Below are 121,896 nucleotides of genomic sequence, written 5' to 3'. Positions count from 1 at the left end.
TGTTAAAAGCATGCAATTACTCTAATTAATATACACTGTTAGACAAGACTGTTGGCATACTGCTGCCAAAATAGCTGTAGAAAACAGAGGAAAATATTTTTATGCAACAAATGGGAATTTTGAACTGAAACCACTTCTGCCTCTTGTGTAGGAATAGGGTTGCCGGGTCACACATTTAAACAGCCTCATTTTTTAAGGGAGACTTGGGCTACTTTTTTGCCCCTGTAAAATCACAATCCAGAAACATGTAGTTTTATGCTGCAATATAAAATAGAGTGTATTATTTCAGAGACAATAACTACATCCATACAGTGGATATAAAAAGGCTACACACCTCTGTTAAATGTCAGGTTTCTGTGATGTAAAAAAATGAGACAAAGCTAAATCATTTCAGAACTTTTTCCACCTTTTAATGTGATCTATAAACTGTACAACTCAGTTGAAAAACAAACTGAAATCTTTTGGGGGGGGTAAAAAAAAAACGAAAACGTGTTTGCAGAAGTGTGCACACCCTTTTATAACTGGGGATGTAGCTGTGTTCAGAATTAAGCCATCGCATTCAAAATCATGCTAAATGGAGTCAGTACACACCTACCATTTAAAGTGCCTCTGATTGACCCCAAATAACGTTCAGCTGTTCTAGTAGGTTTTTCCTGACACTTTTTGTCACATGCTACAGCAAAAGCCGTTGTCCACAGACAGCTTCCAAAGCATCAGAGGGATCTTATTGTTAAAAGGTATCAGTCGGGAGAATTGTACAAAAGAATTTCCAAGGCATTAGATATACCGTGGAACACAATGAAGACAGTCATCAAGTGGAGAAACTATGGACCAACAGTGACATTAACAAGAACTGGACGTCCCTCCAAAATTGATGAAAAGACGAGAAGAAAACTGGTCAGGGAGGCTGCTAAGAGGCCTACAGCAACATAAAGGAGCTGCAGAAATATCTGCATAGTACTGGCTGTGTGGTACATGTGACAACATTCTCCTGTATTGTTCATATGTCAGGGCTATGGAGTAGAGTGGCAAGACGGAAGCCTTTTCTTATGAAGAAAAACATCCAAGCCTGGCTAAATTTTGTGAAAACACATCTGAAGTCTCTCAAAAGCATGTGGGAAAATGTGTTACGGTCTGATGAAAACAAAGTTAAACTTTTTGGCCATAATTCCAAAAGATATGTTTCGTGCAAAAACAACACTGCACATCACCAAAAGAACACCATACTCACAATGAAGCATAGTAGTGTCAGCATCATGCTTTGGGGCTGTTTTCTTCAGCTGGAACAGGAGCCTTAGTCAAGGTAGAGGGAATTATGAACAGTTCCAAGTACCAGTCAATATTGGCACAAAACCATCAGGCTTCTGCTAAAAATCTGAACTTGAAGAGGAGCTTCATCTTTTAGCATGACAACGACCCAAAGCATACATCCAAATAAACAAAGTAATGGCTTCACCAGAAGATTAGAGTTTAGGAATGGCCCAGCTAGCGCCCAGACCTGAATCCGATTGAAAATCTGAAGGGTGATCTGAAGAGGGCTGTGCACAGGAGATGCCCTCGCAATCTGACAGATTTGGACTGTTTTTCAAAGAAGAGTGGGCAAATATTGTCAAGTCAAGACGTGCCATGCTGATAGACTCATACCCAAAAAGACTGAGTGCTGTAATAAAATCAAGAGGTGCTTCAACAAAGTATTTAGTTTAAGGGTGTGCACACTTATGCAACCATATTACTGTATTATTTTATTTTTACTTTCCTCCACCTAAAAGATTTCAGTTTGTTGTACAGTTTATAGGTCACATTAAAGTTGGAAAAAGTTGTGAAATTATTTCTTTGTCTCATATTTTTACATCACAGAAATCTGACATTTTAATAGGGGTGTGTAGACTTTTCATATCCACTGTAGTGTAGTGGATGGAGAGTATGTAAGCAGCTTGATCAGGCTACAAGGTAAGAGAAAGATGATGCAGTTTTTATAATGAAGTCAGAATCCGAGTGTATTATTTCATACACAATAGACACATATATAATACAGTAAAACCAGGGGTGAACAGCGGTGCTAGATATGGTGATAACATAAAATTATATAGCAACTGGAATATAGGTATACAGTACATAAAATGTATGTGTGAATAAGCACACATAATATTAAAACATTTGTTTAACCGGTTCCCGGTTCGTAGGCAGAATGGCACGGGCATGCATATTGGCGTACAGGTATGTCCAATCTTCAATGCCGCCCTGCCATTGCGAGCACGCTGCCGGCGGCGTACTCGCGTGTCGGTCGGGACCCCTGTGAGTCCGGTCGCAGGTCCCGCAGATCGTCTCACGGGGCAGCTGAATGGAGGAAATGCCGTGTAAACAGCATTTCTCCATTCTGCCTAGCAACTAGTGACGCTGATCTCTGCTCCATGTGATTGGAGCAGAGATCAGTGTTCACTAAATGAAAGCCCAGCCACCCCACAGTTAGACACACACCCCTAGGAACACTTAACCCCTACACTGCCACACACTGGTTAACCCCTTCACTGCCAGTGTCATTTACACAGGAATCACTGCATTTATATAGCAGTGATTACTGTATAAATGACAATGGTCCCAAAAATGTCTGATGTGTCTGCCGCAATGTCGCAGTCACAATAAAAATCGCTGATTGCTGCCATTACTAGTAAAAAAAAAAAAAAAAAATGCCATAAAACTATCCCTATTTTGTAAATGCTATAACTTTTAGATGAGTTCAGTATGTGGTGAAAATCGCATTCTCTGGATCCCTGTAAGATCACACCAGTGCCCCAGGCTGCAAAGTGAAGACATTTATGAGACTCCAGGACTGGCGATTTTCACCACATACTGAACTCATCTAATTTAACCTGTGAGTTAATACTTGTTTTTATTAAATGTATGATTTATACTGCACTCAGTCTGTCGCCCATCTGTTCCCACATATATAATACAGGCTAGGGAGCATGTAAGCAGTTTTCTTAGACTGCCATTTAACCACTTGACCTCCGGAAGATTTACCTCCCCCTTCATGACCAGGCCATTTTTTGGGATACGGCATTGCATTACTTTAACTGACAATTGTGCGGTTGTACGACGCAGTACCCAAATAAAATGTCCTTTTTTCCCCACAAATAGAGCTTTCTTTTGGTGGTATTTGATCACTTCTGCATTTATTTTTTGCTCTATACAGAAGAAAGACTGACTATTTTGAAAACAAACAAAAAAAAAGTTTACATTCTGCTATAAAATATATCCAGTGAAAAAAATGTAAAAATCTAATTTCTTTATCAATTTAGGCCAATGTGTATTTTGCTACATATTTTTGGGAAAAAATTCCCAATAAGTGTAAGGTCTTATGTAAGGACTGTATTGACACACTGGTTAACGAAAGAGCATCTGAGCAGGAGTCAGGGCTAGCTGCATCAGTTAAGGAGTTGTCCTCAACCTTTTTAATCATTTAAAATCCTGTTTGAAGGTTTACAGGTTGTCGTTAAACCCTCACCTGCATCACAGAGTACAAACCCACTTTTAGCACAGGGCTCTGCATCTTCCCTACCTAGTGCCTCTACTTCAGGAGAAGTGTCAGGAGCTTCCAGGGAGGAAGCTAGGGAGGAACCAGACAGTGCTACTTCCAGTTCTCAGGACCAGTCGGAAGGAGAGAATAGGGACGGCGAGTCCAGAAAACCCTCAAGGTACAAGCTGTCCCCTGATGAGGTAGAGGACCTCTTGGGGGCTGTCTACACCACCCTGGATATTCGGGAAGACAAAAAAAAATCTCTCTGTGACCAGATGTATAAGGGCTTGAAGGAACAGGAAAAGAACATTTTTCCTGTTCACAAGGTCCTAATTGAAACGGTCAAAAAGGAATGGCAGGATCCTGAGCAGAAACGTTTCTTTTCCAGGTCCGTGAAAAGAAGATTCCCATTTTCAGATGGCCATGCCTCAATCAGGAACAAGAACCCCAGATTGGAAGCAACATTATCAGAAATTTCCAGACACACAGATCTGGCATTCGAGGATCTTGGGGCTCTGAATTGATTCTCTGCTAAAAAAAGATCTGGGAATCAACTCAAGGTAATCTGAAACCAGAGATGGTGGTCACTGTGGTGGCCGTAACCTCGAGCACTGGCTTACTCAAATTCAAGCCCATATCGAGGCAGGTACAGCAAAAGAGACCATTTTGTCATCCTTTCCAACTATTCTGCGAGGGGTAGCATATATATAGCGGATGCTTCGCATGAGTCGGTTCGCATGTCAGCCAGGACCCCTGCACTAGCCAACTCAGCCAGAAGAGCCCTCTGACTCAAAACATGGCCAGGCGACAATGCCTCCAAAATCAAACTGTGTGGCATTCCCCTGACCAGTGATCTTCTCTTTGGCCCAGGTCTAGAGACAGAAAGACAGTGTTAGACCGTACAGCTGATAAAAAGAAGGCGTTCCCAGTGAAATGTAAACCCCTGACTCAGTCAAAAAGGGGGTTTCGTCCACAAAAAAAGTCTCCCAAGCCAGAAGGAAAGAAGACTTGGAACCAAAGGGGTAAGGGCAAAGGAGGAGCCATTTTTCGCCCTCCTGAACAGCCCCGTAAAACCCAGTGACTCACTGGTCACGATGGGAGGAAGATTGGGGGCCTTCCTTCCACAGTGGGAAGCAATTTCCCCCAACCAATTTATCCTGGGGATCATAGGAATGGGGTACTGTCTAGAATTTACACCGCCCCCTCCACGTCAAAGCTTAGTCACGCTTCTCCCCAGATGTACGGCAAAAGCAGATGCCCTCCTGGGGGCATTGAAGTAACTAGAGCAACAAAATGTGGTTTGCAGTGTTCCAAGAGCGGAAGAAGGGACAGGCTTTTATTCGCACGTTTTCGTGGTAAGAAAGCCCTCAGGAAGTTACAGGTTAATTCTAAATCTGAAACCCCTGAACAGAGTGATTGTCTACAAAAGGTTCCGGATGGATATTCACAGTCAGAGCTTTACTGCCCCAGAACTGTTACGCTTACCTCCACTTGCCTATTGTGGAAACCTTTCAAAAGTTCCTGTGCCTGGCGGTTAAGGTAGAGGAGGAAACCATTCACCTGCAGTTTCAGGCACTTCCATTCGGCCTATCCTCATCGCCCCGAGTATTCACAAAGGTCATGGCTGAAGCCATGGCTTTTCTGCGACTCGGGGGGTATCAATTATTGCATACCTAGATGATCTACTCCTCTTTACAGCATCCTCACAGCTCAGGGATCTGGAACTAACAAAAACAACCCTGATAGGGTTAGGATGGCTACTGAACCTGGAAAAATCCAGCCTAATTCCAGCTCAACAAATTTCCTATCTAGGATACCTGCTGGACTCTACTCAGCTGAAAGTTTTTCTCCCAGCAGAGAAGATTCTGAAGCTGGACCGAGCAGTAGCATCCCTTTAGAACAACCAGCAGGTATCAATACGGACGGCCATGTCATACCTCAGCTTACTAACCTCTGCCATTCTGGCAGTCCAGTGGGCAGGCCTGCACTTCCGTCCCCTGCAGGTCTTGGTTCTAAAGATGTGGCCAGGAGTGTTTAGACACTCTGCTTTCAACTCTGCCTCGGGTCAAAAGATTCCACTGGTGACAGAGGAAGCAGATAAATCTGTCACAGGGGCACCTGTGGATCATTCCAGTGTCCAGAGTCATTACCACGGACGTAAGCGGCAGAGGCTGGGGGGCACACCTGGGATCTCAGCTGGCGCAGGGGATGTGCAAAAAAGAGGAGCTCAAGGTCGTCCAACTGCAAAGAATTAAAAGCAGTCGGACTGGCACTCAAGGCCTTCAGAGGGGACCTCCTGGGGCATCATATCCAGGTGTGTTCGGACAACTCCTCAGTCATTGCTTATATAAACAAGCAAGGTGACACGAGAAGCGGGCACCTGTTAAGTCTAGCCTCAGAGATCCTCAGCTGGGTAAAAGCTTTCAGCAGTGTTCCTAAAGGGGGAGGAGAATGTAGTGGCCGACTTCCTCAGCAGAAGACAGCTGAGAGAGGCCCATTGTGTACTCAATCAGGAGGTTTTCGACCTCATAGTCAAGAGATGGGGCCCCCCAGAGGTGGACCTTTTTGCCTAGAGCAATGCAAGGGCCCCATGTTTCTTCTCTCTCAGCAGATGGGAAAATGTGCTAGAGGTAGATGCCCTGACACAAAGCTGGCACTTCAAAGTTTGTTATGCCTTCCCACCTCCAGTGCTTCTGCCGGCAGTTATGAGAAAATTTCAGGTAGAAAACACCACTCTGACAGTAGTGGCTCCATACTGGTCGAAAAGGGCTTGGGTCTCGATCCTCGGGCAATTGGCAGCGGAACCTCCCTGGTTCCTTCTGACCCGAAAGGATCTCCTATCACAAGGCCCAGTTATCTGTCCCCAGGTAGGCTGCTGGAACATAGCAGCCTGGCTTTTGAAGAAGAAATACTAAAAAGCAAAGGCTTTTCTAAACAATTAGTAGCCACCCTCCTCAATAGTAAAAAGGAGGAGATGCGCCGAATCTACCACAAGGTTTAGGGGCGCTTTAGAGACTGGTGCTCAGAGAACTCTTTTAAGATGCAGAGCCCTATAGCAGTCCTGGAGTTTCTACAATGCGGGGCAGATAAGGGGCTAGCCATCAGTACCCTTAGAAGCCAAGTCTCAGCGCTTAGCGTGTACCTAGAGAAATCCCTGGCCACCAACCCCTGGGTGGTCAGATTTTTCAGAGCCCTTTTAACACAGAGACCAGTGCAGGGTCCTTCCTTCCCTAAGTGGGACCTTTCTCTGGTCTTGCAGGTTCTTGCTGAACCCCCCTTTGAGCCTTTATAAGGGTGTCCTCTAAGGGACCTAACTTATAAGGCTGTTTTTTTGGTGGCAGTGACCACTGCCAGGAGGGTCAGTGAAATAGAGGCACTTTCAGTTAGACCCCCCTTTTGTGTTGTTTTTTCAGATCGAGTCCTTTTTAAGACTGACACAGGTCGTTGACACAGGACTCTTCATAGACTGTGTACACAGTGCTGACATTTCCATCATATTATTTCCCCTGCTGGTCGAATGTTAGGCTATTTTGTCTGTCCTAATAGAATGTTAGGGAACGTTCCATTTACCTGGTAAAAGGCAAATAAACTATTAGGTTTTTCTGGTTCGACAAGAAAAAGAAGTTGCACACTGAGATCATAATTTTTCTTTCTCTTTCTATCGGTGTTAGACACATAGCACCATGCAATGCAGCAGAACCTGAATAGATTTTTACATTATATTCTGCCCATCTTTTTTCCAGTCTTTCAGAGTGTTGCTTTACAGGAGGATAGTAAACATAAACAGTGGCTAAGTGGTTAGCACTTCTGCCTAGCAACACTAGGCTTGTTGGTTCGAAACCCAACCATGCTACTACCTGCCTGTAGTTTGTATGTTCTCCCTGTGCCTGTTTGAGTTTCCTCCGGGTGCTCTAGTTTTCTACCACATTCCAAAGACATACTGGTATGTTAATTGGCTGCTGTCTAAACTGGCCCTAGTATGTCTGTATGACTGTGAGTTAAGGACCTTAGATTGTAAGCTCCTCGAGGGCAGGGGCTGATGTAAATGTACAATATATGTGTAAAGGCTGTGTAAAATTGACAGCGCTATATAAGTACCAGTGATAAAATAAATTCATGTACTTTCTGTATGACCGTTTTATGTTACATGTAATGAGTTGTTTAAAATTTTTATAGAATAGGTTGTTCTTATTATAGATGCCAGGAGTTAAGCTTCTAAGGGGACTACTGTATGATCTTTTTCATTAGTGGTAACAAAATATGCACTGGGTATTCCCACACAATATCTTACCATCTTCTTATCAGACTTGCAAATTACACAAAGAAGGATCGCATAGTGCTTTGGTTTCCTGTTCGGTTTTAGGTTACAATTGTAGTGAAGAAGTGCTTTGCAAAACTTGCAGTGCAGCATACTAGGTGCTTGGGCCAAACTTCAGAAGGTTGGATCCTAAATCTGGCATTCTGTTTTGTAGGTTTGATGCTTGTTGAGCCTTGTTGTTATCCCTTAGTACACAAAAGTCTTTCTTTTAATAAGATGTAAGGTCAGACACTAGGGATTCTGACAATTCCAGCAGGCATAATCACTTTGTGAATAATGCTATTTTAATCCAAACCTCAACTACTATAGATGTTGGTGCATGTCAAATGGATGAACCTCTAGGCTGTAGATGCCAGCTTGTAGAGAAAAGTGTTTTGCTTCCTCAGATCTTTTAAACTGTACTGTTGCAGCTGCCATATCTATTTGCTGCCTTGGGTGGTCAGCTTACTATTCTATTCACTGATACAGCCTTTTTCCTGGTGGTCATTTTGAGGATAGTTCCCATTAAACATGCACATGTAGTGCATCAGAAAATGCCATGGCTGAAATACTGTACATGTGCCCTTCTGGGTCTAGATGATGGTGTCAGTAGGGGGCTGGCACACTATTTGACTTTTTCAATAAAGATAGCTTTAGTGCAGTAACACACAGAAACTAATTTGAACTGATCTTGTACTGGTCTGACTTCAGAGTGAATTCTGATTTGTTGCTATGGAATTTTGCATTTAAGAATAAGCACTTATGAATAGGAACTCTCCACTCAAGGAGGCTGTATGAAACATGTGCATCAGCTGTTAGAGTGGCAGTTAGCTGACCGGTTTTCAGAACATTGCTAACAAGCTTTGAAACAGAGCACTAGTTAGGTGCTGGTGGTTTCAAAAACAATAATTGGGTAGTGAGAGGTGGGCTTGGAGGCTGAAAGCTAAATTAGGATAGACCTCTTGCATTTGTAGATAATACCCAAGGAAAAGTATAATGGGTTGCTAGGTGGGGGGCAATTTTAAAATGTCAATTGAAACCATATTAAAATATAGCTAGGCCACCTTATAAATATTATCTGGAGGTGATTACAATCAAGATTTTGGGAGCAGTTGTGGTATTAGGGGGTCACAGCAGATGTTTGAGATAGAACAACATCATATGTGAATGGGAGAGTTGGGAATGTTATGAGACTTTAGTAGAACTGAAAGCAAAAGTATATTTGTAAATGGATTGTAGGTATCATGATATGTTCCTAGTCTCTGAAGCTGGAAAAATGTAGATCGGTTGTCCCTGCTCATTGAAACTCCATTATAGAGCAGGTCGTTTTTTTGATAAGGAACTAAAGCAATCCTAATTCAGGCACCTGAAACATGGGTACTGATGTAAGTAAGGATCCTGGACTGCTAAACATGAACTGTAGCCAGGAGAAAGGAAGATGGCTTTGGCTTTCACTAAAGCTGTAGAGATGATAATGCTTCTTCACATCACTGTAGCCACTTGCCGCATTGAACAAGTGCTTGGTGTCTGTGAGCCTTATTCCTAACGTGGTCCTGCTATCAGTAACAAGCTCTATAACGTGTGTCCAACATGCGGCCCTTCAGCTGTTGCAGAACTATAGGACCCATGAGGTATTGCATTGATGGGTATCAATCTGCCCCATCAGACCTGAGATCAGTCCCAATTCCTGCACCTTCACTCCTCAGATCAGTCCTAATTCCTCCACCTTCACACCTCAGATCAGTCCCAATTCCTGTCCATTCAAACCTCAGATCATTTCCAATTCCTACACCTTCACACCTCAGATCAGTCCCAATTCCTGCCCATTCAAACCTCAGATCATTTCCAATTCCTACACCTTCACTCCTCAGATCAGTTCCAATTCCTGCACCTTCACCCTTTTTTTTAGCTAACGTGTGCCCATATTAGGGACTGCACTATGACCTAGTCTTTTCTCATCTAAACAATGCCAATCCACCTGGCTCTCCTATCCTGGAAGTTTGTCAGAAACCATGAAACAGAAAGAGAAGTACAGTAAAATCACACTTGTTTATTAATAAAAATAAAAAGTTAAATAGAGTAAGCCTAGACAAAGCATAACCAGAGTCCAGTAACCGAATCGGGTAGTCAGCCAAGCCAGAGTTCAGTAGATCAGGTAATCAGCCAGGCCAGAAGTCAGGGATCCAAGTAGAGGAACAGAAAGCAGGATAAGGAGCCAGAAGGGATGTCAGCAAAGCCAGACTTTAAACAGGAATGCAGGAGATGGTTTCTTGTGATGTGACCAAGGCGAAGGCTGGAATGAAGTGAGCTGGAGATCTTTAGGTAGGCAGGACTGATGAGCGGATCCACAACAGCTGGTAAACTGTGGAGAGAATTGAGAGCTGGCAATTAGCTGACAGCTGAGCGGCCAGCTCAGAGAAGGCTGAGCCAGGCCTGACAGTTACCCATGTAATAGAAAAACCTGTAGGCACTGTAATAAGTGGGGAAGATACCCTATTATAGACTTTCTGGTTCATAAAGACATCTGTTTTTGCTTGGTCCTGAAGTTCAGAACGCCCTTACAAACTGTATCAGGTACTGTAATTTGTGTCTTTTGGGTAAAATGTTTGTTGCCATAGATGAAGAGTTCACTATACAGTAATACATCAACTGTGGCACAAAATGTAAGTTACCTGATCACCTGTATTTCATGCAGCCTCCAACATGTAGGTTGTACCACACGTCCTTTGAGAGCCCGTATAGGGAACATTATTGTGACACAAATAATCCAAATGCTAGAAATATTTTGAATGCAACACGTCACTTTAGAGAATGTCATCAGGGAGATCTTTCCTCATTTCGCTTCAGAGGAAAAGAATGGTTGTCTCACTCACCCAGAGGAGGTGATAGGGAGAGAAGGTTACTGGAGAGAGAAACATGGTGGATTTTTAGATTAAATACTAGATCGCCTCGGGGGTTAAACGTGAGGCAGGATCTGGACTTGCACTTACATTAAGAATGCCTCTCCCCAGAGCCTCCTCTTTCTTTTTTCTTCCCTCTTTTTTTATGTCTGTAATGTGGTTATGACTAAGGCCTTATAGGCTGAAACGCGTCAACTGACTTAATCTGCGTTTGTCCACTGTGGCTTTTCAATAAAATGAAGAAATGTTAAGAGAAAAGAGTGTGGATAATTTTTTACACATTACTCTACTCAGCCATTGACTGTGAATCGAGCACCTGGGAGCTCTGCTATCTATGTGTTGTATGGGTAGTAGCACTGACTTTTGTGTTTATACTTTCACCCCTCAGATCAGTCCCAATTACTGCACCTTCACAATTCACAACAGCCTAAATTCCAGAACCTTAACACCTCCGACCAGCACCATTTCCTGCATTTTCAAAACACACAATAGGAATTGCAGGTAGCTGCTAACAGGTGTCAAAACCAGCAGTAAGAATCAGCAGTTTCCTGCCACTGCCATTTGCATCATGCCTAAACACCCATGTGAATGTAGAGCAGGGTATGGGAGCTAATACTAGAACAGCTTTTGGAAACTAGTATTCACAAATCCTGGCATACGGCATTTCTCAAAAATTCGGGAATGGAGCATTTCTCACATGTCTTGGTATACAGCATTTCTCACATGTCTTGGTATACAGCATTTCTCACAAATCCTGGTATACAGCATTTCTCACGAATCCTGGTATACAGCATTTCTCACAAATCCTGGTATATAGCATTTCTCACAAATCCTGGTATATAGCATTTCTCACAATCCTGGTATACATCATTTCTCATTGGTCTCCCCTTCTGCTTGAATCTGTTGCATGGCTACTAAAGCAGAGGAGGGCTCAGAGACAGCAGGTGCACACATGGAAAAGCCCAGCCATAAGCCTGCTGATTATGAGACTGCCACAGAGGGGAAAAAAGTGCATAATGAGCAGTGCTGCTGGCCCCAGGGCACCGACTCCCTCACTGCACATCTGGAATCAATGGAAAGTGCTCACTGATGCCGACAGGAAGAGAGGTGGGTGGGGGCCACTCCCACTGCTGAAGCTCCTCTATACTGTAACTGACTGGCTGAACTGAACCGGTTTTCACTTGTGGGGGGTAGGTCTCCTAGGATCATTCTCACATGCCACCCGACAGTTGTCCACATGTGCACTGCTTCTCCTCTATACAGTTGCTCAACTAGACTGGCTTTCATGTGTGGGAGGTGGGTCTCCCAGGATTGTTCTTGCGTGCCACCCAAAGGGTGTCCACGTGCCATGTCTGGCACGCATGCCGGGGGTTGCCAATCCCTGGTCTAACCTTTCTGTGGACACCCTCCTATCTACAAATGCCATGCTTCATCCAGAGGAAGAAGGAGGAGCTCCGTGGAAACTGGAAGTTCTGAGGGAAAACGTCCCTGCCTCACATTTTCGTTTAATTTTGGTTCGTTAATGAAAACGGAATTGATTTTTGTCATACTTTTCGTCAGAGGATGAAAACGTGGTGTACTTCTGGTTTAGTTTTCGTCAATGCAAAAATGCAGCTGACGAAAATTATGCTGAAAACATTTTTGTTGACAAAATTAACACTGGCTCTTTGCCCATACCTCTGTACAGACAGACAGTTCCTGGGCAGTAGGCCGTGTGAATGAACTACAGGCTTGCTGGACAGTGCTCCCGCATTCAAACACCATCTGCCGATGTAGAAGGCAGGACTTGTAGTGTTTTCATTCAAGCTGTGAGGACAGAGCAGATGTTACGTTGTGACAGCAAATGCTGGGAGAAGAACCCCCCTCCTGCTGTTACAGAGGGGGTATTGGAAGGGAGAGGGGGTATTGGAAGGGAGAGGGGATGAGCAGTGGTGCTGCCTAGTAACATGTTACAATCTAAATACAGTTGTTACATGTTAATAAAGGTAAAGTTATCCTTTAAGCTATGTCTTGGGGTCCTACAAAATAATCAGATCTGCACTGTTTGGGTGTATAATTGTATGCGATATGCGAACTTGATCTTCTACTGTAAACCAATCTACTAAGCTCAGATATCCAGTGATCCTATGTTAAAATTTTGAATTAAACATATCAAATGCCTCTCCTGCTATAAATTGCTACTTAGGATCCTTAGATTCACTAACATTTGTTATATCTTTGTCCTTTCTTTGTCAGTTCAGAATGACCAAATCATAAATTGAAGGAAAATACTAAAGGATGGCTAGAGCAGAGATTTTCCTATTGAAGTAAAAAATATTTTTTGTTAACATTTATAGTATTTATATGATCCACACAATTATACAATAAATATGTCACAATGGACAGTGGAATAATTAGGCTCTTGCTGTGCTGACATACGGGTCTATGTTCCTCTAGCAATGCTTTCATCTCATTTTGCCTTTAACACAATAGAACATCTGTTTTTCTTTTCAATTAATTTTAAGCTATTCTATGTATATATACTCAACTGCTTTGCTTTTGTTTTCTTAGCAGCTTATTTTTTCATGTATTAAAGCAAGTATGTTATGTGTGAGGCAAGGGTGTTGTAGTGAGGAGACTAATTCAGAAATCGTTTTTACTTTTTAAATGTTTATTACCATTGACAAGTGATCCACAGTGGCGAGTTAATGATTTTGTTGACTTTTGCAGATAGCTATGAAGCAAAAAAGAATAGTGGGTCCAATTGAACAATACAGTTCCTCATCCCAGTAATATGTAGAAAAAAAACAAAATAAGTATAAATGGGGATTTTTAGTGGTGCTGAACCTTCCCCACGGAGAACACTTAAGCCGTGTACACACGATCAAACAATCCGGTGGAAAAGTCCGGCCCCCGTGTGTGGGCTCCGGCGGACTTTTTTTACCCAAAAGTCCGGGGACTAAGAAAGTAGTTTTGCACTCAAATATGTCTGCCAGACTCACATTTCGGCGGACAATACGGCCGCGTGTGTGCTTCTTAGCCACTAGGATTACTTTTACTTTGGGGGTTATTTACAAAAGTCAAATCTGCTTTGCACCGCAAGTGCACTTGGAAGTACAGTCACCCTAAATCTAAGGGGTAGATCTGAAATGAGTGGAAGCTCTGCTGATTTTATAATCCAATCATGTGCAAGCTATTTATCTATTTTCCTTGCATGTCCCCCTCGGATCTACAGCGACTGCACTTCCAAGTGCACTTGCAGTGCAAAATGGATATTCCTTTACTAATTAACCCCCTTTGTGCAGAATCGCTGGGGCTAAAAAATTATATCTTGATAATTGCTGTAGTGATGAGCAAGATATCTCCCTTCCAATTCAGTGACGTACTGGTACTTCACTGGACAAGAAGCAGTTAAAGGGGATTGGTTTGGAGGGCAGTAAAAATGCAGCTCCACTGCACGTTTACTGCTCCCCTAAATGAAGTGTAACGTAGCATCTCACCGTTTCCTATTATCATCAGAATTATGATAATCACAAAGGCAGCACTGTAACCAGGCGCTCAATCATGGCTCTGTCATTGCTCTACCATGGCTCCGTGTCACATTGCTTTTGGGTGCTGGCTTTGTTAACTTATGGTTGTACTGTATGTAACACACTGTAACATAGCACAGCCATAACAAATTCAGCACCCAAAAGCAATGTGACATAGAGCCATGATAGAGCTCCTGCTTACTGTGCTGCCTGTATGATAATTGTACTGCTGATAACCTGCTGTTCTGCGAGATACATAACAGGACACAGTGAGTATTATGTGCTCTATTCTCCGCTCACTGTGTCCATTGCAGCCATGCTGTCCTCCTGCTTTCAGCCTCGTGAGGACTGCAGCCAGGAGCCAACCGGAAAATTACAGTATCACTCTGCCAGCTGGGACTAAAAGAATAGTAGGGCGGCATGATGTACATGCGCCCCATAAATAAAGAAATAGTCCCTCCACTGCACTCCCCTCCTGGGCCCCTGTGTTGACTTGATGGGGCCCAGGAAAATAATACACCCCCCTCTGTAAGCAACTAGAAGCGGGGAAAGCGTTTATAAAATTTTTTTTTTAAATGCAGTAACAAACTGTAATGTGTAGCTGATGGGAGCAGGCCCAGTACAACAGGGCTGGTTGTACTTCCCTATCCATGGCCCTGCACACAGGGGGACATATCCTTAGGAGACCGAGCATATTATATAAAGTAAGACATGTGGGTTAACAAACCCTTTAAACACCACTTGCCACCGGACTTTGTATAGTCGGTCCTTATGCCATCGTAGCTTACTGCTTTGTCATCCATCTCAGATCTCATTATCAGGGTCAGGTCACACCGGGATGGGAGGGGGTTACTTCCTCACTTTCCCATCTTCATCCTCTTACCCCCTCCTTCTTTCTAACTTTTCAAATACCCCCAGTCTGAGGCTCGGCTAATGCCTAACCTATTTCCTACCAACAGATATTCTGTCTCTGTTGGTAATGTCTCCACAACCGAGCCCTCATTTTCCTTTGTTGATCCAAGGTGCTAGCCTAAATTCCTTGTCTCCATTAATTTCCTACCACAATGCACCTCAGCTCCTTTATAGGGGCCCTTGCTCCTATTCCGAATAAACTGTAAATACACCACTGGTCAAGCCACCAGATCACTTATATTGTATTATTTAGACGCCTTTGTTCTTACAGTCCAAACCCTTATTGGATACTTGGTCTACTCTGAACGCCTAGATTTTACCTTATGATTTGTGTACCGCCAATTGCCGCCCAAGTATCAAGCACAGGAGCTCAGGGAATAATGCATAGAGAGGAGGGCTCATGATTTAATACAAAAACTAAAAAAAAAACCCTATATCTTAGATGGAAAGACATCTACGAGCTTAAGGTCAAAAACTTCACATTGAAAGAAACTACACCTTACACCAATTGATGGGAGTATTGACCCCTGACAGCTCCCAAAAGGGGAAGGGTTTGAATAATGAATGACATTTGTTTTTATTGCTGTCTACATCCCATTCAGATCTCCTTTTATTTATTTTCCCGGTGATACACAGCAATAAAACCAGAGTTGTAAACCCTTCCCCATTCTTTAAAGTTTAAGATTTTGGCTGTACAGTAAAACCTTGGTTTGAGAGTAACTTGGTTTAAGAGCGTTTTGCAAGACAAGCAAACGTTTTTGACTTGATATACAAGCGATGTCTTGATATACAAGTAGTGTCATGTCACAACTGAGTATGAAAGAGAAGAGAGGTGCCTCTAAGTGTAGCAATTACATTTACTGATGGTACAACATTTAGAAACTCACATGGCTGATGATTAAAAAAGGTACATCTAAGTATGCAGGCATCCGGGGTAAAGATGTCCACATAGACCATCCTCCTCACTGCCATTGATATTGTCCCTTCCACGTTGCACTCCACGAACGGTTCAAGCCTCGCTTTCAGATCGCTCTACTTCAGGGTAGTCTTCCCGTCACGATTGCAGACTGACATTGGTGAAAGCCGGCGGTGCGGTGGAAGGTCTATGTGGACACCTTTACCCCGAATACCTGCATACTTCTCTTTTATACTCTGTAGCTCCTGCTGGATTTTGCTTCTAATCCCCTTGTGGAGGCTTCCATTTGTGGATGGACATTTTATGGTTACACAACCCATCACATTGCTATAATCTTTTTATATGGACTATAAACTGAAGGACTTATGAATAAATGGTTGTGGAACGAATCATTTGAGTTTCCATTATTTCTTATGGGGAAATTTGCTTTGATATACAAGTGCTTTGGATTACATGCATGCTTCCGGAACGAATTATGCTCGCTATCCAAGGTTTTACTGTAGTTCTAATTTAGGAGCTCCTGGATTAGGTACTGGAGTCCAGTAGTAAGTTACAGCTGGGATTTCTACCTTTTGGAAATGTCATGGCTGCCTGAACCATGTCCTGCCTTAAAAATTTTAAAATTAAAGTTGATCCTGCTCTCTCCTGATTCCATGAATGAGATCAGTGGCTCTGACAAGAGAGATAGAGAAGGGTAAGGCCGCGTACACACGGGCGGATTGTCTGCCCAACTTAATCCGCTGAACCGTGTTTCAGCGGACAATCCGCTCGTGTGTGGGCTTCAGCGGACTTTTTCAGCGGACAATCTGACGGACTTAGTCTTTCGGAATTTCCGTAATTTTGTCCGTCCAAACTTGGTTTTGTCCGTCCAAACTTGGTTTCAGCGGACAGTCCGCTCGTGTGTAGGCAAGTTGGACGGACTAAGTATGGCGCATGCTCAGAAAGGATTTACACGGCCGAAGGTTGCATTGCAGTGTATTGGACGTCGTTTTTCTAGTCCCGTCGTACGTGCTGTACACGTCATCGCGCAAGTTTTCAGCGGACTGTCTGTTCATCGTGTGTGGTCAAGTCCGTTCATTCAAAATTTGGACGGACTGTCTGTCGGATTGTCTGACGAACTTAGTTGGGCAGACAATCCGCCCGTGTGTACGCGGCCTAACCCTCGCTCCTGTATTGCTAGGGAGTGCTTGCACTAATGGCTGCTCTGTCCTAGACAGAATAGAGCTTGAAAAACTGTTTTGGGGCAGGCTTCACTCATTGTGAAAATGGCTTACAGATATGCAAAAAGCATATTTTAAAATTGATTAGTTTAGGGTTATGCCGTGATATTCAGGGACAAGACATAGAACATTTATTGATGATTGAAAGATGAACTAACCCTTAAAGGAACTTGTGTTTAGATAACAAAAATTGATCATATGGCCTTATTCTGAAAAGTGCCTTCAATACAAAGAAGATACCAGCAATCGCTTGTGACAGAGCAGGAGCGTGGATCTGTGTGTGTAAACACACAAATCCACGTCCTGTCATGGGAGAGGAGACAGATCATGTGTTCCTAGTATATAGGAACACCGATCAGTCTCCTCCCCCAGTCAGTCCCACCCCCCCACAGTGAGGGAACACATTTAACCCCTTGATCGCCCCCAGTGTTAACCTGCCAGTGACATTTATACAATGATCAGTGGCTATTTATAGCTCTGATTATTGTATAAATGTCAATGGTTTAAAAAAAGTGTCTAAAGTGTCCGATCTGTCTGCTGCAATGTTGCATTCCTGATAAAAATCGCAGATCGCCGCCATTAATAGTAAAAAAAATTAATAATAATAATAAAAATGCCATATAGCAATAACCTATTTTGTGGGTGCTATAACTTTTGTGCAAACCAATCAACATACGCTTATTGTGTTTTTATTTACCAAAAATATGTAGAAAATTACATATCGGCCTAGAAAAAAATGTTTTTTTTTTTATAGCGCAAATAATTAAAACCGCAGAAGTGATCAAATACCACTAAAAGAAAGCTCTATTTTTGGGAAAAAAAACAACATCGATTTTGTTTGGGTACAGCGTCGCACGACCGCGCAATTGTCAGGTAAACTAACGCAGTGCCGTATCGCAAAAAAATGCCCCAGTCAGGAGGGGGGTAAATCCTTCCGGGCTGAAGCAGTTAATTTTTACCATAAATGTATTTTAAATGTAAAAGACAGAATATCAACCAAAAATCCAGAAAAAAACACGATACATATAAATTAAGTTGCAGTGAGTAAAATAAGTATTTGACCCCCAAGCAAAACATGACTTAGTCTATATGTTTGGACTACTGTATTGTGTTTTTGATAACTAATCACACAATAAAAAAATTTCTGATTAAAAAAAAAACATGACTTAGTACTTGGTGGAGAAACTCTTGTTGGCAAGCCGAGATAAGACGTTTCTTGTAGTTGATTACCAGGTTTGCACACATCTCAGGAGGAATTTTGGTCTATTCTTCTTTACAGATCTTCTCTAAATCCTTAAAGTATAAGTTCACCTTTACAGAAAATCTGTAAGGTGAACTTATACTGGACACCCTCCCAATCGCACCCGGTCCCACGGTACCTGGTCGGCGCTGCCGACCAATCAGAATGCCTCCTATCTGTACCTTTACGAGGTACATTTAGAAGATTAAGCCACAGGGAATTTCTGATCCCTGGACCAGTAAAGTGGCTTTATGATGTGTCAGTGCGGGAGATCGCAAGCTTCAGGTACAGCGGGATCGGGAGCGATGGTGTAATTTCACCTTACAGATTTTTCTGTAAAGGTGAACTTACCCTTTAAGGTTTCTTCTTGGTAACTACTTATTATTGGTAACTCGAAGTTTAAGCTCCCTCCATAAACGTTCTATAGGATAAACGGCTGGAGACTGGCTAGGCCACTCCATGACCTTAATGTGCTTCTTCTTAAGCCATTCCTTTGTTGTACTGGCAGTATGTTTTGGGTCATTGTCATGCTGGAAGACTCATCCACGACCCATTTTCAGTGTTCTGGCGGAGGGAATAAGGTTCTCATCCAAGATTTAACAATACATGTCTGTACCTTTACCAGAGAAACAGCCCCAAAGCATAATGTTTCCACCTCCGATATTGGTTGTAGGGATGGTGTTCTTAGGGTCATAGTCAGAATTTTTCTTCTTCTGAACACTGCAAGTCCAGTTAATGCCAAAGAGCTTCATTTTGGACTCATTTTACCACAGCACTTTCTGCCAATCCTTCTCTGAATCAATTAGATGTTCATTGGCAAACTTCAGATGGGCCTCTGCATGTGCCTTCTTGAGGAGGGGGAACTTGCGAGCACTGCAGGATTTCAATCCATCACAGCATATTGTGTTACCAATGGTTTGTTTGGTGACTGTGGTCCCAACTGCCTTGAGATCATTCACAAGCTCCTCCCCTGTAGTTCTGGGCTTATCCCTCACTTTTCTCATGATCATCCTTACCCCATGAGGTGAAATCTTGCATGGAGTTCCAGACCGAGGGTGAATGATAGTTATTTTGCATTTCTTCCATTTGCTAATAATCACTCCAACAGTTGTCTCATTCTCACCAAGGATATCGCTGATGGTCTTGTATCCCATTCCAGTCTTGTGCAGGTCTACAACCTTGTCCCTGACGTCCTTTGACAGTACTTTGGCCTTGCCCATGATGGTGAGGTTTGAATGGAAGAAAGATTCTGTGATCAGGTGTCTTATACACACACAACAAATTGTCGTTAGGAGCACCTTTTTAAATTGACAGGACTAATCTGTGTACCACATGAACACATACTGTAACCAGTCTGTGGGGGCCAGAATTATTGTTGGTTGGTAGGGGAGCAAATACGTATTTTTCTCACTGAACTGCAACTCAATTTATAACATTTGTATCATGGGTTTTTTCTTGATTTTTGGTTGATATTCTGTCTATAATTGTTATCAAAGGTGTATTTTAATTGTTAGACCCTTAAAGTGATTGTAAGGGTTTGTTATTTATTTTATTTTAAAATATCAAACATGTCATACTTACCTCCTCTGTGCAAGGGTTTTGCACAGAGTCGCCCCGATCCTCCTTTTTGGGGTCCCCCTTCACGCTCCTGGCTCCTCTTCTTCTCGAGTGCCCCCTAGGAGAGCCACTTTCCAAGGGGACACTCGTGCGGACTCGCTCCCAAGTCCTGCTGCATCCATTGACACAGATAGCAGTACACGACCCCCCCGGCTCCCGTGTCACTGGATTTGATTGACAGCAGCAGGAGCCAATGGCTTATGCTGCTATCGTTATCAATCTATCCAATGAGGAACCAAGACAGCGGCCTGGAGCTGCTGTGCTTGCCCCCATCTTTGGAATGATCAGGCTCATGTAAGAAAAAGGGGGGGTGCCGCAGCACAAAAGGCTTTTCACCCTAATGCATAAAATGCATTAAGGTGAAAAACCCTGAGGGTTTACAGACCCTTTCATTTCTTCATAAGTGGATAACTATACAAAATCTGCAGGGGATCAAATATTTATTTTTGCGACTGTATGTAAAATTCTTAGTTTTCGTTTTTTAGATTTTAGAATGGGGTGCCTCAAGAATTTGTGTGCAGAATTGTTAAAGGGTGCCTTGCCTGGAAAAAACTTGAGAAACAGTGGTTTAGTTAAATAAAATCCATTCAGATTAACGTAAAACCTAATGATGTTTATATCTATTTATGTTCCTGTCTTTTAATTCAAAAATGTTAAAGAAAAAAAAATAATTGACTTTATATTTACTTTTATAAACTAATATTAATACTCTGGATTTAGTATACTTATCATTTGTTAACCAGGAATACCCACAGAACATCTGCCTTTGTGAACCATCCATGAAGCTGTTTTGTTTTAAAGGTGCCTACAAAATGTTGGCTTTGCTTTGTTTGCTTCTCTGTCATATGTATGTCATAAGAATTGGAACACAGACACACAGCTGCACTAATGGGACTTGTGACTCCTGAAAAAAAAAGAAAAGGCTCAGTAATAATATATGTGAATTTCAGTCCATGGCCACCTGCATGCGTCATGGAGACGGGAAGAAGCCTTTAAATGTTTAATAAACTTGTTCTTTGTTTCCCTTTTGTATGGGATGCTATTAATAACTAAACTGGCAGTACCGTATCGCTTCCTCGTTACTATAGCATCGTCTAGTGTAGCATCTCTCCCAATATCAGCGACACATGACAACCAAATAGGATCATTATCACTTCTCAGAATCCTAGGGCACTGACTGGGCACGTGCACAATATTAGAGGGGGGCTTATCTTCTTGCAGTTTACCTAGAAAATTAATTTGTAAATAGTGTACCTTTGTTTCACTTTAGAAATGGGAAGTTTAGCACAGCCAGTCCTATAGCGTTGCTGCATGGGGCTTAATCATTTTGAGCTTCACATTTGAAAATAGGTTGGTTGGGTTTACTGCTATCCTGCACAGCTGTCAGCTTCCCCTCCAGATAGAAGATCACTGATGTGAGATCCACTGCTCCATCTACTATTGGGATAATTACACTTGTCATAAACCTGTGCTTTATTCAAACATCTCATTTGAAATCCACAGAGAAGTCACTTTTTAATTCAGTAAGTGGAAGCTTGGAAGGAACTGTTGGGGACGTAGAACTAGTTGTGCTGGAATGAGGTGGTGAGGCTTGAGCCATTTTTCCAACGGAAGGGCCAACGCTAGTTCTGGATGACAGAAAGTAAGGATGAGTGGTCTGCAGTAGAGTTGACACCATAACCTTATACAATGCCTTTCCAAGCACTCAGTTCATTCAAGGAAAAAATCCTGAATCCTGGAAAGGAGGAGGCGAAGAATAACATCAGTGACTCACTGGGGCATCTGCAAAGGTAAGAATTTTTTTTTACAACTTTTATTTTCTCTCCATTTTCCAAAGTGATGCTTTTCAACACTAGTCCTTGATGGTCCCCAACAGGATCTGCTTTCCTAAACTCCTTATAAGTTTCCAAATAAAATATTAGGAGAGCTATTAATTCATGTGGCTGGGCAATTACCCGAAAGCATAGATCACAGGACCTGTTGGTGTCCACTGAAACTTTAAATGCAGAAACACAGTTTTGGAACAACTGTGCACTCCAGCCCGATGCAGTAATAGATTACGTTTTCCAGACTTACAGGAAGAACAATTAGAAGAATTATTAAGGTATTTACCTGATTTATTAATTACATTTATGCCAAACTGTATTATACATATTTTTAATTTATTTTTTACAGGTAGTTATGAATTCCACGGTTATTTTTTAAATTACTTATTAAATGAATGCCCAAATTAAATAATGGATAGACAAAATGGCATCTGTATAAATGTATGTGTATACACATTTACATACGAAGCAATTATACTGAACTGTATGCCAAAACTATAATAAATAAGTAGGAAAAGAGAAAACAAATAGTAGTAACAATAAAATTAGCTCATTTTATTTAGAGGATTTGAATTTTAGCAGTTTGTCAAATGAACGGGTCAGTCCATCCAAAAGTGATATTCCAATGCACAGAGAAAATAGTGACCTCAGTCACCCGATAGCTTTTTGGGCTTTGGTAGTAAGAGCTCCCTACTATTGTCCTCATCTTCTTTCCTGCCCACTTTGGAGTTTCACCATTCTGCTGAACCAGGGGTATTCCCTGTACTGCTGTTGCTTTTATTCCTAATACAAATATACCCAACTGAAAGAGCTGGACCAACTCAAAATGGGATCAGACAGAGACTCAAGAATGAGGATTTTACCCTTGGAGTCCTTGGAACTATGAGAGAAACTAAACCACTAGATGATTTAATCCACCTACTTAAAACTGAAGTATCAGCTATGGATAGACTGACCCATTAATATTTCATGGTTTATTTCATCTTGCATATTACAATCCTGTATCACTGTTTTTATTAAACAGGTATCATGAAGAGTTGTATTTCTTCTTGCATGTTATATGGGCATTTTTTCCCCATTTTGTATTTAATAGAGTAAGCATTTTATTTACTCATTCATTACCAGGTTATTGTTTTACATTATTGAAGAGCAGTATGTTTACTACCTTTACCCTTTTCATGGAAGGAAAGAAAAGAACAGAGTTTTTTTTAAATAATATGTTTCAGCAGCAAGCAAATACGAGTATTACTGTTAACTTCCACATGGGATTTAACACTGTCAGTTAAATGTCAAAGTACATTAAAAATAAAAGATTTACAAACAGCTGTTTTAGGAGACTTTTCACACAATGGAACTTATTTTTAAATGAACATTTTATATAAATCATAAGATTTACCCTGTGTGTAATTCTATTCATAAGAGATTTAGTAATAAAGATTTTGTTGTGTGTGTGTTATATAGATCCTTTGATCACTGAAGACCCCATACACAAAATGAATATATATTCACTGTATATACCATGCTTTTGAATGTGTATTCATTACAATATTCATATAACTTGCATGATAAGAGCTTAAATGTATTTTCAGATATAAAAAAAAAACTTAATATGCATCTCTATTAACATTTGTGTACTATATGCATGTCTGAAAAAGGAGTTTTACCAGGGCAGTGAAAACAATAGTTTGTCTCCATCATCAGCTCGAATAAACATAAATGATTCTTTTTTGGATTTGTAAGACAGCTGAGATATATGAATATTGTGTGCTATAAGAGGGGAAATATTGTTCTCTATTATTATTATATTATTGTATAATATAGTTTATTGGGCTTTTTGGTTCTTTAGTGTACATCCAGCATTCACATATTGCTGTAGTGCACTGGGTGTATGTTATAAGACACAGCAAAGGGTAACTCCTATAAAATACAAGATATAAATTACAGGCAATGACAGGGATCGCCAAACTTTTCAGTAAGAGGACCACATTGTAGATTTTACAAATATTTGCCTACTTTAAAAAAATATGTTTTATAAATGAATGAATACAATTTAAATAAATAAACAAGTTTTACTTGGAGATTTTTTTCAGCATGATATAATTCAGAACAACAGAAAAAAAACTTCAAAGCAAAGAAATAAACTTGAGCCATTAATAAAGGTCAAATAAAAATAAATTCAGTCTGCTCCATTTTCATCAGACTTCCCTTTACATCAGGAACCCTGTCAGAGTTCCCCCTTACATTACAGCCCCCATCAGAGTCCCCCCTTACAATACAGCCCCCATCAGAGTTCCACCTTACATCAGCGTCCCCATTAAAGCCCCCTGTATATCTAATTCCCCACTTACATCAAAGTATTTCTTACACCTGAGTTCCCCTTACCCATCAATGTCTCCTTTACATCAGTGTCCCTATCAGAGTCCCCCCCCTCTACATCAGTGTCCCCATCAGATCTATTTGTACATCAGTGTCCCCTTTAGACTCCCCCCTTATATCAGTATTCCCATTAGAGTCCCCCTCACATCTGAGTCCCATTCACCTCTGTAATTAGGCTTGCAAAGCAGTATAACAGCAAGTTGGGAACCAGAAGGTGGAGCAAGTGCTGATGGAGGAAGTTCTGTCCTCCTCTGAATGCTGGGGCAAGCCTGTCATTGGTTGCTAGGATGTCAGTGGTCCTTGGACCAACACAGCTCAGTGGGGGAAGGTAACCTGCACTCCTGCACTGTAGACTTGCTGGGTGTCAAGGGTGCTGTTGGGTGTGGGGGGGGGGGGGAATGCTAACTATGCTCATCCGCTGTTTGGGGGGGGGGGGGGAGAAGGGAAGGATGTGCACATAAGCCACATGGCTGGATAAACCTTGGAGTGGGCCATAGTTTAGAGATCCCTGGTCTATGCCATATCAAATTATTGAAACCCTTTTAAGGGGTCTATTTATCAATTTATTCACTCAAGATTCACACAACTTGCACCCATGATCCACACATTTTTCTAGCTAAATCTTATGAGAAATTAATTATATGTGTGAACCTTGGGCAAAAACATTGATAAATAATGTAGATCAAGCATCTACAGTGTCTTGCAAAAGTATTCACCCCCTTGGCGGTTTACCTATTTTGTTACAGCTTTTAGTTCAATGTTTTTTTTAATCTGAATTATATGTGATGGATTAGAACACAATAGTCTAAGTTGGTGAAGTAAAATTAGAAAAATATATACATAAAATTATTTTTCAGAAATTAAAAATTGATAATTGGCATGTGCATATGTATCCCCCCCCCCCCATTTGTTATGAAGCCCATAAAAAGCTCTGGTGCAACCAATTACCTTGAGAAGTCAAGGTGAAAATGATGTCCACCTGTGTGGACATGAAATGATGAATGATGAAAATGAAATGATGTCCACCTGTGTGCAATCTAAGTGTCACATGATCTGTCATTACATTACACCTTTTTGAAAGTCCTCAGAGGCTGCAACACCTAAGCAAGAGGCACCACTAATGAAACACTGCCATGAAGACCAAGGAACTCTCCAAACAAGTAAGGGACAATGTTGTTGAGAAGTACAAGTCAGGGTTAGGTTATAAAAAAATATCAAAATCTTTGATGATCCCTAGGAACACCCTTAAATCTATCATAACCAAATGAAAAGAACATGACACAACAGCAAAACCTGCCAAGAAACGGCCGCAAACCAAAACTCATGGACCGAGCAAGGAGGGCATTAATCCAAGAGGCAGCACAGAGACCTAAGGTAACCCTGGAGGAGCTGCGGAGTTCCACAGCAGAGACTGGAGTATCTGTACATAGAACGACAATAAGCCGTACGCTCCATAGAATTGAGCTTTATGGCAGAGTGGCCAGAAGAAAACCATTACTTTCAGCAAAAAAGGTGCTCTGGTCTGATGAGACTAAAATTGAACTTTTTGGCCATCAAAGAAAACGCTATGTCTGGTGCAAACACATCACATCACACAAAGAACACCATCTCCACAGTGAAACATAGTGGTGGTAGCATCATGCTGTGGGGATGTTTTTCAGCAGTCGGGACTGGGAAACTGGTCAGAGTTGAGGGAAAGATGGATGGTGCTAAATACAGAGATATTCTTGATTCCTGTACGACTCTGTGTGTGGTTGAGGATAGGATGGAGGTTCACCTTCCAGCAGGACAATGACCCCAAACACACTGCTAAAGCAACACTTGAGTGGTTTAAGGGGAAACATGTAAATGTGTTGGAATGGCCTAGTCAAAGCCCAGACCTCAATCCAATAGAAATTCTGTGGTCAGACTTAAAGATTGCTGTTCACAAGTGCAAACCATCCAACTTGAAGGAGCTGGATCAGTTTTGCAAGGAGGAATGGGCAAAAATCCCAGTGGTAAGATGTGGCAAGCTGTGATAGCCACAAAAGGTGGCTCTACAAAGTATTGACTTTAGAGGGGTGAATAGCTATGCACATTGACTTTTTCTGTTATTTTGTCCTATTTGTTGCTTGCTTCACAATAATAAAAAAAAATCTTCAAAGTTGTGGGCATGTTCTGTAAATTAAATAATGCAAATCCTCAAACAATCCATGTTAATTCCAGGTTGTGAGGCAACAAAACACAAAAAATGCCAAGGGGTGAATACTTTTGCAAGGCACTGTATATTTCACAGTACAGACTACTTTACATAGACCTTAAAGTGCATCTATAGCCAAAACCTTTTGGAAAGAGTAAGGAATGGTTGCAATCCCTGATAATTATTCTTTGCTGTCTGTGTCCTGTTGGGAAGGCATCTTTTCACTTTCTGTCCTAAGAGCACAACAGGAAGTAAGGGTAAATCTTCCCTCACTTTGTGGAGATTTTCCTTTTAGTTTTTGTTGTGTCTTCAGGAGAGGAAGTGAAGACAAATCTCCCCTCAAAATAGTTACCACCAGAATAGATGTCCATATTGAATTGCAATGTATTTCCTCTTGCCTCTTTTTCTGTTGACAACTCTAAAATGTTGAATTTCCACTTACTTTCTGTCTTTGTGGCACAGGTCACTATGAAAAATACCACGGGTGAACCTACCAAGTGAGACACAGACAGCATTGAAATTTGACAGGGAATCTAATTCTTTGCAACTCTGTTAAAAAATAGAAAAAAACAAAACATAAAAACATGTTGGCTATACATACAGCAGTCACCAAATCGATTGTTTGAGTGTTCAAGTGTATCTATTGTCTTCAGTTCATTTGAATGACATAATAACATAATTTAATACTAAGCTTATAATAATATATTCATGTCTAAATTAATCAAACAATATAACAATTTTAATATTTTTTATAATTTTAATATTTTTTAAATGTAAAAATATAAACATTTTAGAGCTATACTAAAACCACAAAAAGAGACAATGCTCCAGTCTCCACATTAGAAGTTACTTCATTTGTAAAATCCAACAAAATACTCAAAAACAAGTTAAAATTACAGGCATGTAACCGTCCATCACAACCTACAGACCCTCACTCCTCTATTCCCTATCTTCGGATTGATGGATGTGAGTATAGCCTTAGGTAACCCATAGATAGATGACACGTTTCAAACATAAGCCCTCTTTCTCAGAGCTAACCCATTGCACAGATGTTTACCCTTAAATAGTCCAGACCAAGTGTAAGGCAAACAGTCTCCACACCCCTCTGGCCTTATGCTGGGTCTGGACTATTTAGTGGTAAGACAATTTGCAAGCAGGTTAACTCTGAGGAAAAAAAGAGGGGTTGTCCCTCAAAATGCATTATCTAGCTAAGGTTTACCATCTGCATATTGCTAAGGTTATACTCGCATTGATCAATCTCAAAATGGTGGTGTGAGGAGGTCCATAGGATGCGATGAATGGTTAAATGTCTGTAATTTTAACTTATTTGCAAGCATTTTATTGGATTTCACAAAAAAAGTACTGCCTAAGCTAATGCACGAGCATGGTGCACTTTCTATTTTTGTGATTTAAATACAGTTTTAAAGATTTCCTAGGTCTGAAGAAAGCTGCAAGGCAATAAACGATTTCATGACCTCATGCGAACTGGATTAGTGAATGAGAACCTAACCAATATCTTTTAGTACTTGAGCAACGGTAATGTGTTGTTACAGCATCAGCAGTAAAATGCAACCTTATATAACTAGTATACAGTATTGCTTTTTTTTGTATGTGATTAATTCTCTTTAGGAAGCTTTCTGCAGGCAATAAGCAGCATTTCATTGTTTTACAACCTTTCCCAAGATATGAAACTTCAGGTGACACATAGCTTACACTTAAAATTAAGAGTTCATGCACAAGGACTCATGTAGGCATTTTTTTATGCCTAGTGTAAATCTTCTGAAAATGTATGGCCCCTGGGTAGCCGCACGTGGCATGTACAGCCTCCCATACAAGTATGTGGCTGTACATCGGCGTACACCTGTAAACACTGATGCTTCTTTGCATCAGCATTTACCCACTCATGCACATCCAACAATTTATCCTACTATGGACGAGCCATTAGTTTGTATGTCAGACTGTACCCTGCTCATGTGGCTTCCCGGAGTAAGGAAAAGCCCAGCGAGATTTACGCTAGGCTTAAAAATGCTGAAAATAGTTTCTGCACATAAACTCTTAGCCCTTGTACACACGGTTGGACATTCCGACAACAAAACTTGTCTAATTTTTTCCGACGGATTTTGTCCGAAACTGGTGTTGCATACACACGGTCGGACAAAGTTGTTGGAAAATCCGATCGTTCATAACGTGATGACGCTCGTTCGTTGCGACGGGACTACGTTGTCGTTAGTAGCCAATAGCTTTGGTCTCATAATTTGATCTGAGCATGCGTGGCACTTTGTCCGATCGGAATTCTCTACAAACCATCGGACAAAGTCCGATCGGATCATGTTGTCGGAAAATTTTATATCCAGCTCTCAAACTTTGTTGGTCGGACATTCCGACGGAAAAAGTCCGATGTGTCCCCCACACGGTCAGATTATCCGACAACACGGTCCGTATTATATACTGTATTACTCAGTTATGTTAAGCTCTTTAAGAATAACACCATAACGAGGCGTGGAACGCACGCCGGCGGCCATGTTTAACCGGAAGTAATATGCGGTGACACGGACAGACAGAATTTTTGGCTAATTGGATGTTCAGGTATAAAAGTAAGTGGGCTGCGGTGGAGTAGCACCCCAGATGACGTCTTCTAGGACGAAACGCATCGGTACTCCACTGCAGTCGTGTTTTTATTGAAAAGCACTTGATCTACTGTATACATGTGAGTTTATTACTTTTTATTAAATTTCCTTTTAAAACGCAATTACGCTATTTGGTCCCTATTTCCCTTTACATGTATTCAACTATTTCAATTGGTGTGTATGGTTGGAGATAATCTACTGCCCAGTACACGAACGGAACGATTATACTTGAAATTCCTTTGGAGAATTTATTCTTGGGAAATCTACATACAATTATACAAGCTTTTGTGATCCTTCGAATGTATATTCGTTTGGATCCAGTATATCTGGTAAGCCTACACCTTGTCTGGTGAAGGGAATATCACGTGGTGTCTGCATGACCTTTACATGTAAAGAAGGTGGACGGTGATTTTCTTCATACATGTGGATCGGATTATCACATACAAGAGACTTTGCATCTCTTTTTTGGACTTTCTTTCACCTGTTATTTTTCACTTACCTGTAATTTTCACTATACACGTGGTTTTGATTTATAAGAGACTTTGTATCTCTTTAGGTTGTTTTTTTTCTTATTTCACATTATTAGTGTTTAATACACATATGCATATGTTTTATATATGAATGTATATTGTTCTTCATAAGAATGTTATAATATGCCTGGTTTTAGTGCTACACTTTTGTATAGAATTAACACGGTCCGATCCGACATATTCCATCGGAATGTCCGACCGTGTGTACAAGGGCTTAAAGATTTTTAGGTTCTTGAACTCCCCTATGAAAAAACAGACAAATATTATATCAAGCATTTTTACTATTTTTACTATTTGTGCAATAAATCACACTAAAATCTTTCTTTTGCCTATGTTAGGAACAACCAGTCCTGCATTGTCATCCACCCCATGTATCATGAGCTCATAGGGGAAGGGGAGGACTGGAAGGGTGACTGGTGAGCCTCGAGGTGGGCTTTAAATTAACCTTTGTTTTGCTCATCCAAGGTTCACTTTAATGGTGTCTGCTGCAGATGCTTATACTTCCTTTTGCTCCTTGTGCTATTTCCCTGGGGAGTCAATGTTGCATATGTGGTGTATGTGACTCCTAGTCCCTATCCTTTTACCCATTACAACACTAGTTATTTGCTGATTGACACTCAGACAGGGAAAGTATCCTCAGCACGCATGAGCTCCAAAGTGCGACATGGAACTTGAACGAGCATTCTTCTTTTATAATAAATAAAGTGGAGGGTGATAAATGGAAGGTACACATGGGCAGATGGTGGGGCGACATTAAAGTGAACCTGTGCTTGCCCTGCATGGTATTAGGGTGTTAGTAGTTCTAACAGCCATGATCCCCATTCCCCAGTGTTCAGAACGGCGAACAAATTCTTTTAGTTGCACTGGTAAAAATTAATGATAATATATTCTTTAAACTATGACCTATTCAATGTGAAATGTATCCTGCTGACTGCAAATTAAAATTGCTTGGACAAATAATTGTACTTTATTTTAACCACTTTTTTTTTTTTCTCAAGAAAAATTGATGGCACAAATTTTGAGGAAGACAATATTGAACTGAATGAAGATGGACAGCCTGTTCAAGCCCCCACTTATACACTCCCGAAGTTTGATTGTCATTGCTGTGGTTTGCCCAAACGTTATATCATTGCCGTTATGACTGGCTTGGGATTCTGTATTTCCTTTGGAATTAGGTGTAATCTTGGTGTAGCTATTGTCGAAATGGTAAATAACAATACTGTTTATGTTGATGGAAAGCCAGAAATCCAGGTAAGTGACCATTTATTCATTTTAAGAACAAATGCATTTTTTTGACTGTCCACCTCGCCTAGACTCCCTGATCTAAACTGTTCAATTTCCCCCTTCCTGCCAGCTGCATGCTTACCTATGCTTGCTTACCTAATATTCCTCACTACCAGTTGCATCTGTGCAGTGTGTCCTCAGAGACTTCGATGCGGTCTTCTTCTAAGGCCGCGTACACACGCGGGGACTGTTCGCTCAACTTTGTCCGTCAAACAGTTTCAGCGGACAGTCCGCTCAAAATTAGCATGGACGGACTTGCCCACACACGGCGAACGAACAGTCCGCTGAAACCGTGCGCGATGACGTGAACGGCACGTACGACGGGACTAGAAAACGACGTCCTATACACTGCAATGCAAACTTTGGCGTGTAAATCCTTTCTGAGCATGCGCGGAACTTAGTTTGACGAACAAGCCTACACACGAGGGGACTGTTCGCTGAAACAAAGTTTCAGCGGACAGTTTTTCGGAAATTCCGAAAAACTTTGTTCAGCAGACTGTTCGCTGAAACTGTCCACTGAAAGCCCACACACGAGCGGACTGTCCGCCGAAACACTGTTCAGCGGACAAAGTTGAGCGAACAGTCCCCGCGTGTGTACGCGGCCTGAGAGTGGAGACCAGGTAGGGAGATGTACATTCTCTGAAAGTGTACTTGTCACTTAAGGTATATCTGTTGCTTTAAATATGTGCTGGGCAGGCTGTAGGAGAAAAATGCACAGACCCTCCAACCACTAGAGAATAGGTTTAAGAACGAAATTCGATAATGAAGATGGAAGAATTAACCGCCAGTCTCCATCACAGGTTCCCAAAATGTATGACACTGGGGTACTCATGGATTGATTTTTCTACTTCATCCTAACTTCAACCCTTTCTATGACAATCCATAGAACTTCATCTGTGCTGCTGGTAGACCGGGTTTACTCCCAGTCAAGAAAGAGGCTCCCTTTCTTCTCTACCCTCTTCTGTCTCCTCTCCTTGTCTTCCTCACTTTTCTCTGTTTGAGGCACTGGTCTCTTGTGCACTTGGGTCTTAGCACCATTAATAAATTGTCCCGACCATTTGTGATATTATATCTTGTACCCAGATTCACCTATGATGCGAGAATTGTCAATGCGAGATATCACTTGCTCATGGTGTGCTAGAGTAAATATGCTGTACATGACTTGCACTGTGGATTTATTTTTATGTACTGTAGTTTCTCTTTTTCTGGTATTTCTTGTTGACCTTTGAGCCAATGTGCCTGTATATTGGCAAAATCTAATAAAAATATATTTTTTAAACAAATGCAGACTCAGCGATGCTAGCACATACCTTCAGATGCCTCAGTCAGCACCCCAATTACCATATATCCAAGTGTCTTCTAACAGGAAAAAGGCCATCCCCTCATGCCCCACCTGATCTGTTCTTAGATAGTCAGCATGATTGGCCAGTAAGGAGGTATGAGCAGTGGTGTAGCTAGCACATCTGGCACCCAGGCTGCTCAGTTTTTTTGCTCCCCCAAGTAAAATAGTATGTGGAAAAATAGCGGCGCCGCACCAAAACTGCATCAATAGTGGGAGGGGCTTAAATGGCTATATGCTTTAATGTGTCACAAGCAATTATGTAGCAGACAATTCAAACCTCAGTATGCTCATTTTAATAAAATAAAACTGTTCTATTGTAGATCCTTTATTACACACAGCTAACCTTAAAGTGATATTAAAGTCTTGTTTTTTGCTTTGTTTTTAAAAAAATAAACATGTTATATTTACCTGCTCTGTGTAATGGTTTTGCACAGAGCAGCTTGGATCCTCCTCTTCTTGGGTCCCTCGCCTGCACCCCTGGCCCCTCCCTCTTTCTGTGTGCCCCCACAGCAAGTAGCTTGCTATGGGGGCACCCAAGCAGGTGCGCTCCCAAGCTGCAGTTCTGTGTGTCCATATACACACAGAGCCATGGCTCGACTCTGCTCCCTCTGTCTTCTGATTGGCTCACTGGCTCTTATTGACAGCAGTGTGAGCCAATGGCTCCCGCTGCTTCCAAAAGCCAATCAGGAGTGCGAGTCATCGGACAGCCAAGGCTCTTGTGGACATCGCTGGATCGATAGGGGACTCAGGTAAGTATTACAAAACTGGTGCAGTTAGAATCTAGAACAGCTGTGCTTGGCAACCAACCAATCAGTTTCTATCTTCAGCTTGTTCAGCTTTAAAAATGAAAGATATGAACTGTTTGGTTGCCATGCACTGCTGCTCCAAATTCTGTCTGCTCTAGTTTTGATAAATTCCCCTAAGGGCTCATTCAAACAGGTGATGAGCCAGGCCCTTTATGCTGAGCCACTTTTTGCTGCATCTGCATCCACCAGAGAGCTTCACCCATAGAAGCGGGTGCACAGAATCGAATGCAGACACAATGCGTTTGGATACATGCGTCCCTTCCTGTCTGCATGTAAAATGTTGACATTCGACTATGTCCATGCAGCTGCTGCCTCCCAATTGACTTTGACTGGGCTGCCTGCACAGGGATGCACCGAACAATAAGTATCCCCACGCGGTACACAGCCATCACACTGGGCATGGATGCATATTCTCCATGTGAATGAGGCCTAATTGTCATGTGGGCCAGATAGCAGGAAAGAGGAGCTATTGAGTAATTAAAAGGGAAGTATGGGAATTTTATTTATGAATCAAACTTACCTAGGTAGATGCTGCATCTGTCCCCCGCTGGTTCTAAGGCTGAGAACTGAGTAATCAAAAACTGCCGATCATTTCCTGAGCAGAAAGCTGGTGAGTTTCAGTTTCTGGCTCTGCACTGCCCCCTCCTCCCCCCCGGTGCTCACTGAAACACTGGCCTGTAGAGGGGCAGGAGTGGCTGGCTCAGCTGGGTGCCTGAGCTGGGTGCCGGTCCAGGCATGTGAAAGGATCCCAAACATATGATTGCAATCTTTCCCCAGCCCAGGGCCTCCTGTGTACTCCCCTCCTAGTCCAGGGCCTCATTTGAACCCCCTCACTCCAGCACCTCCTCTGCACCCCCCTAGTCCAAGGCCTCCACTGCACCCCCCCCCCCAGCGCAGGACCTCCACTGCATCCCCAAGTCCAGGGTCTCCTCTGCTCCCCTCCAGGTCAGGCCCTCCTCTGCACCCCCCAGCCCAGGGCCTCTTTCGCACTTCCCAGCGCACTCCCCAGCCCTTTTGTAGCATGCAGATGGATGGCCTTCTGTACTTTCTGGCATGTGTCAGCTGCATCCACAAGAGAGCTTCACCTATAGACAAATGAGGTGACAAACACAGAAATGGCATCTAGACAGACATTTTAAACCTAACTCATTTTCATAGAAGTATTGCTCATGTCCCTGTTGGGTGGATTTTTCATTTCATGTTCAGTCTTAGCCCTTGTACACACGGTTGGACATTCCGACGGAAAATGTCCGATCGGACCGTGTTGTCGGATAATGCGACTGTGTGTGGGCTCCATCGGACTGTTTTGGACTGATATTCCGATGGACAAAGTTTTAGAGCTGGGCTTAAAACTTTCCGACAACATGATCCGATCAGACTTTGCCCGATTGTGTGTAGAGAATTCCGATCGGACAAAGTGCCACGCATGCTCAGATCAAATTTCTAGACCAAAGCTATTGGCTACTAGCCTGAACGTAGTCCCGTCGTAATGAAATGACGTCATCACGTTACGTACGATCGGATTTTCCAACAACTTTGTCCGACCGTGTGTATGCAACACAAGTTTTGGACAAAATCCGACAGATTTTGTTGTCAGAATGTCCGACCGTGTGTACAAGGACTAAGACTCAAATAAAGGAAATGGGAATATTTCCCTCACTTCCTAACCTGTCCAACAGACGATGAGGAGAAATCTCCCAAATGGGGGGCAAAGACAGCAGTATCGATTTGATAGAGATTTTAACCCTTTCTCACCATCTTCCAAACAAAAAAAAAAGCGTTAGAATTAGGCTTGAACACCCTTTTGTGATGTAATGGGTTGTAAATCATAACATCAACCATCTCTGCACTGAGACTATATTGGAGGATACGAAGGAAATAATAGAGTTTTTTAAGACTATTAATGTGGAAAAGTCTAATTCAATTCAAGCCTAACACTAACTATTCTTAAAAATGCACAGAGCACCCCAGATCGTCCTCTTCTCTGGGCCCTCACCGGTGCTCCTGGCCCCTCCTCCCTGCCAAGCAGCTTGCTATGGGGGCACCCAAGCCGAGCCGCTGCTCTGTGAGTCCATTCAGACACAGAGCTGCGGCCAGACACTGCCCCCTCCCTGCCCCCTCCCTCTCCTCATTGGCTCTTTTCATTGACAGCAGCGGGAGCTAATGGCGCCCGCTGCTGCCTCAGCCAATGAGGAGGGAGAGTCCCGTACAGCCGAGGCTGTCGTGCACATCGCTGGATTGGGATGGGCTCAGGTAAATATTTGATGTGCTTAGGGTGTTGTTCAGACCTATTGGTATCACATTTTGCAGATCGCCTTCATCAGATGTTTATAGGTATATTAGAAATTTTACTTGTGAAATTCCGAGTCATTCGCACCAGGCCCATCCATAGCATCGTATGGTAATGTGCATTGCATTAAGGAAGCCATTGGCTAGGCTGCTTAAGGCCCGGCAATGAACTAAAAATTGTGCATGCACCATTTTATGAACAGATCCTTTAAATAAATTACATATCTTTTGATAGAAAGCTCAGTTCAACTGGGATCCAGAAACTGTTGGCCTGATCCATGGATCGTTTTTCTGGGGATACATTGTGACCCAGATTCCTGGAGGATTCATAGCAAATAAGCTTGCTGCCAATAGGTATTTATATTTAAACATGTATTAAGACCATCTATAGCATTTTTTTTTATTGTAGTTCTTTTATTAAAGCATTACAGGCCTATCAGTGGCTTAGCAAAGTTTTTGATTAAACCTTGTTCCTCTTACCTAAGTAATTAAAATATAGAAATAAATCTGTCTTATATTGTTTTTTCATGTATTGGTATGGTGTGCCATCTAAATGTGCTGGAGACATTTGTTTTTATTCCTACAGGGTATTTGGTGCTGCTATTTTTTTAACCTCAGTCCTAAATATGCTAATTCCATCAGCAGCAAAAGTACATTTTGGGTGTGTTATATCGGTTCGTATTGTCCAAGGCCTTGTTGAGGTAGGTACTCCTAATATATTGTTATTCTAGCCCCTATCTCGCTATCTGTTTTATATCTACCGGTATTTATAAAATCTCAGTTTTGTATATTTTATGTGTGTGTGTTATGTCATCAGGGCCATCTTTAATATTAAGTGGACCCTCGGCAAACATTTTCTTGGGCCCTCCCGAATCCACTTATCAACTATTTGTGGGCTCAAGGGCCAGCTGCTTTGGGCCCCACAATGACTGGGCCCAGGGCAGCAGCTCCTTTTGCTCTGTGCTAAAGATGACCCTGTATGTCATGTATTGTTTTTTACTTACATATGAAAATATAATGTCATTACTAAGATTTTAGAATTACTAACTCCTCCTATTTGCTGGCATTTAAATATGCTGTTAAAAGAGTTTTGTTAAATCAGTTCAATAGGTATATCACATAAATATTACCAGCCAATAACTTTATGTGTTTTCTGCCTATGTTTTACTCTTGTCCATTACATCAGTGGTCCCCAACCCCCAGGACTGTAATACGATTAAAACTGAAACAACTGAGATGACTAAAATACGACTAAAACTAAAATGGCATTTTAGTCAAAAGACTAAAATGGGACTAAAACTAAAATGCCATTTTAGTCAAAAGACTAAGACTAAAACTAAATTGAAATTTGACTTCAAAATGAACACTGGTCTGTAGTGCATGTTCATACCACAATACCATAAATAATAACATTTGATTTTTCACTCCAGAAGTACGTTTTGAAATGCGTTTTTCTCTCACTGTTAAAATCTACCATTAAAATTATAGACTGATTATTTCTTTGTCAGTGGGCAAATCAGCAGGGGATCAAATGCTTTTTTCCCACTGTACTGGCCACTTTATTAGTTACACCTGTTCAATTGCTTGGTAACACAAATTGCTAATCAGCCAATCACATGGAAGCAACCCAATGCATTTAGTCATCTAGACGTGGTGAAGATGACTTGCTGAAGTTCAAGCCGAGCATTAGAATGTTGAAGAATGTTGAAGAAAGGGGATTTAAGCGACTTTGAATGTTGCATGACTGTTGGTGCTGTTGGCATGTGCATGGCTGTTGGTTTGTCTGAGTATATAAAAAATTGCTGGAAATCTACTCTACTGGAATTTTTAGGCTCAACCATCTCTGGGGTTTACAGAGAATGGTCCAAAAAAGAGAAAATATCCAGTGAGCTGCAGTTGTGTGGAGGAAAAGGCCTTGTTGATATCAGAGGTCACAGGGGATATTGGGCAGGTTCAAGATAACAGAATGGAAACAGTAACTAAAATAACCAGCAAGGTATGCAGAATACCATCTCTGAATGTACAACACGTGAAGCCTTTATAGCAGATGGTCTACAGAATAAGAAACTGAGGCTACAATTCGCATAGGCTCACCAAAATTGGACAATAGAAGATTGGAAAAACGTTGCCTGGTCTGATGAGTCTCGATTTCAGCTGTGACATTCAGATGGTAGAGTAAGAATTGGGCATAAACAACATGAAAGGATGGATCCATCCTGCCTTGTATCAACTTTGCAGGCTGGTGGTGATGTAATGGTGTGGGGGATATTATCTACAATGAGATCACTGTACTCCAATGGCCTCCACAGCCACCAGATCTCAATCCAATAGGGCACCTTTGGGATGTGGTGGAACAAGAGATTCGCATTATGGATGTGTAGCCAACAAAACTGCAGCAACTGTGTGATGCAATCATGTCAATATGGACCAAAATCTCTGAGGAATGCTTCCAACACCTCTTTGGATCTATGCCATGAAAAAAGGGGGCAAAACGGGGAGGCAAAAGGGGTCCAACCCAGTATTAACAAGGTGTACCTAATAAAGTGGCCGGTGAGTGTGTTTATATATATCTATATATATATATCTATCTATATATATATATATATATAGATATCGATATATATAGATATTGATATATATCTATATCTATATATATATATATATATATATATATATATATATATATCTATATACAGTATCTATCTATATATATATATATATATATATATATATATACATACATACATACAGCTACTTATTAATTAGAAATCATGCAATGTGTTTTAAATGCCTGAATTCCTCTTGAAATCTCTTCTATTCTCTTTAACAGAAGACGAGCCAATGTTAGGAGCCAGCCAGGCTTTGTTGCACTGCACTTGTGCTAGTAGCAAACATGCTGACTGTAGGAAAGAGCAGAATCATGACTCATTATTGTGCCGCTGCTCCTTCACTTTGTAAATAGCAGCGTAGGGTTGTGTCCTTGACAAGCTGTACTGCTAAAGTGCAGGTTGAAGACCTGACTGCGCTGTCTGGCTGGAATGATTAAAAGCCTGACTGCGCATAATTACAAATCCTTTATCAGACAAAACCATACTCAGACATGTATATGAATTGACCTTTTGTTCTTTGTCTGAAGTTTGTTAAAGAGGAGCTGCAGTCAGCTCACATCATTTGTAATAAAAACATCTTTGCCATTCTGAAGCTTCCCTCCATCCACTTTGCATATTATTTTATATATACTGTGATTCTGTACTTGCCAAATATGCTGCCGAAATATCCCTCCACTGAGTCTGGCTGTAATCATTTTAACTGAAGCTGCAGCCTGTTCACTTCCTGGATTAACACAGAGGCACGTCTCCAGCTCTGAAGCTCTCATTGGCCCGCTTATGACTCATCACCTCTCTCTTCCTGGAAAACTCTCACAAGAGTTGGAGAGAGAGATGTGCATTATGTGATAAGCCTAGGCTTTTTACCAGACAAGAAACAGGATGTGGGCTGTATGTATGTATGTATGTATGTATGTGTGTGTATATGTATATATATATATATATATATATATATATATATATATATATATATATATATATATATATATATATATATATATTACTGGCAGAAAAAAAGGTTTTACTATCCAAAGTTAAAACAACAAGGGCAGAAGATTTCATAGTTGCAAAGATGAAAAAAGAACATAAAGTTTCGCTATAAATTGGTAACTTGAGAGATTAACATAAATGTATGTTTCAATGTTTTCAGGGAGTGACGTATCCAGCATGCCATGGTTTGTGGAGTAAGTGGGCGCCCCCACTGGAGAGAAGCAGACTAGCAACCACTTCTTTCTGTGGTAGGACAAAATTCTTCTTACATATTAAATCTTAATCATTTATTGTGTCTGGGCAAAGCAGCTGTTGGCTGCCTTTTTACTGTGTAACAAACAATAACTACGTTTTAGATTCTGTTGTAGTGGATGTTCATTACTTGTTAGATGTGTATTCTGGGAATAGGTTGAGGAAATATTTTCCCTATTGATAGAATTCTTTGTCTCTGGGATATTCCAGCATGCTGGACAATCTTTATGACAGACCCCGGTACTGAACACTGGATTTGGGTTGTTTTGGAAACCGTTTGTTGTAAGTACTAATTCTTCCCTGTTTACATTACAGGATCCTATGCTGGTGCGGTAATCGCCATGCCATTAGCAGGGGTACTTGTACAGTATATTGGATGGTCATCTGTTTTTTATATTTATGGTAAGGTTTTCTTAGACATTTTAACAATAGCTCGCTATATTGCTGCTAGGTGCCATTTTAGTTTGCCCTAAAGAAAATACAGACTTTAGCCATGCAGGGGAAGACCACAGGTTTGCATTAATCCTTCCCAACCCCTCCACAGAATCCAATAGCACATACTGACCTTTTAACCACTTCAGCTCCGGACCAATAAATACCTTAAGGACCAGAGGTCTTTTTGCAATTTCGCACTGCGCTGCTTTAACTGGTAATTGCGCGGTCATGCAATATTGCACCCAAACGAAATTTGCGTCCTTTTCTTCCCACAAATAGAGCTTTCTTTTGATGGTATTTGATTGCCTCTGCGATTTTTTTTTTTTGCGATATAAATGGAAAAAGAGCGAAAATTTTGAAAAAAAAAGATATTTTCTTCTTTTTGTTATAAGAAAAATCGAATAAACTAAATTTTAGTCATACATTGAGGGCAAAATTTATTCAGCCACATGTCTTTAGTAAAAAAAATGTCAATAAGCGTATATTTTTTGGTTTGCGCAAAAGTTATAGCGTCTACAAACTAGAGTACATTTTCTGGAATTTACACAGCTTTTAATTTATGACTGCCGATCTCATTTCTTGAGGTGCTAAAATGGCAGGGCAGTACAAATCCCCCCCAAATGACCCCATTTTGGAAAGTAGACACCCCAAGGAAATTGCTGATGGGTATGTTGAGCCCATTGAATATTTATTTTTTTTGTCCTAAGGGATTGAATAATGACAAAAAAAAAAAAAAAAAATTTTTTTTACAAAAAGTTGTCACTAAATGATATATTGCTCACACATGCCATGGTTATATGTGAAATGACACCCCAAAATACATTCTGCTGCTTCTCCCGAGTACGGGGATACCACATGTGTGGGACTTTTTGGGAGTCTAGTCGCGCACGGCACCCCGAAAACCAATCACCACCTTCAGGATTTCTAAGGGTGCAAATTTTTGATTTAACTCCTCACTACCTATCACAGTTTCGAAGGCCATAAAATGCCAAAATAGCACAAAACCCCCCCAAATGACCCCATTTTGGAAAGTAGACACCCCAAGCTATTTACTGAGAGGCATGTTGAGTCCATGGAATATTTTATATTTTGCCAAAAGTTGCGGGAATATTACAAACTTTTTTTTTTTTGCACAAAGTTGTCACTAAATGATATATTGCTCACACATGCTATGGGCAGAAGTCAAATTACACCCCAAAATAAATCGGGGGGTTTGTGTGCCTGTGTGTACCTACATGTCAGTGTAGTGTTCGTGCAGACTTACTTTTACTCTTCTCGTAGTCCGGTCAAAAAGACCGCCCCGAGAAGAATGACATCACTTCCTCCTTCCTGTGTAAACAATACACAGGGGAGGAAGCTTCTCATTGGCCAGGAGCGATCCAGAGGGGGTGGCCGAAAACGAACGGCCATCCCCTCATCACGGATCGCTGCTGGACCGAATCGGACCGCCGTATCCAGCGGGAGGGGGTCCGATGGGACCCCCCACCCGCTGGAAGGCAATCACGTAGATGTACGTGATTATGCCTGCCTGTGCCATTGTGCTGACGTACAATGGCAATACGGCGGTCCTCAAGTGGTTAACCACTTGCTTACTGGGCACCTTAACCCCCCTCCTGCCCAGACTAATTTTCAGCTTTTAGCGCTGTCACTCTTTGAATGACAATTGCACGGTCATACAACACTGTCCCCACAAATAGAGCTTTCTTTTGGTGGTATTTGATTACCTCTGGGTTTTTTATTTTTTTGTAATTTTTTTTTTTTAAAAGACCTACATTTAAAAAAAAAAAAAATACAAAACCGTTTTATATTTTGTTAATACATTTTGCAAACAGGTAATTTTCCTCCTTCATTGATGAGGCTACACTTATGGGCCCTGATTGGCTGCACTGCACTGATGGGCACTGATAGGCTTCACTGAATTGATGGGCACTGATAAGGCTACACTGATGGGCACTGATATGGCGGCACTGATGGGCATTAAAAAGGTGGCACTGAGGAGCACTGATAAGTGGCATTGGTGGGCACTGAGAGGTGGCACTGAAGGGCAATGATAGGTGGCACTGATGGGCACTGCTAGGTGGCAATGATGAGGCACTAATTGTCACCACTGGTGGGCATTGATAGGTGTCACTCGTTGGTGACAGCTGACAGCTGATCACGTGGTAAGTGGCCAGGATTGACTCCTTACTCGGATCTGTAATCACCTTGAGTCTCATTGACTGGGTGATCACAGCATGCACCGTGCGTCCTCTTCAGGGGGAGCGTGCAAAAGGGAGGACGACTATTGACGGCCTCACGGCAAAGCAGATCCCAACTGTAGCCGTCATTTGGCTATAGTGTGGCTCTGAAGGGTTTAACAGAATAGATCATTAGTTGAATGGTCAACCAGGGAATACATGTTACTTGCAAAGTAAGAAGAAATAATGCAAAACAATTTTAGGATGACATAGCATGCATACATGGCAGAATAATGCAAAGCAGATTATAAAAGCTGCACAAACATGGATGCTTTACAGCAACGTCTCTGTGACTCAATCAGAGTAAGTTGGCTGCATACAGTAGCATAGTCTTTAATAACAGAGAGTAAAGCTGAGAATCACTACTTCAGTAAAACACTTCTGAACACACTTACTTGCGATTATACTAAGACACAGCATCCCTCACAGTGAAGTCTAGGGCAGCTCTGGTAACACAGATGAACAGCAGGTATAATCAAAGGCCCAAGGACAAGGAGGGCGGAAGGGGCTATTTGCGATTATCCTTATAGACAGTCTCAGTGAAGTCCAGAGGTGTTATGGTAACACAGATGAACAGCTGGCGGGATCCAAAGACAAAGGGCCACTCCACTGGAATTATGCCGCATACACGCGATTGGAATTCCGGCCAGAAAAAGACAGATGAGAGCTTTTCATCTGAAAATGCGACTGTGTGTATGCTCCATCGGAATTTAGCTGTCTGAATTTCCGCCAGCCAAAAATTGATAGCATGTTCTCAATTTTCCAGACCGAAAAACTTTCTATCGGAAATTCCGATCGTCTGTATGCAATTCCGACATGCCAAAAATCACGCATGCTCAGATTCAACTATGAGACAGAAGCTATTGGCTACTGGCTATTGAACTTCCTTTTTCTAGTCCTGTTGTACATGTTGTACGTCACCACGTTATAAACGATCGGAATTTGGTGTGACCGTGTGTAGGCAAGACAGCTTGAGCCGAATTCCGTCGGAATTCTGTCGGAATTCTGTTGGAATTCTGTCTGGAAAACCTTTAGAGCTTTTTCCGACGAGAATTCCGATCGTGTGTACGCGGCATTAGAGTACTCCATTAGCAATTGGGTAGGTGCGCCTCACAGTAGCTGGGTCTTCCAGAGAAGGTACGCTATTAGGCTCTGGCACACATGTTCTGACAGTGGAGGACTCCACTACAACCTTTCCTGTGTTCCCCTGCCAGTCAGTGCAGCCACTGGTAATGAAGATAATACCTGGTACTTCTGTGTATGGAAGGGCATAGGCCATCAGGTGGCAGCTCTGGTGATTGGTGATTGGCCCAGAGTTGTCATGTTGGAGAGAGGAAGCAATCCTCACTTCTATGTAAGTTTTGGATAGATAGACAAGAAGCTTACACACATAGAGAGACATTTTACCTTTTAGTAGCTATATATTGATCAGGGTGTGTGCTTTTTGAAAAACTGCTAAGATAATAAAACATTTTTTAAAACAGGACAATATGTACATATCTTTCTACTTCCAGTTAAAAAAGTTACATTATCTAAATCCCTTGTGCCCAACCTGCAGCCCACTGGCACATTTATGCAGTCCACTGGGCCCCTGCAGCTGCAAACACTAATCTGTATTTCTCTACTGGCCTGTTATAGCAGTCATTTTAAGTAGTCTCCTTTTAGTATGTTCACAGTCTCTGAACTTCTCATGTAACATGTCTGCAGTCTCTGACCATCTGTTATGTCATGTTTGCAGTCTTTGACCATCTCTTGTATCATGTCCACAGTTTCTGACCATCTCCTGTAAAATGTCCACAGTCTCTGACCATTTTTTGTATAATGTCTGCAGTCTCTGACCATCTGTTATGTCATGTTTGCAGTCTCTGAAAATCTCTTGTATCGTGTCCACAGTTGCTGACCATCTCCTGTAAAATGGCCACAGTCTCTGACCATTTCTCTTATCATGTCTGCAGTTTCTGACAATCTCCTGTATCATGTCTGCAGTGTATGATAAACTCTTGTATCATGCCCATAGTTTTTGACTGTATCCTGTTGTGTGTCTGCTGTCTCTGACAATTAATATCCACAGGATTTTATGTGTAGCCCTTTGGTGATGTTGAGAGCCAGAGAGCCACGCTTGAGGCTTCCCCCGTGTCAAGAAAGTTGACCACTGCTGATCAATATTATTTATTTCATTGGATGCTTCTCTTTTTATCAAAGAATGAGTATTATTATTGACTAATCAGTGTACATTTTCACTATTACATGTTTTGTGCGGCTTTATCATTCAGGTGTGTTTGGCATTATCTGGTACGTGTTTTGGCTTCTGCATGCTACAGAGGGCCCAGCTGCACATCCTTTCATCAGCCCTGAGGAAAAATCATACATTGAATCAAGCATAGGAGAAAACAGCAGTTTAGTTACAACTAGCGTAAGTTTTGACCTGACTATGTGTGAACATTTATTTGTAAATCTGGTCATTGCTTGTGGAATAATTATTAAAAATATCTGTAAGGTTTTCAGAGGTCCAGGTCATAGGATACTGGCTATTTAGCAGTACTAAGTCAAAAACAAGTAAACTTGCTGTGCATTATAGAAAATATTTATGCCCTCATCTAGTTATTAGAAAGGAGGCAGTGGCAGAATTACCAAGGTTGCAGCAGTCACACTTGCGACTGGGCCCTGGCATTCTGTCACTGTAGAGGGGCCCTAGCGGGATTGCTATTCGCACGGCTTTGAGCGGAGAGCGTCTCTCATGGAACAGCAGCACAGAGACACCGGCATTTACAGTTCTCTCTCCCCCTCCGTCTGTCCTCTCTCACATGGGATGGCAGAGGACACAGCTGATCTGCTCCACCTTCTCCCCCCTCCTGTGTGCTCTGCGGGAAATGTGAGCTTGTTAGCTTTGCACTTGACTGCCCGCGGAGCACACACAGGAGAGAGGAGGAGGGAGAAGGGAGAGCAGATCAGCTTTGTGTCCTCTCTCATCCCGTGCAAGAGAGGACAGATGGAGGGGGAGATAGAACTGTCAATGCTGGCTCTGTGCTGCTATTCCATGAGACAAAGTAGATATTTGCCAGCACACCATGGATCGACACAAAGTAGTGTCCAAACAGATAGTTTATTGCATGATCACAACACTCGGAGAGTGCAACGTTTCAGAGTCACGCAGGAACCCTTTTGTCAGGCATGTGACGAAGGGGTCCTACGTGACTCTGTAACATTACACTCTCCTTGTGTTGTGATCATACAATAAACTGTCCATTTGGACGCTATTTTGTGTCGCTCTATGGTGTTCTAGCAAATATCTACTTTGTGACTTGAACCAGTATCCAGCTGGTTGTTGCTGCAGCACCCACATTTTGAGAACATATCCAGGAACGTGTGCAATGGGAATATGAAGTATTGCTATTCCATGGGAAACACGCTCTCCGCTCAGAGCCCTGCTGTCCTGAAGGCAGGCGGCACTGATGGGCAGTGATAGAAGGTACTGATGAGCACTTATAAAAGGCACTGATGGACACTGATAGAAGGTAGTGATGAGCACTTATAGAAGGTACTGATGAGCACTTATAGAAAGTACTGATGGACACTGATATAAGGTACTGATGGACACTGATATACGGCACTGATGGACACTGATAGAAGGTACTGGTGAGCATTGATAGAAGGTACCAATGGACACTGATAGAAGGCACTGATAAAAGGTACTAATGAGCACTGATAGAAGGTACTGATGGACACTGATAGAAGGTACTGGTGAGCATTGATAGAAGGTACCAATGGACACTGATAGAAGGCACTGATAAAAGGTACTAATGAGCACTGATAGAAGGTACTGATGGACACTGATAGAAGGTACTGATAGACACTAATAGAAGGTACTGATGAGCACTGATAGAAGGTACTGATGGACACTGATAGAAGGCACTGATAGAAGGAACGGATGAGCACTGATAGAAGGCACTGATGGACATTGATAGACGGCACTGATGGACACTAATAGAAGGCACTGATGAGCACTGATAGAAGGCACCATTGAGAACTGATAGAAGGCACTGATGGACACTGATAGAAGGCACTGATGGACACTGATATTAGGCACTGGTGGACACTGATATTAGGCACTGGTGGACACTGATAGGAGGCACAGATGGGCACTGATAGGAGGCACTGATGAACACTGATAGGAAGCACTGATGAGCACTTATAGGAGGCACTGATGGGCACTGATAAGAGGCACAGATGAGCACTGATAGGGACACTGATGGGCACTGATAGGAGGCGTTGATGGGCACTGATAAGAAGTATTGATGGGCACTGATAGGCACTAATGGGGACAGATGGGCCGCATTGATGAGCACTGATAGGTAGCACTGATAGGAGGCACTAATGTGCACTGATAGGTGTTATTGATGGGTAATGATAGGTGGCACTGATGGGCATTGATGAGCACTGATAGGCTGAACTCATGGGCTGCACTGATGGGCACAGAGGAACACTTATAGGCAGAACTCAGGCAGTATTTATGAGCACTGATAGATGCCACTGATTGCCAGCATTGAAGAGTACTTATAGGTGCCACTGATGGATGCTGTTAGGCGGCATTAATGAGCACTGATAGGTGGGACTGATAGGCCGAATTCATGGGCACTGATAGGCGGCATTGATGAGCACTGATAGGCAGCATTGATGGGCACAGATAGATGGCACTGATGATTGGGGCACTGATTATCAATGTAAACAATTTACTGACATTCTTGACAGTTAACGGCAATCCTTTCCTCACACAGACACAGCGTGGGAGGAAAGGGCTGTGAATAACCGGCAAGTCTGTTTATATGTGATCAGCTGATCACATAGTAAAGGGCCGCTGTGATTGCGCTGGATGCATGTCCCAGGGGTCATGCCGGATGCAGAGTTCTGGGAGGATGTCCATGGACACCCTCCCAAAATTGGAAGCCTGGAGCTCGCATGGAAGGGGGGCCCATCATGGTTTCTTGCACCGGGGTCCTGAAGGTTCTAGTTACGCTTCTGAAAGAAGGCTATCTAGTCCACATTAGAATAACCATCTCTGTATTGGGAGAGGGGGCTTAGATAACATTTATAACCCATGTTCAGTACTGTACTAACTTTTCCCCCTATGGATGCACACCTTCCATCATGACATCATGGTGACTGGTTTATAGTCTGGATTGTATAGTCTGGATTATGGTGACAGGATAACCAAAAAAAAAATGCTTCTGCTTTTTATTTTTCTCTTGGTAGAAATTCAAAACCCCTTGGAAGAAGTTTTTTACTTCAATGCCAGTCTATGCAATCATTGTAGCAAATTTTTGCCGCAGTTGGACATTTTACTTATTGCTCATAAGCCAACCTGCTTACTTTGAAGAAGTCTTCGGGTTCCCCATAAGTAAGGTACATCAAACTATAACCAGATGTCTCTCCTGTATCAAAATGTATTATTATCTGTTTTGTTTACCTCATGTCATTTGACTGAAATGTGCCATGATGATAATAACTCTGTATTTGTCCATTTAGGTTGGTCTACTGTCGGCAGTACCGCACATGGTGATGACAATAATTGTACCCATTGGAGGGCAGCTAGCTGATTTCCTAAGAAGCAGGCAGATTTTGAGCACTACGACTGTAAGGAAAATCATGAACTGTGGAGGTAATAAAATGATCACGTTTCTCAATGTTACTACTACTACTACTATTACTGTGTTTTACCACTTTAGATTTTTTGGTAAATAGAACACATACAGTATGTATGTGGTGTAATATGTAATGAATGTTCTATGTGATGGGATTGTGACAGCAGTAACCATGTCATCAAAATTATGTGTGTAGGTTTTGGAATGGAGGCCACGCTGCTGCTGGTAGTTGGATATTCTCACACTAAGGTCATTGCAATTTCTTTCCTTGTTCTTGCTGTTGGATTCAGTGGCTTTGCTATATCAGGTAAGACTATAGTAAAATAAAAACATTATGTAACATGAATTATATGTTTGCTGTGTTACAATTTTATTTACCATAAAGGGTCAGTCTAAAGGCCCATACACACGATCAGACTTTTTGACAACAAACATGCAAATTAGCTGTTTTGGAGCAACGTCCGACCGTGTGTACGCTCCATCGGACAAACTTTTTTGGTTTTCATCTGACTTTTGTTGGCTGTGCGAACGGACAAACTTTCTGGCAACAAAAGTCCGATGGAGTAAAGTCTGATCGTGTGTACAGAAAACCATAGGACATTTGTACAAAGTACAAACAGGCATGCTCAGAACCAATGCAAAAGATCAGACAACATTACAGAAGTTGACCAAAGGTGGCGGTAAAGAGCAGAAAAACCACGTGATTTGGTGAAAGTTGGCTGAAAAAGTCCTGCTGTGTGTATGCAATACAAGTTCAGGGCCGACGCCCTTTGTACAAAAATCCAAGGGAAAGTTTGTACAAAGTCCTATCGTGTGTATGAGGCTTAACAAGCAAATGGAGACTGGTGGTCTGAGTCAAGCTTTTATTGCTCTCCATGTTCACGTTGGGCTGATTAATCCTTTCTATCTGTCCATTTGAAGGAATAGTACTGCTTGGACCTTGAAGAAGGGGACATATCCTGAAAGCTTGTCCTGAAAAATTGTATGTTAGTGCAAATAAAAAAAGTATCACGGACAGTACTCAATTTTCTCTGTCCCAATTGCACTAATACGGCTACAATCACATTAAAGGCCCATACACACGATCGGACTTTTTGACAACAAACATGCAAATTAGCTGTTTTGGAGCAACATCCGACCGTGTGTACGCTCCATCGGACAAACTTTTTCAGTTTTCATCAGACTTTTGTTGGCTGTGTGAACAGACAAACTTTCTGGCAACAAAAGTCCGATGGAGCAAAGTCTGATCGTGTGTACAGAAAACCATTGGATTTTTGTACAAAGTACAAACACGCATGCTCAGAACCAATACAAAAGATCACACAACAATACAGAAGTTGACCAAAGGTTGCGGTAAAGAGCAGAAAAACCACTTGATTTGGTGAAAGTTGGCTGAAAAAGTCCTGCTGTGTGTATGCAATACAAGTTCTCGGCCGATGCCCTTTGTACAAAAATCCACAGGAAAGTTTGTACAAAGTCCGATCGTCTGTATGAGGCTTAAGGAATATCCTGAATTTTGAACAGGAATCTTACAGCAGTGACACATTTTGTAGTGATAACTGTCTAAAGCCTCATACACATGATAGGACTTTGTACAAACTTTCCCTTGGATTTTTGTACAAAGGGCGTCGGCCCTGAACTTGTATTGCATACACACAGCAGGACTTTTTCAGCCAACTTTCACCAAATCATGTGGTTTTTCTGCTCTTTACCGCCACCTTTGGTCAACTTCTGTATTGTTGTCTGATCTTTTGCATTGGTTCTGAGCATGCCTGTTTGTACTTTGTACAAAAGTCCTATGGTTTTCTGTACACACGATCAGACTTTGCTCCATCGGACTTTTGTTGCTAGAAAGTTTGTCCGTGCGCACAGCCAACAAAAGTCAGATGAAAACCAAAAAAGTTTGTCCGATGGAGCGTACAAACAGTCGGATGTTGCTCCAAAACAGCTAATTTGCATGTTTGTTGTCAAAAAGTCTGATCGTGTGTATGGGCCTTAAGATTAGATTTCCTTCGTCTACAAGCCAGGAAGTGAAGGAAAATCTCCCAAATGGGAAGAGACGCCAAAGAAAACCTGATGGGTTAATGGATTTTAACTATTTTCTACTTCATTTGAGACAAACACAAAAACTCTTCCTGCTAGCTGTCTGTCAAAAGGAGTGGACGATTTGTGCTAGGAGGGGGATTTGGTGGGGCGATTTGTACTATGATTGGGGAGGATGGGTGATTTGTGCAAGACAAGGGCATTTAAAAGGCGAGGGGGCAGGGGGAAGTGTGGAATATAGTCATAGATGCTTGATGTTTGGTGATGGTGACTATAAAGCCTCATACACACGATAGGACTTTGTACAAACTTTCCCTTGGATTTTTGTACAAAGGGCGTCGGCCCTGAACTTGTATTGCATACACACAGCAGGACTTTTTCAGCCAACTTTCACCAAATCATGTGGTTTTTCTGCTCTTTACCGCCACCTTTGGTCAACTTCTGTATTGTTGTCTGATCTTTTGCATTGGTTCTGAGCATGCCTGTTTGTACGTTGTACAAAAGTCCTATGGTTTTCTGTACACACGATCAGACTTTGCTCCATCTGACTTTTGTTGCCAGAAAGTTTGTCCGTTCGCACAGCCAACAAAAGTCTGATGAAAACCAAAAAAGTTTGTCCGATGGAGCGTACACACGGTCGGATGTTGCTCCAAAACAGCTAATTTGCATGTTTGTTGTCAAAAAGTCTGATCGTGTGTATGGGCCTTAACACTAAGTAAAAGGCACGGTTTTTATTATTTTTGGAAATTTACATACTTGCCATATGTGATCTAAGTGAGAATTCTTCGACTGTATGTGTTTAATGCCAAATAAAACTTTTTGCTGGCTAAAAAAAAAAAAAGAAAGGAGAGGGGAGAGAGGACTAGTGCTAGGAAGGGAGATGGGGGGGATTTTTGCAAGGAGGAGAGATGGGGGCGGGATTTGTGCTTGAAGAGGGCACGATGGATTTTTTTCTGAGAGGTGGGATTTGTGGGGGTCAAAAGAATTTGTGTATGAAGAGGTGACCTGGAGAGGGGATTGTGCTAGGAGGGATTATGGTGGGGGAATTGTGTTGCCAGGGGGAGTGGGGGGGGTATTTGCGCTAGGAGGGGACATTTGGGGAGAGAATATTTGTACAAAGAAGGAGGGTGAGGGGGGTATTGTGTGGATGTGAGGGATTTGTGCTAAGGGGATGGGATTTGGGAGGGAGGAATTTGTACTGGGATAGGGGAATGGGGGGGTGGGGGTCGAGGATTTGTGGTAGAAGGGGACATTTAGGGGGATGATTTGTGCTGGGAGGGAGATTTGAGGGGGTATGTGCTAGGAAGGGGGATTTAGGGATGGGGATTTGTGCTATTTGGGGGATTCGGGGGAAAGATCTGTGCTAAGAGGGGGGATCTGGGGGGAGGATTTGTACTGGGAAGGAGAATTTGTGCTGGGAGGGGGGATTTGGGGGAAGGATTTGTGCTGAGTTTTGATTTAATATAGGTTAAGGTGTTTTCCCTGGAAGTAATGACTGTGGAAGAGGAAGGGGTACCCTTGGAGGCAGCTTCCCCCAGGCGAAGAAGATGGCAACCCAGGAAATTCTAATCAGTCAATCAATTCTTCCCCAGAGAAGGCTTGGCACAGGAATATGTGCTGTGATCAGGCAGTGTGAGCTGGCATGACTGTTGCCTGATCCAACTATACACTGATTAGATCAGGAGAAGATTATCTTATGCCAATAGGCACAGAGCTGCTTGGGAGATTGTTGGAACTTAACAATAGGGATGAGCTTCGTGTTCGAGTCGAACGTACGTTCGACTCGAACATTGGCTGTTCGGCGAATTCCGAACTTTGGGCCGTTCGCGTCAAAATACGAGTGGCGCGCGCGGACCACTATGCACTGCGGTGGCGCAGTGCATTGCTGGCTCATGATTGGCCAAGCATGCACTGTGACCCCGCATGCTTGGCCAATCATAGCGCCAGCAGCGAGGAGAGCCATGATTGGCCACAGGCATCCTGCCTGTGGCCAATCATAGCTCAGGCTGTGTAGTGCACGCCCCACACTATATAAGGCCGCCTTTGAGGCGGCCTCGTGTAGTGTGTTAGCATCTGAAGCAGTGGGTGTTCTGTGTACCTTCAACACAGTACACACCAATCGTTTTTGGCTGATTTCCTATCTTGCTGCTGTGTAGTGGTTGTTGTCTGTGCCCTGACCGCAGTATACACCACTATATTCACCTCACCTATATAGCTAGTGATCTAGCTTTAACCACTTAACAACTGCCCATTGCCGATTAACGGCTTCAGGGCGGTTGTTTAACTCTGAGAGGCCGTTAATTAACGGCCTCCCAGAATTCTGCTCTCGCGCACCCCCTGGGGCGCGCACTCGAGAGCATCCGTGACCGCCGGGTCCACAGGACCCGGCGCATCACGGATCACGGTAAACGGCCGCTCGTCGCGCCCGTTTACCACGTGATCGCTCCGTCAAATGACGGAGTGACCACTTGTAAACAAACCGGCGTCATGTTATGACGCCAGTTCCTCCCTCCCCTCTCTGTACCGATCGGTACAGCGGAGGGGAAAGAGATCGGTGTCAGCAGCGATGTGGGCTGCATCTGCAGTGCCCACATCGCTGCTCACCGAATTTAACCCCTCAATTCCCTGCCAATACTCTGCAATACCAGTGCATACTCTGCAGTACCCCGCCATTACTCTGCAGTACCCCGCCATTACTCTGCAGTACCCCCCAATACTCTGCAGTACCCCGCCATTACTCTGCAGTACCCCGCCATTACTCTGCAGTGCAGTACCCTGCCATTACTCTGGAGTACCCTGCCATTACTCTGCAGTACCCCCCATTACTCTGCAGTAACCCCCATTACTCTGCAGTACCCTACCATTACTCTGGAGTACCCCCCAATACTCTGCAGTACCCTGCTATTACTCTGTAGTACCCCGCCAATACCCCGCCAATACTCTGCCATAAATTGCCATACCCAGCCATACTCAGAGATACCCAGCCATACTCGGTGATACCCTGAAATACCCAGCCATAGACGCCCCCCACCCCTCACCGCCCTCCGGTGCTTCTACCAACTCGCCAGTACGATCAAAGCCAGAATCTTTTTTTTATTTTTTATTTCAGGCTTCCCAGCCTAGAGGTGAGATGTGGAGATGTTGACCCCCAGATTTCACTGTAAAGAGGACCTGTCACCCCATATTCCTATTACCAGGGATGTTTACATTCCTGGTAATAGGAATAAAAGTGATCAAAAATATATTTTTGGGGAAAAAAATGTCAAACTAAAATAAATAAAGTAAAATGAACAATAAAAAAATAAAAAAAATTTTTTAAAGCGCCCATGTCCCCATGTGCTCGCATGCAGAAGCGAACGCATGCGTAAGCCCCGCCCACATATGAAAACGGTGTTCAAACCACACATGTGAGGTATCGCCGAGAACGTTAGAGCGAGAGCAATAATTCTAGTCCTAGACCTCCTCTGCAACTCAAAACATGTAACCAGTAAAAAAAATTTTAAGCGTCGCCTATGGGGATTTTTTAAGTAGCGACGTTTGGCGCCATTCCACGGGCATGTGCAATTTTGAAGAGTGACATGTTTAATATCTATTTACTCAGCATAACTTCATCTTTCACTTTATGCAAACATTGGGCTAACTTTACTGTTTTTTTTGTTTGTTTTTTAAGCACAAAACAGTTTTTTCCCCCCAAAAAACGCGTTTGAAAAATTGCTGTGCAAATACCGTGTGAGATAAAAATTTGCAACGACCACCATTGTATTCTCCAGGGTCTTTTGGTATGCATATGCTGTGTGTGTGAAATAACCTGATAATATGACAATTTTGTGGAAAAAAAAAAAAAAAGGAAATAGGTCGTCAGTACTTCAGGTGTGATCAATTTTCAGATATTGGCACCATAGCTTGTGGACTCTATAACTTTCACAAAGAACAAATAATATCCACCAATTTGTACTTATTTTTACCAAAGATATGTAGTAGTATGAATTTTGGCCAAAATTTATGAAGAAAAAATTACTAATCTGCTAAATTTTATAACAGAAACGAAGAAAAATTCATTTTTTCGCAGAATTTTCGGTCTTTTTTCTTTTATAGCACAAAAAATAAAAAACTGAGAGGTGATTAAATACCACCAAAAGAAAGCTCTATTTGTGTGAAAAAAAGGACAAACATTTCCTATAGGTCCAGTGTTGCATGACTGAGTAATTGTCATTCAAAATGTGAGGGCACCGAAAGCTGAAAATTGGTCTGGTTATTAAGGGTGTTTAAGTGCCCAGTGGTCAAGTGGTTAATAATAGAGCTTGCAGTCAGTAGTGTTAGGAGATAGTGCGTGCTGTCTGCGTGCTCTGTACCCAGTACATACCGCTATAATATAGGGCAGGCCCCTACTTTCAAACATCCAACTTACAAACATCTCCTACTTGCAAACGCAAGGAGACAGCAGCAAGTGAGATGAAAAAAGATGGACGACAAAACAAATTATACAGGGGTGATAACCCTTCCCTATGTTTTCCAAAAAGCTTAAAAATAGTTTGTTTGACTGGAGCTACACTTTAAAAATGTACCGGTTGAAAATTACAAACAGATTCAACTTAACACAACAAACCTACACAGTCCCTGTCTTGTTTGCACCGCCTGTATACTGCTGTTCTGAGTATATAGGGCCTGGGGGCCACACGCATTTCCTTTTTTTAATATGGGTACGGGGTTCCCCTTAATATGCGTACAAGACCCAAATAGCCTGGTAATGGGTAGGGAGGGCTACCCATGCCATTTTTCTGAATGATTTTCAACCATATTGCAGGAACCAGATATAACATTAAAACCGCAAGCAGTTTTAAATGGTGTTATTTCCGTTTAATGTCATTTTGTGCAGGGACTGTTCCAAGCACGGGAAACACGTGGCACTTCACAGGCATACTACAGACACCCCCCAGGCACCATATTTAAAGGAATATTTCACCTTTTTTTTTCACTTTAATCGTCATTAAAATCAGTGCTCCCGCCAAAATGGCAGTTTTTAAAACTTTTTTTTGCAGTGACCCATGTCCCCTGGGGCAGGAGCGAGGTCCCCAAACCCTTTTTAGGACACTATCTTGCATATTAGCCGTTAAAATTTGCACTTTCCATTTCGAACGTTCGAGTCCCATAGACTTCAATGGGGTTCTAACGTTCGTTTCGAACGCGGGGGTCGTTCGCAAGTTCTGGTGCGAACCGAACCGGGGGGTGTTCGGCTCATCCCTACTTAACAATATTAAAATAATGTATTATTAAAGTTGAACTATGGCCTCCCAGGTACAAAAGAAATATGTGCTACACTTAACTATACATGCATCTGCACTTGCAATTTATTCTTGGTTCTCTTACAAAGTCCCACGAATACCTGTTGAGCCTGCCAGTGAAGTCCATCTAATACAGGTTCCTGTAATGGGGTGTGGCAACAATACTGTAATCCTCCTGAATTCAGAGGGTAGGCACTCTCATATAAACTGTGCCTGCTTGCACTGCAGTGGGATGAAAAAATGTAAGAGGTGCTATATACACACACATATATATATATATATATATATATATATATATATATATATATATATATATAAGGCTTGTGCATTAGATGGTAACTGGATTTGGTACTTATTTAGACAGAGATCTTTAGTGCCTAAAGGGGACCTAAAATTCACTGAGGGTTCCCAGCACTTTTGAAATAATGTTCAAGTATGCACAGAATCCCTTCCAACTTTGTAATCTATGTCACTCTGCCATAGCTGCTAGCCCAGCCTTCTTTTCTCCTTCGGTGTCTTCAGCCATCTTGATTGACTGGTTCAGGAGGGTTAACTCCCGCACACGTGCATGGGAGTTAATTCATCCTGGCACCTAAATCATACCAAGAATGTACATTGACCTACGTATGGCAGGCAGAAGAGGACATTTAGAATCAAACTGAAGGGTTTGTTTACTAAAGGCAAACAGATGTTCACTTTGCAAGGGAAGTTGCACTTTGCATGGTGCTTAGTGAATGATGTGAAGCTTTGCTGACGTAGCCAATCATGTGCAACCAGAAATGCTTTTTTTTTATTTATTTTTTATTTGCTTGTACTTGATTGGATAGTCTTTGCAATTCGAGATTTCACCACATTCACTAAGCTCTGGGGAAAATTCCAATGCAAAGTACAATATCTCTTGCAAAGTACCTATTTGCCTTTAGTAAAGCAACCCCAGAGTCTCTTACGCAATAAAAGCCTACCTGCCAGAAATGTTTCTTTATAGACTTGAATTCAATTTTAATAGCTAGGTATAGCTATTGATCAAACATATGGAGCAATTCGTTTCCTGTGAAGAAAGTTACAAAAGTAGCTTACAGAAGCATGTAATAGCAATTAAAAATTGAACATAACTGGAGCATAGTACATCATAAAAATAATTGCTACTACATGCGACTTGTGTTGTCGGAAGGATATTTTAGAGAGCCATTAATTCCAACTGTTTATTGATTAACTGCTAGAGAATAATCGCTAAAAATGTGATTTCTTGTGTAATACCTCCTGTGTACCTATAGCCTATACAACTTTCTTTCTGCTAGATACTAAATAGTTAGATCAACAGCAGGGATTGCTAGAATCCAGAAGACCCAAGTGCCCCAGGATCATAATAATAATAATGTATAGGGTAAAATTACTAAAGCTGTTACTTGTCCCCAATTTTTCTCACTTCTCTCTATTGGCAATAAGTATCTTTCTTGCATCCTCCCATTCTCTACTGTTTTTTTTTATATATGCCACATATATAGTTTGGACATAAGCCTCATGAAATAGGGGTAATATTCCCTAATGTTATCACTTCTTCTGTTTTTATCATTCTTTTCTGCAACTGCTGTTTAAAGATACTTTAATATGGTCAGCGCTTAATTAAACATCTTCCACTGCTTCCTCTTGTTTTCATTTCTTCAAACAATGGCGCTAATGCTTGAGTGTTCCTTTAATTAATGTTGAGACTGCGGCCTGATAACATCTGGTTAATCTGTTATGTATGCCAGATGGAGCATTTGTTATTTTAGAATGCAAATGATCATTTTGTTTTCTCTAGTTTGTTTTATTAACACGCTGCAATCTTCCAACACTGATTAGCAAATCACTCAGCAAGGATGCTGGAGGCTGCTGTTATGCGTGAATAATCATACTGAATCTAATTACAAAAAGAAAATGACACTATATACATGTTTATGCATTATAAGAACTCTCCACTAATATAGAGACACTAATGTATAAACATTAATATGTATTGAAACCCAAATCCAACTGTCTAGCAAGTTTGATAGTAAAAGGCATGGGAACAAAATAACCACATTTTTAAACAGTTTCATTACTGTGTTGTTGTTCGGTCGTTTAGTCCTGTCCGACTCTTCGTGACCTCATGGACCATAGCGTGCCAAGCTTTTTTGTCCTTCATTGCCTCCCGGAGCTTCCTTAACTTAATGTTCATTGTTTTAATTATGCTATCTATCCATCTTGTTTTCTATCGCTCTCTTCTCCTTTTTCCTTCCATGTCTCCCATCATCAGGGTCTTTTCCAATGAGTCCTCTCTTCGCATTAGATGGCCAAAGTATTCAAGTTTCAGCTTCAGGATCTGTCCTTTCAGTAAATATTCAGGGTTAATTTTCTTCAACATTGACTGGTTTGATCTTCTTCTTCCCATCCAAGGGAAGAAGATGAGTCTTCTCCAACACCATAGTTTGAAAGCATACATTTTTTGGTAGTATTCAGCCTTCCTTATGGTCCAACTTTCACAGCCATGGGTTACTACTGGGAATACCATAGCTTTGACTATACGCCACTTTATCGGTAGGGTGACATCTCTGCTTTTTATAATGTTGTCTAGGTTTCACATTGCTTTCTTCCCAAGAAGCAAGCGTCTCTTAATTTCATGGCTACAGTCACCGTCTGCCGTGATCTTGGAGCCTAGTAAGATAAAATCTGTCACTGGTTCCATTTCTTCTCCTTCTATTTGCCAAGGAGTGATAGGACCACTTGCCGTGATCTTAGTTTTCTTAATGTTCAATTTCAGGCCAGCTTTTGCGTTCTCCCCTTTCACCTTCATTAAGAGACTCTTTAGTTCTTCACTTTCTGCCATTAGTGTGGTATCATCTGCATATCTCAGGTTGTTGATAGTTCTCCTGGTGATCTTAATTCCGGCTTGTGATTTGTCGATCCTGGCATTTCGCATTATGTACTCTGCATATAAGTTAAATAAATAGGATAACAATATACATCCTTTCACACTCCTTTCTCAATTTTGAACCAGTCAGTTTTTCCATGTCCTGTTTTAACTGTTTCTTCTTGACTTGTATACAGATTTTTCAGAAGACAGGTGAGGATATCTGGTATTCCCATGTCTTTCAGTATTTGACACATCTTGTTGTGATTCACACAATCAAAGGCTTTACTGTAGTCAGTAAAGCAGAAGTAGACATTCTTCTGGAACTCCCTTGCCTTCTCCATGATCCAGTGAATGTTGGCAATTTGATCTTCCTCTGCCTCTTTGAAATCCAGCTTGTATTCATGATAGCTCTCAGTTCATATGCTTCTGAAGCCTAGTTTGTAGAATTTTCAGCATAACCTTGCTAGCGTTTGAGATGAGTGAGATTTTTTTTTAGTTTTAACATTCTTTGGCGCTGCCCTTCTTTGGTATAGAAATGTAAATGGACCTCTTCCAGTCCTGTGGCCATTATTGAGTTTTCCAAATGTATTGGCATATTGAGTGCAGCACTTTAAAAGCATCATCTTTTAGGATTTTAAATAACTCAGCTGGGATACCATCACTTCCACTAGCTTTGTTATTAGCAATGCTTTCTAAGGCCCACTTGACTCTCATAGATTGACTGCTGATTGGCCAAAACATGCACCTGAGATGCATGCTTTGGCCAATCACAGCGCGATCTGCTGTGAGAGCCATGATTGGCCAAAGGCAGGCTACCTTTGGCCAACCATGGGTCAAGTCCACGCCCCACACTATATAAGGCTGCTTACATGGCGGCCGTATATAGTGTGATACGTGGAACAGATTGAGAGAACTTGAGCTAGATTAGGCAGGTTAGTTAGTGGCGTGCTGGCAGTTTAGTAAAGATATATATATATATATATATATATATATATATATATATATATATATATACACTGTAGTCAGTGTATACTATATATACAGTGCAGGCAGTGCATTAGTATATATACACTGTGTAGTATATATATATATATATATATATATATATATATATATATATACAGGCAGTCCGTGTGTTTGTGTGTGTGTGTGTGTATATATGTATATACAGTGCCTTGCGAAAGTATTCGCCCCCCCCCTTGAACTTTTCAACCTTTTGCCACATTTCAGGCTTCAAACATAAAGATATAAAATTTAAATTTTTTGTGAAGAATCACCAACAAGTGGGACACAATTGTGAAGTGGAACGAAATCTATTGGATATTTTAAACTTTTTTAGCAAATAAAAAACTGAAAAGTGGTGCGTGCAAAATTATTCGGCCCCTTTACTTTCAGTGCAGCAAACTCACTCCAGAAGTTCAGCGAGGATCTCTGAATGATCCAATGTTGTCCTAAATGACTGATGGTGATAAATAGAATCCACCTGTGTGTAATCAAGTCTCTGTATAAATGCACCTGCTCTGTGATAGTCTCAGGGTTCTGTTGAAAGTGCAGAGAGCATCATGAAGACCAAGGAACACACCAGGCAGGTCGGTAATACTGTTGTGGAGAAGTTTAAAGCCGGATTTGGATACAAAAAGATTTCCCAAGCTTTAAACATCCCAAGGAGCACTGTGCAAGTGATCATTTTGAAAAGGAAGGAGTATCAGACCACTGCAAATCTACCAAGACCTGGCCGTCCCTCTAAACTTTCAGCTCAGACAAGGAGAAGACTGATCAGAGATGCAGCCAAGAGGCCCATGATCACTCTGGATGAACTGCAGAGAACTACAGCTGAGGTGGGAGAGTCTGTCCATAGGACAACAATCAGTCGTACACTGCACAAATCTGGCCTTTATGGAAGAGTGGCAAGAAGAAAGCCATTTCTCAAAGATATCCATAAAAAGTCTCGTCTAAAGTTTGCCACGAGCCACCTGGGAGACACACCAAACATGTGGAAGAAGGTGCTCTGGTCAGATGAAACCAAAATCGAACTTTTTGCCCACAATGCAAAACGATATGTTTGGCGTAAGAGCAACACAGCTCATCACCCTCAACACACCATCCCCACTGTCAAACATGGTGGTGGCAGTATCATGGTTTGGGCCTGCTTTTCTTCAGCAGGGACAGGGAAGATGGTTAAAATTGAGGGGAAGATGGATGCAGCCAAATACAGGACCATTCTGGATGAAAACCTGTTGGAGTCTGCAAAAGACCTGAAACTGGGACGGAGATTTATCTTCCAACAAGACAATGATCCCAAACATACAGCAAAATCTACAAAGGAATGGTTCACAAATAAACGTATCCAGGTGTTAGAATGGCCAAGTCAAAGTCCAGACCTGAATCCAATTGAGAATCTGTGGAAAGAGCTGAAAACTGCTGTTCACAAACGCTCTCCATCCAACCTCACTGAGCTCGAGCTGTTTTGCAAGGAAGAATGGGCAAGAATTTCAGTCTCTCGATGTGCAAAACTGATAGAGACATACCCCAAGTGACTTGCAGCTGTAATCGCAGCAAAAGGTGGCTCTACAAAGTATTAACGCAAGGGGGCCGAATCATTTTGCACGTTCCACTTTTCATTTTTTTATTAGTTAACCACTTCAATACCAGGCACTTAAACACCTTCCTGCCCAGACCAATTTTGAGCTTTCAGCGCTGTCGCACTTTGAATGACAATTGCGCGGTCATGCTACACTGTACCCAAATGAAATTTGTGTCATTTTTTTCCCACAAATAGAGCTTTCTTTTGGTGGTATTTGATCACCTCTACGGTTTTTATTTTTTGCTAAACAAATAAAAAAATACCGAAAATTTTGAAAAAAATAATGTTTTTTTTGTTTCAGTTTCAAAACTTTGCAAATAAGTAATTTTTCTCCTTCACTGATGGGCACTGATGGGGTTACACTGATGGGCAATGATAAGGCGGCACTGATGGGCACCGATGAGGTGGCACCAATGAAGTGGCACTGATGACACCGATATGTGGCACTGATAGGCGGCACTGATGGGTGGCACTGATGGGCGACACGGATGGGCACTGATAGGTGGCACAAATTGGCACGGATTGGCATGGATGGGCATGGATAAGTGGCACAGGTGGGCATGGGTTAGGCGGCACAGGTGGGCATGGGTAGGGGGCACAGGTGGGCATGGGTAGGCGGCACAGGTGGGCATGGGTAGGTGGCACAGGTGGGCATGGGTAGGCGGCACAGGTGGGCATGGGTAGGCACTGATAGGCAGCACAGATGGGAACTGATAGGCGGCATTGTATTATAATATATTGCACTAATGGATGCCAATCAGTGCCAATCAATAATGCATGCCAATCAGTGATGCACATTGTGGGCACTGATTGGCATCCATTATGGGCACTGATTGGCATCCATTGTGGCACTGACTAGAATCCCTGGTGGTCTAGGGTGGCATACCTTGTCCTTGGCATCCCTGGTGGTGTCCCTGGTGGTCCAGTGTGGGCATCCTCGGGGGGGCTGTGCTGATAATCGATCAGCACAGACCCCCCCTGTCAGAGGAGCAGCCGATCGGCTCTCCTCTACTCGCATCTGACAGACGCGAGTGAGGAAAAGCCGATCACCGGCTTTTCCTATTTACACTGTGATCAACCGTGATTGGACACGGCTGATCACGTGGTAAAGAGTCTCCGTCGGAGACTCTTTACCGAGATCGTAGTTGCCGGGTGTCAGACTGACACCCCGCAACAACGATCGCCCGCGATGCGCGCCCCCGGGGGCGCGCAGCGGCTCATAATCCTGATCACGTCATATGACGTCCGGTCAGGATTATGAAATGAATGAATGAATGAATGAATGAAATACTTGTATAGCGCACAATGCGAACTGAATCGCCTCTAGGCGCTGTGGCGAGCTTTGATCATCTGCTAAAAGAGGAAGGTCTTGCGTTTTTTCCTAAAAGCCAGGTGATTTTCTTCCAGGCGGATGTTGATTGGTAGAGAATTCCATAGCCGAGGCCCTTGGACAGCGAATCTCCGATCACCCTTGGATTTATACCGGGCTTTGGGCACGAGGAGGAGGTTTTTGTTGGCTGATCGAAGACTGCGGTTTGGTGTGTAATGATTTATTTTCTCCATTAGGTATTGCGGAGCTTCTCTATGCACGCATTTGTGGGTGAGGCAAAGGGTCTTGAACGTGATCCGATTTTTTACGGTTAGCCAATGTAAGCTCCTCAGTGAAGGAGAAATGGATTCCCAGGGTTTTTTTCCTGTTATCAGCCTTGCCGCCGTGGTTTGGATCAGTTGTAATCGCGCAAGTTGATATTGTGGTAATCCTATGTAAAGCGAGTTTGCGTAGTCCAGTCGTGAATTAATGATTGTTCCAACTACCACTGCTTTGTCATTCTTTGGGATAAAAGGGATGAGTCTGCGAAGCATGCGCAGCAGATGGTGAGATCGACTGACTACAGATCCTATTTGCGCATCCATTGACATTTGTGCGTCTAAAATAACCCCGAGACTCTTCGCTTTGGTCTTTGGGGAGATAGTCTGCCCAAAGACGGCTGGTGGAGACCAGGAGGTTTTGGTTGCGGGCTTATGATTTGGGTGTAAGATAAGAAGCTCTGTCTTTGATTGGTTCAGCTGGAGGGAGTTGGTGGTCATCCAGTCCTCTATTGATTTGAGGCAGTTTTCAAGTTGTTGTTGGTGATCTTTTTTTCCATTGATCCGGAAATAAAGTTGCGTGTCGTCAGCGTAAGAATGGAAGCAGAGATCTGAGCATCTGATGATTTGAAGGAGTGGGCGAATGTAAATGTTGAAGAGAACGGGTGACAACGGAGAGCCTTGAGGGACTCCGCAGGTGACTGCCCGAGTTTCGGAGAGGAATTTTCCTAGTTTCACTGTCTGTGACCGATTTCCTAGGAAGGACACGAACCAATTAAACCACTTTGCCGCCGTCCATTTGCGATAGGGCGGGCGGCAAGTGGTTAAAAAAGTTTCAAAAATCCAATAGATTTCGTTCCACTTCACAATTGTGTCCCACTTGTTGGTGATTCTTCACAAAAAATAAAATTTTTATATCTTTATGTTTGAAGTCTGAAATGTGGCAAAAGGTTGAAAAGTTTGCAAGGCACTGTATATATATATATATATATATATATATATATATATATATATATATATATATATTATATACACACACACAGTGCAGTCAGTGTACAGTATATAATACAGTGCATTGAAGTGGTTAAGGGGAACACTGTGACAAAATTAAGAAAAAAAACATCATGGGGTTCCCCCCAAAATCCATACCAGGCCCTTTGGGTCTGGTATAGATTTTAAGGGGAACTCCGCGCTAAAATTAAAAGAAAAACAGTGTGGGGCCCCCCCAAAATCCATACCAGACCCTTATCCAAACAAGGTCAGAAAAGGGGGGGTGAGTGAGCACCCCCCTCCTGAACCATACCAATCTGCTTGCCCTCAACAGTGTCAAAAAGTAAAAACCACAACAGAGAGTTTTTGACAAATCCCTTTTTATTTTTAAAAATAAAAAATAAAAAAAAGTGTCCTGCGATGCCCATCCATCTTTAATCACGGTCCGGAAAAAAAAAATCTCAACCTCGATGGGAGGCCTCCCAGCTACTGCTGTCTTTTGGCTGTGACAGCTGTTATATAGGCAAGGGTGGGGCCACCTGGTGATGTAACCGAGTCACCCCACCCCCTTCTGACATCATGTGAGGTAATGTTCTGTCAGAGGGGGTGGGGCCATCTGGTTATGCCAGCGGGTGGCCCTGCTCTTGCCAAGATAAGAGGACAGCAGTCGCCAGGATGCCTCTCATGGAGGAGGAGTTCTTTCAATTTTTCCTTCTATTTTTTGGGTCTGTTGGGCGGTATGATTGAACATGGATGAACATTGCGGGACACTTTTTTCTTTTTTAATAAAGGAATTTGTTAAACGTTGTCTATTGAGGTTATTACTTTTTAACACTTTTTTTGGTGAATGGGTAGAGGTACAATGTACCCAAAATGCCATTCATATGGGGAGTGGGGGCTGGGATCTGGGCCCCCTTATTAAAGGGGCTTCCAGATTCCAATAAGCCCCCCACCCAGACAACCAATGACCAGGGTTGTCGGGAAGAGGCTCTTGTTCCCATCAACATGGGGAAAAGGTATTTTGGGGGGGACCCTAAAGCACCCTCCCCATGTTGAGGGCATATGGCCTGGTATGGTTCAGGAGGGGGGGGCGCTTGCTCACCCCCTCATCCTGTCCTCCAGGCTTGCTGGCTCAGATAAGGGTCTCGTATGGATTTTGGGGGGACCCCCACACCAATTTTTTAAAAATTTGGCATGGAGTTTCCCTTAAAATCCATATCAGACCTGAAGGGGATCTACGCCTATTTTTTCCTTGAGTTTTCATCTATATTACCGGAAGCCGGCAATACATTACAGCCACGAGCAAGTTTAAATTACATTTTTTCCTTTAGAAATGTCATTTTGCTGTGGTACTGTTTTACACATTGCACAGATGCACTAATTTACAGTCAGACTAAGGGGACCCCCAGGCACAATATTTAATGGAATATTTCATTTTTATTGTTTCACTTTAAGCATTATTTAAATCATTAATATTAATTATTCATTAGTGATTAATATCATTGCTCCTGAAAAAACTGTATTTTTTTCTGCATTGATACATGTCCCCTGGGGCAGTACCCGGGCCCCTATACACTTTGTATGGCAATAATTTGCATATAGGCCTTTAAAATTAGCACTTTTGATTTTTCCTGTTCATGTCCCATAGACTTTAATAGGGTTTGCATATTCATTAGAACTTTTTGCCTGTTCGCATGTTCTGGTGCAAACCAAACCGGGGGGTGTTTGGCCCATCCCTATCCTCTGGAAGTCTGCAATCAGTTGAGTATATTTTACCCTTTCTCCATTGCCCTTCACCTTCCTTCTTTGTTCAGCTATTTGTATACCCTCATCAGATAGCCGCTCTGCTTTCTTGCATTTCTTCTTCTTTGGGATGGTTTTCATTGCTGTGTCTTTTATGATGTTACACACTTCCTTCCATAATTCCTCAAGCACTCTGTCTATCAGATCTAATCCCTTAAATCTGTTCATTCATCTCCACTGAGTAGTCACAAGGGATCCGATTTAGATAATTTCTAAATTGTCTAGTATTTCCCACTTTCTTCAATTAAGCCCTGTTTCACATTGGTGCAAATTGCCGGAAATAGCACTGTCCTAATCTGTGCGACGATTCATTTGCAGCTCCGCACCAATTTCCAAAAGTAGCTTCTGTACTACTTTTGGTGGTTTTGGGTGACATTTCTACTGACATCTGTGCAGAATGTACAGATGTCTCTGAAATTGCTACTGAAATCGCAGCTGAAATCGGGACTGACGTGCAGGAATAAAAGCTGAATTCCCACGCTTTCATTCCCGCACTCAGTGTGAACCTAGGCTAAAGCCTGAATTTTGCCATAAGAAACTCATGGTCTGAGCCACAGTCAGCTCCAGGACAGTACTTATTTTTTCTGACTGTACAGAGCTTCTCTATCTTTGGCTGCAAATAATATAATCAATGTGATTTCTGTATTGACCATCCAGTGATGTCCATGTGTGAAGTCGCCTCTTTGGTTGTTGTTCATTACTTTATTAAAGCCTAATTAGAAAAAGTTTTTACATGTCTCATTACACATCCCAAAAATAAGTGGAAAATTTCATATCACAGGAGAGTGGGGGGAGGCATGCAGATAATTATTTTATGCCAGATGCACATCCAGATCCAATCCACTGGCGCACAGTGCAAACATAGCAGCTTTAGAAAACAGTTTTACTTACCCTAACCCTCACACTGTATTCTTCATTTCCATATGGGTATTCACATGGTGATGTCATCACATACAATACTGGACCAGTAATCCTACATTGTATGTAAGGACGCCAGGGGTCTGTAAAGTGTTAGAAAAATGAGGAAAGCACTGGCTGTCTGCAAAACGAGGGCTATGGCAAGTAAAACCATTTTGTAATGCTACCCTAGACAAAAATTTGCATGTAACCTTTGCAGTGTGGTGGTGCCCACTACAAGGGATCTTGAAGGCATTGACTGATGTGACTGTACAATATATGTGTAAAGCACTGTGTAAATTTACAGTGCTATATAAGTACCTGTAATAAATAAATAAAAATTGATTTTGGCCACCTGCAGCCAGAAATGTAAACAAATTAAGCACAATTAGTACTCGATTTGTTGGTAAGAACAATATTGTCACATAGGAGCTTGTCAGCCTCCGTATAATAGTAATAAAGTTAATTTTAAAAAAAGTGTTTGATAATATTAATAAAATAATAAAAAAGAATTAAAAAAACTAGAGCTGAATTCTAGATATAGATATTGCATAGTTATACTTGTCCAGCTTGGATTAATCTAAGTATGCATGTTCCATACCTGGCTGATTCCCATGGAGACTGGAAATCACTGCAGTAGGCACCACTACTGCAGTGATCACTCCTAGCTTCTGGGTTCTATGTTGAGCAGTTGCCCTGCTGCATAGATGCCATACAGAGAACACTTTGCATTCTCTGAATAAATGCAAATTGTTCTCCCATTGGATGATGAGGAAATTGTGATGTCACCGCCCCACTGTATCCAATCAGAGAAGGCTTCCCTGCAATACAAAAGCCATTTTGCCTGTCTGCAATCCACATCTGCCTCGCTGTAACCATCGTTAACCACTGACTAAACTTTCCTCCTAAACTCTGGGCTACATTCCATGACTGAACTCAACTTCTACTTTGCTAAGACTTTGAAACTGCTGTTTGTACTTGATTGTTTGTTTGTTTTTTAGAAGTCACATATACTTTGTTTTATGCTGCCTTGGGCACGACCAAACATTTAGCCTTATCTTGTTTTGCCTCTTGCTTTGCCTCTTTGTTTAGCCTCTTGCTTTGCACTCTGCTTAGGCCAAATAACCCCAAATTTCACCATGTGCCTTTTTTTATTAGCTCTTAATTGAATAATTGTTAATCCTAGTGTAGCGCTACACTCAAAGAAGCTGCTTGAGTATATTTGGATCCGTACTCTGCCTCTCAACCCCAAGAACCGACCCAACCCCTCTGGCATGCCTACTCTGCAATATTAGTGTGAAACACAGCAGTAGAGGGGAAACACAACTGTGGTAAACCAGAAGGTATGTTTACTGAGTCAAAGTAACACATATATATATATATATATATATATATATATATATATATATATATATTCTATCATAGACGTGTATGTCAGATGAGAATCTTAGTTTAAGTGACAAATTACTATCAATGATTCAGGGAAACACAGTGCAGTTAAACAAGACAGAAACCTCAGCTCACACTATGTGAACAGGTAGTAGAGAGGCAAAGAACTGACTCTTTTTAGCTGTGTCAAACTTCTCCTCCCTGTACCTCAACCCACAGTCCCACAACAAGGCAAATAACAAACATTATTCATAACATCAATAACCGTGGCTTGATTGACTCCTTCTAAACAGAGTCTACCCGAAGAATCACCTTTATTAGGCAACAATAGTCTGTTGTAAAAGGTTAAGGAAGAGAAAAAGGAGGTTAACAGTAACTCTGTAGTAAAGATGAATCTTGTAGTCTTCAGCTAGCACTTTAAGAAAACTGTAATCCTGAATGGTAGAGCAGAGCAGTTAAAGTGGTGTTGCCACCAAAAAAATAAAAGCTGCTTAAAATTCGTAAAAAAAATAAATAAAAAAAAATAATTGGCAAAAAAAAATTTTTTTACTCACCTCTAAATACCGGTTGCTAGGGGGTCCCTCGTAATCTGCCTTCTTCATTGCCCGGGCTGGTGACATCACTTCCTCTCGCGCCGCACATTCACCTGGGACCTGTCATGTGTCCCAGGTGACTGTACGGCGTATCACGGCGCCCTGCGCCGCTCGTGCATGCGCAGTGGGTGCCCGGCTGTGAAGCCACAGCCGGGTGCCCACAGTATGCATGACGGCACCGCGAGCAGAGCGGGGAGCGAGGGGGGGGCTTCATTCCCCCGCATCGCTGGACCCTGGGGCAGGTAAGTGTCCGATTATTAAAAGCCAGCAGCTGCAGTATTTGTAGCTGCTGACTTTAAATTTTTTTTTTTAGGGGGTACCCCACTTTAAGCTGATCTGAACTTAGCCAAAAAAAAATACTGGATCTTCCTGTGTAAGCTAAACACAAGGTAGCACTGTGACTGCTTGCTGGAAAGGTATTTTATCCAAAGGGACTGTAAATACAGAAGTATGGAATACAGATGTCTGTATACTGTGGCACTAATGATACCAGCAAAGCAACAAGAACAGAGATGCCTGTATACAGTGTTCATAATAATATAACAGCTGGCAATGATGTAGGTAATGAAGAAGACTCTATCAGGAGCTTTCTCTGTATCCTGGCTCTGGTAAATGGTGTCCGCTGCTCCACGCTATCGCCTACTTGGATCTTAAGTGCAGGCCTCTCTGGATGACCTGGAACACCCTTCAGTCCGCTGTAGGGAAGAAATGGTGCTGTCCACAGAGGTCCCTCTGGGTATAGCTGAACAGCTCCCCACTGTGTAGGCCGCAAAGTAACAGCAGCTCACTGTCACTCAGACCTCCTGCTGGCAGAGTCAAACGGAGTCCAAAGAGAAAGATATAAGCGCCAGCCTTCTTAAAGTCTCTCCCAGCAGTCTGTTCTTCCCTTCCCTGTAGTGTGGAAGTTGTAGTCCATAAACAGTCAAATCCCATTGTGAAACTTGAGTCCTGGAACTACAATTCCCTGTATGCTTTGCTTCCTGGTATTTAGTCTGCTGGCAGGATGTGATGACACAGAGGGAAACAGTTTCACTGTAGCAATGTTACAGAGTGTCTTCTGATTTTAGGAATATATCTATATCCAGTTTCCTGCTACACTAGTATAGATTCAGTTCAACTCTTGGGACAGCTTGCAAGGGTAGGCTCGACACTTCTTGTGCAAAGTGCAACTTTGGCATAAAGTGCCTGGCACTTTCTACAGGGGTACATTCTCAACACAGGAACACCTCATCCTAATCATCATCATCATCATCATTATCATTATCTTTCTGGTAACTGCCTACACCCTTCCCTGCAACACAAAAAAGTGCCTGGCATTTTCTACATGGGACTTTAACTAAGGCACTTCTACAAAAAGCAAGTACAAACATTAGTGCACCACAACAAGTTGTTTGGAAGTTCCCTTTCGTCTTTTCCATTTCTCTCAGACTTTTCCCCTCTACCCTCCAACATGCTCATAATTATCTTCTTCTTTACAATAACATCCACTCTCCTCAAACTCTCATTTATTTACCCTCGCTCCACTCTACAACCTGTACATATCACCCTCACTTTTTCCCCTCTCAATATTACTGCACTTATCACCTCCTGCTCATTCTGAGCCTGCACAATGTCACCACTTACACTTCACCGCAGCACCTGCCCTGCATTGTAATTGTACTATCCCCCCTCCACATTGTAATGTGCTGCATAAACTGTTGGTGCTTTATAAATTTGGTATAATAATAATATAATAATTCACTGAGAAAAGAAATTTTAGCATTTGCTAAATCAATTACTGTGAAATACTCTGCAACGGATGGTATGGAAGTAAGGAGTGATGGCACATCAGGTACTATAGGTGCTATGGGCACCACAAGACTATTTATGGCCCTAAGGCAGTGTTTCTCACCTCCAGTCCTCAAGGTGCCCCAACAAGTCATGTTTTCAGGCTCTCCATTATTTTGCACAGGCGATTTGATCAGTTTCACTGCCTTAGTAATTACCACAGCTGTTTCATCTGAGGGAAATACTGAAAACATGACCTGTTGGAGTGCCTTGAGGACTGGAGTTGAGAAACACTGCCCTAAGGTCGTCTTGAACAAACTTATAACTTCCATCCGGCTTTTTGACTGGATTTACAGGAGTGTTGTAAGATGAAATTGTTTCCTTTAAAATTCCTTGTTTAAGGAAATGTTCCACCATGGGAGCAATTCTGTCCTCCTTTTCTTTTGACAAAGTGTATTGTTTGTGCTATATGGGTTTTGCCCAAGGTTTCAGGGTGGCTTTGTATGGGCTACAGGAGATGAGACCCACATCCGAAGCTCCATCTGACCAGGCATTTTGTAAATCTTTTGGGAATTCTTCTGTTGGTACTTCATTACTTAGGACCAAAATGGCCATGATGGAGACTTCTTTGAATAGACAGTAAGACCGCCACTTGGGGACATTATTATCTTCATAACCAATTTTCCCAGCAAGTCCCTACCCAAGAGATTCACTGGATAATTTGGTATAATCCTAAAGCTGTGATGGATTTCATATCCCACTGAGGGTCTTCTGAAAACCATGGGAAAGCCTTCTTGTCACCAAGACATAAGCCTTTCACCATATACATATGAAATTCGTCATTATGTTCATCTCGGGGGAAGGGATCACTACTATAGATAGTTTCAGTCCACCCTGCTAAATTTGATACCCAAGGAGTTGTAAATTCACAATCAGTACCACAAACCCTAGCAACATAATCGTTACACATTTGCCCAGGTTTAGGGGGATGCGGAGCCTCTTTACCATGTTCTTGACCCATATTACAGTGAACGAGAGGCTGTCTTACCTTACAGCTTCTTCCACAAAATTAAAGAACAAATTATCTTCTACTTCTATGTGACAGAAAGACAAAGCAAACAGAGATTTGGGTCACAGTGGTGATTACCTCATTAACTCTTTTTCTCCTTCCCAAAAAGGACTCAGGTCTTCCAAAGACCTTTAAGGCATGGTCCGTCTCCTTTCTATATAATTTTAAAGGACTAAAGCTTTATCAGAGCCAAGGCAAGAAAAATAATTTGTCAATAAGACAAAAGTTTACTTACCACGGATGATTGCTTTATCTGGGACGAGCCCCATTTGAAATAAATTATACACCTTGACGACCACCCTGGTTTATGCAGAGAGACCACTGGGACCCTCGAATCTATGAGACACCACATGAGACACGGGAAACAAGCTTTGAGTGTTTTCACAAAGTGTCTGTCTTTGAGTACAACAGTAGCTTATATACAAGTAAAAATACGTGTCTAAGGGTTATACAAAACTTATACTCAGGACTTTCTTATCAAGAGTTAAGCCGCGTACACACGGGCGGACTGTCTGGCCTACTTAGTCCGCCGAAACACATTTCAGCGGACAGTCCGCTCGTGTGTGGGCTTCAGCGGACTTTTTCAGCGTGCAGTCTGGCGGACTAAGTATTTTGGAATTTCCGTAATACTGTCCGTCGGACTCGCATTTCGGAGGACAATCCGCCCGTGTGTGTGCCAGTCCGCCGTACTTTTGAAATGAGCGGACTTTTCCCGCCTGGAGAAAAGTCCGCTCATTTCGAGCGGGTATGCAGGTAGGCGGGGCCCGCGAAGGAGACGTCGCTGGCCCCGCCGCCTGGTATGGACTTAAAGGGGAACCCCAACACCGAAAAAAATTGGCGTGGGGGTCCCCCCCAAGTCCACAACAGACCCTTGTCCGAGCACGCTACCCGGCCGGCCAGGAAAGGGGGGCGAGCGAGCCCCCCCTCCTGAGCCGTACCAGGCCGCGCGCCCTCAACATGGGGGGTGCCTTGGGGAAGGGGGGGCCGCGCGCCCCCCCCACCCCAAAGCACCTTGTCCCCATGTATATGAGGACAAGGGCCTCTTCCCGACAACCCTGGCCGTTGGTTGTCGGGGTCTGCGGGCAGGGGGCTTATCGGAATCCGGGAGCCCCCTTTAATAAGGGGGCCCCCGGATACCGGCCCCCCACCCTATGTGAATGAGTATGGGGTACAATGTACCCCTACCCATTCACCTGTAAAATAAAAGTAAAAAAAAAAACACAACACACGAGATAAAATACTTTATTGCACAGCTCCGGGGGTCTTCCGTCTTCGGGGGTCTTCTCGCCGGACTCCTCCGCTATCTTCTTGTAGCTCTTTTGCTAGCGGAGGAGTCCGGCTTTCTTTCTCGCCGCCGGCCTCTTCTCCCGACTTCGGGGGTCTTGTCCCCCTCTTCGGTTCTTCTGCCGGGCCACCGCGCCTTCTTATAGCTCTTTTACAGGCGGTGGCCGGTCTTCTATCGCCGCCGTAGCCACCACCTTCCGTTCTTCTTCTTCTTCTTCTTCTCCAGGAGATGTTGCCTCGACGATCTCTCCGGCCGGAATGCCAGGGACGCACTGCGCGGCCACTTATATAGGGACAATGGGGCGGTGTCACATGGCTTTATGTCACATGGGTTGGTGTCACATGGTGACCCCGCCCCCTTACGATGTCATAGTCCCCATGTGACATCAACCCATGTGACCAACCCATGTGACATAAAGCCATGTGACACCGCCCCATTGTCCCTATATAAGTGGCCGCGCAGTGCATCCCTGGCATTCCGGCCGGAGAGATCGTCGAGGCAACATCTCCTGGAGAAGAAGAAAAAGAAGAAGAAGAAGAACGGAAGGCGGCGGCGACGGCGGCGACGGCGGCGATAGAAGACCGGGCCACCGCCTGTAAAAGAGCTATAAGAAGGCGTGGTGGCCCGGCAGAAGAACCGAAGAGGGGGACAAGACCCCCAAAGTCGGGAGAAGAGGCCGGCGGTGAGGAAGAAAGCCGGACTCCTCCGCTAGCAAAATAGCTACAAGAAGATAGCGGAGGAGTCCGGGGAGAAGACCCCCGAAGACGGAAGACCCCTGGAGCTGTGCAATAAAGTATTTTATCTCGTGTGTTGTGTTTTTTTTTGTACTTTTATTTTACAGGTGAATGGGTAGGGGTACATTGTACCCCATACTCATTCACATAGGGTGGGGGGCCGGTATCCGGGGGCCCCCTTATTAAAGGGGGCTCCCGGATTCCGATAAGCCCCCCGCCCGCAGACCCCGACAACCAACGGCCAGGGTTGTCGGGAAGAGGCCCTTGTCCTCATCAACATGGGGACAAGGTGCTTTGGGGTGGGGAGGCCGCGCGCCCCCCCCTTCCCCAAGGCACCCCCCCACGTTGAGGGCACGCGGCCTGGTACGGCTCAGGAGGGGGGGCGCTCACTCGCCCCCCTTTCCTGGCCGGCCGGGTAGCGTGCTCGGACAAGGGTCTGATGTGGACTTGGGGGGGACCCCCACGCCGATTTTTTTCGGCGTTGGGGTTCCCCTTTAAGTCCATACCAGGCTGGCGGGGCCAGCGACGTCTCCTTCGCGGGCCCCGCCTACCTGGAGACGTGCTCGAAATGAGCGGACTTTCCTCTGCGTGTGTGGGCGAGTCCGTTCATTTCAAAAGTAGGGTGGATAGTATGGCGGACTTAGTACGCCGTATTAGTCCGCTCAAAAAGTGCCGTGTGTGGGCAAGTCCGTTCATTCGAAAGTATGACGGACTGTCCGTCGGATTGTCTGACGGACTAAGTTGGCCAGACAGTCCGCCCCGTGTGTACGCGGCTTTAGACTGCTGACTAGATAACAAGAAATAGTTGATGACTTGCTGACATAGGATGTTACTCCCAGAATCGGCTTAACCATAGTACTTCATAGGGTGTGGTTTTATGCAAACTTGTTAGTTTAAGCTGATTATGGCAAAACTCATACATACAAAAAGTTCACTTCTATTTTATGTAAAATGGAGGGGAATCTAAGATGGAGTCAGTTGTTTATACATTCTCTTACAAACAGCACCCATGGCAAGTAAGTAAACCCCTGCGTTCACTAAGTAGTAGGGCAGCCAGTCAGCATTAGACTGGAAGCTAGCAGCAATCACTGTAATAGCGGTGTCTACTGCAGTGATTTTCAGCTTCAACAAGGATCAGCCATTTATGGAACATGCATAGTTACATTGTAATTATGTAAAAATATCCACACCTGGAATTCAGGTTTAAAGGACCCCCATCTGTGTATATTCGTGTATATACCCAGATAACAAGCAATTGTGCCACAAGTTTGAAAATGACTTGCCAGGCTTCACAAGTTAGTTGCACAATTGCAGCAAATCCGTATTGCATGACTCCAGATCAACTTACTGCAAGTCTGCTGCAAGTTTTGGCTTGGTTATGTTGTGCAATAGTCTGGCCGAATTTCATGCTGTAGACTTGCAGAGCTCTTGCTGTAGACTCCCCAGTGCAACTTTTCTCTTGCGTGACACTTGCCACGAAAATTTTCTACAAATTGCAAAAGTGTCAACTAGAACTTGTGCTTAAAATGCTCTGCAAGTGTACAACCTGTCAGTGAACATGTGCAGAAAGTTAACAAGACTTACAATTTAACAATACCACAAATTTGTAGCAAGTTATCCTTGCTATCTGGGTAGCATCATCTGTTCAGCTACAACTTACTTGAATAACAGAGTTTAGCTTTATGTGGTAGCTGGATGCTGTATAGAAAGTGGAGGATGATAAACATTGTGTACATTTTTCACTAAGTTGTAATGACTAGAATATGTTTGGGCTTGTGTTGAGAACAAATGAGGGTCTTGGACAAATAAATAACAATGTGTTATTGAGGCTTCTTTCCTAAAAGTATTTGAAGCTGAATGCTAGGAAATCTAAAAATTCTCTCTTGCCTTGGGGCTGTGCACGCACTACAAGGGTTAAGACAGTATTAAATCTAGAAATCAATAAAAAAACATTAACAGGCAGGGTTTTTATGAAAGAAGAGATGCCAATGGTCTCTTCTGCCATAAATGCTTCCTCCTACCTGTCACTGGTAATATATACTGAGCTGTACGTGTACATCTCAGAGTACATTATGGCATCCATTCTGTGCTGTGGTGATGTGACTCCCATGCGTATGCACAGAAGTGATGCTATCATGGCCCAGCTATTCAAGTAGCCGAAAGGAAGACTGAGTAAAAATGGAAGGGCCTGAGCAGTGACACTGCAATGATGGAGGTCTTCTTTTGACAGGTAAGTCTGCCATAATGTTCTAGCATGTGGTGTATATAGCACATTATAGCATAACGCTACATGGGGCCCAGATACATTTAAAGAGTTTAATACCACAATAACTGCTTGTTTATGAATACTTGGTAAAGCAGTTTTACTTAACCGATCCTCTACTCCTGCAGTCTTCTCAGCGCCGCTTGCCTTGTCGCTGCAACCCCTCTCCCCTATACCCTGGCAGTCTAAGGTCTTCTGATGTCATCAAGAATAATGCAGGGATGATAGCCCTGCATTGTATGTGAGGACATTGAAAAATAGTCCATCACTTTAGCATTGGGGGAGCCATATCTGCCAGGTTAGACAAGGCTATGGTAAGTAAAACTGCTTTTCGCCTCCCCTAGACATACAGTATCTCACAAAAGTGAGTACACCTCTCACATTTTTGTAAATATTTTATTCTATCTTTTCATGTGACAACACTGAAGAAATTACACTTTGCTACAATGTAAAGTAGTGAGTGTACAGCTTGTATAACAGTGTAAATTTGCTGTCCCCTCAAAATAACTCAACACACAGCCATTAATGTCTAAACCGCTGGCAACAAAAGTGAGTCCACCGCTAAAAATTGGGCCCAATTAGCCATTTTCCCTCCCCGGTGTCATGTGACTTGATAGTGTTACAAGGTCTCAGGTGTGAATGGGGAGCAGGTGTGTTAAATTTGTAGTTATCACTCTCACTCTCTCATACTGGTGATTGGAAGTTCAACATGGCCCCTCATGGCAAAGAACTCTCTGAGGATCTGAAAAAAAGAATTGTTGCTCTACATAAAGATGGCCTAGGCTATAAGAAGATTGCCCAGACCCTGAAACTGAGCTGTAGCATGGTGGCCAAGACCATACATCGGTTTAACAGGGCAGGTTCTACTCAGAACAGGCCCCGCCATGGTACACCAAAGAAGTTGAGTGCACGTGCTCTGTGTCATATCCAGAGGTTTTCTTTTGGAAATAGACATATGAGTGCTGCCAGCATTGCTGCAGAAGTTGAATTTAGGGGTGGGGTTCAGCCGGTCAGTGCTCAGACCATACGCCACACACTGCATCAAATGGGTCTGCATGGCTGTTGTCCCAGAAGAAAGCCTCTTCTAAAGATGATGCACAAGAAAGCCTGCAAACAGTTTGCTGAAGACTAAGGACATGGATTACTGGAACCATGTCCTGTGGTCTGATAAAACCAAGATAAACTTATTTGGTTCAGATAGTGTCAAGCGTGTGTGGAGGTAACCAAGGTCAGGCGTGCAAAGACAAGTGTGTCTTGCCTACAGTCAAGCATGGTGGTGGGAGTACTTCCGGCACTGGAGAGCTACAGTTCATTGAAGGAATCATGAATACCAACATGTACTTTGACATACTGAAGCAGAGCATGATCCCCTCCCTTCGGAGACTGGGCCACAGGGCCGTATTTCAACATGATAACAACCCCACACACACACCTCCAAGATGACCACTGCCTTGCTAAAGAAGCCAAGGGTAAAGGGGATGGACTGGCCAAGAATGTCTTCAGACCTAAACTCTATTGATCTATTGAGCATTTGTTGGGCATCCTCAAACAGAAGGTAGAGGAGGGCAAGGTCTCTAACATCCAGCAGCTCTGTGATGTCGTTGTGGAGGAGTGGAAGAGGACTCCAGTGGAAACCCATGAAGCTCTGGTGAACTCCATGCCCAAGAGGGTTGGAAAATAATTATGGCCACACAAAATATTGAAATTTTGAGCCCAATTTGGAAATTTCTTCAGTGTTGAAACATGAAAAGATATAATAAAATATTTACAAAAATGTGAGGGGTGTGCTCAATTTTGTGAGATACTGTAAATGAGCAGTTAACCCTTGCAGTACAAGCAGGGGAATTTTAGGTTTCCTGGAGTTGGGCTTTAACTTGAGCTGCTAGATTTGTTTGGGTCTTCTTGCCTTGCCCAGTGATGGCCCACCCCTGTACCTGGACCCAAGAAACACCAACGCACCTGAAATCTGTGGACTAAGCTGTATTGAATGAGACAAAAGCCCTGTAGAAACTTGGGTTAAAGTGGTCTTAAAGTGGTTTTAAATGCTCAAAGTTTTTTCTGTTCTGTTCTGTTCTGTTCAGTGGTCCCCCCAGCCCCTCTTAATACTTACCTGAGCTCCCTCTCGATCCAGCGATGTGCACGAGAGCTGAGATTCTCCCGGGTCTGTCATTCCTCATTGGCTGAGACAGCAGCAGGAGCCATTGTCTCTTGCTACGCTCATTCACAGCCAGCAGTGAGGTAATGGGGAGAGAGCAGGGGGTGGGGCTAAGCTGAGGCTATGTGTGTCTTATGGATGCTCTTAAGTAGCTTGCTTTTGGGGGGACTGGTTGTAGAGGAGGGGCCAGGAGCACCGGAAGGGGACCCGAAAAGAGGAGGATCGGGCTGCTCTGTGCAAACCCACAGTACAGAGCAGGTAAATATGACATGTTTGTTATTTTTAAAAAGTGAACCTTTAATGTCACTTTAAGCACTTCAAAGTGGACAGTGGTCTCAATTATTGGCCTCGGCAACCCAAAGAGAGGAAGAAATGCTGTGCGGCCTGAAAGTAATTGTTCTTTCTTATGTTTCAAAGGAGCTGACAGCTGGCGCTATACAAGGATCTACATGGAATGAATCCAAGTAAATTACAGTTGCAAAATTGCAGCCCAAGAGCAGATTTTTAAATGGTCAGCCAAAGAAAAGCTGCCATTTAATTGTCATTCAAACATAACTAAAGTTCTGCTGTTCTGCACTTCTAGCTCGACTGATCTTTATCTCCAATATTCTGCAAGATGACATCATGAGCCAGAACTTTAAAAGTATCATTGGGACCATATCAGTGCACTAATCATAATTACGCATTCAAAGAAACGAAAGCCACAGCTAAGTGGACATGTATCACCCAAAGCTTTTAATTGTGGCAGATCCTCTGGGGAGTTCTCAGAGAACCCAGGTTGAGAAATCCTATTATGAAATCTTATACAGGCTATGCTATGCAGCCCCATGGGACTATGCTATGCAGCCCCTCTGCATCAGTATAAATACTGATGCAGAGGAGTCTCCAAGTAAAACTTGCCACATCGCATAGTTGACTTTTATGTTCTGGATAAGCTGTTTTGTTTTTGTAATTGCTACATAATGAAACAGGTAATATTCTTTAATCATAGTTCTAATCTAATAAAAGATAATTGGTATGAAAGAGCGCGTTATGCCTTTTATTTGATATACATGTTTTTTAAACAAGTTTCTTTTTCTAGGTTTTAATGTGAACCACTTAGATATTGCCCCCCGATACGCCAGCATCCTCATGGGGATCTCAAATGGAGTTGGAACCTTATCTGGAATGGTGTGTCCCCTCATTGTTGGTGCTATGACAAAGCACAAGGTAAATGTGTATACTATTATTGGGCTTCTCATCAGTGGATTCAATTATTCTAATTTATGTTGAAATGGCGAGCTCAGTCAGAAGCAGATAACTACAGGAAAACATGGAGCATCTACTATGTTTTATAATATCACATTCCTAATAAGACAGGATTCAGTACATGGTCAGTTTATAAAAAAAACTTTATTGAGAGCTGCACTCCTGGAGGACATAAAATGCACACTTTTATCAATTATTTTATTTATGTATCAATAAATATATTTACACACAGATGGAAAAAATTACATCATATCAGCCCATTAGCACCCAGTCTGGGGATTGAAGGAGAAGCACTATAAGCCTAGTTAACACTATAAGTCTAGTTAACCCCTTTATGCAGGGTTTTTTTTCAGCAGGAACTAGGGGGGACTCAGTTCCACCACCTCTGGCTGAAGTCTTCTGTTCCCTGCTCACCACTATCACTTGGTAACACTGAAGTCCTGCTTCTGCATTTACAAGTGATAGCTTATCTCCCAGTAGCTCCCACAGGTCAGATCTCCTGCACAGATCCCACTGAGTGCCAGACAGGGCCAAGGGAGATACAGAACAGGTGCCCAGGGTTCAGTGCAGTCATGGGCAGGAGAGGGTGCGTGGTGGGCTGCACCCACTGTGGTCTCCATTTTTTCCTTGGTGAACAGTTGTTGATGCTCCCACTGCATAATCTCCCTTGCAAGTGACTGTAGTATAGTATAGTATGCTGGGAGGTACTACATCCGGATAGGTGTTTCAGCTTAACATTGCAACAAAGGTAAGACATATGGTGGACAGATGTTTGAGCTTTTAAGGAGGGGGGAGAAGATGAGGGCAGTGGAGGGAGGGGGTTGTATGCAGAGGGAAGAGCTACTATTTGATGCCATTTGGCAGGTATGTGAGTGTGGCAGGTATGGTTGAGTTCCTGCACCTATTCTCTGAGCAAAAAAGCCCTGCCTTTATGTCCTAGGAACCCAGTAATAAGCTTTAATGCCCACACGCCCCACATATGCATCAATGTACGGGCAATGTTTATGTGCTGGGAGCACATCGCTAGCACAAAGACTGAGCCACTGAAAACGGTTCTCGGTCCAGAGAAAACATCAGTAAACCAGCTTCCGATCAATGGACCACTGTGACAGCCAATCACAGTGGTGACATGATCGCCAATGCTTCCTGCCCCCTGGGCATTAAGAACTTTTTTAAAGAGGATGCCAGGGCAGACGGACGGTAAGGGGTTAATCAACATTACATTGTGCCGTCCTTCTAACAACGAGATCTTCCTTAGGGGAGAAGAGGGCAGAGCGTTGATCTTATTGGTGTGCTGTTGCACCTTCATCAGCCATTCACGTCGGGACCTAGCCCAGGCTATATAACCGAACTGCAGTTTAGGTCTCAGGAACTGTAATTTAACCGATTGCCAACTGCCTCACGCCGATATACGTAGATAGAAGGGCGCATACAGTCAGATTAACATACCTGTACATTGCTCTTTAAGAAGCGGTTTGCAGGCGCGCATGCCAGCCGCGACCTCTCTGAGTGTGATCGTGGGTCCCGCAGACTCGATGTCCATGGGGATACCCGCGATCCTCTCACAGAGAGGAAGACTGGGGAAATGCTGATGTAAACAAGCATTTCCTCAATCTGCCTAGTAACAGGAAACTGATCACCGATCTCTGTAATCGGGAACGGTGATCAGTGTTGTGTTACGCATAGCTCCCCCCCCCCACAGTTCGAATCATTCCGTAGGATGCATTTAACCCCATAGTGGTTAACCCCTTCACTGCCAGTCACTTTTACACGGTAATCAATGCATTTTTATTCGCACTGATCGCTGTATAAATGTGAAAGGTCCCAAAATAATGCCAAAATTGTTCGATCTGTCCACCAAAATGTTGTAGTCACAATAAAAATCGCTGATCGCCACCATTACTAGTAAAAAAAAATTATTAATAAAAATACCATAAAACTATGACCTATTTTGTAGAAGCTCAAACTTTTGTGCAAACCAATCAATAAATGCCTATTGCGATTTTTTTTTTTTTTACCAAAAATATGTAGGTATCGGCCTAAAATGAGGAAAAAAAAAATTTTTTTTATATATTTTTGGGGGATATTTATCATAGCAAAAAGTAAAAAATGTGTTTTTTTTCCAAATTTATTTCCAAATACCACCAAAATAAACCTCTATGTGTGGGGAAAAAAGGATGTCAATTTTGTTTGTGAGCCACGCCACACGACCGCGCAATTGTCAGTTAAAGCGATGCAATGCCAAATCGCAATAAAAGCTCTGGTCTTTTGCCGGACAAATGGTCCGGGGCTTAAGTGGTTAAAGTATATATATATTCTACTGCTAGGGCATAAAGGAAAGTAATTAAAGCAAAGGGTGGAGGTGGCATCCTCTTAAGGTACAATATATCTGGCATACAGTTAATTATATTTCTCTGAATCAGCCTTATTTTCATACTTTCATTCTAGACACGTGAAGAATGGCAGAATGTATTTCTTATAGCGGCACTAGTCCACTATAGTGGTGTTCTATTCTATGGCATCTTCGCTTCAGGAGAGAAGCAGGAATGGGCAGATCCAGAAAACCTTAGCGAAGATAAGTGTGGAATTATCGAGAACGATGAATTAGCAGAGGAAACTGAACTGAACAATGAATCATTCACCAGTCCAACAAAAAAGATGAGTTATGGCGCCACTATTCAGAGCAACGAAGTACGCAGGTCAGGATGGAGGAAACAGAAGGGAATGACACAGGACTTTGATGATCAAACTTCCTATCAATATGAAAACGGGAATTTTCAGGACTCCTAAGAGCAATGCACATGTATTTACACGAGCTTAATGTCTGTGTCATAAGATCACTATTCAACTTGAGAGTGCAAGAGATCAATAAAAACCACTTAAGTATTGCTGCAAAGTGGATGATATTGATCAATACTTCATTGTAAATGAGGCAGAAGAAAGGTCATATTTAGATTAGCCACTGAACATATTGATTTCCTATACCAGAACATGGTACAGAGCACATTGAATTAGTAGTCCCATTTCTCATGCTATGCAACTTTAACATGCATGTGTCATTGATAACTTGTTGACGGGTCTCTTTTGATTAATACAATTCGTAACGATGATTCATTTTAACATTTTACATTCAGTATTATCTCCCTTAGGGATAATAAATTGCTGTTCTGTAACACCCCAGTTGTTAAAGTGTTGATGTTTTCTATTCATTCTTAAAGAAGAACTTCAAGCAAATGTAAAAAAAAAGGACCCTGGAATATAAACATTGTAGTAGCTCTGTAATCAGCTCTTCCAAAAGAACTCCAAAATAATTCTTATTTCTTCCTTTTTTTCAAAACATGCAAACAGATAAAACAACACTTTTACTGATATGCAAATTATGACATTTTGCCTAGAGTCAAAAGCTAGAGCTTCCCATTTTCATCTCAGGCCACTCCCCCCGTGGCTCTTAATGTATGCAGACTAGTGACACATGACTGTCACAGGAAGGTGAGAAGTGTCTGTAAAGTGTGGGCTGTGAATGACAGCTTGGCTTTGTCCTCTCTATACCATGTCAGAACCAAGGAGGCTTTGCCCAAAGAATAACTGAGTCTTAGGGGACAGCCTAGGGCAGAGGTTTTATTCACTGCACCCATAGCTCCCAACATTTTGAGATGGGAATGAGGGACAATTATCAGCAAAAGTATGGAGGCATAGGACAAACCCCTTGCCACGCCCCCCCCCTAAAGGAGTATTGTACAAAAAAACAAGATTGGTTAAACCCACAAGTGATTTTTTTTACCACTACTATTCCTTTATATTGGCTTTTGGAATCTACAATTTAGAAATTGGAGGAAAAGTTTAGCACTGGAAAACACTTTTTGATAGCTAAAAAGTGCATTTTATATACACCTATATATATCAGACCAAAATGAGGGACAAATGAGGAGGAAAAAGGGACAGTCCCTCGAAATCAGGAACAGTTGAGAGCTATGACTGCACCCATGAGATTTTATAAGCAGAATAATTCATATTTGTCAGTAGTTTCTGTAAATGTTGCTTTAAAGGGTTAGTTCACCTTTACCAAAAATCTGCCTATGCAGGTAAGGGGAGTTTGTAGATAAAAATAAACTGTGCAGCTCTGACTAAAGTTGAATAATGTCCTTGCTATAGGTGTAGGCCATTGATATACCTTCCGCACATTACTGCTCACCTTCACCATCACAAGAGTGAGCTATTTCTCTGATTAAAACCCCCTCATATGCTCTTTCTCTCCCCAGAGGCAGCGGCTTGAGATGAGCAGTAATGACTAATCCCCACTTAGCAATGTCCAAATAATGTCATGGGGGTATTGCAAGCAGGTGTCAGGAGGTATGTTAATGGCCTACACCTTAAGACTAGTACACATGGTCCGAATGTCGACCAGCATTGGTAGGTTTAATAGAAACTGCCCAACATTTGGCCCGTGTGTACAGCAACAGGTCCGACAGAAGCCAGCCTTTCAGTCTGGCTTCTGTTGAAGGCTCCTGGCTGAAAAAGGTCTGCCGACGGCTCCCGATCGGTGCTCTTAGCCAATGTTGGAACACAATAGCTCAGCAGGGGAGGCTCTGACCTGAGCTATCAATTTTTTTTTTTATTCAACCCAACGGATTAAAAAAAAAAACTATTCGTGTGTACTAGGCTTAAAGCAAGGGCATTATTCAACTTTAGTCAGAGTTGTACAGTTTGTTTTTATCTACAGAAGCCCCTTATCTGCATAGGCAGTTTTATGGTAAAGGTGAACTAACTAACCTTAAGTTTACCTTTCATAACATATTACATGTTACGCGCATATTCAGGGTGTAACGTAACATGTTATGGAAGGATTGCCCCCTCCCCCCCGCTTTGACAGCTAGCGGGGGTTCTGTGAATGGAAAACCACAAGTGAGTGCCGTGGTAGCTCATTAATTCTTTCTGTCAGAGTGTATCGGCTTTCTCATACGAGATACGAGCAAGCAGATACACTGACAGATCTGCAGGAGACCTGTACGGCATCAGTGATCTGCTGATTTCTGGTGCAATGCTTTCTAGGCTCCTGCAACAAAAAATAAGTTTAAGTCCACGTGAACTTAAAAAAGTTGAATTCATGTTTTTATAGTGTTAAATGACCTGCAAGCCATTGTCAGGTTATTCAATCATTTTCTACATGCTGAAATGAGAAAGGATGAAAAGGTGGATTACTGAGCCTTTAAGATTTCACCCATGTACTCTGGGGCTAAATTTCATGATCTACATTGTCATTTTTAAAGCATTGGGGGAGTGGGATAAACTTTAAATAAATAAAAAGAAAAAAAGTAACATTTTAACATTAAGAAACAAAATACAACTAAATTGGGTGCTCTAAAAGCAACAGTTTACCTGGAGACATGGCACAGTCATTTTAAAAAGCAAAAAAAAAGGAAAGAACATGGGAAAGGATAGAACCTGTGATTCCAGTGATACATTTCCTACATGTCTATTTGTTCCTGTACAATTCAGATAAGAATAAGGAGATATATAGACAGCACCTGGATTTAAGGAAAGGATCACTTACCAGCATGAACTACAAAAAACACCAAAAACTGATAGAACAGAAACAAATAGGTTACATGTGGCCTTATAACTGCTTGAAAATATTTTTTTTTTCTTTGACTGGAGTTCCTCTTTAGTGTAGACATCACCACAGTGCTTCATATATTGTGGATAGCTGTTGCCTGTTGGGACAGTTTTTTCATCTTTATATCTTTAGGACCTGTTCCAGTTGAGTATATAAGTGTTTCAAACTTCTGTTTTTATACACCATATACAATAGGCATTCTTTGTGACAATTACTAATAGACACTATTTGTGTTTTATATCATGGAATAAGTGGAATCATGGAATGAGTATGGAATAATGTAGCATTAGTACACTTGTGTTGTCTGTTCTCTTCAAGTTATATGTATTGTAAATGGTTCAACTGAATATTACTGAAGAACATAAGTATGTTGTATTTCCCAAACTTATCTATTATAATACATGATTTATATAGCACCAACAGTTTACGCAGTGCTTTACAATGTATAGGGGGGACAACATAATTACAGTACAGTTCAATACAGAAGGTACGGGAGGGCCCTGCTCGTAGAGCTTACATTCTAAAGGGAGGGGTGGTACAAAAGGTAATAGCTGAAGAGAATGATTTGATGGGGGTGACAGTTAGGTGGGTGTGGGATAGGCTTCCCGGAATAAATGCGTTTTCAGGGATCTCCTAAAGGTGGACAGGGTAGGGGCTGATCGGACAGACTGGGGCAGGGAGTTCCACAGGATGGGAGAGGCTCTGGAGAAGTCATAAAGGTGAGCATGAGAGGAGGTAACAAGGGAGCTAGAGAGCAGGAGGTCCTGCGATATCTGCAGATGAGGTTGGTGATGTAGATGGGGGTGATGTTGTGAATGGCCTTGTATGTTATAGATAGAATTTTTAATTTTACACAGTGGGGAGCCAGTGAAGGGATTGGCAGACAGGAGCAGCAGTCAAGGATAGGTTAGTAAGGTGTATTAGTCTAGCAGCAGAGATCATAAAAGACTGAAGGAAGGATAGCCTGCTTAAGGGTAGGCCATTAAGGAGAGCATTGCAGTAGTCAAGGCGGGAAATAATCAAGGAGAGAATAAGTTGCTTTGTGGTGTCATTAGTCAGGAAGGGTCGAATTCTGGAAATGATGCGGAGGTTAAGGTGGCAGGATTTAGTCAGTGATTGGATATGGGGGCTGAAGGAGAGGTCAGAGTCAAGGATTACACCCAGGACCCTGGCATGTGTGGAGGGACCAATGGTTGTGTTGTTGATATTAATGGTGAAATTACAGGGGGGGACTGTGAAAGAGGAAATATTACAAGCTCAGTTTTAGAAAGACTGAGTTTGAGGAAGTGGTGTGACATCCATATCTATATGTCATTCAGTAAGTTTGAGATCCGTGAGGAGATCCAGGGGGTGAGTTGAGGAGTGGAGAGATAGATCTGGGTGTCGTCGGCATAGAGGTGGTATTGGAAGCCATGGGAGGTTATCATCTGGCCCAGGGAAGAGGTATAGAGTGAGAATAGGAGAGGCCCAATATATTTATTTAAATATAAAATTGTCTGAGCCTGATGCAGACTGAGTCCAGAGGAAGATGACGGTGTTGGATGTACACATTACTATTGTATCACACTATACCAGAAATGCAACTTTAAAGAGGAGGTAAACTCTCCCACTCTGATGATTCTTTTAATTTAGTCCATTATAATAAGTAATTATCAAACTATAGCCACTGTAATCCAGCCCAAATCGCATATTACTTACTGTTTAAAGAAACTTTAAAAAACTTGTTTCCAGGTGAAGCGTCATCTTAAGTATTATTTTCTGAGTCCACAGTGGAGTGTATTTCTGCCTCTACATTGAGCACTTCCTGTACTGTTAACCAAGCATCCTTCTCAATCCAATGTTTCTATGGCAACCCTGCTTCCCTGTTTATAGCTGACTTGTTTTATTTCATAGTATTTACTTGTGCCGATTATCTAGTGTTTGCCTTTTGTCAGTCTTATCAGCTGCAGTAATGCTGTCTGAAGCCCTGGTTTACACTGCATGTGATGTCACATGGTCACATGGGGTGTAGGAGGAAGCTCTGAGTGATTATGCAGTCTCCTGGGATTTCAGTGTTGTGTGCCATAGGAAGTTCTGATAATAGATAGACAAGTACACAGAGTGTGCCATAAATCAGGGGAGATCTGGGCAGTGACGTCATTCTAAAGAACAAAAAGGATTACTAAGCAAGTAAGGAGATATCTACAAGCAGTGTTCATGAGGGTTTTTTATGCTGATTTACATGGATCAAAGTTGTGGGGGAGAGTTTACAACCACTTTAAACAGTTAACCTTTATAGAAAAAAAATATAAAGGTGTGCTAATGCTCTATACCTTCCCCACCCCCCTGGTCCCTGCTGTAGTTATCACCAGAGATGATGAGCTGTCACTGCCCATGCAGCCAGTTAAGTGGTCTGGGGATTTGAAATCCTCGCTCTTCTCCCTCTTTCCTGTGCAGCATTTCTGAGACTGATCAATCAGAATAGCTCAGTATAGGTTTAGCCCGACATTGCAACAGCTACCTTTTTCCATTCTTTAAGAATAACCTCTTTTAGAGCCTGGATGCGGGATGGAGAGTGATGCTCGTCTCTTCAGAAATTCCCATAGGTGTTCCCCGATTGGGTTCAGATCAGGAGACATACTTGGCCACTGAATCAATTTCACCCTGTTTTTCTTCAGAAATGCAGCAGTGGCCTTAGATTTGTGTTTTGGATTATTGTCAAGTTGTAAAAGTGCACAGCGACAAGGACACGGAGTGATGGTAGTATCTTCTCTTTCAATATAGAGCAGTACATCTTTGACTTCATGATACCACAAATAAAATTTTCTTTGTACTCCTCACCTTTGAGACGCCATACAGTTTTTAAGCCATCAGTTCCAAAAACATTTATCTTGGTTTCATCCCTCTATACTACAAGTCTCAATCGTCTTCTTTTTCAGCATGGGTCCTGGCAAATTCTAGGCAAGCTTTTTTGTGCATGGGATTTAGGAGAGTCTCCCTCCGTGAACAAAACCAATGGATGCCATTCCTCTGCAGTGTAAGCCGTATTGTGTCATGGGAAACAATCACCCCAGTTTGGCTTTCTACTTCTTTAGCTAACTGCATGGCAATTTTCTTCAACCCTTCTTATCAGAAGACACTCCTGTAGAGGTGTTATCTTCTGTGGACGGCCTGGATGTCTCTGAGAGATGATCACAGTTCCATCTTTGTATCATGTTTGCTACAGAATTCAGACTGATATGTAAAGCTTTGCTGATCTCCTTGGAGCCTTCACCTTTCTTGTGTAAAGAAATTATTTTCTTTCTCAGGCCTTGTGACATTTCTCTTCCATGTGGTGCCATTGCTGACAGCATGAAATGGGAAGGGGCGTTCTTTGTTAAGTAAAGCTGGCCATACACCTATAGATTATCTGCAGATTTTCTATGGTTAGATGGAAAAAGTGGGAGATTCCTCCATCCACACTCCATTTAGTGTACATGGAGAAATCTGTTGCACTTTTTCCATCTAACCATAGAACTCTTTTATAATCAACTGTCTGCTGGACACCTGTTTAATGAATAATTAGACTCACTTGTAGTTTAATTCTTGTGAATTAGGATTTTGTTGTCTAAAATTAAGCTTTGCTCCTAAGACTTTCATTGGGGTGTATTTATTTTTGCAACATGGTCTTGAATGAATTTGTTAGGAAAAATACTTTTTTGTGTGTGCAAATTAACAAATCTTGATTGCAATCAATGGGGCCCCCATTTGTGGGTGTAGTAGTGTCCCATAGAAAATGTTGATTCTGAAAGTAAAGTAAAAGGTTTTCTGACAAATCTGTTGGGGTGTACTCATTTATGCTGCGTGCTGTATAACTAAAAGTGCAGCACTTATTCTATAGGTCTAATAAAATACATATACGTCTCTCTCAGCGTTATTGAGTATTAGGTTACAAACTTTTCAAGTGAAATCAACTAGAATTCACCCCAATTAAGTCAGACCAGTACATCACAGTTTCTGATTGGTTGCTATAGATTATGACATAACGCCCATATACCATGCTCAGTTACACTTTTTATAAATAGACAAATATAGTATATTTCTTTCTTTTGGATAAAGCACCTGGGTATGCCTTCTGAATGGGGGAGATACTTAACTAATGAATGTCATTTGCAGGTTCATGAAGATGGTTGTTTTACTTTGCCTTTTTTTCTTGGATGATGTGTTTTGCCCAAAATGTCTATTATTATTTACTTGTAATTATCAGTAATACAGGCAATATATTTCTTTAATTTATTTATTTAGGAAAGCTATATATTTAGGACTGTAACAAAGTCTAATTCAGTAAATAACCCCAATTTGTAAAGGAACCAACATGGTGGTGTTATTCATTTCAGATGCCCCACATCTGAATCCTCTTTATTAATTAATGCCTTATCACATATTTGTTATTAGGATTGAAGGACAGATTTTCTCTGGTCCCTCTTATGCTGCATACACACGATCAGAATTCCGGCCAGAAAAAGACAGATGAGAGCTTTTCATCTGAAAATGCGACCGTGTGTATGCTCCATCGGAATTTAGCTGTCCGAATTTCCGCCAGCCAAAAATTGATAGCATGTTCTCAATTTTCCAGACGGAAAAACTCAGATCGTGTGTATGCAATTCCGATACGCCAAAAATCACGCATGCTCAGATTCAACTACGAGACAGAAGCTATTGGCTACTGAACTTCCTTTTTCTAGTCCCGTCGTACGTGTTGTACGTCACCGTGTTATAAACTATCGGAATTTGGTGTGACCGTGTGTGGCAAGACAGCTTGAGCCAAATTCCGTCGGAATTCCGTCGGGAAAACCATCAGAGCTTTTTCCGACGAGAATTCCGATCGTGTGTACGCGGCATTATGGAAATTTGGGATTATATTCTGAATCTTCTGACTTTTACCACCCTCATGTTGCACAGTTCAGAAAATGTACTTATATGACATTTTTGAATACTGGTATTCTACTACAGCACATTATATTTGGAAATCATTTTATTTGTATTAATTAGCCTTTATGGGGTTTTGTAGGATTGCATTTCTGTTCCAGCATGATGATGAAATTGGGGGAATTGCAATTGAAGAAATGTTGAAATTCAAACAGTTCATCTGTGTATCAGTGTACAGCAACTGAAGAGAAATTGTGAGTAAAATAAGGAAGCAAGCATCAGCTGATATATCTTTTGTAACAATCCCCAGCATTAGTGTCAGTGGACACAATAGTAACCCCCAACAGTAATGTCAGTGAATGAAATAATAACTCCAGCACTGGTGCTAGTGACTGCAATAAAAACAGGGTCAATGCTATTAAAGCTTCACTTCAGGGGCGCATGCGCGGAACTCACAGCGGCGGACATGTCCCACTGAAGCTCTGCTTTTCTTGAAACTTCATGACCAAAAAGGAAACCCGAACGGCAGGGTAAATAAAACAAGAGACTTACCCTAACCCTCCTTAGTGCCCTGGGACTATTTAGAGATGGTTTTGAGAGCCACCCACGGAAAAAGCTAAATAAAAAAACACAAAGATAATCCGCCCAGAGGCTCCTGTAAAATGATGTTGTCTCACTCTCCTCGTGCAATCACAGCTCACATTGACAAGCAGCTGCATTCACCTCAGGAAAACTATGACACAGACTGTGAATACAGCGCCACCTCTCAGCATCACAGACAGAATCATTACATCCCAATGCAATAAAACAAATAGAAAATTTTTTTACAGAAAGCATTAAAGCAGACCTCCGACCATATTACTGAAATGTTGACAAAAGAAATTAATGATTTAGGTCAGCACACTGCTGACTTAGAAAATAGAGTAGATGACATTGAAACTAATGTATTATCTCATGACAATGAATTGGAGGCTCTTAAAGATGAAAACCTTACACTGAAAATGCATTTAGAGGATATTAAAAATAGAGCTTGTTGCTCAAACCTCCGCATAGGAGGTAAACCTGAGGCTACTATTGACCTTCAATCGACAATGACTGCACTTTTTCAAGAATTGATACCGTCAATACCAGTTGAAAGATTAGAAATGAATAGAATTTATAGTGCTTTGGCACCATGCAAATTTGAAGGTCCCCGTGACATAATCGCAAAAGTCCATTTCTTTCGCAGCAAAGAGCAACTCATGGCCGCCGCCAGGAGCAAAGAATCCCTTATCTTTCAAGGTCACCCTTATCAGCTCTTTGTTGACCAATAACTGTGGCCAAACAACGCATGATAAAACTTTTGCTTCAAAATTTACAGCAGCACCAGATCCCCTACCAATAGGGATTCCTATTTTCTATTTGCTTCGCGTATCAAGGTACCAAGCATTCATGTAGATCTTCTGAGGAATTACTGAACACCTTACAAGAACTCCATCTATACAAAAGACCCACTGCTAGCCCACGTTGACGGACAACATTCAGCTCTCCACAAGGCTCCCCCAAATTCAGAAATGATAGAAGCAAATAAAACTCATCGAAGAGGGGTCGATTCAACTCTCTGGATCTAGATCTTCAAGACACAATGGACTGAATATCCTTTGCATACCAAATTCAAGTTCATCCTATCTTACGGCTCATCAGTTATTTCTTTGGTCGCTAAGTATTTACCATCTTCAACATATTCTGAATAAACTTCCTTGAATTGATATTATATTTAAACTTTAGAATTCACCTTGTAAACCTCCCCCAGATTTAGATAATTATATTTATTATATTATCTAATTATTCCCTATCCCCTCCCTAATCTTCCCTTTCCTTCCTCCCCTTCATCAGCCTCCTCCTCCCCCTTTTCCTTCCTCCTCCTTCCTCCATACTCCCTTCCCTCCCTATCCTCTCCCCCTTCCTCCTTCTCAACTAAAACAAAGAGGTTAATATTGTTTTTATCAAAGCCCTATTTAATTAATGAGAAACAAATTTAGTAATCCTATTAATTTTAAATGCTACAATTATTTTATCTTTAACAATCCTGATTAATAAAAACATTAGCTAACTTTCTCACTACTGGCAATCCAGATGCAATTAATACTGTTAACAAACCATAGAGTTCATAATTTAAGTTACATACCTTAAAAGGTCAAACAAATATTTATACTCACTTTATAATATTGAAGTTGAAAACGATTTAATCTTTCTCTTATCTTTGATTATTTTTCCACAAATTGCCAAACTTGGGTGTCCAAGTACATTTTTTTTTCTTGTTTGAATATACTTCTCGGCTGTGGGGGACTCGAGAAATGGTCACTGCTCCCCCCATTTTTGTGTCCTAGGACTCTCCTCCACTCTGGTCTTTTTTGTGAGGAACCCCCTCGGACAGACTCAGTGCCTCTGAGTTAGCACAGTGTACGCGCTCAGTATGCCATCATTTTACTTTTCAATATTTATACAATTAATTGTAAACTATTTGTACACGTGATTCTTACTCTCTCCTTTTTCTGTTTCTTTCTACTCCCTTCTTTTTTCTTGCTCCTCCCCAGGGAAAATAAGGATTCACAATTTATGTGTGCAATATATTACAATAACCTCCTTAAGGTTTTCTGGATGGCCCTCATAAATGTCCTTACATTAAACATACAAGGTCTAAACATTCCACAAAAGCAAAGTTTTTCCGTTCATTGTTTTCCTCAAAAGAACACATAGTATGCCTCCAAGAAACAAATTTAACTGAATTATCGACTCCTAAATGTTTTGACTCAGTTTACACCCAAGTTATTACTGCCTCTGCTACGTCTAAGCAAAGGGCAGCATTTAATCAAACTACACCCTTTTCCCTTCCGACATAGATCAAAGACCCAGAAGGTCGGTATCTCATACTTACGGGGCATCTATGTGATTCCCCAATCACTGTGGTATCCTACTATGCTCCTAACAGAAATCCATCATCATTCCTCTCTCATTTACTACAGGTAATAGATACAAATAAAATGGGCACACTTTTGATCTGTGGAGATTCGAACCAAGTTCTATATCCTTATCTAGATAAACCCCCAACTCTTACCGCATCCAGCTCTCAATCTCGATAGTTCCAAAAACTTCTTCTACAACATTCATTGCTAGATTCCTGGCGTGAAATCAATCATACAAAATGCCAATATTCTTTTTATTCCCATCCCCATAAATCTTTTTCCCGTATTGATCACATTTTAATCTCAATAAGTATGTCCCTGGGAATTGCTTACTTCATCTGTTATACCTTTTACACGGTCTGATCCCTGATGACAGATGCTTTCAATTCCCTTCTTAATAATCAATCCTTTTGCCTGGAAACATTAACAGCAATAATCTCAATGATTCATAAAACTCAGTCAGATGAAACATCTTGTGCTAATTATAGGCCCATATCCTTACTAAACCTTGACATAAAATTACTAGCAAAAGTTTTAGGGGCTCGCTTAAATAATATAATAGGTTCTTTAATAAACAAAGATCAAGTAGCCTTCATTCCGTTATGCCAAACAACAGATAATGTGCGCAGGACCACCCTACTGATTCAAGCGGCCAAAACACGACAGATACCCATATGCCTTCTGTTGTTAGATATTGAAAAATCATTCGATACAGCCCAACCTACAGTTCGCTCTGCAACGATGGGGCTTCGGTCCTCATTTTCTTAATTGGGTTTCATCATTATATAATAGTCCCAAAACCTATGTTAAATATACTGGATACAAATCAGGCATGTTTGAGATCAGCAGAGGCACATGTCAGTATTGTCCACTTTCCCCACTCTTATTTGCCTTACTTATTGAGGCCCTTGCTCAGGCAATCTGTACTGATCCTTCAATCAAAGGGATAGATTTAGCTGGTCATCGACACAAACTATGTCTATTTTCTGAGGAGATCCTAATCTATATGTCATCCCCTCATATTTCTGCTCCCAACCTTATAAGCAAACTTGATCATTTTGCCCACATCTCTGTCCTAACTATTAATTCTCAAAAATCTACAGCCTTAAATATCTCCTTACCTCCTCATATTCTACAACAAGCAACATCTCTCCCTTTTTCCTGGTCCACATCACACTTTGGAAATTAATCTTACCCCCAATCTTTCTGACATCTTCTCTGCTAATTTCCCTCCATAATTGTGGCAAGTCTCCAATTATCTCAAACAATGGTCCTCCCTACTAATATCATGGATAGGTAAAATTAACGTAATAAAGATGACTATATTATCCAAAATCTTGTATCTTTTTCGAGTTTTACCTATTCCTGTCCCGGCAAAGTACTTGCATTCATTTGGGGTTCTTTGAAAACTCATTTGTCTAAACACACACTTTACCTTCCCAAACTTAAAGGTGGACTAGGGTTTCTTAATTTTACCATTTACTTCCACACAGCTCAAATAGCACATATTCCTAAATATCACGTGAAACATGAAATTCCGCTTTGGGTAGGGATAGAATCAAATGACTGCGACCCATTTTCCATAACAAACCTAATATGGTCTAATCCCTCTGATCGTAACAATATTAAAAATAAGATAACTAAACATACAGTTGCTATCTGGGATAAATTTAAATTAGTCAATGGACTACAGTCTCCACATGCACCTCTTTTATCATTTATTAGAAACCCACTCTTCTACCCTGCATGTTCATCTTCTAAATATTTTAAAGAATGGATCTCCTCTAACCTAACTCAACTCTGTGCGCTATTGTCATCTACCTCACTTAAAACATTTCCTGAACTGTGTGAAAGTCATAAATGTCCCCATTCAGAACTTTTTCATTATCTACAGTTTAAATAATTTTTACGCCTTATATACAAGGAAGAAGTAATTTAGATAAACTTACACATTTTGAAAGCATATGCAAATGTGAGCCCCACTTAAAGGGACTCATAACAATAATATACAATCATCTTATTACTTCACCTAAGGCAGAACTACCATCATATGTGGTAAAAGGGGAGGGAGATCTTGGATTTCTTTTGGAAGTAACCATGTTGGATAAAATCTGGGCCACAGCAAAATCATCTTCACAAAATATTACTGCTTTAGAAACAAATTATAAGATATGAATGCACTGGTATCTGGTCCCTGTCAGAATTGCGAAATTTGTCCCCCAATATTCTCTGTTTTGCTTTTGCGGCTGTGGTGAATTAGAATCACATTTCCATATATTTTGGGATTGTCCGGTTACAAACAATTTTTTGAAAGATGTTTTTCTCATGTTCTCAACATTATTTAAAAAAATCTATCAATCCTGACCCTACAATCGCACTTCTAAACCTAAAACCGGCCTCTATCTCCCACACCCAATTCAAACTCCTACTACAAATTACCACAGCCACAAAGAAAATAATTGCTAAAAATTGGTAAACCCCATCCTTAATGGTTTCTGAAACTAATACCTTGTACACATGATCGGAAATTTGGCCAGCAAAAGATTGATGAGAGCTTTTGGTAGGAAAATGCAACCATGTGTATGCTCCATTGGACTTTTGCTGGCCGAATTCCCGCCAGCAAAAGATTGAGAGCTAGTTTTCAATTTTTCAGTCGGAAAAAATTCAGTTCGGAAATTCTGATCGTCTGTAGCAATTCCGACGCGCAAAATTCCTACACTTGCTCGAAAACAATTTGACGCATGCTCGGAAGCATTGAACTTCATTTTCTCAGCTCATCGTAGTGTTGTACATCACCGCGTTCTTGATGGTCGAAAGTTCAGGGAACTTTTGTGTGACTGTGTGTATGCAAGCCAAGCTTGAGCGGAATTCCGTTGGAAAAACCATCCAAGATTTTTTTCGATGGTAAATCCGATCGTGTGTATGCAGCATTAGAATAGAATAAATCAAGCTATGATTCATTCAAAAACAGAAGCCATATCCAATGATAACATCTATAAATTTTAGAAAATATGGAGTCCATGGGTGACCCACTTTCTTCCACCCAATTTTGACACCACCCTACTAAGACCTTGGTACTATTGCTACATATATCTATCCTGCATACTCATAATATATGATGACCAATATGCGATACCCCGGGGATCCCTACTATCTTTGATTTCTTTCTTTTTCTCCTTTCCTTTTTCTCTTTTCTAAATCTCCTCTTTAGTCTGTCTTCCCCTCTTCTACTTACACTCTTACACAATACCTCTTCTACTTCCTGATTTCCTCCTTAACTATCATTATACAAGAGAAATATACAGTATCTTACAAAAGTGAGCACACCCCTCCCATTTTTGTAAATATTTTATTATATCTTTTCATGTGACAACACTGAAGAAATGACACTTTGCTACAATATAAAGTAGTGAGTGTACAGCTTGTATAACAGTATACATTTTCTGTCCCCTCAAAATAACTCAACTCACAGCCATTAATGTCTAAACCTCTGGCAACAAAATTGAGTACACCCCTGAGTGAAAATGTCCAAATTGGGCCCAATTAGCCATTTTCCCTCCCCGGTGGCATGGGACTCGGTCTCAGGTGTGAATGAGGAGCAGGTGTGTTAAATTTGGTGTTATCGCTCTCACTCTCTCATACTGGTCACTGGAATTTCAACATGGCACCTCATGACAAAGAACTCTCTGAGGATCCGAAAAAAACAATTGTTTCTCTACATAAAGAAGGCCTAGGCTATAAGAAGATTGCCAAGACCCTGAAACTGAGCTGTAGCACGGTGGCCAAGAACATACAGCGGTTTAACAGGACAGGTTCCACTCAGAACAGACCTAGCCATGGTCGACCAAAGAAGTTGACTGGACGTGCTCAGCTTCATATCCAGAGATTGTCATTGGGATATAGACGTATGAGTGCTGTCAGCATTTCTGCAGAGGTTGAAGGGGTGGGGTCAGCCTGCCAATGCTCAGACCATGCGCCGCACACCGCATCAAATTGGTCTGCATGGGTCCAGCTAGAAAGCAATCTGGCAAAGCGCAACACCCTCTACCTCCCATGGTTGCTTTATTCCAGAAAGCCCAAACTTATAGACAAGACCACCCATTAATTGAAACTACAATACAGATCTGGCAAACACTGGTAAAGTCGCAAAAAATCGTCAGGTCCCCTGACACCACTCACGAATAACCCTGAATTCATCCCAGGCCTACACCATAACATGCCACAAGACTTTTTGGTGCACACTTGTATGTCAGGTCCACAAGTTAAGACATTCGAAACACAAACCGCAGAGGTGGGGGAGCTGTTTCCTGGAAGTTGGTTTTACATCCAACTAAAGGACTTCCTGGTAAACAACAAACACAAAAATCTATTTTACCTCCCATTAATTCAGATTGAGAATATATGTCTACAGAGATCACCAATAACGAACACTACATCTCTTGCATACTCGATGCTAACTCAAGCGTCACAGGCTGACAAAAATAAATACAAAACAAAGTGGGAACGTGATCTCAAGCCCAGTATATCTGAGGAGCAATGGAATAAGGCATGCGTTTTGGCACACAAGTGCTCCTTAAGCTCCAAATATCAGGAAATATCTTATAAAATTCTAGCTCAATGGTATATTACACCACAAAAAAACAGGAGATGGTCTCCCTCTACCTCAGACACATGCTGGAGATGTAAAACACACACAGGCACCTTTATGCACATATGGTGGGAATGCCCTCTAATACGAACCTATTGGGAAGCAATCAGATCCTGGGTAAAACACATAACAGAAACTCGCCTGGAACTGAATGCGGCCACATGCTTGATCAATCTGGTCCCCATCAATTTAAGCCGTTACAAAAAATCGTTGACCAGACACCTACTCACGGCCGCTAAAACACTAATACCAATTCACTGGAAAACAACCAAAGTCCCGGGCATTACAGACTGGCTTAATAGAGTACAATATATCTACAAGATGGAGGAGATCGTGGCTAGTGATGGACGAACTTCCAACGGGACGTTTTGTGAACGCGGACCGCGAACGCGGCCGATAGTTCGTGAACCGTAACGTTCGCGGCGGGCCCCATTGACTTCAATGGGAGGCGAACTTTGCAAACCTACAGGTCAAATTTGCAGCCACAAAATAATTACTAGCTGTGCAAACATAGTCCCACCACATGGCCAATGACATAACACATGTATGAGGTGAATCTGGGATCGACAACTACAAGCATTCTTTTTTTAGATGTGAAATTGTGACAATTCAGGAATGTGGAGCACATGAAGGCAATGGAGGAGAGGGAAGGTCAGGGTAGGCAAAGAAGAGGATGCAGGAGATGATCAACCGCACCGTGATAGAGAGCACTGACATCAGCAGCGTGACATACAGCAATGACACCTGCACCGTGATAGAGTGATCTGACACCAGCACCGTGATAGAGAGCACTGACATCAGCAGCGTGACATACAGCAATGACACCTGCACCGTGATAGAGTGATCTGACACCAGCACCGTGATAGAGAGCACTGACATCAGCAGCGTGACATAAAGCACTGACACCCGCACCGTGATATACAGCACTGACACCAGCACTGTGATATACAGCACTGACACCAGCAACGTGATAGAGAGCACTGACATCAGCAGCGTGACATAAAGCACTAACAGCAGACTGTACCTCACTCAACCCTATGTACTGTAGTACACTATACCTTACCAGTCCTTATAAGGACCTTTGTGGAACTAGTAGGTTGTGATTAGCAGACTGTACCTCAGTCCCTATACTCATAAAGGACAGCTGCAGTATAGGGCAGCAGTCAGCAGTAGTGCACCTCAACCCTATATATTGTGGACCTATACCAGTCCTTAAGGAATAGCAGACTGTACCTCACTCAACCCTATGTACTGTAGTACCCTAGACCTTACCAGTCCTTATAAGGACCTTTGTGGAACTAGTAGGTTGTGAATGATTAGCAGACTGTACCTCGGTCCCTATACTGATAAAGGACTGCTGCAGCAGTAGGGCAGCAGTCAGCAGTAGTGCACCTCAATCCTATATATTGTGGACCTATACCAGTCCTTAAGGAATAGCAGACTGTACCTCACTCAACCCTATGTACTGTAGTACCCTAGACCTTACCAGTCATTATAAGGACCTTTGTGGAACTAGTAGGTTGTGAATGATTAGCAGACTGTACCTCAGTCCCTATACTGATAAAGGACTGCTGCAGCAGTAGGGCAGCAGTCAGCAGTAGTGCACCTCAACCCTATATATTGTGGACCTATACCAGTCCTTAAGGAATAGCAGACTGTACCTCACTCAACCCTATGTACTGTAGTACCCTAGACCTTACCAGTCCTTATAAGGACCTTTGTGGAACTAGTAGGTTGTGAATGATTAGCAGACTGTACCTCGGTCCCTATACTGATAAAGGACTGCTGCAGCAGTAGGGCAGCAGTCAGCAGTAGTGCACCTCAATCCTATATATTGTGGACCTATACCAGTCCTTAAGGAATAGCAGACTGTACCTCACTCAACCCTATGTACTGTAGTACCCTAGACCTTACCAGTCCTTATAAGGACCTTTGTGGAACTAGTAGGTTGTGAATGATTAGCAGACTGTACCTCAATCCCTATACTGATAAAGGACTGCTGCAGCAGTAGGGCAGCAGTCAGCAGAAGTGCACCTCAACCCTATATATTGTGGACCTATACCAGTCCTTAAGGAATAGCAGACTGTACCTCATTCAACCCTATGTACTGTAGTACCCTAGACCTTACCAGTCCTTATAAGGACCTTTGTGGAACTAGTAGGTTGTGAATGATTAGCAGACTGTACCTCGGTCCCTATACTGATAAAGGACTGCTGCAGCAGTAGGGCAGCAGTCAGCAGTAGTGCACCTCAACCCTATATATTGTGGACCTATACCAGTCCTTAAGGAATAGCAGACTGTACCTCACTCAACCCTATGTACTGTAGTACCCTAGACCTTACCAGTCCTTATAAGGACCTTTGTGGAACTAGTAGGTTGTGAATGATTAGCAGACTGTACCTCAGTCCCTATACTGATAAAGGACTGCTGCAGCAGTAGGGCAGCAGTCAGCAGTAGTGCACCTCAACCCTATATATTGTGGACCTATACCAGTCCTTAAGGAATAGCAGACTGTACCTCACTCAACCCTATGTACTGTAGTACCCTAGACCTTATCAGTCCTTATAAGGACCTTTGTGGAACTAGTAGGTTGTGAATGATTAGCAGATTGTACCTCGGTCCCTATACTGATAAAGGACTGCTGCAGCAGTAGGGCAGCAGTCAGCAGTAGTGCACCTCAACCCTATATATAGTGGACCTATACCAGTCCTTAAGGAATAGCAGACTGTACCTCACTCAACCCTATGTACTGTAGTACCCTAGACCTTACCAGTCCTTATAGGGACCTTTGTGGAACTAGTAGGTTGTGAATGATTAGCAGACTGTACCTTGGTCCCTATACTGATAAAGGACTGCTGCAGCAGTAGGGCAGCAGTCAGCAGTAGTGCACCTCAACCCTATATATTGTGGACCTATACAAGTCCTTAAGGAATAGCAGACTGTACCTCACTCAACCCTATGTACTGTAGTACCCTAGACCTTACCAGTCCTTATAAGGACCTTTGTGGAACTAGTAGGTTGTGAATGATTAGCAGACTGTACCTCTGTCCCTATACTGATAAAGGACTGCTGCAGCAGTAGGGCAGCAGTCAGCAGTAGTGCACCTCAACCCTATATATTGTGGACCTATACCAGTCCTTAAGGAATAGCAGACTGTACCTCACTCAACCCTATGTACTGTAGTACCCTAGACCTTACCAGTCCTTATAAGGACCTTTGTGGAACTAGTAGGTTGTGAATGATTAGCAGACTGTACCTCGGTCCCTATACTGATAAAGGACTGCTGCAGCAGTAGGGCAGCAGTCAGCAGTAGTGCACCTCAACCCTATATATTGTGGACCTATACCAGTCCTTAAGGAATAGCAGACTGTACCTCACTCAACCCTATGTACTGTAGTACCCTAGACCTTACCAGTTCTTATAAGGACCTTTGTGGAACTAGTAGGTTGTGAATGATTAGCAGACTGTACCTCAGTCCCTATACTCATAAAGGACTACTGCAGCAGAAGGGCAGCAGTCAAGTATAATATTCTTTCTATATTTGGAAGAAAGAATATTATACGTGTACAAGCCTATTACCATACCAGTCCTGAAAAGAACCTTTGTGGACCTAATAGTAACAGCTAATGATTAAACTGACTGTCCCTGCTGCACACAGCGTCCTGTCCCTTTCTCTACACTGACAAAAGACACTCAGGCTGATGCAACAATCACTAGCACAGCAGTGCCTCAAACCTATATCCTGAACTACACCTAACACCTATATCATGATACCAGTCCTTAAAAGAACTTTTGTGGACCTAATAGCTAGCGATTTGGGTCACTGAAGTCTCTCCCTGCTCCACACAGCAACCTCTCCCTATAGTGACATATGAAAGAATGTAAAATGGCCGCTGGATTGGGTCTATTTATAAGTTAGGGGGAATGTCCAAGTGTCCATGTGCTGTAATGTCTCAATTGGCTGTCCTGTACCCCATGATGGATGTGTATCATAGGTCAAAGTTCTTTTACACAGTAAACACGGAAGTCCGCCGGGCGAACGGCGGCAATAGTCCGCCGATCGGGCGGACGGCGAACAGCCGAAATTCGCCACGAAACGACCGCCGGGCGAACCGTTCGCCCATCCCTAATCGTGGCAACCAAACATGAAAATAGCACAAATTTTAACAAAACATGGCAACCATGGCTGGCCTTCACACTCTCCCCCGAATTCCGTACACTTAAAGATTAAACTCTTGAGCATCTTTTGACCCTCAACATGGTGGGAACAAGGCTCAGACCGACATAGAGCATCTATAACAAACTGAGTTATATACAATAGCAAAGGGCTGATCGCACCCCACACTCCCCATCTCCTGTGGTCCGGTGAGACCAAGATAAACTTATTTGATTGAGATGGTGTCAAGCGTGTGTGACAGCAACCAAAATGCCTATGTGAATGGTGCCTTACATGTTAACCTGCTCCAGCACAGCCATCTCTCCCTTTAGACTGTGGGTCATTACTATATTTATACTGTTAGGTGGAGATCACTCTGCTTGACAGTATCTGCTTCACTTCAGTGCTTGGTGTAAGAATGCAGAGAGTGTCCCAGCACCCCGCTGCCACTCTACAAGGTGTCCAAAAGGTGGCAGACCCAGCCTAGGATGTGGCCACTTGTTGGGCACCAGGGCTTTAGGAGATCTATTTAGATACCTGAAGTAGACACTGGCACAAGTTTTATTGGCCCTGGATAATTAGCTGTTGTACAAAAATATTCTGTCCTGGCCACAAATTAGGCAATTACTGGTAAATGAATAAACTTTAAAGAGTCGTAGAGCATGACACATGACTAGTGCTTGCAATAAACAAAACAATAAAACATCTAAGTGACAATACCAATGGACAGTGAGCTATCCATTGCTATGTCGCCAAGACCAGCTGTGATCTTCACAACTTGGTAACGTGCATCAGTGGCACACTCGTCAATTTATTCCATGAAAAAGGAAATAATTGATACCTGTTAAAAAGAATTTTGAATCTTAAAGCTCTTCAAACAATGCTTAACATGTTTATCTGGTCTACCAAATCAGCTTGTCTGTGCCATACCATCTCCCCAGAGTCATAGACTGGCACCTTCACAATAAAACCAAGCAGTGGATCTTAATTGAGTTAGATTCCTCTCCCACCCCCCTATAAACTTCCATCTGGCTACATTAACTACATTCCCCAACTTTTTGTAAGCACAGCACCATAGTCCCTACTTGGAGAGCTTGCACCATTGCATCATGACCCTACAGTCTTGCTCCATTTCTCTCATCATTACCCCCCATTTTCACAGTCTGGATTTCCTACCAGACAATCACGACACTTCTTTTCACTTACTGAAGCAAACAGGGAAAAGTCAGGCTAAACACGTCATTAGACAATCTTCTTGGTTCACCCCCCTTCAATTGTTTCAAGACTCTGATTTCATGTGCCATGGCACATTTCATATACTACAGTTGTCTCATTTCCTTCACTCTTTACCTCAAGCATCCCTATTTACACTCTCATTGACACCCTTTGATTTATCTGGCCTGCATAACCACACACTCTCATAGTCTTATAAATTACTATAGCAGGAAACCTCTACACTGTCTCTACCTTTCCTCACACAATGGCAAACAAATCTCAATGTAATCTTCCTCCTGGACAAATAATTTAAGTTACTTTACATATTCTCTAAATCTTCAATCAGTAATTATTACCAGGAGTCTGGTTACAAAATTGTTTCTCCCTGGTGCCGCACACCAGCCAGGCTCCATACAATGTATCTTGACACATCCACTATTTGCTGGCGCTGTGAACAGAGCCCTGGAGACATGTTGCACATCTTCTAGTCATGTGCTGTACTGTATTGTTTTTGGTCCAAAGTACACAAGAGAACCCATTGATTTACGGACAAGCACATTCCAAAGTCGCTGGGGTTTTACCTATAACATCATAACCCCATACCCACTAATACTTACTGAAACTCTATACTTAGACATCATGTATTCCAGCAAGTTGGAAATCTGCCTCATCCCTTACAAATGCAGAGTTGATAAAATGTGAGAAGGACATCAGGGTGATGGAGAGTGTCATGAGCTCACTTAAGGATACAAATGCTAAATACATTGCTCCATGGTTTTACTGGATCGATTTCACCTGTACGGACTAGTTAAAGTGGCTGATGTCCGATTGAACGATTTCCCTTTTTGATAATATTATTCTGTGTGCTCGGGCCCTTCCTGATGGATGCACTTTGCCTACTTCCCCCTTCTCTCCACCCCCCAACTCTTTGTCTTATCCTTCCTTCCTTTTCCTCCATGGTTCCCTTTGCCTCTCCTCATATACTCAATCTTCCTCCTTGTCTTTTTTCTTTGTCTCTCTATAACTGCCCTTCAATCTCATAGTGACAACTATAATTGTACTTACAATATATAGAACTGTGGAACTTCACATACCATCCCCCTAATGTGATGCCTTATCTTGACCCTTTTCTAAATCGTTATGCTGTATATGTCATACATATGCATGATCGGTTTCGATATCACATGTTCATATCTGCTATTCCCTGCTTTTTCTTTTTGAACGGTTACACTTAGACTGATGATACTGTATTGCTTTCCTGCCTGACACTACATAAACTGACTGTAAACTCAAGTGTAATGCTACATGCTGCAAAATGGAAAATAAATGCATAAAAAAATTATTTTGATAGGTCTCTGTAAGAATTAACAACTGCTTTTAGTAGACAGGAAAGGCATGCTAATGCACCCTTTGAAAACCCTACATGGGCTACATTTACTCCCATGTGACACCAATGTGAGGCTTTACAGTGGCGCAGCTTGAAGATTGTGGGCCCCTATGCAAAAATTGACATGGACCCCCTCTACCACCCGTTGCTTCCACCACGCACCAAGATACTTCCACAGCGCGCCAATATACTCCAAGTGGCTAAAGAGTTATTTCAGATCTTTATTTACATATTGAGAGGGTAATTCAAAAGAATTTGAAGGTATGTCAAAATGTGCACAGTTTCTCCAAAATCTTTGGAACACCCTGGAGCAAGGGTAAGTAACCTTTGAGAGGTGGAGATCTACCTGAAAAACATGAAAGATATCAAAGATCACCAGGGTTTGGGGCCTTCTTTTTTTTATTTTTATTTTCAAAAACACACAAGGCCTAACTAACTAAGTAGTAAAATAAATGTAGAAAAATCGAATAAAACAAATGGAAAAAAAAAAGAGGAAGGTGGGACTTTGAATGAAGCATGCAGTCATATAAAAAAAAGTAGATATTTATGTATATCAGAATAAAAATAGTAATACATAGTAATAAATAATATTGAAATAATTCATCTATATATACATACATATGAAAACATAATGACACATATCAATGTAGAGAGATTATGGGTACAACACTTCTTGACTTCCCATTAATTGTAAGAATGAATGCCATAATTTATAAAAAATTCATACATGATTACAAAAGATACATGATTCTGATAAAAGATGATGATAAACACATGATTGATTGAAAACATGGTAGGTACAAAAGCTTGATGCATTTCATAGAATTTTATCCACTCTTCAGGTGAAAATGTGTACATCTGTAATACAATGTAAAAATTCTTAAATAACTATATTTTGGAAGAAAAAGCCATAAGGGGGGAAAAAATACCCCACTGGATAAAGAGTATTCACAAAATCGCTATGTATAGAAAGTGTGACACTAAGAACTGGAAGCCCCCCTGAAAGGGCATCGTGTCTGAGAGCAGTAGGCTGCGTGCATTGCATGCATGGCACATGCAAGGCGACATCCGGGGATGCAGATATCCCTGTAAGGGCAATTCCTGTGTGTGACCATAGGTGTTTCCCATAAGTGTCTTGAGGGACTTCTAAAAAAATGTGTAAATGTGTATGTTAGCATGTATAACAAGGTCCTGTGCCCAGTTAGAGAACAGGAAATGTAGAAATATAACCATAGTAGTGTAAGTGAAGCCCAAACAAAAAAAACTGGGGAGTTGGGAAACATTGTGACAAATGGCAAAATAAATGTTGAAACAAACATCCAGAATGGGAACCCAAATAGAGCCAGTGTCAATGTGCAAAATGGGGCTATGGGTGAAAAATAGTATACCTCATGGTGGAACGTGCGAAACCGTGATTGAGAGTAGTGAGGATTGTCTGGAAATGCCAACAGGACAGATCAGCCACCCAAGATGAAACCTATAAGGGTGCTAAGCATGCAAAGGGAGAGGGAGGCACCTCCCCCTCCCTTTGCACACTTAGCATGGCATTTGGAGGTGTGTACCATTTGCACCCCCTGCCACCCCTCCTATCCAGGTGTACAATAGAATGTGACAGGGAGGCTTTACAGGCCCTGGAGCATGGGTGGGGTTGCCATTGTGACCCCTGACACTACGCCAGTGTGGGGGTCCTTCCATGTCACACAGGGTCCCCTCTGCTGCCTGCACATTACAAGACCCAGCATTTCCAATACTCACCCTTCCCAATGCTGGCTCTTGTCACTTCCCCATACATGGGATATCCCCTGTACAGGGGGAGTCTAGAGAAGTCTCATACCCCCTCAATGTGTAGAAGTCCCCCAGCCCTGTGTCCCAGACTGTACAATGTTCTCAGTCCCTCCTAATCCCCCCCATGGTCTACTTTCACCTTGTTACACTCTTATGAATTGTTTGTCCTTGTAGGATCTCTGGAGCACCTGGACCAGGTCCAGCTAGCATGTTTCCCTGGCAGGACCCCCGCCATGAATGAGCACATGGGGTGGGAGGGAGCAGGAAGGAGGAAAGTTCCCTGATCACCGCACATTCCCTTCTGCATGTGACCTGCCTCCTCCACTAAGTGGCCCTTTCTGGCACCTGTGTGGAGGGGGGGGAGTGATCTGTCCCATCACATACTGGCCTCTCAAGTGACCCCTTGCTGCTCGCTCACAGTCATGCTCTGCTCTATGACACAGTGAAATAAAACGCAATGTGAGATGGAGGCTGCACAGGCCCCCCCTGGCTCATGTGTGGGGTCACAACTGCGACCCCTGTGACCCCTAACACATACAGGTATGTGATTCTGCACAGAAGAGCCACCTTGCAGTCGTATATACAGTATACAATCGGCAAGAGCTTAAACTTTCCAGTATCTTCCCAACAATAGAAGTTAAGCTAATAGGTCTATAATTACTTGGTAAAGACTTTGATCCCTTTTTAAATATAGGCACCACATTGGCCTTATGCAAAGCCAGTGGTACTATGCCAGTCATTAAAGAGTCCCTAAAAAGTAGAAATAATGGGTTTGAAATGGCAGAGCTCAATTCTTCTGGGAACTGTGGGCGTATGTCATCTGCTCAAGGTGCTTTATCCACCTTTATTCTGTCTAAATATTTCTGGACCATATCACTTTTTAACCATTGTGGATCATTTGGGGCTGTGTCAATACCATCCCCATTATGGACAAGAGCTCCCCCATGCTCCTTTGTATACACAGAGCTGAAGATGGTATTTAATAAATTAGCCTTCTCTGTGTCCCCAGTCATCCACTATTATTTTGTAAGGGGCTTACATGCTCAGACCTATCCATTTTCCTTTTAATATATTTAAAGAGTTTTTTGGGGTTTAGCCTACTATCTTTTGCAATTGGTCTTTCGTTTTGAATTTTTGCATCTTTGATTTTCTTTTTACATATTTGGTATATTCTTTGTAACATTTAAACAATGATAGTATTCCCCTCATTTTTATATTTTTTAGAAGCATTTTTCTTACTACAGTATTTATATATTTTTTTTTACTTTGGCTGTGAGCTACTGTACACAGGTTGTATTTTTTTTTTTAATAAGTAGGAGGTTTTATTTTTAGCCTTTTAAACTTATTGACTATGGGAATAGACTTTGCAGTGAGTTCACAGTCTTTCTGAAGAATTCCAATTTCTGTTCTGTGTTCATCAATGCCAATATTCCCTCCCAGTATAAGTCTTGGAGAGCAGCCCTCATCCTTGGAAAAGTATTCAGGTGCTTGGCCTGCAGTGGTACCTTTGTAAATTAGTAAAAAAAAAAAACAACCAGGGCAGAAAAACAATGGTCCAAAATAAAAAAATTTTCACTTAAAGCAGAACTAAAAATAAAAAAATAAAATGAATAGCTAGTAAAAAGATAAAAAACAAAATCAGTTTTTGTTGCAATATTCAACATTCAACTGCTTCAGCCCCTGGAAGATTTTACCCCCTTCCTGACCAGAGCACTTTTTGCTATTCGGCACTGCGTCATTTTAACTCACAATTGCATAGTCGTGCAACGTGGCTCCCAAACAAAATTGACGTCCTTTTTTTCCCACAAATAGATCTTTCTTTTGGTGGTATTTGATCGCCCCTGCATTTTTTATTTTTTGCGCTATAAACAAAAAAAGAGCGTCAATTTTGAAAAAAATTCATTATTTTTTAAATTTTGCTATAATAAATATGCCCCAAATATATATAAAAAACATATCGCAATAAGCGTTTATTGATTGGTTTGCGCAAAAGTTATACATGTATATTTTACAAAATAGGGGATAGTTTTACTAGTAATGGCGGCGATCTGCGATTTTTATAGTGACTAGGGGGCAGGGTAAGGGTTAAGTGTGTCCTGGGACGTGTTTATAACAGTGGGGGGGGGCGTGGCTACATGTGACACGTCACTGATCTCTGCTCCCAATCACAGGGAACAGAGATCAGTGTCAGTGACACTGTCACTAGGCAGAACAGGGAGATGCTTGTTTACATTAGCATCTCCCTGTTCTTCCTCCCTGTGAGAAGATCGTGGGTATCCCCGTGGTGATAGACTCGCGTGCGATGGCACGGCAGCAAATTTAAAGGGATGTACCTGTACGCCCATTTGCCTGTCCGTGCCATTCTGCCGACGTACATCGGTGTGCACCGGTCTGGAACCGGTTAAACATATCCTGCACAGTACTTTTTTCTGCAGCTGGATGTCCTCAGTCTGATGATCAGTATCATTCAGCCCACTTCCTCTGAGCCCTGGTTGTCCTGGGCCTGGCCCAGATTGTGACTGAGCAATGGAAAGAGAAGAATTACAGTGATACTGGCCTGATTTTCGTTGGCACATGAACTAATTGGCTCCTAGTGCTGCTACTTCTTTCTATACTCTAGCCTTGCCAACTGCAAGAGACTGATGCCAAGTCCTATTCAGGGACTTACACTGCTTACCATTAAAAAAAATACATTTAACATACTTCCAGATTTTTCACCTTCTAAACTCAGCTAAACAAAGAAACCCCTTCAACCGATCATTTACCCGATTCCTCTTTGTGTCAAAGGACACCCAGAGTAGGGCTTGGGAGCATATCCCTGCTGTAAAACATGTCTGTTATTTTATTTTAAAAAATTAACCATTTACGATCACTTTAAAAAAATTCCTACCATTCCTTCCACAAGTGACAGGTGGTCCTGGTGGACAGCAACTGATTGGAAATAACAATGAAGATAACAATGAAAACCTGACAGAAGTGTTTCTCCTTACCCTGTTGGAAAAAAATTGGCTGGAGTTTCACTTTCATATGTTTTAATTAGACCTATCACTTATGTATAAAATAAGACAGCTAATACGCAAAATATACAAAGAATAAACAGAGAGATTAGGTATATTTTCTCTACGGTATCTACCTGGTATTTACCATAAAAGTGAATTATTCATTTTGGATGGGCCAAACCTTTAAGATAAACATTTTCAAATAGTGTTGCAATATATATCAGTTTTAGCTAATTATTATTAGAACAATTTCAAAAAGTCATAACTAGAAAAGCTGGAAATAATAAATGTGTTTCTCACATCAAACACATTAAAGTGTAATATCAGTAAAAATAATTTAGAGATCAAACCTTTATTGGCTGATAGGGAAATACCTTTACTTTACAAATACTTCTAGAATTCATACCAATTTTAATAACTTACTACCACTATTGTGGTTGAAACTGACTAGGACCAGACTGGAAACTGTTTACATCCTTTAGCTTTTTAAATCGGATTTGGATTTGGGTTTGCTAAGTTTGACTTCTAATGTGAAACTGTTTGCACATGTTTAATGTTAAACAGAAAACACAATAAATAGAAAAAAAATACTGATCTCACAATTATATTAGATTTTTTTGTGATAGGCATTCTAAAATCAGGCTTCACATTCTGCAATAGTCAGCAACCAACCAATAATGCCTTTCCTTGCAGTCCACCACTGGTCCACATTTAATCATTGAACACTGTCAACAAAGACATGAGCTCAGTTGAAAAGTCAGCACCACCTCCCCAAGATATAGGCATGCAAAAATAGAACAAGAAGAGTTGGGACTTTACAAGTGCTGAAACCTCCTCTCAGAATAATTCTCCATACACAATCATACAATTCTGATTGTGTATAGAGAATTATTCTGAGCCCTTGTACACACGGTCGGAGATTCCGACGGAATGTGTCCTATCGGACCGTTTTGTCGGATATTCCGACTGTGTGTGGTCTACATCGGACTGTTTCCTTCAGAATATCCGATGGACTAACTTTTCCAACTTGCCGGTAAAATTTTCCGACAAAATGCTCCGATCGGACATACTCCGATCATGTGTAGCCTACTCAAACGGACAAAGTGCCACGCATGCTCAGATCAAATTCATAGACCAAAGCTATTGGCTACTAGCCTGAACGTAGTCCCATCGTAACGAAATAACGTCATCACGTTATGTACAATCGGATTTTCCGACAACTTAGTCCGACCGTGTGTGTACAACATCACTTCCGGACCTCTTCCGGAATTACTCCGACGGATTTGGTTGTCGGAATCTCCGACCGTGTGTACAAGGGCTGAGAGGAGATTTCAGCACTTGTAAAGACCCAACTCTTCTTTCTCTATTTTTGCATATTTAATCATTGAACACTGGCAAGTGTCAACCACCAAGATTTTAGAAGTCCCAATAAGGCCCAAGGTTTCAGATCAACACTTTTTAAAAAGAGTAAACACAGCTGACTGATAATAAATGGTTTCAGCCAAACACTAACTATGAGTGAAAGAAAAGTTTTTTTTTTTATCATTCATATTCTCTGAAAAATGGCCACGAAATCATAAATTCTGCCAGGGTATGCAGACTTATGAGCACAACTATAACTAGAGCCACCCCTGAAAGAGCCGCTGGTTACATTTTGGGTTCTCTGTTCTGCACCTCGAACAACCTTAGCCCCCTGGTACACCTGGTTGAATAAAATTACTGCAAGCACAATTTACAACAAAAGTGAGAAATACCTTTCGGCTGGCTGTGGGATATGGCAATAAATATACACACACCTGTTTAGTGGTAAATACTCTTAATCTATTGATTGACTGTTACAGTGTAAGCAACAGTTAAACCAAATTGAACACACTCAGAAGACAGGTTAGCAATGAACAAGGCATATAAACTTTAAATGCAACATGGGTACTTATAAATCCACACTAGGTTTTGAGTACACTCAAATGAATAGACAGAGGTATAGTACCCCTTTTAACTGGCCAGCAGATAGAGCTTCAAGGGAGTTACAACTAAGGGCAGTCCTTAGTCCTAACTTTCGCTGGAGATCATTGGCGTGCGTTGCGGCCATCAGTAAGGCCTGCAGGCAGTATTAGAGCTATGGGGTCTTTGGTAAAGTAGCCCCTGGTGACTTTATTCCCTAGCAGTGGTAGCAAGTATTGGAAGCAAGGCCCACTCAACAGTCCCAGTAACACTGATTTAGTTGCCCCTCCGATCAGGTGTCAACTCGCTTAGGTTGCTTAGGGTGACTGTCGCAAACGGCACGGCAAAGACAGCATCATGGGAGGGGCTCCGTCTCTCCACAATCTGGTCCCAGAACTTCCCCACACTGTAGTAGCTTCCAATGGTGCCTCATCCTTTCTCTATGCTGGCCCCGATAACTCACTGCAGACTTAGGAGATTTCCCAAATGGCTGTGGATTCCTGTCTGTGGATTTTTTCTCTCTTTCTCTGGCTGAAAATCTTGGGCACAGTTGTTCTCTCCTCACTGTCTCTGCACTGTCATGGCAGAGACTTTTCTTTTCCTGGGCTCCTAGACTCTCCCTCTCTCTTCCACTGAAAACCACCTCAGCTTTCCCAGCTCTTCCTGAAATCCCCCTTTTTCCCAGTGTCCTCTGTGTCTCAGTTTTCTGGAAGGACAAGTAAGCATCTCCCGTCTCCATCTTGTGGCCAAAAGGAGAAATTGCATGACAATAGTCTTTCATTGGTCCATGACAACATGCCTGCTACACCTATATATATATATATATATACAGTATCTCACAAAAGTGAGTACACCCCTCACATTTTTGTAAATATTTTATTATATGTTATCATGAGACAACACTGAAGAAATTACACTTTCTATAATTTAAAGTAGTGAGTGTATAACAGTATAAATTTGCTGTCCTCTCAAAATAACTCAACACACAGCCATTAATGTCTAAACCGCTAGCAACAAAAGTTAGTACGCCCCTAAGTGAAAATGTCCAAATTGGGCCCAAAAGTGTCAATATTTTGTGTGGTCACCATTATTCTCCAGCACTGCTTAACCCTTTTGGGCATGGAGATCACCAGAGCTTCACAGGTTGCCACTGGAGTCCTCTTCCACTCCTCCATGATGACATCACAGAGCTGGTGCTCCTCCACCTTCCATTTGAGGATGCCCCACAGATGCTCAATGGGGTTTAGGTCTGGGGGCATGCTTGGCCAGTCCATCACCTTTACCCTTAGCTTCTTTAGCAAGGCAGTGGTGGTCTTAGAGGTGTATTTGGGGTCATTATCATGTTGGAATACTGCTCTGCGGCCCAGTCTCTGAAGGGAGGGGAATCATGCGCTGCTTCAGTATGCCACAGTACATGTTGGCATTCATGATTCCCTCAATGAACTGTAGCCCCCCAGTACTCATGCAGTCCCAGACCATGACACTTCCACCACAATGCTTGACTGGAGGCAAGACACACTTGACTTTGTATTCCTCACCTGGTTGCCGCCACACACGCTTGACATCATCTGAACCAAATAAGTTTATCTTGGTCTCATCAGACCACAGGACATGGTTTCAGTAGTCCATGTTCTTATGCTGCGTACACACGAGCAGACTGTATGGCATACTTAGTCCGTTGAAACACATTTCAGCGGACAATCCGCTCGTGTGTGGGCTTCAGCGGACTTTTTCAGCGTGCAGTCCAGCGTACTAAGAATTTCGTTTTTTTCTAAATTCTGTCCGTCGTACTCGCATTTCGGCGGACAATCCGGCCGTGTGTATGCCAGTCCGCCGTACTTTTGAAATGAGCGGACTTTTCCCGCCCGGAGAAAAGTCCGCTCATTTCGAGCAGGTCTCCAGGTAGGCGGGGCCCGCGAAGGAGACGTCGCTGGCCCCGCCGCCTGGTATGGACTTAAAGGGGAACTCCAACGCCGAAAAAAATCGGCGTGGGGGTCCCCCCCAAGTCCACAACAGACCCTTGTCCGAGCACGCTACCCGGCCGGCCAGGAAAGGGGGCGAGCGAGCGCCCCCCCTCCTGAGCCGTACCAGGCCGCGTGCCCTCAACATGGGGGGGTGCCTTGGGGAAGGGGGGGGCCGCGCGGCCCCCCCACCCCAAAGCACCTTGTCCCCATGTTGATGAGGACAAGGGCCTCTTCCCGACAACCCTGGCCGTTGGTTGTCGGGGTCTGCGGGCGGGGGGCTTATCGGAATCCGGGAGCCCCCTTTAATAAGGGGGCCCCCGGATACCGGCCCCCCCACCCTATGTGAATGAGTATGGGGTACAATGTACCCCTACCCATTCACCTGTAAAATAAAAGTACAAAAAAAAACACAACACACGAGATAAAATACTTTATTGCACAGCTCCGGGGGTCTTCCGTCTTCGGGGGTCTTCTCGCCGGACTCCTCCGCTATCTTCTTCTAGCTCTTTTGCTAGCGGAGGAGTCCGGCTTTCTTCCTTGCCGCCGGCCTCTTCTCCCGACTTCGGGGGTCTTGTCCCCCTCTTCGGTTCTTCTGTCGCCGCCGCCGCCGCCGCCTTCCGTTCTTCTTCTTCTTCTTCTTCTTCTTCTTCTTCTTCTTCTTCTCCAGGAGATGTTGACTCGACGCTCTCTCCGGCCACAATGCCAGGGACGCACTGCGCGGCCACTTATATAGGGACAAGGGGCGGTGTCACATGGCTTTATGTCACATGGGTTGGTCACATGGGTTGATGTCACATGGGGACTGTGTGTGACATCGTAAGGGGGCGGGGTCACCATGTGACACCAACCCATGTGACATAAAGCCATGTGACATCAACCCATGTGACATAAAGCCATGTGACACCGCCCCTTGTCCCTATATAAGTGGCCGCGCAGTGCGTCCCTGGCATTGTGGCCGGAGAGAGCGTCGAGTCAACATCTCCTGGAGAAGAAGAAGAAGAAGAAGAAGAAGAACGGAAGGCCGCGGCGACAGAAGACCGGGCCACCGCCTGTAAAAGAGCTATAAGAAGGAGCGGTGGCCCGGCAGAAGAACCGAAGAGGGGGACAAGACCCCCGAAGTTGGGAGAAGAGGCCGGCGGCGAGGAAGAAAGCCGGACTCCTCCGCTAGCAAAAGAGCTAGAAGAAGATAGCGGAGGAGTCCGGCGAGAAGACCCCCGAAGACGGAAGACCCCCGGAGCTGTGCAATAAAGTATTTTATCTCGTGTGTTGTGTTTTTTTTTGTACTTTTATTTTACAGGTGAATGGGTAGGGGTACATTGTACCCCATACTCATTCACATAGGGTGGGGGGGCCAGTATCCGGGGGCCCCCTTATTAAAGGGGGCTCCCGGATTCCGATAAGCCCCCCGCCCGCAGACCCCGACAACCAACGGCCAGGGTTGTCGGGAAGAGGCCCTTGTCCTCATCAACATGGGGACAAGGTGCTTTGGGGTGGGGGGGGGCGCGCGGCCCCCCCCTTCCCCAAGGCACCCCCCCATGTTGAGGGCACGCGGCCTGGTACGGCTCAGGAGGGGGGCGCTCGCTCGCCCCCTTTTCTGGCCGGCCGGGTAGTGTCCTCGGACAAGGGTCTGTTGTGGACTTGGGGGGGACCCCCACGCCGATTTTTTTCGCCGTTGGGGTTCCCCTTTAAGTCCATACCAGGCGGCGGGGCCAGCGACGTCTCCTTCGCGGGCCCTGCCTACCTGGAGACGCACTCGAAATGAGCGGACTTTCCTCCGCGTGTGTGGGCGAGTCCGTTCATTTCAAAAGTAGGGCGGATAGTACGGCGGACTTAGTACGCCGTATTAGTCCGCTGAAAAAGTGCCGTGTGTGGGCAAGTAGCCCGTTCGGAAAGTCCGACGGACAGTCTGGCGGAAAGTACGCCAGACTAAGTACGTCATACAGTTTGACCGTGTGTACGCGGCATTAGTCTGCTTGTCTTCAGCAAACTGTTTTCATGCTTTCTTGTGCATCATCTTTAGAAGAGGCTTCCTTCTGGGACGACAGCAATGCAGACCAATTTGATGCAGTGTGCGGCATATGGTCTGAGCACTGACAGGCTGACCCCCCACCTCTTAAACCTCTGTAGAAATGCTGGCAGCACTCATATGGCTATTTCCAAAGGACAACCTATAGATATGACGCTGAGCACATGCACTCAACTTACATAGTTACATAGTTACATAGTAGGTGAGGTTGAAAAAAAGACACAAGTCTATCAAGTCCAACCTATGTGTGTGATTATATGTCAGTATTACATTGTATATCCCTGTATGTTGCGGTCGTTCAGGTGCTTATCTAATAGTTTCTTGAAACTATCAATGCTCTCCGCTGGGACCACCACCTGTGGAAGGGAATTCCACATCCTTGCCACTCTTACAGTAAAGAACCCTCTACGTAGTTTAAGGTTAAACCTCTTTTGTTCTAATTTTAATGAGTGGCCACGAGTCTTGTTAAACTCCCTTTTGCGAAAAAGTTTTATCCCTATTGTGGGGTCACCAGTTTCGTAGTTGTATATTGAAATCATATCCCCTCTCAAGCGTCTGTCCTCCAGAGAGAATAAGTTCAGTGCTCGCAACCTTTCCTCATAACTAGGGATGAGCTTGGTGTTCGACTCGAACACATGTTCGACTCGAACATCGGCCGTTCGTCTGTTCGGCGAATTCAGAACTTTGTGGACCGTTCGCAACAAATTCGTGTGGCACAAACGGCCCCACAATGCACTATGCCATCGCAGTGCATTGCTGGCTCATGATTGGCCAAGCATGCACTGTGACCCCGCATGCTTGGCCAATCACAGCGCCGGCAGCAAGGAGAGCCATAATTGGCTGTGGCCAATTATAGCTCAGGGGGTTTAGTACATGCCCCACACTATATAAGGCTGCCAGCACGGTGGCCTTGTGTAGTGTGTTCCGGCGTGCAGGGAAAGAGCTAGATAGGGACAGTGTTCTTTTCTCAGGCATCTGCAGGAGTTAAAGTGGGTGTTGTGTGCCTCCAGCACAGTATACACCTGTATCTACTCTTTTTTGCTGGTGTTTTCTAATACAGCCATCTGCAGGAGTTAGTGGGTGTTGTGTGCCTCCAGCACAGTATACACCTGTATCTACCCTTTTTTTGCGTTTTTTCTCTAATTAAGGCATCTGCAGGAGTTAGTGGGTATTGTGTGCCTCCAGCACAATATACACCTGTATCTACCCTTTATTGCTGGTGTTCTCTAATACAGGCATCTGCAGGAGTTAGTGGGTGTTGTGTACCTCCAGCACAGCACAGTATACACCTGTATCTACCCTTTATTGCTGGTGTTCTCTAATACAGGCATCTGCAGGAGTTAAAGTGGGTGCTGTGTGCCTCCAGCACAGTATACACATGAAGATACCCCTTATTGCTGGTGTTGTCTGTTGCATATATTACATATTAGCCTTTAAAATTAGCACTTTTGATTTTGAACGTTTGAGTCCCACAGACTTTAATAGGGTTCTAAAGTTCGTATGAATTTTAGGTCCGTTCGAATGTTCTGGTGCGAACCGAACCAGGGGGTGTTCGGCTCATCCCTACTCATAACTAATATCCTCCAGACCCTTTATTAACTTTGTTGCCCTTCTTTGTACTCGCTCCATTTCCAGTACATCCTTCCTGAGGACTGGTGCCCAGAACTGGACAGCATACTGCAGGTGCGGCCAGACCAGAGTCTTGTAGAGCAGAAGAATTATCGTTTTATCTCTGGAGTTGATCCCCTTTTTAATGCATGCCAATATTCTGTTTCCTTTGTTAGCAGCAGCTTGGCATTGCATGCCATTGCTGAGCCTATCACTTACTAGGACCCCCAGGTCCTTTTCCATCCTAGATTCTCCCAGAGGTTCTCCCTCCAGTGTATAGATTGCATTCATATTTTTGCCACCCAAATACATTATTTTAAATTTTTCTACATTGAACCTCATTTGCCATGTAGTTGCCCACCCACATTTAGGAACTGGCGAGCTTTAGATGAAGGCACGGTTCCCTCCGCCCCAGGGGCGTACCTAGAGCGTTTGGCACCCGGGGCGGATCCTACACCTGTCACCCCCCCCCCAACTTTTAAATGAAAAAACACCCACAACTTTTTTTCATTTTCTCAAGAATATTTATTGCACAAATTTGTAAACGTTCCATCAACTTAAAAAAAAAAAAACATTGTAAAATAACTTATTAACTTACTTAAACTTATTTCAATTATTTATAACATTTACTGAACAGATAATACTGCTTATTTTAAGCAAACAGATCCAAACTCCAAAGTGACCGCTCAGTCTATATTGAAAGGAGTCATTCACATCCTCTGCCTTCGAGCCTTCAGTTCTGCAAATTCATCAATGACTGCATCAAAGTTAATCGTCTTTGCATATTCGTGTTCGATTGAAAGTATGGCCAGATTTGTCAGCCTTGTCTCACTCATGGTAGAGCGGAAGTAGTTTTTTATTAACTTTAATTTTGAAAAACTTCTTTCACATGAAGCAATGCTCACACAGAGAGTCAAAAAGAATCTAAAACACAGAGACAAGTTAGGCAAAGAGTCACAAAAATCCCATTTAATAATGAACTGCAGGAATTGCAAAACCGTCCATTTCTTTGCCTCTTCAATACTGATCTTGGCAGCTTCCAAATGCCTCCGAAGGCGTTCAATCTCCACATAGATGTCTTCATTCGAGAATTCATCAAAAACCTCAGTCAATTTTGAAGTATAATTCTGTAGATATTTTTCGGTTGCAACAACCAGAGTGTTTGGCTGAATAACAGCAAACATTGAGAGGATATTTTCAATTGCCTTAGTGCGAATTTCCAACTCCTGGTAAAACCGATCAAGGCACTCAAACATAGCCCTTTTAATTTCCTCTGGCAATGTGAGGCCAGCATCCTTTGCCTTCTCTCCTGGCATTGTTTTCCGGAGCTTTACTCGCCCTCTTCTCTCCATTGAAATGCCCATTTCCTCACACATGGTAGTTGCATAATGAATTGCCTTTTCCACAATTTTATTTCGTTGACCTGCAAGAAATGCTTTTAGAGCTTGTAGCTTCACAATGCACTTTTCAAGAGTGAGTCCCACTGTTTGCAAATACTTCTGTGTGATATTAACTTCTCCCAGAACGTCACACCAGAAAGAAAGATAACACAAAAAAGTAAAATCGCATACAGCAGGCAGCAACATCTGAGCAGATCCTCTTGTGTCCACATTTTCTTTGGGATCACACAGCTTTTCAAGGGCTGAAGTAAGTTTTTCAAAATTTGCCCTCACTGGCTTCACAGCATCATAATGAGCGCTCCATCTTGTTTGGGAAAGTCTTTTCACTGTCACACCTACATTCTCCATCAGCAATTCCCAACGATGTGTAGAAACTGAAAAGAACAAATACACTTTCTCCAATGTTCCAAAAAAAGTAACACAGGAAGCAACACTTCCAAAAGAGTGCACCCCACAAAGGTTCAGAGAATGGTTTGCACATGGGATAAACAAAGCCTTGGGATTTATCTCTTTTATCTTTGCCTGAACACCACCATGAATCCCTGCCATAGTTGCAGCATTGTCATATCCTTGACCACGGCAAAGGCTTATGTCCAGTCCAGCTTCCTCCAGATGTTGCAGGATATTGTCTGTGAGCTCAGCAGCAGTCTTTCCAGCAATAGGAAAGAAGCCCAAGAATGATTCTTTTACTTCAACATTATCACCTTCAATATGAACATATCTGATCACTTCACACATCTGATCAATGTGTGACACATCAGGGGTACTGTCAAAAAGAATCCCAAAGTACTTTGCTTTCTTGATGTCAGCCACTATTTTCTTTTTCACTTGATTCCCCAGAAGACAAATAAATTCATTTTGAATTTTTGGCGAGAAATAAGAGGTCATTCTCTTCCCAGATTCGGTAGAATGTTTCAGCCTTATGAAATGTTCCTTTAAAACTGGATCATAATTTGAAAGCAATTCTGCCAATTCCAGGAAGTTTCCTTTATTTACTGATGACATGATCTCTCTATGACCACGAAAAGGAAGATTCTGGTGAGCCAAAAACAAGGTTATATCCAAGAGGCGATGCAAAATATCCCTCCATTTCTTTTTCTCATTGTCCACTGTTGTTTGGTGGACATGATCAATACATTTTTGTAGCCTCAGTCCTGTTCTCAAGGTCTTCCATTTCTCCAAGCATGTAAGATGCTGTTCAGAAGCTTCATGATCAGATACCTTTGGATTCAGCTTCCACCACAACTGAAACCCGGTAACAAAACTGGATTTTACAGTTAGTTTTTCATCAAGCGCAAAAAGTCTGCAGCAAAAACAAAACAAACTTTGTTTTGATGGAGAGTACACCATCCAGGTTCTAAGAATTGTCTCACCATTTGGAAGAGCCTTATAGAACCATGCAGTGGTGAGCTGTCGACTTTTCCCTTTCGATTTCTCTCCTCGTCTTTCAACAGCACTGAAAGGCCCATCTCTATTTTGGAAAGGTTCACTTCCCCTCTTAATAAGGTCCACTCTTAACTCATCTGGAACTGGAACTGGCCAAGCAGCAACATCAGAATAAACTGATAGTTTATCAGTCTGCTCTGCTTCTTCATCAGAGTCTTGCTGGGGGAGGCTTCTTCTGGCATCTCCTTCCGCGACATCACTCTCACTGCTTGAAGATAAGTCGATCTTCTCCAATTCTTGCCTTTTTATATATGAATGCTCTTGAGAAGATACTTCTGGTATTTCTCGCTCGAATTCAAAAGTCTGAATGCCTTCAGCACTTTCTCCTACTGCAGTAGATGTTGAAGGTGTGACATATTTTAAAATGGATCCAGACATTGCCTCAGCTGACTGTTCTTTTGCCTTCTTCATCTTTCGTTGCTGAAACCCACTAGGTCGATTTCGCTTCATATTGGTGTTTTCTGAAAAATATACTTTGAACGTAAGCACAAATACATGTCTCTAAAAAGTCCAGTGCTTCTTCTTCCAAATCTCAACATGTGCAGTTGTGCACCAGCAAACTGTGCATGGTGAACTAGAAAATAACTCCTTCTCTTAATACAAAATCCCATGCACTTTTGGTGCTTATACTCAAATTGTGCACTCTCCAGACCTCCATAACCCTCTTAACTTAATAAGTGGGTCCACAGTAGCTTAAATTTACAATATCCTTCTAAGTGTATTTATACCAAAAAAATTACTTAGAACCCCCAAACATATATATATTTTAAGCAAATGACAGTCATTGCAATATTTTATGTCACTCAATATTTGCGCAGCGGTCTTTCAAACGCAAATTTTGTGTAAAAAATAAAATACACTTCAAGGAATAAAAAAATAAAAAAACGAAACAGTAAAGTTAGCCCAATTGTTTTGAATAATATGAAAGATAATGTTACGCCGAGTAAATGGATACCAAACATGTCACGCTTTAAAATTGCGTACACTCATGGAATGGCGACAAATGACGGTACTTAAAAATCTCCATAGGCAATGTTTTAAAATTTTTAAAGGGTTGTCTTTCCTTTAAACAAAGTTGGAAAAGTGGGTGGAACTCCACTTTAAGTTTGTATAGGATCAGAAACTTCCAGCACAGTAGAATGCTGTAGAGCAGGGGGGTCTCTAAACTTTCTAAGAAAAGGAAGGGTTCACTATCCTTCAGACTTTAGGGGCTGTGGCCAGTGGTGTTAGAAAATGCCCTGCATCAGTGGGAGTAAACAGTGCCTCAGGCTTGGTGGTCATTGGGAGTAAAAAAAAAATATGTAGCACCTATGGTTAGTAGGAAAATAAATAGTGCCCCATCAATTGTATTAGTGGGGAGAAAAGTGTCCCATCATTGGTGTCCGTGGAAAGAATAGTTCCTAACATTGGTGTTAGTGGGAGGAATAGTGTCCCATAACTGGTGTCAGTGGGAAGAATAGTGCCTCATAAGTAGTATAAGTGGGAAGAATAGTGCCTCATAAGTAGTATAAGTGGGAAGAATAGTGCCTCGTAGTTGGCGTGAGTGGAAGAAATGGCACCAAACGTTGTGTCAGTGGGAGGAATAGTGCATCATAATTGATGTCAGTGGGAGGAATAGCGCCCACCATTGGTATTAGTGGTAGGGATGCCCCATCGTTAATGTCAGTGGGATGAAATGGGCCCCATTATTTATGTCAATAGGAGGAATCATGCCCTATTGTTGATGTCAATGGAAGGAATGGTGATTCATTGTTGGCGTCAGTGAGAGGAATAGTGTCCCAAGAGCCGGATAAAGATGATAAAGATTTTTTTTCCACAAAATTGTCATTGTAATAGGTCATTCCTCTCACATGGCATGTGTATACCACAAATGACACCCCAAAATAAATTCTGCTACTCCACCTGAGTATTACGATACCACATGTGTGGGACTTTTTCACAGCCTGGCCACTTAGAGAGGCCCAACATGCAGGGAGCGCCATCACATGTTCTAGGAGCATAAATTTCACATCTAAATTGTTGACTAACTATTACACTTTTTAAGGCCCTGGAGCACCAGGACAATGACACGTGACACCGATATGGCACTGATGACACGTGACATTGATGACAGATGCCACTAATATGGGGCACTGATGACACGTGACAATGATGACAGATGGCACTAATATGTGGCACAGATGGCACTTATACGTGGCACTGATGACACGTGGCACTAATACGTGGCACTGATGACAGATGTCACTAATACGTGGCACTGATGACAGATGGCACTAGTACGTGGCACCGATGACATGTGACACTGATGGCAGATGGTACGTGACACTGACAGGTGGCATTGATGACAAATGGCACTGATACGTGGCACTGATGACAGATGGCACTAATATGTGTCACTGATGACACGTGACCCTGATATGGCACTGATGACAGATGGCACTAATATGGGGCACTGATGACAGATGGCACTAATACGGGGCACTGATGACACGTGACACTGATATGGCACTGATGACAGATGGCACTAATACGCGGCACTGATGACACGTGACACTAATATGGCACTGATGACAGATGTCACTAATATGTGGCACTGATGACAGATGGCACTAATACGTGGCACCGATGGCACGTGACACTGATGACAGATGGCACTAATACATGGCACCGATGACACGTGACACTGATGACAGATGGCACTAATATGTGGCACAGATGGCACTTATACGTGGCACTGATGACACGTGGCACTAATACGTGGCACTGATGACAGATGTCACTAATACGTGGCACTGATGACAGATGGCACTAGTACGTGGCACCGATGACATGTGACACTGATGGCAGATGGCACGTGACACTGACAGGTGGCATTGATGACAAATGGCACTGATACGTGGCACTGATGACAGATGACACTAATATGTGTCACTGATGACACGTGACCCTGATATGGCACTGATGACAGATGGCACTAATATGGGGCACTGATGACAGATGGCACTAATACGGGGCACTGATGACACGTGACACTGATATGGCACTGATGACAGATGGCACTAATACGCGGCACTGATGACACGTGACACTAATATGGCACTGATGACAGATGTCACTAATATGTGGCACTGATGACAGATGGCACTAATACGTGGCACCGATGGCACGTGACACTGATGACAGATGGCACTAATACATGGCACCGATGACACGTGACACTGATGACAGATGGCACTAATACGTGGCACCAATGACACGTGACACTGATGACAGATGGCACTGATACGTGGCATTGATGACACGTGACACTGATATGGCATGGCACGTGACACTGATATGGCATGGCACGTGACACTGACAGGTGGCATTGATGACAAATGGCACTGATACTTGGCACTGATGACAGAAGGCACTAATATGTGGCACTGATGACAGCGGCCCTGTCCGCAGCGCGCCGCTGCCACCACTATAATCGCGGAGGGGTCCCCTACTTAGTACGCCTCTGGTATAGAGCTTTGTATAGAATTTGTGCGGCTTACAAGCAGGTGTACATTAAAGAAAATCTGACCAACGTTCGGTAATTATAATCATTTGTCATTAAGGAGAAGGATTTTTTTTTTTTTGGGGGGGGGGTTGCATTTTTTTTGCCACGTATCTGTAAATTTCAAATTAGCTTAAAAAATGTCACTTTCTTGTACATAAGCATCCTTTCTGGCTATTTATCTTTGTGAACTGTATTACTGTATAATATAAAGTTATAGCTCTAGA

At 42.5% G+C, this 121,896-nt stretch overlaps 2 protein-coding genes and 1 long non-coding RNA gene across 3 annotated transcripts; 1 reads left to right on the top strand and 2 right to left on the bottom strand.

Moving 5' to 3' along the window:
• Nucleotides 1-9,844: 9,844 nt before the first annotated feature.
• Nucleotides 9,845-70,807, bottom strand: LOC143962814 (uncharacterized). Its single transcript, XR_013270802.1, has 2 exons — nt 70,658-70,807; nt 9,845-10,176 (listed from the first exon to the last, which is right to left on the bottom strand). It is a non-coding gene; the product is annotated as an uncharacterized LOC143962814 (long non-coding RNA).
• On the top strand, nt 21,234-82,191 carry SLC17A8 (solute carrier family 17 member 8). The gene is made up of 12 exons (XM_077472290.1): nt 21,234-21,918; nt 30,665-30,917; nt 35,623-35,741; nt 35,974-36,088; nt 39,144-39,231; nt 39,551-39,637; nt 44,181-44,320; nt 47,158-47,307; nt 47,431-47,563; nt 47,743-47,853; nt 77,941-78,068; nt 80,556-82,191. The coding sequence occupies exons 1-12, from the start codon at nt 21,818-21,820 to the stop codon at nt 80,895-80,897; spliced, it is 1,767 nt and encodes a 588-aa protein (XP_077328416.1). The 5' UTR covers nt 21,234-21,817; the 3' UTR covers nt 80,898-82,191.
• A 33,801-nt stretch (nt 82,192-115,992) lies between these two features.
• Nucleotides 115,993-118,578, bottom strand: LOC143962070 (zinc finger MYM-type protein 1-like). Its single transcript, XM_077471404.1, has one exon. The coding sequence runs from the start codon at nt 118,576-118,578 to the stop codon at nt 115,993-115,995; it is 2,586 nt and encodes an 861-aa protein (XP_077327530.1).
• Nucleotides 118,579-121,896: the final 3,318 nt, after the last annotated feature.

Source organism: Lithobates pipiens, unplaced genomic scaffold (genome assembly GCF_037356315.1).
Source record: "Lithobates pipiens isolate NorthernLeopardFrog02 unplaced genomic scaffold, aLitPip1_a1.2 Scaffold_8, whole genome shotgun sequence".
NCBI classification, from domain to species: Eukaryota; Metazoa; Chordata; class Amphibia; order Anura; family Ranidae; genus Lithobates; species Lithobates pipiens.
This window is presented reverse-complemented; position numbering and strand designations above follow the sequence as displayed.

What these genes read in the sequence shown, in the direction of transcription:
- SLC17A8 (XM_077472290.1), top strand. Translation starts at nt 21,818, where the DNA reads ATGCCTTTCCAAGCACTCAGTTCATTCAAGGAAAAAATCCTGAATCCT. An exon ending in ATGGAAAGCCAGAAATCCAG is followed by an intron (nt 30,918 to 35,622) that starts GTAAGTGACCAT and finishes ATCTTTTGATAG; the next exon opens with AAAGCTCAGTTCAACTGGGA. An exon ending in AGCAACCACTTCTTTCTGTG is followed by an intron (nt 39,232 to 39,550) that starts GTAGGACAAAAT and finishes TTTACATTACAG; the next exon opens with GATCCTATGCTGGTGCGGTA.
- LOC143962070 (XM_077471404.1), bottom strand. Translation starts at nt 118,578, where the DNA reads ATGAAGCGAAATCGACCTAGTGGGTTTCAGCAACGAAAGATGAAGAAG.